Source organism: Sus scrofa, chromosome 14 (genome assembly GCF_054392235.1).
Source record: "Sus scrofa isolate SSC_HxYL_T2T_F1_AM1 chromosome 14, Sscrofa_HxYL_maternal_Yorkshire_Landrace_v2.0, whole genome shotgun sequence".
Classification (NCBI taxonomy): domain Eukaryota; kingdom Metazoa; phylum Chordata; class Mammalia; order Artiodactyla; family Suidae; genus Sus; species Sus scrofa.
This window is the reverse complement of record NC_139396.1, coordinates 125,551,568-125,695,746: the sequence shown is the minus strand read 5'-3', so window position 1 is coordinate 125,695,746 and position 144,179 is coordinate 125,551,568. Positions and strand designations below refer to the sequence as shown.

The 144,179-nt window shown below is 39.0% G+C and overlaps 1 protein-coding gene and 1 pseudogene across 4 annotated transcripts; one reads left to right on the top strand and one right to left on the bottom strand.

Moving 5' to 3' along the window:
* Window positions 1-28,826: 28,826 nt before the first annotated feature.
* TNKS2 (tankyrase 2) lies at window positions 28,827-94,398 on the bottom strand. Its single transcript, XM_001926556.8, has 27 exons — window positions 93,957-94,398; window positions 76,773-76,997; window positions 73,581-73,676; window positions 71,840-71,876; window positions 71,326-71,401; window positions 70,858-70,952; window positions 68,701-68,767; window positions 66,127-66,313; window positions 64,956-65,077; window positions 62,402-62,493; window positions 62,239-62,317; window positions 59,319-59,490; window positions 56,756-56,835; window positions 53,285-53,430; window positions 51,656-51,821; window positions 50,670-50,889; window positions 47,852-47,961; window positions 46,393-46,581; window positions 44,027-44,279; window positions 42,520-42,602; window positions 41,344-41,464; window positions 39,517-39,614; window positions 38,641-38,715; window positions 35,808-35,913; window positions 34,041-34,227; window positions 32,459-32,615; window positions 28,827-31,162 (listed from the first exon to the last, which is right to left on the bottom strand). The coding sequence occupies exons 1-27, from the start codon at window positions 94,153-94,155 to the stop codon at window positions 31,100-31,102; spliced, it is 3,501 nt and encodes a 1,166-aa protein (XP_001926591.3). The 5' UTR covers window positions 94,156-94,398; the 3' UTR covers window positions 28,827-31,099.
* On the top strand, window positions 78,867-86,894 carry LOC102161122 (large ribosomal subunit protein eL15 pseudogene; annotated as a pseudogene). 3 transcript variants are annotated; one of them, XR_014826614.1, is made up of 2 exons: window positions 78,867-81,067; window positions 84,967-86,894. The product of XR_014826614.1 is annotated as a large ribosomal subunit protein eL15 pseudogene, transcript variant X1 (transcript). The 3 variants fall into 3 exon arrangements; XR_014826615.1 differs by having other exon boundaries at window positions 78,867-81,130; window positions 85,027-86,887; XR_014826616.1 differs by lacking the exon at window positions 84,967-86,894 and adding an exon at window positions 81,636-81,812 and having other exon boundaries at window positions 78,867-81,105.
* Window positions 94,399-144,179: the final 49,781 nt, after the last annotated feature.

The window sequence follows — 144,179 nt, the reverse complement described above, 5'->3', positions numbered from 1 at the left end:
CTTGAGTGAAGTTGTCAGTATTATGAAAGAGTAAGTACCAGGTATTACAGGAGCTCATGGATCAGGGTTAGGGGTGTGGGTGAAGGTGATGGGAGAGGGGGAATCAGGGGAGGCTTCCTGAAAGAAGAGATCCTGAGCTGAAACCTGAAGAAAGAAGTTAAGCCAGTGGTTCCCTAACCTGGGAAGCTTTTACAACTCCCTGTGGCCCAGGTCACAGCCCAGTTAAATCACAATGTCTGGGGGTGAAAGCCTGGCAACAGTGTTTTTAAAAACTATTTTAAAACCCAGGTAAACCCAATGAAGAGCAAAGTTTGGGGAATTACTAAAGCAAAGGGAGGGAAGCTGATGTTTTTTAGTTTTTTCAAGGAAGATGCTTGCCCAGCAGGCATGTTATAGTTACTGGTCATCGCTCTTGTTTCCAACTTCTTTGCACTGCCTTGCCTCTAGCACACATTCAGGAAATGTTATCGAAGTTGGAGCAAAACAAATCCATATCTGGATGTATAAGAAAACCAGGCTGTCCTAAAGAATGCTGGTTAGCACTCACTGTTGACTAATTAGGGTTTAAAACTTACAGTGGAGGGTCCTCCCCTAAAGAGAAGGTGAAAAAGCAACATTTTGACACCTGGTGAAAAAAATCCTGTAATTGTCACATCATAGGCAATAGTTAAAGAGCTGTTGTTTCTAAAGCCATTGAAGTAGCTTCCCCCTCTTTATTAAAACAGCACAAAGCCTGTCAAATTTATGACTACATTAATCGAGAAAGCTTAAGTGCAACCCAAGGAGGAGGCCACTCTGAAGAATATTCCTTCTGGAGCTGCTGCCGTGGTGCACATGGAATTGGTGGCGACTCTGTGGCGCCAGGACATAGGCTTGATCTCAGGCCCAGCACTGTGGGTTAAAGGATCTGGTGTTGCTGCAGTTGCGGCATAGGTCACAGCTGTGGCTCAGATCTGACCTCTGGCCTGGGAATTCCATATGCCATGGGGTGGCCAAAAAAGAAAGAAAAAAGAAAAAAAAAAAAAAAGTATATTCCTTCAAGTTAGACGAGGCAAGCTGTAGGAGGCTAGAACCTAGGGCTCTCTCCACCCAGGAGCCACCTTCTCCACCTGCTGCTCTCAGGTGGTGAAGTCTTTGTCCAACATGCTCTCCCAGCTAAGCATTTTTTGAGATGCTTCTCCACCTTGGCATGAAATGGGCTCTTGCAGTTTACCTCTTGTTTTAAATGGTAGTTCCAAGCCTACAGGTACTTTAAAGGGGAGAGGGGAAATAAAAGCTTTTTTTTTTTTTTTTTTTTTGTCTTTTTAGGGCCACACCTGAGGCATATGGAGGTTCCCAGGCTAGGGGTCTAATTGGAGATGTAGCTGCTGGCCTACACCACAGCCACAGCAACTCAGGGTTCTAACCACGTCTGCCTGCAACTTACACCACAGCTCAGCAGATCTTTAACCCAGTGAGTGAGGCCAGGGATCACACCTGCAACCTTATGACTAGTTGGGTTTGTTAACCACTGAGCCACAATGGGAACTCCTTTTTTTTTTGGACGGCATGCAGAGATTCCTGAGCCAGGGATTGAACCCTTGCCCCACAGCAGCAACCCTCGTCACAGCAGTGACAACTCAGTATTCTTAATCCCTTAGCCACCAGGGAATTTCCAAAAACCTCTTTTAATCCAGGTTGAGGCAGGCTGCCCTGTCAGTAGAGACCACAGACTATGAATTCCTTTTTTGTGAGGGGTGGTGCTAGTCTCTGACTTTCTAGGTGACGCACTAAAGCCCTGAGGAAACAGCACAATGGCACAACACTCACGGAGAGTTCCAGGGAGCAACCCCACAGAGCTGTAACATATTAACTCCAGGGAGCCTTTGCATCTCTCTGGAGGAAATCAGAAAGGCAAATGCAAGACATTTATTGTTTCATTGGTCCTTCCCTGAAGGACAGGGTGCAACTGTGATGCCATCTGGTTAACAAAGACAATCATGTAACAGAGGTTCAAGTCACAAAAGTGCCCCCCAATACAGGGGACTCTGAGGGGACAGGGCCAAGAATGGTCTGAAGGAAGAGTACCCGATGTAACAAGGAGTCTGAATTCCTGGAACTGATCGGCACAAAACCCTGAAAAGCAGAAGCCGATTGAAGTAAAGGGAGTCCCAGGCAAAGTCCATTGACAAGGAAGAAGAGGGTGTTTAGCAAGAAAACAACTGTGCATTTTTTTTGAGATTTTAATTTTTTCCATTATAGTTGATTTACAGTGTTCTGTCCATTTCTACTGTACAGCAAAGTAACCCAGTCATACATACCTATATTCTTTTTCTCACATTATCCTCCATCATGTTTCATCGCAATGACTAGATATAGTTCCTTGGGCTATACAGCAGGATCTCATTGCTTATCCATTCCAAATGCAATAGTTTGCATCTATTAACCCCATTTCACAGTCACAGCTGTGCATTTGGCAGCAGGCTCCCTAAGGGTAGCTGGGAACTGTTGATGAGTCCTGAAAATGAATCAGGCTCTTCCAAATATCTTTTCCTCTTGGGCACAGCAAGGTAACAACTCCTCACATTTACATGCAGCTTGTAATCTGCCAAGTGTTTTCACAGACATGACCTCACATGAGCCTCACAGCCACCCTGCGAGGTTGGCATGGCATGCATGCTCTTTCCCTCAATTTTTTTTTTCTATTTACAGCTGCATCTGTAGCACATGGAAGTGCCCGGGCTAGGGGTCTAATTGGAGCTGCAGCTGAGGCCTACACCACAGCAACTCAGGACCCAAGCCTTATCTGTGACATATGTTGCAGCTTAAGGCAACACCCTGAGTGAGGCCAGGGATCAAACCTATGTCCTCATGGATACTATGTCGGGTTTTTAACCTGCTGAGCCACAATGGGAACCTCTTTCCCTCCATTTAACACTGTGAGAAACTGAGTCTGAGAGTGAGTGTCTTATACAAAAAGAGCTGCCCCTGGAATCCATGACTCTTATCTTTTTTTTTTTTTTTTTTTTTTTAATGCCTTTTAGGGCCGCACTCTCAGCCTATGGAGGTTCCTAGTCTAGGAGTCACAGCTTACAGCAACGCCAGGTCCGAGCCACGTCCGTGACCTACACCACAGCTCACAGCAATGTCGGATCCTTACTTAACTCACTGAGCAGGGCTAGAGATTGAACCTGCGTCCTTATGGATGCTAGTCAGATTCATTTCTGCTGAGCCATGACAGGAAATCCAATGATTGCATGACTCTGAAGTGCTCTTTCTACTCACTAGCATTTCTTCAAATCTGGGCTGAGCATTATTAGCTCTTTTTGAGTCATCCATGGAGCTCATGAAAACACAGATTTTTGGACTCCACTCTGATGATCAGTGACCATCTGGGGCAGCAGTAGGGAGATTATTTTTAACCTGCAGATAGCTCAGATGATTCTGATAAGGATCACATTTGGTAAGTGGTCACCCAGACAAGACCCTGGAGTGTTTCATTTTGATGTGAGGTTCTTGTGAACTCTCGGGTCCAGTGTTCCCTTGGCCTTGCACCAATTAGCCCTGGGTGCTGCTGGAGAGCTCAGATGGCTAACATCCTCCCAGTGGTTCTTCTGCAAAGACATATGAAGTTTGTTGGGTTTGGGTGATATGCTGGTAACATAAACAGTATCACCTTTCTTCCCTGACCCCATGGTTCACAGAGATGGAGATGCGAATACCACCAAACCCAAGTTAAACACATCCTCAAAACAGAGGTAACCTCCACTGTATGAGAATCTCAGATGTCAGCAAAACTGCTTTCTAGCTGGATGAGAAAAGAAATTTTAAAAAAGAATAATTACAACTGTACCATACTGGCATATGATTAGAAAATTCCCCTTGAGACTGTGACAATATGATACTGACATGCAAGTATCTTGGAGATATACTGTAGAGAGAATAGAAAGCAAGGTGTCTTGTGTACCACTATGTACTTGTGTTAAACAATAAGAGAAAAAAGAAATCCATATAAATATATTTGATTACGCACAGACTCTGGGGAACCACACAGGAGAGTGATTAATGCTGGTTACTCCCATGAAGGAAACTGGGTGGCAGGGGAAGTTGTGGGAGGGAGGCTTACTTTTCACTCTCTTATACATTTTGATCTTTGCTGTGTGCCTTTTATTTATTTCATTTTATTTTTTGGCTGTGCCTGATACATATAAAATTTCCTGGGCCAGGAATTGAACCGGAGCCACAGTAGTGGCAACGCTGCGTCCCCAGCTGCTAGGCCACCAGGGAACTCCCACCTTTTACCTTTTTAAGTTGCACTTTGGTATCCCCTATCACTCCCTTTGATCCTTTGACCAGCAGTTCCCCTTCTGGGAACTGATCCAACAGATAGACTCATGCATTCAAAACATGATATGACCATATTGTTGTTTGCTGAAGCAATTTTTTTTAAAATGGCAAATGTTTGAAAACTTGTCCATATCCATTGGTAGGAGACTGGCAAAACAGACTGCGGCTCATCCACAAAATGTAATGTCATGAATTGTGAAGAAGCTGAGGATGCTCTCCAGGTACTATTTATGCAGAGAGCCACAAGATGCGTTGTTGAGTAAAAATAGGAAGAAACAGAACAGTGTATATAATATGAATTTTGAGAGGGTTAAAATATGCACACATTCATATTTTCTTGTCCACATATGAAAATCTCTGGTAGGGTACACACACTAGACACACATAATAGCATTTATCTAATGTGGGAGAACTGGGTGACTGAGAAATAGGGATAGAAGAGAGAATTTATTGATATATATATATTTTCTCTCTATATGTATTTGCTTTGTAGGGCTGCATGGCATACGGAAATTGCCAGGCTAGGGGTCAAATCAGAGCTGCAGCTGCTTGCCTATGCCACAGCCATGTCAATGCTGGATCCTTAACCCACTGAGCAAGGCCAGGGATCAATCCACATCCTCATGGATACTAGTCGGGTTCACTTCCACTGAGCCACAAAAGGAACTCTTGAATACCTTTTGGTACTTTAATTCTTTTTTTTTTCTTTTGGCCACACCCATAGCATATGGAACTTCCCGGGCCAGGGATTCAATCTGAACTGTGGCTGTGAGCTATGCCACAGCTGCAGCAACATCGGATCTTTAAATCCATTGTGCCAGGCCAGGGATCGAACCTGTACCACCAGAGAAAACACTGGATTCCTACTTAACCTACTGTGCCACAGTAGGAATTCCCTGTACTTTAATATTTTTGAACCATGTAAATATAATACCTACTCAAAAATTAAATAATGTTTTAAAACAAACAAAGATATAAAGATTGTACTTTGACTTCTCCCTTCTTTATACTAGGCATGGCCATTATGGTTTTGCTTCAGGGCCAGGAAAAAAAAATAAAACACTCTTTTAAAGAAGCCAGCCCTTGGGCTTTCCTTCATCCTTTCAAATAGTGATTTGCAGAAAATCCAAAGCAGCATCTCTTCCCTATAGCTTCTGAGTCTTCGCAACTGATCGGTGCTATTTATCCCCTCTTTCTTCTAAGTTCCCCCTTATCCTCATCAATCTTTCCTGGCCCTCTCCTCTGAACGTTGTTGTAGCCACAGAGCTCTGATTTATAGCACAACTTCGTGCTTGGAATTATAGGAAAATAGAAGCACAGCTGTGAACATGGGTGTCTCAACAGCTCCCTAGGTTTGGCCACCTCCCATCTCCATTGCAAGCTCTTAAATGGCCCCATACAATTGACATCCCTGGGTCTTTCAAGGGATAAATAATTGCCTTTTACACTGAATCAGTCTTCTTACACCAAGTCCAGCTGAGCCTACCCCCGACCCTTGCTAAAACCCCCACAAACCTAGTCACTCATCATGTGCTTATCTTCACTGTTTCTTCCAGTTACCTCCAAACATGGCTCAAACTGGTTCTCAAGAACCACATCCCTCCAAAAGCCAATGGTGGGTCTAACAGGCTGCAACTCAGGTCTTGAATCAACCAACTCCCATTGATATCATTGCATTCATTTAAAACGTATGTCCACAGCCCTGGGCTGGAGGCCTGGAAGACAATCATGAACAAGACTAAAGTGATCCTTGTCTACATGAACCTAGTAGCCTAGGTGGAAGCTCAGTTGAACAAGGGATCAATTATTGTGGCTCTTAACTCTGGCTGCACAGAATTTCTTGGGATCCTTTTAAAAATGCCATTACTCTTTAAGTCTCCTCTTGACCAACTGAATCAAAATCTCTAAAGGTGAGGCCCACGCAGCAATATTTTTCAAACTCCCCAGGTGATTGGGATGGAAATGTTCTAAAATTAGGTTTTGATGATGGTTGTACAACTATAAATGTAATAAAATTCACTGAATTAAAAAAAATCCCCAGGTGATTCTAATGGCAACCAACATTGAGAACCTCTCTCTAACACAACTGATTCCCAGAACTAAATAATACAATCTAAATGATTCCTGGATGACAGTCCTTAATTGAATCATAAAAACTGAATTTATTTTCTATAGATACAAGGCTAGAAACTAGGGCACTGTTCTGAAAACTCATTTCACACTACAAACAATAATTTAATCCTGAAAATAAATGACAAGAAGCCAAATACCTGCTTTAAAAAAAATAGCTGGTAGTTCCTGTCGTGGCTCAGTGGAAACGAACCTGATGAATATCCATGATATGCTTGAATCATGCATTGCTGTGGCTGTGGCTGTGGCTGGCAGCTTTAGCTCCAATTCGTCTCCTAGCCTGGAAACTTCCATACGCTGCAGGTGCGTCCTAAAAAGAAAAAAAAAAAAAAATGCAAGGGCAGGCATACAATGTCATAACATGCTATAGAGTGATCAGAGCTTATATAGGAGAGACAGGATAAATACCTTGGGGGTAAGAATCCCCAAGGAGACTCTTGGGGAATCAAGAAGGTATTTTCCAACCTTCTTAACTCACAAGGTTTTCTCGCAGTATATCTTGGCTCCTCTCCATTCCTTAGTGGGCTCCAGGGGAATTTCAACTGCCCAGTCATTGCTGCCTCTATGGCTGGGGGCCCGAATATGTGGTGCTGTGATGATGTGACTCTTCAGTCAGTGGACCTCATAGGCCAGAGGATCGCTCCTCCCACAGCCTCTCTGGTGGGCAGCTCTGAAGATTTCAGAAGGCAGCTGAAGAACTGTAAATGAGGACTCTCAACTTTATTTGGGGCTGCGGGCATTAATGCTTTTATTATCCCTACCGGGGTCTAATCAAACCAAAAGAGAAAAATAGCAGCACATGGGAAATAGGGTCAGAAGAATTAAACACACAGAGCTTTACAAATGATTTAACCTCCAGTTTTCTATAAAATGGGCATCATTATAGATAAAACAACATAGGTTTGCTTTGAAAATGAGTGGTTATCATTAGAAAAAGGGTCTGGTATGTAATACCACACAATTGAGGATATTTGTTATTATTTCTTTTAATCTCTGAAAAGGAGGGCTAGGGAATGCTGTTTTAGGATTTACAGATTTCTAAGTTAACCTCCAGAGGGGTTGCACCAATGTAGCCCTCACTGGCCGTCTATGAGAAGACTCATTTTTAACACTTGCACCACAGCGTATCCTTCTTTAAAAAAAAATTGCCAATTTCATAGATAAAATTGGTGTTGGAGTTCTCTTGTGGCACTGCTGGTTAAGGAGTAGGCACTGTCACTGCAACAGCTTGGGTCCCTGCTGTGGTAAGGGTTTGATCCCTGGCTCAGGAACTTCCACATGCCATGGGCATGGCCAAAAAACAGTATTGTTTTAACTTTCACTCATTTTATTAATTGTAATGTTGAATGTTTTCCCCTGTCATATTTTCTGATTTATTTTATATTTCTTTCTTTCTTTCTTCCTGTACCCATTGCATGCAGAAATTCCTGGGCCAAAGATCAAACCCAAGTCACAGCATCGACCTGAGCCACAGCAGTGACAGCTCTGGATCCTTAACCAGCTGAGCTACCAGGGAACTCCCGTATTTCTTTTTTTTAATATTTATGCATTTTTTGCATATCAAATTAATATTTAAAAATGTAATCACCTCTTAGTCTTTTGATTTACAACTTTTTCTTTTGCTTTTATCCTTCCTCATCTTGAGATCAAATATTCACCTTTAATTCGCCTTTATCATCTTCTAGTTCTATTTTAACAAAATATTTGATGTTTAAATCTACATGGAATTTTATTTATTTGTTTGCTTGTTTGTTTGTTTTTTTGACTTTTCTAGGGCCACTTCCAGTGGCATATGGAGGTTCCCAGGCTAGGGGTCCAATCGGAGCTATAGCTGCCGTCCTACGCCAGAGCCACAGCAACACCTGGTCCGAGCCACGCCTATAGCCCACACCACAGCCCACAGCAACGCCGGATCCCTAACCCACTGAGCAAGGCCAGGGATCAAATCCGCAATCTCATGGTTCCTAGTTGGATTCATTAACCGCTGCGCCATGATGGGAACTCCAGAATTTTATTTATTTATTTAATTTTTTTGTCCTTGCCTGCAAATGTCCCTGGGCCAAGGATCAAACACATGTCATGGCTGTGACAAGAGCCACGGTGGTGACAATGCTAGATCCTTAACCTACTGAGGAGCTCCCACATGGAATTTATTTTAGAATATGATGTAAAACAAGGATTTAACTCAATTTAAATTTTTCCTTAAACAGTTAATCACTTTGATTAGGATCCCTTATATAATTCATTCTTTCCCTAATGATTGGAAATACCAGTTTTATTCTCTTTCAAAAATTTTCAGTCTCTTCTTTTTTTTTTTTTTTTTTTTTTGTCTTTTTGTCTTTTGTCTTTTGTTGTTGTTGTTTGTTGTTGTTGTTGTTGCTATCTCTTGGGCCGCTTCCGCGGCATATGGAGGTTCCCAGGCTAGGGGTTGAATCGGAGCTGCAGCCACCGACCTACGCCAGAGCCACAGCAACGCGGGATCCGAGCCGTGTCTGCAACCTACACCACAGCTCACGGCAACGCCGGATCGTTAACCCACTGAGCAAGGGCAGGGACCGAACCCGCGACCTCATGGTTCCTAGTCGGATTCGTTAACCACTGCGCCACGACAGGAACTCCTCAGTCTCTTCTTATAATAATAGCACATACTTTAATTAATACTGTGGCCTTGCAATATGTTTTAGTATCAAGTAGTGCAAATTCAGAGTGAGAATCTTGATATTGCATCTTGTTTACATGTCACATACTTGTTCATGTACATTGTTTCTTAAAATAAAACATATTACTTTGGGTGATGCAACCCAAGTTGAGATGCTCTATATGATGGTATGCTACACAGTCATTAAAAAGAAGCTTTTCTGGAGTTCCCTTTATGGCTCACCAGGAATGAATCTGACTAGCATCCATGAGGATATGGGTTCAATCCCTGGCCTTGCTCAGCTGGTTAATGGTCCAGCGTAGCGTATGTTGTGGCTCAGATACATGTTGCTGTGGCTGTAACGTAGGCCAGCAGCTACAACTCCAATTCAATCCCTAGCCTGGGAACCTCCATATGCCACGTATGCAAGCCTAAAAAGACAGAAAAAAAATAGGAGCTTTTCCAAAAGGAGATATTTATTAACATGGAAAAATATTAAGGATATAATATTAAAAGATTCAGATAGAACAATATGATTCAGGTTATAACAAATCTAACAAATTACCTGTCTAATATGCATAGAAAACAGGCTGTAAATACTCTAAAATGTTAATGGTAAGCTGTTGCTAAGTAATGGGTAATTTTTACTTAGCTGTATTTTTCAGTCTTTCCTAAATTTTCTGCATTGAATGTGCTTTACTGTTACAATCAGAACAATGAGTAATTAGTATTACTAAATGGATGCTTTAGGGCCCACCCCCAGTGTTTGTCAGGGTGGCTGGAGGAGCCAATCCCACCCCAGAGAAGAATCTGGCTCTTTCTCTGCAGAGGGAGTCAGGGATGGGCATCCAGCCCTGAAAGGGTGTGCATTTACCACTTTGGTTCAGGCTTTTTGATTGAGAGATGCTGCCATTAGAACATGTTAAATGTAAAATAACATCATTTGGAATCTGCTGGTGACCCTTTGTGTTGCCAGCTGGGAGAAGGCTGTGGGTGTCACCTCCTCCTCCTCGCCCTCTCCGAACCCCACCCAGGAGGGCTGGGAAGTCGCAAAGATGCTGTGCTACCTCTGGGTGGTATGCAAATGCGGCATGTCTCCCTACCCTCTAATCCTATCAGGAATGCTTGGGGTGTTAATTTGACCATCTTTCACAGCTCATAAATCTACTTAGGGGCAAAGCCGAACTGCCAGACTCCATCAAGCAAAACTCCTTCTGAGGTTGGCAGTTTGAGTAAAGCAGCTGGGATCATGCCTCAGTAAAGTCCAATAAAGAGCTTTGTATGTGGGGGACTGGAAAGCAGCTTCTCACATTTGGATACAATAGAACAAAACAGTGGGAAATGTGAATGTCTGATTATCTGGACTGGTGGTCTCCCCTCTGCCCCGCCTGCCCACTGAGCCATGGGTTCTCATTCATTCACAATCCTTGCACGCAGATGGATCTATCTTGTTCCCAAACAACTGCCCGTACTGACTCACGTCAGATTCGTTTAATTCCTGACTATAAATCCAAGTTGACTGTATTCGCTTCCACTGGAATCTGCTAGGCTGTTTATATTAAAATCTACTAAACTTCAGCCTAGATGTTTCTGCCTAGATTTATTCTCCCTTTATTTAGTGGTCAGAGCAGAAACGTTCTCCTCTTTCTGGGACAGAACACCGCCCCCCCCCCCCACCCAGAATAGAATTCCTACTATTCTCTCCTGACAAAAATGCAGGGTTGAAACTATCAAAGAAATCAGTTTCAGCCTCTAGATTATAGCTTTATCCGGAATCCATCTGTTTCTCCAATAGGTCACTTTACGATTGAACTGATTAGAAACTCTAAGTAAAAACATCCTTTCCAGCATTTGCTTCAAAGGGGTTGGTGGCGGGGGGGGGGGGGGGGGGTTGGGGTTGAGGTGTGTGTGTGTGTGTGCGTGCGCACACACGCGCAGGCACAGTCAGATTGCTATCAACTTCCTTCACGGTCCAGGCCTATTTGAAGGCATGTTGGTGCTTTTTCTTTTTAGGGTCATAAGTCTCCTCTGACTGATTCTACACACTGACTTGGCTCCAGGAGAGACACATGGCAGTTCCATGACCTAAGACTGGAAGTGTCAGGAAAGTCAGAGACCTGCTCATCCTACATCTCTGTATGGTAACAGGCCCAGTGACATTCCCACAGGGCCTTTACTCCCCAGGGCTGACTTACTGCTTGCCAAGAGCACAGCACACTTAGGAGGGTCGAGGAACACAGGAGAAAGGGCATCTGAAAGATTTATCAGCCATGGCTTTAGACAAGTTTCTTTAACTCTGGAGCTCCAGTTCCCTCCATATGGGATTATTTGGTTCATGATGCAGGGCTTTAATACACAGTTAAACGCGGTTACTGATACAACTGAGAGTGAATTGATAACTACTTGTGATTATTGATGTTACTATTCTGGTGGTGAATATTAAAATAATACTTGATTATTGGTATTGTTATTGCAGTAGCGGATTTGATAAATAACAGTCGTTGTTATTACTGTTGCTGTTATAACGTCACTACTGGCTATTTCTCCATCTAATGGTGAGTAGACTTTAAAAGAACTTAGTGAAGATCCTATGAGCCCATTCCCTCCCTGAGTAATTGTTTATTGAGCACCATCTAAGTGCCAGGCACTGTTTCAGGCAGTGGGGCTACATCAGTGGAATGCACCCTTGTGAAATTTACCTTTTAGTGTGAGGAGACTGAGACTAGACATATTAAGTAGATTTTATAAATTTAGAACATGTTTGGTGTGATAGGAAAAAAGAGAGCAGGGTCAGGAAGATTGGGAGTGAGCTGGGGAAGAAGCGGGAGGATGGAATGGAATTTAAAATAAAGTGGGGGATTGAGTTCCCATCGTGGCGCAGTGGTTAATGAATCTGACTAGGAACCATGAGAGTTCAATCCCTGGCCTCACTCAGTGGGTTAAGGATCCGGCGTTGCCGTGAGCTGTGGTGTAGATTGCAGACACGGCTCGGATCCTGTGTTGCTGTGGCTGTGGCTGCTGTGGCTGTGGCATAGGCTGGCAGCTACAGCTTTGATTAGACCCCTAGCCTGGGAACCTTCGTATGCCTCAGGTGTGGCCCCAGAAAGACAAAAGACAAAAATAAAAAAATAAAAAATAAAATAAATAAAAAATAAAATAAGGTGGGGAGTTCCCGTTGTTGTTCCGCAGTAACAACACAACTGGTAACCATGAGGAGGCGGGTTCAATCCCTGGCCTCGCTCAGTGGGCTAAGGATCCCCGCGATGCTGTGGCTGTGGTGTAGGCTAGCAGCTACAGCTCTGGTTCGACCCCTAGCCTGGGAACTTCCAAAAAGATGAGATTTGAGTTAGGTAATATCTAAGAGTTCTTTTAAGCTATAAGTCTGCAAGAACATGACCATAACTGAATTAAGTCCCCCAAGCCTTTCCATTTTCCTCTCCAAGAAGGATTTGTTTCCAATGTGCCACAAAGGGAATTCCCAACAAATCACATTCTTAAATGAGTGCACAAAGTACAAAATATAAGTGTGATAAACACAGAAGGGAACATTATTCATTCCACCTCTTTTGTCAGAGCTCTTCCTCAGACCACTGCTACCACTTACGTTCCATTCCCAGCTCCCAGCCTATGTACAAATAAGCCTCTATATTGATATTTTCTATTTTTTTTTTTACAGTGGTAACTTACTATACACATGATTTTTTTTTTTTTTTTTTTGGTCTGTTTAGGGCCACACCTTCGGCATATGGAGGTTCCCAGGCTAGGGGTTGAATTGGAGCTGTGGCTGCTGGCCTACACCACAGCCAGAGCAACATGGGATCTGAGCCACATCTGTGACCTACCCCACAGCTCACAGCAATCCCAGATCCCTAACCTACTGAGCGAGGCCAGGGATTGAACCTGCGTCCTCATGGATGCTAGTCAGATTTGTTTCTGCTGAGCCACAACAGGAACTCCATATACACAGTTCTGAACACAGCTTTTTTTCTTTTTTTTTCTTTTTTCTACTCTATCTTGATCAGTATACGTGGGACTGGCTCATTCTCTTCATGGCTCCAGACTTCCTGGTGTATGAATGCACTATAATTTATTTAACCAGTCTCCTATTGATGGAGAGATGTGTTCTTTATAACTTTGTCTTTCCAAATAATGCTGTAATATGTTTCCTTATCACATATCCTTTTACTCAAAGGATATACCCATTGAAAATTTGGACAAATAATGCTCAGTTTTCTTTCTAGAAGCGAGAGAGGTTATTTTCCACCAGGGCTGATAGGTAAGCTCTGTTGCACCAGTAGGACTGTTCTGGTTGTTAAATATCCGCATACTATTTTACCCGCTGTTAACTAGCTGTTGCTCCGAGTCCCCTGAGGGCTCTTCTCTGATATCTCAGGGGCTGTAGTTCCCCCATAATTTCTGACAATCCAGCAGCTAAAGGATTAATACCAGGCAGAAGAGGGAGTCTTCAGAGTCTGTTCTGACTGGCCAGTGTCTGGGTGTTAAATATTTTGAATATCATTCCTTCATCTTTACTAACAGGAGAGGTAGAAAATGGTATCACAATATATAGGTAAGCTGAAATTCTCTCCTTTAAGTGCCATTTTAATTTCCTTTTCTGTATATTGTTCATTTTCTATTGGGTTGTTGCTGTTTCAAGTCTCGATTTTGTGGAGGTTTTAAAGTCAAGAAATAAACTCTTTGTTTATGTATTGCAAATATTTCTTACAAAATTGCAAGTTTGCCATTTACCTTTTAATTTTGTTTGCAGACATAATGTTTTTGTGAAGTTGGATTTAGCAAACTCTCTGCTCATTAAGCTTCTGGCTTTTGTCACTGTATCAAGGCTATTAACATTGATCTGTTACATTTTTCTTCTTGTAATTTGTGGTTTCATTTCCTATCATTACATATTTGACTTGACTGAAATATTCTGATGTAAGTGAAACAAAGGTCTAACTTTATTTTGTCCAGATGGCTCCTCAGCTGTTGCAAGAATATTATCTTTCCCACAATTTCATATCTTACCTTCACCATATACTGCGGATTTTAGAACATTTCTGGACTCTCTATTCCATTCCAGTGATTAGCTTATATGCCAGTATTGCTGTTTTAATAATAGTTTTAAAATATTTTTATTTTTATTTACTTATTTATTTATTGTCTTTTCTGGGGCCGCACCTGCAGCATATGGAGTTTCCAAAGCTAGGGGTCTAATAGGAGCTGTAGCTGCTGGCCTACACCACAGCCACAGCAACGCGGGATCTGAGCTGAGTCTGCGACCTACACCACAGCTCACGGCAATGCCAGATCCTTAACCCACTGAGCATGGCCAGGGATTGAACGTGCAACCTCATGGTTCCTAGTTGGATTTGTTAACCACTGAGCCATGACAGGAACTCCTAAAATATTTTTAATATGTGATATGGCTAGTAGCCCTTTAGTACTCTTCTTTCCCAGATACTTTTATTTTCTTTCTTTTTTTTTTTGGTCTTTTTACCTTTTCTAGGGCTGCACCCGAGGCATATGGAGGTTCCTAGGCTAGGGGTCTAATCAGAGCTGTAGCTGCTGGCCTACGCCAGAGCCACAGCAACGTGGGATCTGAGCCGCATCTGCAACCTACACCACAGCTCACGGCAACGCCAGATCCTTAACCCACTGAGCAAGGCCAGGGATTGAACCTGCAACCTCATGGTTCTTAGTCGGATTTGTTAACCACAGCGCCATGATGGGAACTCCCCCAGATACTTTTCATAAGAATCCTTGTACATTTATTTTTCCACAGTAGCTTTAGATTCAGTTTTCCTACCCCTTCCCTCAAAAGGGCTGGTATGTTATTAGGTCATAGAAAATATATATATTTAGAGAGAATCAAAATCATTACAATATTAAACTTTTCTGTCCGAGAATAGCTTATGGTATTCTATTTGTGCCAGTCTTTTTGTTTATTCTTAGGTATTACATATTTATTATAAATAGGATCTTTTCCTCCATTACATGTTACAATTACTTTTTACATGTAAATAGTAAGTCTATTAGTTTTTTTATTAATTTTATACCTACTCATTCAATTTTTTAATTTTTAAATTAAATTTTTTTTTTTTTTTTTTTTGCTGTTTAGGGCCACAATTGTAGCATATGGAGGTTCCCAGGCGCTAGGGGTCTAACTGCAGCTACAGTTGCTGACCTTTGCCACAGACACAGCAGCACAGGATCCAAACCGAGTCTGAGACTGACACCACAGCTCAAGGCAATGCTGGATCCTTAACCCACTTATTGAGGTCAGGGTTCGAACCTGCAACCTTATGGTTCCTAATTGGACTCGGTTCCGCTGCACCATGACAGGAACTCCTTAACTTTTTTTTTTAGTGACTACACTTGTGGCATACGGAAATTTCCAGGCTAGGGATCAAATCCAAGCCACAGCTGCAACTTGTGCCACAGCTGTGGTAACGCTATATTCTTAACCTACTGTGCCAGGCTAGGGATGGAACCTGTGCCGCCATAGAGACAACACCAGATCTAAACCTACTGCGCCACAGCGGGAACTCCTTTTTATAATTGTTTGGAATGGTTTTTCAGTTGAGTTTTTTGTTTTTTCAGAGAGTATCAATTTTAAGTACAAACACTTTTTACTTTCTCCTTTATAACATTTTAATTCAGTCCCCCTCCCCCGACTAACAGCATAAGCTAATACTTCTGGAACAATGTTAAACAATGATAATGGACAGTCTTATTTGACTCTTGACTTAAATGCTTCTAGGGTTTCTCCATGAGCCTGTTTTTTGATTTACATATAAAATTGATTTATATATACATAGTAGGGAGTATATACTTCTATTATTATTTGTCAAATGATTTTTTTTTACCATCCAGGACAATTATTATCTAATTTTTGCCCTGTGAGTTACTGATAGAGTGAATTATAAACACTTATGGTCAAATGCATAGAAAATTTTTGTGATTTTTTTTCCACAAGCACTTGGGGAATACAGCTATATATATATTACCAATTAGATCTATGTTATTATGTTATTTAGGTCTCCTGTATCTTTACTTTTTTTTGTCTCCTTGACCTGTCATGTAAATGTCTTAAGTAAATGCCTAAATCTGTTTGACAGACTCAACATCCTAGGTATCCTTCTGATTAATTAACCACTCTTTAGCACTTACCATGTGCTAGGCACCATGACAGGGGTTTTCCATACGCCAGGTCTTTTATGAGCCGGCTTCCACAGTCTTCAAAAATTGTTTTGCTTCAGAGCTGACTTTTAACTACTAAATTCACTTTAACATGAAGTCACAGATTTTTAGTGAGTCACAAGTTTAGAGGCTGGTTTTATGAATCTTTGCAGTCTAAAGCGTCAGATGACTAGGGGGCATGCCTACTTGTGCACCTCTCCCCCAAAAGGCAGTCTGTGCCACATCCTTTCTAGGCCTTCTGTCTAGTGCCTGCCTAGAGCCTGGCAAAGAAGAAACAATCAGGAAGAGGTATGGAGTAACAATTCTTTATTGCTTTAGTAACTATTCTTTATTACTGTTGCAGTAGAAAAGAGATGCCATACTCCGGAGTTCCCTTCATGGATTAGCAGTTAATGAACCTGACTAGGATCCATGAGGATTCGGGTTCCATCCCTGGCCTCGCTCAGTGGGTTAAGGACCCAGAATTGCTGTGACCTGTGGTGCATGTCGCAGACATGGCTTGGATTCCGCATTGCTGTGCTTTGGTGTAAGCTGGCAGTTGCAGCTCCGATTTGACCCCTAGCCTGGGAATGTCCACATGCTGAGGGTGCAGCCCTGAAAAGCAAAGAAAAAAAAAAAAAAGAGAGAGAGAGAGAGATGCCACAGTCAAAGTGCAATAATTCAAGGAAGATTTAATAAAAAAAACTATTTACAAAGATACAGTCAGGGTACAGGGAAATGTTAAGAGGTAGTGCAGTAGAATGACAATGTTTCTACCCCTTGGCCCAAAGACGTAAGTGGGGGCAGTGGTTTTGAAATCTAGGAGTCGTGTGAGAGGGGAGGCCATTATGTGAGACGTGGAGACCTTTTTTTTTTAATTCAAGGGGACAGCTAACCTAGTGGTTTTCACTGAGGGCAAAATTTTGCCCCCAAAAGAACATTTGGGAATTTCTGGGACATTTTTGGTTGTCATAATTGGGGAAGTAAGACGCTATTTGCATCTAGTGGTTAGAGGTCTGAGATGCTATTAAACATCCTACAAGGCACAGGACACTGCCCACGACAAAGAATTATCTGGTCATTTCCAAAAAGCTGTGGGAACGTTTACTGCCTAAAAAGTGAGATATCAATGTAAAAAATTTACATATGAACATAAATACTTGTTTATTCATAAATACATATATATTAATCTTTCCATGAACTCTACTGTCACCAGAATATGTTATGCCTCCTGGAGGCAGAAAAGAGAACAAGCAAGTGGACTGGCTGTGTTATGATTATACTTGTTCAATGAAACTATGGGGTATACACAATATTCTAAAAGCAAAGACTCAGAAGAAGAATTTCAAAGCACAATTTGAGGAAGGAAAAATAAAAAAGCCAAGAAGAAATAAATAGGAAAACGCTTTTTTTTTTTGTCTTTTTAGGGACACACCTGTGGCATATGGAGGTTCCCAGCTGAACTGGAGCTGTAGCTGCTGGCCTATACCACAGCCACAGCAATGCCAGATCCAAGCCACATCTGCGAGCTACACCACAGCCTACGGCAATGCCAGATCCTTAACCCACTGTGCGAGGCCAGGGATCAAACCTGCGTCCTTATGGACGTTAGTCAGATTTGTTTCCGCTAAGCCATGACAGCAACTCCGGAAGGAGAATTTTGACGAAATACAGAATTATCACTTGATCCAGCTATTCCACTTCTGGGCACATACCTGGAGAAAACCGTAATTTGAAAAGATAACGCACCTCAATGTTCACTGTAGTACTACTCACAACAGCCAAGACAACCCAAATGACCATCGGCAGATGAATGGATAAAGATAATACACACATACACACAATGGAACATTACTCATCAATAAAAAAGAATGACATAATGCCATTTGCAGCAACATGGATAGACCTAGAGATTATCATACTAAGTGAATGTCTACTAAGTTAGACAAAGACAGATGTCACTTATGATATAAATGAACTTACTTACAAAACAGAAACAGACTCATAGAAAACAAACTTGTGGTTACCAAAGGGGACAGGTGAAGGGTGGTGGGGAGAGGATGGATTTGGGGGTTCAGGACTGGCATATGCACACTATTTTAACTATTTTATGTGAATGGATGGTTAGCAGGGATCTGCTGTATAGCACAGGGAACACTACCCAAGATTCTGTGATAGCCTCTGTGGGAAAAGAATCTGAAAAAGAATGGATATATGTATATATATATATATAACTGAATCACTTTGTTGTACAGCAGAAATTACATTGTAAATCAACCACAATAAAACTTAAAAAAATGAAAACCAAAAAGCCACTCTGTTGTGCATTAATGTCTTCATTTTTATTTTTATTTTTGTCTTTTTAGGGCTGCACCCGTGGCATTTGGAGGTTCCCAGGCTAGGGGTCTAATTGGAGCTGCAGCTACCGGCCTACGCCACAGCCACAGCAATGTGGGATCCGAGCTGCATCTTCGATGTACACCACAGCTCATGGTAATGCTGGATCGTTAACCCACTGAGCAAGGGCAGGGACCGAACCCGCAATCTCATGGTTCCTAGTCAGATTCGTTTCTGCTGTGCCACAATAGGAACTCCCAACATCTCCATTTTTAAAATAAGAATGTGATACCAACATATTAAAATAACAATTAATATTTCACACCTAACATACCAACAAAGAAAAAAACCTGATGATGCGAGGTGGTATTGAGAAAATGAGATAAGAACATTCAAGCACTGCTCAGGGGAAAGTAATTTGCTTTAACCTTTGAAAACAGTTTGGGGGGTGTGTGGCCCTAAAAAGATGAAAAAAAAAAAGAACAGAATAATGTCCTTTGCAGCAACATGGATGAAACTAGAGACTCTAATATTAAATGAAGTAAGTCATAAACAGAAAGACAAATACCATATGATATCACTTATATCTGGAATCTAATATACAGTACAAATGAACCTATCCACAGAAAAGAAACAAACTCATGGACTTGGAGAACAGACTTGTGGTTGCCAAGGGGGAGGGGAGGGAGTGGGAAGGACTGGGAATTTGGGGTTAATAGATGCAAACTATTGCATTTGGAGTGGATAAGCAATGAGCTCCTGCTGTATAGCACAGGGAACTAGATCTCGTCACTTGTGATGGAACATGATGGAAGGTAATGTGAGAAAAAGAATATATACATATATATGTATGTATGTATGTATGTATGAATGACTGGGTCACTTTGCTATACAGCAGAAATTGACAAAACATTGTAAATCAACTATAATAGAAAAAAAAAAGTTTGGTAAAGTATACTAGAGTTGACAACACAGCATCTTATAAGCCAGAGACACTACTTCTAGTTATATGTAACTAAATATCTTACAGGAGACGTACATGAGTATATCTCATTGCAGCATTATTTCTTAAAGTGAAGAACTGGAAACAGATGTCCATCAACAGAGGACTAGGAATGGTCGGTTTCCAGCTGCCTATTTAAGGAACTTGGAATGTCACCAGTCTATTCAAACTAGTAAAAAGCTAACGGACTGAAAAAAAATCAAGTCTTCTTGCACTTGTAATAAAGGGGAGGACAAAGAGCAAACCCCAGCTCCCAAGACTGGGGAGCCGAGCAGGTGAATACAGGGAGTTGGGACTTACCAGAGCAGAGACTCTCAAGGAGGGCAAACTGCAGGGGAACCAGCTCTGGGAAGGAAATCCTGAACTGTAATTGATGAATAGCTGGAGGTTCAGTGCAGACAAGTCATACGGGAACCTGTCAAAGGAAAGCTCCCACGATATTGTGAGATTTATCTCTAGGAGCTCAAACAGACCCAGTAAATACTGGAGAAAAATCCTCACAGGCCCCCAGCAGGGTAAGAGAAGGGCAATCCTTTTGAAGTTCATCAACGCCCTCTGTTCTTAATAAGGCTTGCCTTCAGGAGAAACTAGTTAACAGAGCTTAACCTGCTGGGATAATATCAGAACCTAACTGATCTAGGGGAAGGGGCATACTCAACTCCAGCTGGCCCTAGTCATCCATTCCCACCTAAGGAGGTAGAAAAAAAGAGAAACACTTGTGAAACTCACAGTCCAGAGGTATAGGCTTACCATAAGACTGAGACCTGATCCTAAAACTACAGAATGCCTCCTCCCCCAACACCTCACCACCACATCACTAACGGCCTATCTACTCAGTACATCATGTCAGGCTATCAGGAAGAAATTACAGGGCATACAAAAGGCAAAAAACATAAAGAGATACAGAGCAAGCATCAAAATGAGGCATGGCAGGGATGCTGGAACTATCAGAGCAGGAATTTAAAACAACTACCACTAATATGATAAGGGCTTTAAAGGATCAAATGAACAGCATGCAAGAACAGATGGACAATGTAAGCAAAGTGAGGGAAATCCTAAGAAAGGACCAAAAAGAAATGCTAGAGATAAAAAAATACTAACAAAACAAAAATGTCTCTGATGTATTTATTAGTAGACTGGACACAGCTAAGAAAAGAATCTCTGAGTTGGAGGATATATCAATAGAATCTTTGAAAACTGGAAAGAAGGAGTTCCCGCGTCGCTCAGTGGTTAACAAAACCGACTAGGAACCATGAGGTTGTGGGTTCGATCCCTGGCCTTGCTCAGTGGGTTAAGAATCCAGCATTGCTGTGGCTGTGGCATAGGCTGGTGGCCACAGCTCCGTTTAGACTCCTAGCCTGGGAAACTCCACATACTGCAGGTTCTGCCCTAGAAAACACCAAAAACAAAAAACAAAAAACAAACCAAAAAAAACTGGAAAGAAAAGCAACCAAGAATATAAAAAATTGAATAGAATATCCGAGGACTGTTGGATATTTAGAAAAGGTGTAACATACTCATAATGGGAATACCAGAAGGAGAAGACATAAAGGAACAGTAGAAATATTTGAAACAGTAACTGGTAATTACTCCCCAAATTAAGGTCAAACTCAAAACCACAGATCCAAGAAACTCAGAGAATAAGTAGAATAAATGCAACCCCGCCAAACCGAAAAAAAAAAAAGCAAAAAACCCAAACCCCAACTACACCTGGGCGCATCATTTTCAAACTACAGAAGCTCAAAAATAAAAATCTTGCAAGATGGAGGTCCCGTCGTGGTGCAGTGGAAACGAATCTGACTAGGAACCATGAGGTTGTCGGTTCCATCCCTGGCCTTGCTCAGTGGGGTAAGGATCCGGCGTTGCCGTGAGCTGTGGTGTAGGTTGCAGACATGGCTTGGATCCCATGTTGCTGTGGCTGTGGTGTAGGCCAGCAGCTACAGCTCTAATTTGACTCTTAGCCTGGGAACCTCCATGTGCTGTGGGTGCGGCCCTAGAAAAGACCATAAAAAAAAGTAGTATTTTTTTTTTTTTCTTTTCTCTTTTTTTTTTTTTTTTTTAACTTTTTAGGGTCACATTTGCAGCATATAGAGATTCTCAGGCTAGGGGTCAAATCAGAGCTGTAGCTGCTGGCCTATGCCACAACCACAGCAATGCCAGATCCAAGCTGTGTCTGCAAGCGACACCACAGCTCTCGGCAATGCCAGATCCTTACCCCACTGAGCAAGGCCAAGGATCGAACCCACAACCTCATGGATGCTAGTCATATATGTTGACCACTAAGCCAGGATGGGAACTCCAAATGAAATATTTCAAGTGCTAAGAGAACTGCTCCTTCTAATCTAGAATTCTGTACCCTGTGAAATTATCCTTCAGAGGTGAAAGAGAGGAGTTCCCTCACAGCTCAGCTGGTTAAGGATCTGGTTGTAACTGCTGTGGTTCTGATTACAGCTATGGTGAAGGCTCAGTCTCTGGCCTGGGAACTTCTTCATGACTCAAGCGTGGACAAAAAAAAAAAAAAAAAAAAAGAAGGAGAAATAAAAACTTTTTCAAAAAAAAATTAAAGGAATTAGTACCAGTAGATATGCTTTGCAAACATTTTTTTTTAATTAAAAAAATTTGGGGAGTTGCTGTCATAGCGTAGTGGAAACAAATCCAAGTATCTGGGGGGGGGGGGAAGCAAACAGGGCCAAGGCTGTCTTGAGACACCTGGGCAGGATGGAAGCTGGGAAAATAAATGTCAAAGCTCACCCCTTCCTCCCTCCAGAATCCTGGTGGGATTCCCCTTTGGCCAAACCCAACAGGAAGCCAGGGGGCAGGTGAATCTGTCCATGGGATCTGTGAAGTGCAGCATTCCAAGGCAGAGAGGAGGGTGGAGAACAGTAAAAAGTGGATCAAGAGAGCAAAGAGGAGTTCCCGTCGTGGCGCAGTGTTTAACGAATCCGACTAGGAACCATGAGGTTGCGGGTTCGATCCCTGGCCTTGCTCAGTGGGTTAAGGATCCGGCGTTGCCGTGAGCTGTGGTGTAGGTTGCAGACGAGGCTCGGATCCCGCGTTGCTGTGGCTCCGGCGTAGGCCAGTGGCTACAGCTCCAATTGGATCCCTAGCCTGGGAACCTCCATATGCCGTGGGAGCGGCCCAAAGAAATAGCAAAAAAAAAAAAAAAAAAAAAGGAGAGAGAGCAAAGAGAAGATAGTCATCACATAAACATTATCGCTAACGAGGCTATGCATTCTTTTATGTGCATCCTGGAGCCCCTGAGCAAAGCTTCTTTTTATACCAGGAGTAGGATTTTTCACTTTACCCGTGATGCCAAATTGTTTTCCAAAGCACTTGGACCCACAGCAATGAGTAAGAAATCCACATCTTTCTTTTTTTTTTTTGTCCTTTTGCCATTTTCTTGGGCCGCTCTCGCGGCATATGGAGGTTCCCAGGCTAGGGGTCAAATCTGAGCTGTAACCACCAGCCTATGCCAGAGCCACAGCACCGTGGGATCCGAGCCACGTCTGCGACCTACACCACAGCTCATGGCAACGCCGGATCCTTAACCCACTGAGCAAGGCCAGGGATCGAACCCGAAACCTCATGGTTCCCAGTTGGGTTCGTTAACCTCTGCGCCACGACGGGAACTCCCCACATCTTCTAATACTTGCATTGCCAAATTTTTTTACCTTTGTTAATTCCAGCATGTATAAAATGGTATAAGCAGGTTACCTAATTTGAATTTCCCTGATCACCATTGTAGCTGAGCATTTTTTGGAATGCTTAGTAGTTAGCAGAGTTTCCCATTTTGAGAAATGCTTATTTTTTTCTACAGTTTTTTTTTTTTGGCCACCCTGTGGCATATGGAGTTCCCAGGTCAGGGATCAGATCCAAGCAGCAGTTGTGACCTATGCCACAGCTGTGGCAACACCAGATCCTTAACCCACTGTGCTGGGCTGGGGATCAAACCTGTGTCCCAGGGCTCCAGGGACGCTGCTGATCCTGTTGCACCTCAGCGGGAACTCCACCATTTGTCTTTTATTATTTTTTTTTTAGGGCCGCACCTGGGGCATATGGAAGTTCCAGGCTAGGGGTCGAATCAGAGCTGTAGCTGCTGGCCTACACCACACCCACAGCAACACAGGATCCGAGCCGTGTCTGCGACCTACACCACAGCTCACAGCAACTCTGGATCCTTAACCCACTGAGCAAGGCCAGGGATCGAACCTGCGTCCTCATATATGCTAATCAGATTCGTTAACCACTAAGCCACGATGGGAACTCCCCACTATTTATCTTTTACTCATTTTTTTTTTAAGTTTTAAATACATCCTAGATGTGAATTGTTTGCCCTTTAAATGTGTTGCAAATATTTTCTCACATTTTGTGATCTACCTCTTTATTTTCTTTACAGAGGTCATTTGATGAACAGGCAATCTTTTTTTTTTTTTTTTCTCACTTTTATATGGCTGCACCTGTGGCACATGGAAGTTCCAAGGATAGCGGGTCGAATCAGAGCTGCAACTGTTGGCCTACGCAACAGGCACAGCAACCCCGGATCTGAGCTCCATCTACAACCTACATCAGACCTTTAACCCACTGAGTCAGGCCAGGGATCAAACCTGAATCTTCAGAGACAATGTTGGATCCTTAACCTGTTGAGCTGAAATAGGAACTCCATGAACAGGTGTTCTTAATTTTAATACAAATTTATCAATTTTTTCCTTTTAGGATTAGCATTCTTTCGAGGTTCAGTTAAAAGCTCTTATTTCCAAGTCAGAAAGTCCTCTATATTTTGATTTTCATCTTAAGTCGCATATAAAATCCACCTGGAATTTATTTTTCTGTATGCATCCAGATACATTTTTTCCATATGCAATTTATTGTTGTTCCATAACAATTTACTGAACTGTCCCTTCTTTCCATGTGATCTATAGTGCTGCCTCCAGTGCATACAAAAACCCCATTTATACTCTGTTCAGTTGGTCAGATGAATTTATCCCTGCATGAATAGTATACTTAGTTACTAGAGCATTAATGTTATTCCTGATGTCTGGTCCTCATGTTTTTTTTTCCCTTCAGGAATGTCTAGCCTATTCTTAGCTCTTTACAGATATTTTCTATTCACCCTAGATTCTTTCAGACCTTTGGGGAAAGAAAAAGTACATGAGTCATCTATTAATTCCATTTCTGTTGGAGTGTTCATTTGTTTACCTTTTTCTATTTCTATTCAACAGTGATTATTCTAAAAATTTTAATATGCAGTTAACAAACTCTGAAGTTCATCAACATCTTAAAATTTCTCCCATCTTTTATACTATTGTCAAATAATACTTTAAATTCCATTTTTTTTAAGAAATCCCAAATCTACTTATTACTTCTACGGTATTTTTAAAGACAATGCTTATTTTTAAAAATTTTTTTGCTTTTTAGGGCCACACTTGTAGCACATGGAGGTTCCCAGGCTAGGGGTTGAATGCGAGCTGCAGCTCCCCACCTATACCATAGCCACAGCAATGCAGGATCAAAGCCACGTCTGGGACCTATACCACAGCTCATCGCAACCCACTGACTTAACCCACTGAGTGAGGTCAGGGATCGAACCTACATGTCATGGATATTAGTCAGGTTCTTTACTGCTGAGCCACGATGGGAACTCCAACAATGCTTACTTTAATTATAGTTTTAAATAGATAAAGCTAGTCCTGCTACAAAATTCAAGAGGAATAAAGGAACATACAGTAAAAAGTCTCCTTAACACCTCTGTCCCTCTGACACCTAGGTGTCCTCCCAATAGTGTATTCTGGAGGTACTAAATGTGTAAAAAAGGACACTTATATTGTACTTTTCCCTACTTAATACAAAGAGTAGCAAATCATACACACTGGTCAACTTCTTATTTAATCTTGAGGTTTATTCCTTATCAGTTAATAAAGTACATATTTTCTTTTTACATATGAGTATGATTTCAGTCTGTTTACCAACATGTTTACCAAAAAAATTTTTTTTGGGTCTTTTTGTCCTTTTAGGGCCCCACCCATGGCATGCATGTGGAGGTTCCCAGGCTAGGGGTCGAATTGGAGCTGTAGCCACTGGCCTATGCCACAGACATAGTAACACCAGATCCGAGCTGTGTCTGTGACTTACACCACAGCTCATGGCAACGCTGGATTCTTAACCCACTGAGCAAGGCCAGGGATCAAATCTGCAACCTCATGGTTCCCAGTCGGATTCGTTAACCACTGAGCCACGATGGGAACTCCACCAATTTCCTTGTTTAATGTGCTTCTTGCAGTCCACTCTTTCCTTCTGGATTCAACTGCCTTTGTTCCTGAAGAACAATCCTATTTAAATTCTTTCAGGAAAACCTGAAATGAGTTTTTCATCCTCTTTTGAATGCTAAAATAACTCTATAAAATTCAAAGCTAATATCAATTTTTTTTCAGCACTTACAAGTTATTTTATTGTTTTCTGGCCTATATTGCTGTCACTGAAAAGCTTGCTACCAGTGTAATTATTCCTTTGTAGATAATGTCTTTTAGATTCTTTCCATCTTTTGCAACTGTACATTTTGTCTAGAAGCAGACTTGCTTTTACTCACTCTAAGTATTTGCTATGCTTTTTTAATTTAGTTTTTTTTAATGGCTACACCTGCAGCATATTTAAGCTCCTGGGGTAGGGGTCAAACTGGAGCTGCCCAGCCTACACCACAGCCACACCAAATCTGAGCCTTATCTGTGACTTACATTGAAGCTTGTTCAACACCAGATCCTTAACCCACTGAGGACAGGGATTGAACCCCAAGGACACTATGTTGGGTTCTTAACCTGCTGAGCCACAACAGTAACTCCTATGCTTCTTTGATTCATATCTCCTTTATAAATTCTGGAAAAATCTTCAAATCTCTTCCCGTAGACATTCTTTATATTGGAATAACTCATTCTATTCTCCATGTCTCTAAGCCTTTTCCTATTTCCTACCCCTTCCTTTGTTCTAATCTGGGTATGTTCCTTCTACTTCACCAATTCTCTCTTCATATATGTCCAATTTTTGGTTTAATCTCTCCTCTGAGCTCTTAATTTCTTTAATGATGGACTTTTTTGTTTTAAAATACTTAGCTTTGCAAATCTACTTGGTCTTTTTCATAATGCCATCTTTTCTAACAACTTTTATGCTTTCCTCTCCCCACCAATCGTTTAAAAAAGATTTTTATTTTTTCCATTATAGTTACAGTGTTACTTTCTACTGTACAGCAAAGTGACCCAGTCATATATATTCTTTTTTCCACATTACCCTCCATTTTTTAAAAGATTCCCATCAATCATTTTAAACATTCTTATTCCATAGTTATCCTGCATTACATGTGTGGAATAACAAAGTGTGCAGACCAACTGCACCTGCAGGCTACTTACACGTAGCACTGCTCTACAATGTGTCAGAAGAACATCTGGGGGGCTCTCTGTGCAGATTTTTGTGACATTGATGACAACTGTGGGTGGACAGCAAAGTGGAGAAGACACTTCTGACAATGGTGGCTTGTATGTGGAGAGCAAGAATCTCTTAAGAAGGTATAATTAACTATTTCAGGTCACAGTCTTCCTTAGCTGGCAACATGAAAAGGAGGAGGCAGGTGGGAATTCAGCAGGTATTGAAAAGGCCACATTACAGTGTAACTTTATAAAAAATCTGACAGGTCTCCTGGTGAAGAATGTTTACTATCACTTGCTTCCTCCATTACTCTAGTCCTCTAATAGGATAGGACAGTAGGCAAAGGGCCAGTGAAGGATACTAATAACAGGCGTTCTCTCGTGGCGCAGAGGGTTAAGGATCCAGCATTGTCACTGTAGTAGCTTGGGGTTCAATCCCTGGCCTGGGAACTTTCACATGCCCGCAGGCCCAGCCAACAACAACGAAAAAGGATACTAATAATAAAAGCTTACAGAAATTTATTTGCAAGTTCTCTTTCCTCATCCCCTGGCAAACAAGAGGATCACATCATACAATGGCATTCATGCTTAGGAACTAGCAAGCGAACACTTAATATTATCCCAACTGAAGCAGGAAGACCAAACTGATGAAAAATATTTCAAAGCCAAATGACTTATGGGTTATCTGCACCATTATTCTCATTATGGAATGCAGGGAACGGATCACACATATACTTAGCATAATGAAATCTAAAATGCACACCTTATTATATTTTGAGTCGTAAACACCACCAACTTAAGACGACAGAATTCCCAGGAATAAGCTTTTTTATTTTTCGTCTTTTTGCCATTTCTTGGGCCGCTCCCGCGGCATGTGGAGGTTCCCAGGCTAGGGGTTGAATTGGAGCTGTAGCCGCCGGCCTACGCCAGAGCCACAGCAATGCGGGATCCGAGCCACGTCTGTGACCTACACCATAGCTCACGGCAACACCGGATCGTTAACCCACTGAGCAAGGGCAGGGATCGAACCCGCAACCTCATGGTTCTTAGTCGGATTCGTTAACCACTGCGCCACGACAGGAACTCCCCAGGAATAAGCTTTAAGGTTTGCCAAAATATGTGTTAGGTGGACTAAATGTCTAAAATGATCTTATGTTACTTTCACCTTAAAGCATCTGAGGCAGGTATGGTCACGACATTGAATATTTCAAACTTTTATTTTTTTTAGTTTTGGTCATACCCACGGCGTGCAAAGTTCCTGGGCAAGGGATTGAACACAGGTCACGGCAGTGACAACGACTGGATCCTTAACTGCTAGACCTCCAGGGAACTCCAATATTTCAAACTTTCATTTTTTCATTTTTATTTTTAGGAGCACACCAGCTGTACATGGAGGTTCTGAGCCTAGGGGTCGAATCAGAGCTGTAGGTGCCAGCCCACGCCACAGCCACAACAATGCCAGATCCAAGCCATGTCTGTGACCTATACCACAGCTCATGGCAACGATGATCCTTAAACCAGCGAGGCCAAGGATTGAACCCGCAACCTCATGGATCCTAGTTGGGTTCGTTATGGCTGAGCCATGAAGGGAACTCCTATTTCAAACTTTTAAACTGCAGTCTTTTTCACTATTAGACTGAGAACTACATTGTTTTCCTACAAGTGTGGTTTATTGTAATCTAAATCCATTCCCCCAAAGACCATTCAACATTTTTACACTATGCTACCCACAGCACGACTATGCTACCCAGAAAAACAAGTGAATAGTTTATTAAGAATTAATAAAGACCACGCTACCCAGAAAAACAAGTGAATAGTTTATTAAGAATTAAATGAGGGTATGGAATGTGATACAGTACAAGTAAGACACTCAAGATGGGTATTATAGTACTACTCACACAAAAAGTTAAATCCCTTCCAAAAAAAAAAAATCACAAGACAAAAGAAAAAACAATTTCATCATTATAAAGTAAGATATTTCATGCAAAATCTTCAAAGAAATCCCCAGCCCCCCCAAATCCCTCAAGCTCCTAACAAACAAAACGCTATCTGAAATATTGCCATGCTAACATATTACCCACAGTATAATCATTCATAGAAAAACAACACACTAATTAAGCAGTGGATCAGATGAAACAACATAGGCTGCAATATCATAAACTCAAAGACCACATGATTTTACATGATAATTCCAGATTCACTCATATAGTGAATAATATGGGCTAAATGTTGAGAGATAAAATACGTAAATATTAACTCCATTAATGCATCTCATTATCTTCTAGTTATAAAACCTGGAAGCTTCCAGAATCTGAAAAATTATATAAAATTTGGCATACTCCACTTGTACTCCAAGAAATGACTTTAGGATCGTATTTGCAATTAATAGAGAGTCATATAAAAGCACTTCATGATCAGGAATTGACCTCTTAAATAATGATCACAATTTACATCATAGGAACAACTCCAGATATGCATTTACTGTGATTAACTCTTACTCAAGACAAGAAACATGATTTTCTAGCACTTTATGTACAAGTTACTGCGGAGGCCCAGTTAATTTAGTTTGAACAAAATGTAAAAAACAAATGTGCACTGGCACAGAGAGTGAAGGAGAACATCTTCATTAACAAAGATTTAAGTAGTTAACAATCTTGCCTTGACTTCTGAGGGAAAAAGAGTCAATAGACTGCCAAGCTGTAACTCATGTCTCAGAACCAAGATGCTTTAGCATATTTCATGGAAAAGATAGCTTTACGTTAAAAAACAGGAATGGCATTTAATGGGACAGTATTCCCCTCTACAGCTGCCAAACAAGCCTGGTCACCAGGTGGTACACAAGCAAAGCATATTTCCAATCGGGCATAACGTCCTAAGGAGGCAACCCAGGAGCAGAAGCACCCATCTCACTGCTCCTGCCCATTCAGGAGGCCAAGAGAGAACTGGGACACCTATATTTCATGGTTTTGGGCTGAGCTTACCTATGGTGTGTAAGAGTAAGGACGAAGAAAAAGAACAGGAAAAAAATACTTAGGAGAAAAAACTACCCACTCCCATTTGCTATTTTTTTTCTCTTTAGATTTAAGGAACAGTTTAGAAAAATTTCAGGATTACCCTTCTCACCTCTGAAATTCAATGTCTTATTTACATTCCATGAAGAGAATACTATAATTGCTGAGTGGCAGGATTTAGCCTCTCTAAAAAATAGAAGAACTTGCTCTAATTTTCCCAAAATGATGTGAGAAAAATTTTCCAATGTGCGACCCAGAGTTTGAGGCCAGTAAAAAAGTGTCTTTAATAATCAGGACCATGATAGTTAGAGCTCTTTGGAATGTGTGTTTTACATAAAAAATTATCACAAATTAAACTCCCAGAGTATTCATGAAACAAGCTGTTAAATAGGAAAGACTTCTAATAAGAGATATATGCTTCCATTAGCAAATTAAATCTGATAAATCAGTCTTTCCCAACAGACAATGTCTCTGCTAACAACTCAACATAGCCTCTGGAATCAAATGTAAAAAGATCACTCAATCATGATGATGCAAGATGAAGTACAGATGAGCAGGACATATGAAAAAAATCTGTAAACCGCTGTAGTTCTAAACAGTAGATTTATATTACAAAGCAATGTAAATAAATATTGGGCTAGTACAAAAGCTCTTATTTACAGTTTTACAAATGAAACTGTATTCAGTGTAAAGGCTGTGCTTTAAAGAACACAGTACTCTATTAGTAAAATGAGTTCTGTTGAGGGGAATTACAGTTTCTGTTAGAATCAATGTATAATGTATAAAAGATTCAAGTTAACTCTGTTTATAATTTAGTACAGACAAACCCAGTTTAACCTGGAATGGCATCTGTTAAAGTGCTGAAAAAACAGGAAATATTTAGAAAACACTGTACATTATTAAAGCTTTATCAAGTCAGAATGCTAAAACTCTTTCACATTTTTTATACTTTTGCCATAGGCTTGTGGACAAGATGATTTTTCTCAGCAAAGGAGTAAAACTTACGAGGCCACCAGCCGCTTAGATGATTTTAGGTTCAGTGGTGTTAGTTTTTTAAAACGACTATTTATCCATCAACCATACCTTCAGGCCTTACAATCTGGTAAGTAATTAAATACTCTGGATAAGCCTGAAAGAGAAAGATTAATTCAAATATTCGTAAACAATTTTTTTGAAATAATTATAAGAATTCTTAATTTTTAGGGAAGAGGTTCTAAATTAGTGGTGTGGATCAGAATCATCAAAGGGCATTTTCTCAAAACAGCCTTTCCTTGATTCCGATCCCTTAGATTTTGAATCAGCAACTCTAGGATGAGTACTAGACATGTGTTTGTCTGTTTTTAATAATTGAGGTGATTCTTTTCTTCTTTTCCCTTATTCTTTTTAGGGCCGCATGTGGGGCATATGGAAATTTCTGGACTAGGGGGTCAAAATGCAGCTGCAGCTGCTGGCCTGTGCCACAGTCACGTTGGATTCGAGCTGCATTTGTGACCTATGGTGCAGCTTGGGGCAACACTGGATCCTTAATCCACTGAGCAAGCCCAGGGATCAAACTCACATCCTCATGGGCACTAGTCGAGTTCTTAACTCTATGAACCACAACAGGAACTCCCAATAACTGAGGTGATTATGATATATATTCCCACTTCAGAACACTGTTCTAGAGATGCTTTTGACTGGGTCTGTGTAACTAAGAGCAAGATGGAATTATACATTTCTTTGCAACATAACTATTAAATATAGGAGTTTGATTAACTATATTTTTACAAAAGCTAAAAAACTCCCTCCAGTATAGCTGACAAAATATGAATAAGGTCTATAGGTTAGATATAATATTATACCAACATGGAGTTCCTGTCGTGGCTCAGTGGAAACCAGCTTGACTAGCATCTATGAGGCTGCAGGTTTGATCCCTGGCCTCGCTCAGTGGGTTAAAGATCCAGCATTGCCATGAGCGGTAGGCCAGTGGCTATAGCTCAGATTTGACCCCTAGCATGGGAACGTCCATATATGCTACACGTATGGCCCTAAAAAGACCAAAAAAAAAAAAAAAAAATGTATCAATGGTATTTTCCTGACTTTTAACAACTTTAAGAGGATGCTCTTGTCTTTAGGAAATACACATTGATGTATTTAAGGTAAAGGAACATGGCTATAACTTACTTGAAAGCATTTCAGGAAAAAAACCTGCATACACACATACTCAGGAGGGAAAGAATGAAGAAGGAGAATGAGAGAATGCTAAAATGTTAACATGTGGAAGATCTGGGTAAAGGGTATAAAGGAATTCTCTTCACTATTTTTGCAACTTTTCTGTAAGTCTAAAATTCAGTTCTTAAGGTAATATATTTTGTCAATTTAAAAGATTAGTAAGAGGTTAAATATCTAAAGCCTTTTTGAAGATGAACAAATAGAATGGAATTACCTGTTCTCCTCTGTAAATAACATATTCAGCTAATGCTAGGCCATTTACACTGGGTCGACCAGTGACTGAATGATGTCCTGGAGGAGAATGTGCCATTTTCATTGCACTGAACTGCAGGAAAGACTTTCCTAAGGTTACCCGGCAAAAGAGCAGCTGTCTGTAACACATAAAAAGGAAAATCACTTTCTCAAGAAAAAGCAGTATATGACAATCTTACATACACTGCATAAGCCTTTTAATGCATTTATATACAAACACTTTTTTTCCCCACCAGTCTGTGGCATCTACACAGGCCTTAGTAGGTTTTTTTGTTCTTTTGTTTTTAAAATTAGAGCCACACTTGTGGCATATGAAAGTTTCCAGGCTAGGGGTCCAATCAGAGCTGCAGCTGCCAGCCTGCATCACAGCCATAGCAATGCAGGATCGGAGCAGCGTCTGTGACCTACACCACAGCTCACAGCAATGCCAGATCCTTAACCCACTGAACAAGGCCAGGGATCAAACCTGCATCCTAACGGACACTTACGTCAGGTTCTTTAACCCACCAAGCCACAAGACACTCTGGCATTAATAGTTTTTAAAGCTCCCTGGGTTATTCCAATGTGCTGTCAAAGCTGAGAACTACGGCTCTAGGGTATCCAGGTCAGAAGCATCACCTAGGAACTTGATAGAAATTCAAGTTCTAGGGCTCTACCCCAGACCACTCAGGAGGCATGGTCTTGGAATTTGTGTTTTAACAAGCCCTCTAGGTTGATTATGAGCTTGCAATGTTTGATGGCTACTGTTTAGAATCTTTACAAGCAGTACCCTAACTACAGAATAATTCTCAATAATTAATCTTACTTGATGGTTTTATCAATTAGGGCCACGTTATTTGAATGATTTTAAAAACTGAGTTAGACTAGGGTAACTAGAAGTAGGAAAAAAATACAAAGTAGTTCCTTGGTAATAATGTGCTTTCTAAAGGGACTGTTGTCTTTTATTATAACTTTTTAAAGTAATAGTATCACAAATTGAGGATTCCACTCTTCCACAGTGGAAGAGAGACTCCCTCATGCATTTCCGGGAAATGATTAGGTCTAGCAAGTAATGACATTTTAGCATTTGAATACTAGATTTTTTTTTTTGGCTATGCCTGCGGTATGCAGAAGTTCCAAGGCCAGGGACTGAACCTGAGCCACAGCAGTGACAAGGCCAGATTATTAACCACTAGGCCACCAGGGTAACTACTAACTCCTGAATACTAGATTTTTTAGAGTCCACAGTCTCATATTTTCAAGGGCCACAATAAAATCTCTTTCATGCCCAGTGATATTTTCCATTCCATATTCTTTAAAGCACCATGTGTTCTAATGGTTAAATAAGCTGAAGAGACCAAGTGCTTTGAACTGTGCTTGGCCTATACAGATCATTTAATTATTAGCTATTATTACTGATGAGAGGGCCAAAAGCAACCTGAAGCATGCCTACCTTGGATATCTAAAGTTGTCAGAAACAATGCCTTGCCCTGAAAATGCCTCCAATGTAAAACCAGTTCTTATTTGATTCTTATCAAAATAAATGAAAACAAGTGATCTCTTACCTGTGACAAATGTAACAAGATCTGTCTTTGTGAACTGGACACCCAGTACCTCCTCCAATTCCATAAACATACTGATTGCTTTTGGAAGAGTTCTCAGCAAAGTAGATCCCAGCTCCAAACATGCCTCCTATGTAGGCATGCCTTTCATCGAAGCCTTTATGGATAATTGCATTCACAAAGGGAGACCCTAAAATGGATAACAATTTATTTTTTTCTTTTTATGGCTGCACCCATAGCATATGGAAGTTCCCATGCCAGGGGGCAAATTGGAGCTGCAGCTTAGAAGTGGCCAAAGTAATCTTTCCACGCTCATTCTCTTCTTTATACCTCTTCTCTCCTATCCATCCACTTCTCTGCCTTTTATCACTTGCTAATACCGGATTCCATCTGCAAATGTGGCGTGTTCCTTCATTCCCTACATATTGACTTTCTTCTTCTTCCTTGCATGTGTGTCAAGAAGGTGCCTAACCTGGGAGGGGGAGGGATGGATTGGGAGTTTGGGACTGGCATATGCACACTGAGGTATATGGAATGACTGGTCAACAGGGACCTGCTGTGGCACAGAGAACTCTACCAAATATTCTGTGTTCTACTTAGGAAAAGAATCTGAAATTGAATGAATGTTTGTATATGTATAACTGAATCACTTGGTTGTAGAGCAGAAGTTATCACAACCTTGTAAGTCAACTATACCTTTCAATAAAACTTCTAAAATGGAAGGCAAAAAAAAAGAAAAAAAAAAAAAAGAAGCTTAACCAAAGGGGTGGAGATACTGAGCAAGGGAACCGGGCCAGGGAGTGGAGTGAGGAAGTGAGTAGAAAAGGCAATATAACAACAGATTCATTAAGATCAGTGCAGAGACTGGAAAATACACTGAATTCCATTTTACAGAAATGCTGAATAGAATAACTTACTTGATCTAACTTGGAAAAACCAAAACCATTTCTTTTTATAAAATAGAATAAAATCATTCATTACAACCATCAAGCCAATACATAAATAAATATTATGCTCTGTGCCAAGAGATTACCATGATCATTTTTAGGGTTTTGGAATGAGAAGTAACATTTAGATATTATATACCAATTCAGTCTGCTATGGCGATTTTACCAGGGGATTGTGAAATTTAAATGCTATGTTTTATAAAACTTTACTCTGCAATCAAAGGCAAATGAAGGCACAGATTGGAGCTATTATAAGCAACGTGTTTGAAGACCTGATAAATACTACATTAACATTCATCTTTGCCATAAACTTGAAAGACCAATCAACACCTGCCAACTTGCAACATAAACAGGAAATTTCAAGAATGACAAGTAATGGTGCTTTCAATTCAACAAAAGTTCTCAGAAAACTCCTCAGATTCAATGATAACGGCTCTTTTAACTGAAGTTAAATGCAGTCTTGACACTTAGAGAATAATTTAAAGTCAGAATAGGATGTATACATTCTTCTAAAGCAATTTTCAGAGCTTATTTTGATTTTAATTTTAATTCAATCAAGCAGTTAAAAGTAAAACGCACCATTTTTTCAGAGTAACTATATAATAAAACCTATTATACAAAGAAAAAATGAATAAGTCAACATTCTTACTCTATATTTTTCCCATTAAGATAGCCTATTTATAAACCATTCATTGTAAAATACAGAAATTCAAAACAGGTTGAAAATATAAATATAAATGTTAAAATCAACCAAAATAATTTTTATTAAAAAAAAATGAGATGTAGAGGAGGATGATGGTACAGTAGAGGAGAGGAATCTTACCATGAAATAGCATTCTTTCATTTGCATGGTTGTGGTTTTCCTCAGAAACTTCTTTTCTCCTGTGAGTATATCTTTCCCACAGTTTCTTGTTACAAACTTTCTGAATCTATAAACGGAAACGAGAAAAATAAAATCTTCAGGTCACAATAATTGTTTAACCACTTGTTAATTTTAACCAAAAATGAGCCCCATATGGCTAGAAAAGAAGCTAAACTTTTTTTTCTGAAAGACAAATTATGTGTTATTTTTAGTCAGCTAAAAAATTTGGCCCAACTATAAAGACGAAAATAGTTACATTTTCAAAATCAAAAACTACAAACGGCAAAAAAGCTATATAGAGTCTTATATAAAGGTCAAGAGAACTGTAAGCTGATTAAAATACTTCTGTTCTCATTACTTTAGTATCATCACTAAAAAATTCCAAATAAGACAGGCTGAGTTCTGTATAGAAGTATAAGAAAGAGAAGAGCATCTTTGCCCCACTGCTTTATCTGGCTCAAAGGACCATCTCTGTTTTTAATTAAAAGCATTTGAAATAGCCACACCAAACACATACACACCAATGTCCCTATCTGCTCCTTCTGCCTTTCCCTATCTCTCCGAGTCCTATAATTTTTATCTGGAGGAGAGTTAAAGATGGATGCTAGTTTCATTAGTATTTCCAGGGTCGAAATTTACAATCTTAGTACTGGTTCCTAGCTATATTTAAGGGTGCTACAGCCCCCTGCTGGTCCGACAACAGCAGCTGGTGGTTTTAGTCTTGGTTGAAATTAACTCAGAGTACCATACAGCCATAAAATCAAGGAACAAAACTGACATAAACAGATCTAGTTAATGTTGAAAAAAAAAAAGGAATAAAAATAAGTTTTATAATCGCAACTGATAAAAAAATTCATTAAATATTGTATTAACGTACTTTTAAAGAGGAAGGAAAGAACTTTTTTTTTCAAATTCAGTAATTCTGGAAATCAAACACATATTCTCTCTTGCCCTTACCTTTAACAAACATCTACACATTTTGTTCCTGCTTGCAGACAATATGGACTTGAATGAAATTTCCCTGTAGTAGGCATAATTATTTGTCTTGCTAAAAATTGACACATATGTTGATGAATAGAAATTCCAAGATGTCATTCTTATGTCATACTATGATATGAACTAATGAAAACAGTTCTCAAAATAATGACCCTCTCACTTGAATAATGTACACTCATTTTAAATCAACTGATTTTTAATAGTATGAACACAGCAATCCTGATGAATATTTTAAAGTATTTGCTGATTCAAAAAAAATAACATCTACTACTATACTCATAATAGTATATTATTATGAAATGGTAGTACAACGCAGCTGAGAGATTTGATACTATTAACTTTTGAGTTTAAACTTCAGGTATTAGCAAGATATTGGCTACTTTTTAATTCTAAGTCATATTTATGATTATTAAGACTATATCAATGTGGTTAATATAAAATCATTATACATCTTGGAATTCCCGTCACAGCGCAGCAGTTAACAAACCCGACTAGTATCCATGAGGACGTGGGTTTGATCCCTGGCCTTGCTCAGTGGATTACGGATCTGGCATTGCCGTGAGCTGTGGTATAGGTTGCAGAAACAGTTTGGACCCAGAGTTTAGCCTGGAAATCTCCATATGCTGTGGCTGTGGCCACACACACACACACACACACACACACATCATTATACATCTCAAGTAGAGTATGCACTTTTGCTTGCTACATAGCAACCCCCCTCCCAAAAAACCCCCAGCAAAGTTGGAAAAGGTCCTGAGAAGAGTAATTGATTCTTTTTTTTTTTTTTTTTGTCTTTTTGTCTTTTCTAGGGCTGCACCTGCAGCATATGGAGGTTTCCCAGGCTAGGGGTCTAATTGGAGCTGTAGACGCTGGCCTACACCACAGCCAGAGCAACGGAGGATCCAAGCCACCTCTGTGACCTACATCACAGCTCACTGGCAACGCCAGAACCTTAACCCACTAAGCAAGGCCAGGGATCTAACCAGTAATCTCATGGTTCCTAGTTGGATTTGTTAACCACTGAATCATGATGGGAACTGCACTGATTCTTTAATTACTTGTAAAAGACTGTTTTGGGAAAGATGGAAGGTATAGAGGGCATATTACTGAAATTACAAAAAAGTGGTATGTATGGGGACTCTCAGAAATCTGGAGTAGTTACACATAGGATAAGTTCAAAACAAACAAAAAAAATACCTATAAAGATAGGAGTCCTCCCATGAGCCACAAAAATTTCAACTTTGTGGGAGTTCCTGTTGTGACTAATCAGAAAATGAACCCAATTAGTATCCATGAGGATGTGGGTTTGATCCCTGGCCCTGCTCAGTGGGTTATGGATCTGGCGTTTCTGTGAACTGTGGTCTAGGTTACAAACTCGGTTCTGATCCCACATTGCTGTGGCTGTGGCATAGGCCAGCAGCTGCAGCTCCGACTGGACTCCTAGCCTGGGACCTTCCATATGCTGCTGATGTGGCCCTAAAAAGCAAAAAAAATTCAACCTTGTTACAATGGAGTGCCCTAATAGTAGCTTATATATTTAAAGTCCTAAACCTATAGGATTTATTTTTACCCTGTGATAAATTTTACCCTTAAACTTAAATATTCAGCAGGGGCTGAATTACTGTTTATGAAAATAGTACAGGGACTTGAGGATCTTAAATTTCCAAGGACATATTCTTTCTCCAAAATATCCTTCGATACCATGTGAAAGACTTACTGTGCTGCACAGATCCTTCTATTCTCTGCTTCAGGGTTTGAAAACTATGGTCCCAGCAAACTATTTTCACAAACTTATTACCTTGAGAATATTGTATCTGTTGAAGATTCCACCTGCATGGCCTCCATCCCTGTGCTCTCGGACTGTACTTTGCATCTGATGGAAAAAAATATTTCAAATATATGTGCATTAGCTTTTATGTTTTTCCTGATTTAGAGAACATGATTTTTGACTCATGATTCTATTTTTGAGAATACAAAACCAGTTTTTAATATTTTTGTTGTTTAAGGAATGAGTTCTGTAAGTTCTGTAAAACAAATACTGTTTTCTAGAGATAGCTGTTAGATGGTACAATTCAAAGAGCCTGTCTTTCAACTAAACAATAAACTAGAAAGAACCACACACACAAACTAAAGGAAGAAAAAGAAACAAGCAAGTGCATAGGTGCACTAAACCTATAAAGCACAATTTGCATTCTGTTGAGAGTTGGGAATTTCTTGAGCTTTAGAGCTCTATAAAGTTTTAGTCAACTGTTTATCTTAGTGCTCAACTCACACATACAGGGTGTGGTGTTCTTCGAAGTGCATGACACTATTCAAAGATTTTGACAGATTCAAGAATTTTTGGGAAAGCCAAAAAAAAAAAAATTTCCTGGATAAGTAGCATCCACATGTTCTGGGTCTTGTCAAGATCCTGGACTTTGCAACTGCCTTCATGAAGGGAGGGAATATTAGCAATTTCTTCAATAGAATCCTATGTTAGTATTAACTGTAATGCTGAACCACATTATTAGGATTAAGGTTTACTGAAATGGTGTAGCTTAAATACTGATTTCAGAAGCTTTCCAGGTGGTATAGAATATAGTGACAGTTTAAAAAACCCTGCAAAATGTTCAAGTAGATCTGGAAGCTTCTGGGAAATTTAGCTACTAAACCAGCATTTATTTAAGGTATTTACCTCTTCCTCCACAGACTGAAACTCTTTATCATCAGGAGACAGATCTATGAGAATTGTTCCACTTCCAGAGGTGTTCAGAGTTAAGTATGGATTAAGACCTAGCAAATGAAATCAGAAATTAAAAAAAAAAAAAGGTAAACAAAACCAATTAGCATCAGCCCAAAATAACCACGTCAGCAAGGTGAGTGACTGTCAGAAGCTTGCCACCGGTTCCACTTAGCATATTGGGTATAATATAGAATCCTGCCTTCAAATGAAGATGAGGAAGGTGGTAACTTTATGTAGGAAAGTGACCCTGATGTGGTAGATCAGACACAGTCATTCTGTGCCATAACGTTGCTACTCCATGTAGGAACGAATGTTCCTATCCAATTGTAGCTGGTAGCTCTGCCTCTTAGGGGCAGCATATTTGTCTCTGTCATGGTTTCCTGAGCCTTTCAAGACAGTTTTAATTGCATTTCTACCAGATCCATGTGTTTTCTAGTAGAGTAACAATGTCAGTACAAAACTGAAGGTCTAGTTCCTCTTCATACTAACATTCTAAGGAGCCATGAGTTTTCCCTCCTCTTTATCATATAAAGATTATCTCATAAAATTTTATTTTCTATACTAGAAATGTCAAAGGTTATCTCAAATTTTAAACATTTTGCCCTAGTATATCCCAGGCAAGTAAAGTATATCTACCTTTAATCAATCCTCTCCTAGAATTCCAGTTTAAAGCATTCCTTAGCTTGTACCACCTGATTTTCTCTTTTTTTTTCTTTTTAGGGCCGCACCCATGGCGTATGGAAGTTCCCAGGCTAGAGGTTGAACTGGAGCTGCAGCTGCCAGCCTATACCACAGCATAGCAACTTGGGATCAGAGCCATGTCTGCGACCTATACCACAGCTGATGGTAACACGAGATCCTTAACCCACTGAGCAAAGCTGGGGATTGAACGCACATCCTCATGGATAGTGGTCAGGTTTGCTACTGCTGAGCCACAATAGGAACTCCCCACCTAATTTTCAAAGCTCTCTTTTTTCTTCTTCCAGAGATGGGCCCTATCCTGGATAGCATACATTCTTCCCTAAAAATTCCCTCATTTTTGCTAATGGAGGTGTATCTTTAACTTCAGCTGTACAGCCAGGTCTTCAATTATAGGATACTTCTAACCTTGGGGTCTATCACTCTCTCACAGCTTAACAATGAACCTAAAATGTGGTTACGACACCTAAAACAATTCACCTTTTATACCCTGAACCTTACATACAGGAAATGTTAACAACTGGTAAACAAATACAATTTTCATTTTCCTTAACTATCAACATTCAAGAGAAATAAAAATATTATTCAATGTTGTTTCACTAAGTTTCCTCATTGCTGTTTTCCAACAATTTTACTGCAACAGTTTAGAATTTAACTATTTACAACAAAAGAGATTTACGACATTACTTCATAGGCAGGCTTGAACACCTAGTCATCACCTATTACATTACCTTAAGTTAAGAGAGATCCAAGTTCCAGATCTTTTAAAACCGTACAGTTTTAGAGCTATAATAACTTCAAAAGTGAATGGAAATAACAGAAACAACTTCAGAGCTGAAGCAATGCCCACATTTCTGAATGGCCAAGAAAGTTTACTTAGGTTCATAGAGTTAAAGGCAGCAGCTCAGGAAGCCTAACAGTAGTACACTTAGGATTTGTTCCCAGGTTTCAGGAATTCTAATCAGTACTCTTCTTATTAAATACACTCTTATGAATTTTTAAAATAATCATTCAGTAAGCTGAGGGCTGCCTTTTTGCAAACTGTTAAACTGATAATAGCAATGATTTAAAATGAGATACCTTGTTGTCCAGAGATGAGTCTCTCAACTCCTTTAATTAGCTTGTGTCTATGTCCATAAGCATTGATTCCAATCTCCTTTAGTTCTTTGTGCCCCATCTCAACTAATACATCCAAAGTGATCTTACAAAAGAGGATGAAACTGTTTAGAAGACTTGTTTAGACGACATTCATGTATTAGTGGTCTCACAATGTATTAAGACATACATGTGTTTCAGATTATTTTGAACAATTTATAAACAAAATCACACTAGTTATTAAACTGAAATTGAAAAGCTGCAGCTAATTAAACAGAACGCTGAGTCAAAAACTACCAAAAATACCAGTATTTTCATTCAGCATAAGAACCTGAACAGAAATGAACTACAAAACAAAAATACATTTTTTCAAATTAATCACATTTAGGCACACTATTTTATCTTTCACCATCACTCTGCATCCAAACTATACAATGTCTTAATGTAATGTTTCTACAAACTGAACTACATTGATATTTCAGCAGCACTGTTCAAACTATTCCTTTTACCTCAAATATATTATTCCCACTTAGTGAGACTAAAGACATTTAAAAAATCCTCGACAATTAAGATTTCCTTTCTTTGAATTTCTAATTTCTAAGCCAAACACTTAAATCTTCATATGTTCTTGCTATAGCTCTATAACTAGATCAAAAGTTCCTTTGGGGTTTGAGTCTATAGTAATTATATTTTCTAAAATTAAAAAAAAAAAATCAGTAAATGTATTCTGTCAGAATACTTTAAAACTTTAAATTGGGGCTGTTCTAGAAAAGCCCAGATATACAGTTGGTCTATCTATATGCCTCCTCACAGTGGCTAGCAAAGTCTTAGGCTTAGAGTGGCTAGTGACTGACACAAGTGAACTGAACAAATTGAGCTCAAGGAGAACTCACTTTTAAGAACTGAATAAGCTAAATATTTTCAAATTCAAGAAAGCTATTTTACTGTTACAACATGAGAATCAATTTTTAGGTGCTAATAAACTAAACAAATATTGTAAGATAAAGCCAAATTAGAAGAGTGACTGATTTCCAGGCTAAAAAAAAAACAAACACCCTCCTCACCAATAGGCTGAATGGTTCAGAGCATTTTAAGTATGCCTGTTTTCCCTTTGAGGTTCCAAAAAACACCAAACCAAGCAAAACAATTCATGCTATTTACCTGTTCTCTCTCAAATATATCCATTAGGTGTTCAAGCCCAAGATTCCTTACAAACTGAGTTATGCTAAAATCTACTCCTGGCACTAGAAAATAAAAGAATCAGAACACAGAATTTCATATCAGAATAATGTATATTAACATTATAAAGCAAAGTTTTGTACTATTATTATATGCATGAAAAGTATAAAAATAAACAAAATATTAATAGCATTCAGGATATAATATTAAACATAACATCAAAAATTTCAGAGAAAGCTATAAAGTTTCCACATCATTAGAAGAGTTAACCAATGGGGGCACTTGCATGTTACAAAGAAATCTAGTCTTTTAAAAAATTTGTATATATATATATTTTTTTGGTCTTTTTGCCTTTTCTAGGGCCGTTCCTGCGGCATATGGAGGTTCCCAGGCTAGGGGTCTAACTGGAGCTGTAGCCTTTGGCCTACACCACACCACAGCCATAGCAACGCGGGATCTGAGTCGAAACTGCAACCTACACCACAGCTCAGGGCAATGCCGGATCCTTTAACCCACCGAGCAAGGCCAGGGACCGAACCCGCAACTTCATGGTTCCTAGTTGGATTCGTTAACCACTGCGCCACGACAGGAACTCCAAAATTTGTATTTTTAACTGTATCTTTAAAATAAGTTTTTACATAGATTAACAATGTTATGTCAATCATATCTTAATTAAAAAAACAAAGTTTCCTTATCTTTGAGGATGTAAAGCTACTTTACAAAAAAGGTTTATGAAAACATGTTCCACAAGAGAAAGATGAATTTTAACAGGCAAAAGGTAAAGGGAACAGCTTTACAGAGACTGGCCTAAGACCTTCCACGTGCTGTGGGCCTGCCAGGAAAAAAAAAAAGCAATATCCAAAATTAGATATTTTGATGTGGGGTTAAAAATATTTCATAATTCTATAATAACACACTGGAAGAGGTAAATAAAGGCATAACTACTCAACCAAAAAAGACTTCTATATCTTCCAAAATGCCTATTTATTACATCTATAGAGCAGGTTAGCAACAGAACACTCATCAAGTCTGAACTTAAAGGGAGAAATTTCATTAGGAATTCTAGGGAGTTCCCGTGTGTGTGGTGCAGTGGAAATGAATCCGACTAGGAACCATGTTGCGGGTTTGATCCCTGGCCTTGCTCAGTGGGTTAAAAGATCCAGAGTTGCTGTGAGCTGTGGTATAGGTTGCAGACGCGGCTAGGATCTGGCGTGGCTGTGGCTGTGGCTGTGGAGGAGGCCAGCAGCAACAGCTCCAATTAGACCCCAAGTTCCCACCTCCACATGCCACAGGTATGGCCCAAAAAAAAGCAAAAAAAAAAAAAAAAAAGCAAAAAAAAAGAAAAAAGAATTCTAATAACAATGTGACGAAAACAATAAAAGACTAAAACTTTTTGGCTATGGTAATTAATCCGATACTGACAGCTGTATTTAAGGATAAAAAATGACTTTTTTGCTATAATACTAATTATTTTGGCTGAATGACTCACCTTCCTTTTTCTCCAAACTGGAAGCTCCCTCTGTTCCACTTGAACTAACTACTGAAGACAGTTCAGAAAAACTCCCAGATAAGTTGTCAAGACTGCTGGCTGCAGAAAGGCTTGATGGGCTGGATGGACCTGAAGATAGAGCATCTGCAGTGGCCCCTGGACTTCTCACTCCATTGAGCACTTGAGGTTTATAACATGAAGGCAGAGCAGAAGGAGGCATGGCTGCTGTCAGGAGAGCGCTGACATCATCTGCCTAGGGTACATGTCAGAGAGAGATGAAATCTGCAATAAGCGAGTTTAAAAATTCTACTATACCCCATATAACATTAAAAAATATGACAAAAATCCAGCAGATTTACACTAGTATTGCTTGTTACATAAAGTTATTTAAAAATGTGAACCAAATTAAGTGCTATTCAGCTAAACTGTTATTAAACATAAAACATAATACAGAAATCTATTCCACGACATACAAAACAGAACAGTTAAAAGTAACAAAGCAAGAAAAAAAAAACCCTAAGATACCATGATTGAAAAGCACTGAAATGAATTATATAAATTTTAAAAGGCAAGAAGGATTAGCAATGAGATCCTGCTGTGTAGCACCGGGAACTATGTCTAGACACTTATGATGGAGCATGATAATGTGAGAAAATAGAATGTGTACATGTATGTGTAACTGGGGCACCATGCTGCAGAGTAGATAAAAAAACTGTATTGGGGAAATAACAATTAAAAAAACAAAAAAAATTTAAAAATTTAAAAAACCCAAACTTTTAAAGGCAATCATTCTGAAGAAGTAATTCAATTTACACAAAACTTTAGCAAACAAAATAACTTTATATTTTTTTGGAAAATATCCAGCAATATATTTGTCCCTCAAAATTGAACATTTGGAAGGGCAGGAAACAAAGATAATCATTTTAATCAAATCTGCAAGAATGGAAAAAAAAAACCCCAAATTTATTGGTATATTAGTTTGTTTAATTAGTGACAAATAGTACTCTTTTACAATGCTCAATTAAGACACTAAGTAGTTAACATCTAGCAAGATGTAAATCAGTACTTGTTTTTATGGCTAATCATTTATACTTTTTTAATCCTCATCTTTTTCTTCCCCTGAATCTGAGGACTCCCATGACACTGAGTTGGCATATAGCACTCAAAAATAATATTAAGAAATAGCAACAACAACAACAACAAAAAGACGAAAGACAAAAAAAAAAAAAAAAAAAAAAAATATTAGCACAATTTATTGGATGCTTTTTATGTACCTGATACCATGCCAGGAACTTTAAGTATACCACCTCGTTTTATTACCAGATTAACCAGATACATTTTATCCCCATTTATAGATTAGATAATTTGAGGTTTAGAGGTTAGGCAATTTGCAAGCTAAGTGGTAGAGCTGGAATTCTAAGGCAAGTCTGTTTGACTTTAAAGCCCATGCATGTTCTCTAGAATACTCTGTTTCAATGTCACTTAATTATATATGGTGGACTAACATATTCACAGAATGAATTAGAAAAGTTCACTTCTAAAGCAGTTTGGAACTGGAAGGACATTTCCCTGAAGAAATAATGTTGCAAATATGGTTGGGTGTCAACCTGCTGAGAAAATTCTATTCAACCCCAACTAGGTCAGGCGCTCAATGTAATCCCTCAATGTAATTGCAACAGTGGAATTGCACTCTCAGTAGAAAGTAGTCTGCAGGAGAGACTCCCCTTCCTTTCCACCTCAAGAAGAATTTCTTCTCTCTTTCCCTCCACTGTTCTGGGTCAATGTCCTCACTGGCAGAGGCAAGACAGGCACCCGAATCACAGAGGCCAAAGGATGGGTGGAGGCCACAATGGAGATACCTCCAGGAGCTTCCTTGGGAGAGGAAGGAAAAAAAGGACTTCCCATGGAAAAGTGGAGGAACAAATTTGTTTCATGAACAGTTTTCCAACAAAATCTTTGGGATGAGACATTGTTTGGAGGGAAGAAAGCTCTGTTGAGGCAGGCTTTGCGACTGCACCCTGAGGGCAATGTTTCTAGCTGGGGAAGTTCCTAAGGACCCACAGGGATGTACTCTGTGCCCTATGCACTGTAATGGCATTCACTGAGGGCCTTGCCTGTTTTGTTTCCCAACTGATGTAAACATCTATATCTTATTCTTCTCTTCCCACTTCTAAAAATACTCAGCATACAATAACTAAGGGATACTTCTACTATTACTTACTTATTTACTTACCAAAGAGGTCCTAAATTTAAATTAGGCTAAAGACCAGATTTTGCCACATTCACTGTAAAGACATTTTGTACATACCAAGTGAATTTTAAAAAGTCAGGAAAGCACTGAGATTTTTTCAGAGTCCATCACTTACTGAAACTAAATCTAAAGGTGTTTGTCCTTCTTGATTTTTAAGAGTAGGATCAGCTCCATGGGCCAACAATAAAGCACAAAGCTGTGTTCGTCCCTTTTGGGCTGCTTCGTGCAAAGGTGTGAAAGCCCACTTGTCCGTAGCATTGACACATGCGTTATACTTTATTAGTAAAGCTGCGACATCTACATGCTGTAAGAGAAAACACTCCTGTCACAGTCTGATATATTTTATCACACTTTAGTTCTTAAAAAGAAACTAGTTCAATATATATATATATTTTTTTTTCCCCCCCAAGGTTTCAAACTTACTTAAGAAATGAAAAACTCATCACCCTAACTTATGGGCAGTTAATTAAAAATTACAGTAGACATTTTAATAACTTGAGAAACTAGAAAATAGTTAAGAATTCTACAGAGGAGGGAACTAAACTAATAGGATCTTTTTTTTTTTTTTTTTTTTTGGTCTTTTTGCCTTTTCTAGAGCCACTCCCTTGGCATATGGAGGTTCCCAGGCTAGGGGTCTAATCAGAGCTGTAGCTGCCGGCCTACGCCACAGCCAGAGCAACGTGGGATCCGAGCTGCGTCTGCGACCTACACCACAGCTCACGGCAATGCCAGATCCTTAACCCACTGAGAGAGGCTAGGGATCAAACCCATAACCTCATGGTTCCTAGTTGGATTCGTTAACCAGAGCCATGGGAACTCCTAGGATCTTAATAATTTCTCATTTATTTGTTATAAATAGCAACCTTCCTCAATTATTCATTTGAAAATGGTCAATACTGATGACTAACATTGAAAGTTATTAAAAAGCAAAACAACAAATCTGATCTCTAAAGATTTGTATGAATTCTAGTGGGTTTTCTGGGCCCTAACAAATAAACAAGATCAGCAACATCTCACTGAAAATATGAGGTACGTGCTAAAGACCGTAGTGACAAAAGACAAAACATGCTGCATTCTATGTAAAGGAGCAGGAACCCATGAGGCTTTCCTGGGGCAGCCCCTTCCCCCATATCCTCTGCTTCTTGGAGGTTTACAGGACCCTCTGCAGACAGCTACAAGAACAAAGGACTTCTGCACCAAGACATCTGCAGCAACCAACAATGCCCCTCCCTCGCCTTGCCTTTAAAAATGCTTTGCAATTTTGGTTTGGGAAGTTTGGGATATTCTGGGGGCTTGAGCCACCAGTCTTCCTGCATGGCCCTGGAATACACCTTTCTCTGCTCCAAACTCCAACATTTCTATTTCGGTTTGGTTGGACTCACTGTGTGCACTCAGACCTGTGCTAAGAGCTACAATAGATTCAGAATTGAAACTTGAAAGTTAACTTAACTTCTTTAGCTCTCTTATTTACTTCTCTGTAAAATGAGAAAGTCAACCTTAATTCCCTTTGAACGGCAATTATGACTTTCATTTTGAAAATTTCAGATTTTTAAAAGTAACACAAAAGAACTTACCCCATAAGATGCTGCATTGTGTAAAGGAATAAGTCCTCCTTTGTCTTGAGCATTCACATCAGCTCCATGTTGTAGCAGATATTCTGCAACTTCTAAATTATTATAACCAGCTAATTTAGAAAAGAAGTAAAATTACTTTCACCTGTTAGTATAAAAAGTAGTTACATATATGTATATACTTATATATTAAGAGCAGACTTTTTTTTTTTGGGCCATGTGCCTGTGGCATATACAAATTCCTGGGCCAGGGATCCAACCTGAGCCACAACAGTGATAATGCCTGATCCTTAACTGCCAGAAAACTCCCAAGAACTGGGAGCTTTGAGTGATGATACCCATTTGTTTTAGAGACTCAAAAGTTATATTAAGTGATTTACTTAAATCTTTCCTTTTAAAACCTTCTTACCAAAGTCCCTGCCTTCATGGTTGCTGTATACACAACTTCCTGAACTCAGGTACATGGTCTCAAGGCTGCAAGCAAAAGGCATCCAATCATATAAAAGTCAACTTAGGAACACAAGTGGCTGGCAGAGCAGAAGACAACACACCAGTGTGGGTCTCAGGGTCCCATTTTCCCAGGAGGCTACGATGTAGGACATGCTTTTTGCTGGAGAGAACATAGGGGTACACATTTCTACAAGTCTGGCAGCAGAACCTATTGCTGCTAAAACCATGAAGTAAAACTTAGTAAAATGTACCACTTTGTATAGCACAGGGAACTATAACTAGTCACCTGTGATGGAACATGATGGAGGATAATGTGAGAAAAAGAATGTGTATGTGTGTGGCGGGGGGGGAGAGAGAGACTGGGTCACTCTGCTGTGCAGTAGAAAACTGACAGACCACTGTAAACCAATTATAATGGAAATAATAAAAATCATTGAAAATAAAATACAATGTACCATAACTCTCCAGTTGTCATCTTAGCAATGGTCAGCTATCTTAGTATATGTTCATGGGTCAAGTACTTAGATTTTATCTGACATATAATCATAGTGTGAAAAGCAAATCTGGAACTTAACTTTGCCAACATAAAACCAGAAATCACTTGAAACTTTAAATGTTCTAGATAAGCTACCATAAAGATACGTGAAGTCAATATAAATAAATATGGACAGTACAATTCAAATCAGAGGTCAGGCCACATCTTGTTTTACACAGACTAGAAATTCCTGATTGCCAGTGAAGGAGAAAAGCTTTTTCTCACCTTGTTAGTATTTGTGGCTCATCACTTCCAAAATGCTCAAAAAGACACATAGATGGAGTAATTCTTTCCCCTGAACAGAGGGGTCCCAACTTACACGGGGTCATACTTTAAAGATATAAACCACATATACTAAAACAATTTCTTAAACACTAGGTGCAGTGGGAGACTAAAAAGGAACTGTAAGAAGCGTATACTTCAGTCTCCCACACTTCACAAAAGGGTAGAACCTGCAGCACATTTAGGTTCCTGAGCCAAGGATGAAATCTGAGCCTCAGCTGTGACCTACACCACAGCTGCAGCAATGCCAGGTCTGTAACTTACCATGCCACAGTGGGAACTCCCCCTTTCTCTTTTTAAACCATGTGTATTTAGATAAACTTGTATGAGTCAAATATGCCTATACTGCAACTCCACTTAAGTATTAGCTGCAGCTCAGTGATTTTAATGGCTCATTCCCTAGTATCGTCAATGCAGCTGAAAAAGTTGTACTGAAATCACAATACGCCTACCTGCAAGGAAGACATACACTATGACAATTTTGTGAGTGAAAACTTAGAACAAATGTCATGTACTCAACTGTATTCAGCAAATTTCCTATGTTGAAGCCCTAAGCACTAGTACCTGAGAATGTGACTGTGTTTGGAGGTAAGGCCTTCAAAGGGGTAATTAAGCTAAAAGCAAGGCTATTAGGGTCAGCTCTATTCTAAACCCACTGTTGTCTTTATAAAAGGAAGATTTTTAGGACAGAGAGACATCAGTATGCGCATATGTAGAGAAAAGGCCACGTGAGGACACAGGGAGCAGGTGGTCACCTGCAAGCCAGGAAGAGAGACCTCAGGAGAAACCAATCCTTGCCAACATCTCTAGAACTGTGAGAAAATTCATTTCTGTTGTCTAAGCCATCTAGTCTGTGGTAATTTAAGGCAGGCCTAACAAACTAATACAACAAATAACTTTGGCAAGAGGTTTATGTAACTTCTGAAAAGTCTTGGCTTGTGCCTAACAGCTATCATCAGAAGAATGGAAAGCTTCCCAAGAGGAAGGCCAGCTCAAGCAAGCATATTTTTAGTTTCTGTAGGCAAAACACACTCATCAGGAGTTCCCATCATGGCGCAGTGGCTAACAAATCCGACTAGGAACCATGAGGTTGCGGGTTCGGTCCCTGGCCTTGCTCGGTGGGTTAAGGATCTGGTGTTGCCGTGAGCTGTGGTGTGGGTCACAGATGTGGCTTGGATCCCACACTGCTGTGGCTCTGGCATAGGCTGGTGGCTACAGCTCCTTTTCGACCCCTAGCCTGGGAACCTCCATATGCCGTGGGAGCAGTTCAAGAAATAGCAAAAAAAAAAAAAAAAAGAGAGAGAAACAAAACACACTCATCAAAGATGATTCAAATATTATGATTACCTAGAATAAATGTTCCAAAACACAGTGACTGGCAGAGCCTCTTTCAACTGCTCTTACTAAATACAACATGCTAGTACTAGAGTATAATGGTGGTATTAGAGGATATTTGATTTGAATCATTCAAGTTTACTTAGAGGAAGCATTTTACTCAGGTAAAACGAAGCATAGAGGTCACCAGCCTCAGTCTGTGACACTGCACTGACTTACCCGCTAAATGTAAAGGTGTCGAATGTCGGCCTTGGGTATCACGGCAATTTACATTATCTGGTGAAGACAACTTCTTTACTCTGGCTAAACAACCCTTCTTGGCAGCATCCAACAAAGCTGCATCTCCCCTAAGTAGATCCTGGATATCTGTATCTCCGTCTTTAACAAGATCCAAAGGAGTATTTCCATCCCTGTTTTTCTTTGTGGGGTCTGCCCCATGCTGGGCATGTGAAAAACATAAAGGGGGGAACTGGCTTAATTTTGCCCTTGGTCAATGAGAAAACAGTCAATGTAACCATACCATATTTTAAACAGAGATTCCACCTTAAAGATTAATGTGACTGTTATTCATGTTTAGTTTAATAAGCAAAAAATTATAATAATATAGTCAAGACTTTAAACTACATTCAAAACAAGGTAGTATTTCATTAGAAATGACCTTTTGCACATGCTATTTTTAGATTTTACAACCATATTTCAATGTTTGTACAAAGTATAAATTTAACTACACTTCTTTTTATTGTAAAATATCTACATGGTGCCAGTATAGATCTATCAGTGTACTACTGATTTCATTAGTGCTTAAAAAAAAAAAAAATCTGGCTTACAGGAGTTCCTAATGTGGTGCAAAAGGATTGGCAGCATCTCTGCCGTGCCAAGATGCAGTTCAATCCCCAGCCTGACACAGTGGGCTAAAGGATCTGGCATTGCTGCAGCTGTAGCATAGGTCGCAACTGTGGCTCAGATCTGATCTCTGGCCCGGGAACTCCATATGCTGTGGGGGCCAAAAAAAAAAAAAAAAAAAAAAAAACACCTTCCCCAAAACAAAAGACCTGGCTTAGAGTATTCATATTTATTCTGAAATCTAGGTACAGAATTGGCTAACTTTGATTCTTATCCCCTTACTGGTTTAAGTTTACATCAGAGGTATTGAAATACCATATTCTACAAAATGCGTCCTGTCCACAGTAAGTTCTTAAATATACCTGGAGCAGAAGTTTGCAAATTTCATATTTTCCTTTCGCTGCAGCTTCATGTAAGGGTGTAAATTTCCATAAGTCAGCGACATTAACTACTGCTCCATGCTTAACAAGAAGTTCTGCAACTTCATAATGTCCGTAAGAACACGCATTGTGTAAAGGTACAAGGCCTCTGAAATGAAAAGTTAAATAAGTAACACAACACAAAAATATATTTTAACTTAATTGCATTTAGTTGATAAATTTCTTGAATTGCATAAGGCATTTTCCTGATTGTATTTTAATTAATTAATTAATTAATTTTTGTCTTTTTGCCTTTTCTAGGCCTGCTCCCTCGGCATGTGGAGGTTCCCGGGCTAGGGGTTGAATAGGAGGGGTAGCCACCGGCCTACTCCAGAGTCACAGCAACTCAGGATCTGAGCCGCATCTGCAACCTACACCACAGCTCACGGTAATGCTGGATCCTTAACCCACTGAGTGAGGCCAGGGACCGAACCTGCAACCTCATGGTTCCTAGTCAGATTCGTTAACCACTGTGCCATGATGGGAACTCCTGATTGTATTTTATAGAACCCAAAACATTTATCTAAAGCAGAAATGGAATTAACTTTGCAGGAAAAGGCAGGAAAGAAATTTTAAAAATATTTAAAACTGCAGAGGAGTTTCCATTGTGGCTCAGGGGGTTAAGAACCCTACATAGCGTCTATGAGGATGCATGTTCGATCCCTGGTCTTACTCATCAGCTTAAGGATCCAGAGTTGCTGTGGCTGTGGCATAGGCCAGGAGCAGCAGCTCTAATTCAACCCCTAGCCTGGGAACTTCCACATGCCACGGGTGTGGCTGTATTTTTTTTTTTTTTTTTTTGTCTTTTCAGGGCCTCACCAGTGGCATGTGGTGGTTCCCAGGCTAGGGGTCAAATTGGAGCTATAGCTGCCAGCCTACAGCTCAGCCACAGCAACACAGGATCTGAGCCTCGTCTACAACCTATGCCACAGCTCAGAGCAATGCCAGATCCTTAACCCATTGAGCAAGGCCAGGGATCGAACCTGCATCCTCATGGATACTAGTTAGGTTCATTAACTGCTGAGCTCCAAGTGTGGCTGTAAAAAGAAAAAAAAAATTTCAGAGGGAGTTCCTTGGCCTAGAGGTTAAGGATCCAGCATTGTCACTGATGTGGCTCAGGTTCAATCCTTGGCTCAGGAACTTCTGCATGCCACAGGCACAGCCAAAAACAAACAAACAAACAAAAAACAAAACACTGCAGAGAATATAACATCTATATATTCAATATCTAGAATTGAGAATCACATATTTAAAAAAAATTTTAAGATAAACTGGAAAATCTCAAGTATCCACTACAAACTGATTAAACTACTACATTAAAAATCAGTATACACTAATGCTGAATCTCCTTAGCCATTATAAAATTAAAAGGTATTATGCAACCAAGAAGTCTTCGTAAAAATGCTAATTATCATAAAATCATAACTGAAATGAAGAAGTTATATTTAAGCCACTTTAGGAAACAAACTTCTCTGAAAATAAAAGAGCTACCAACTGTCATTAACATTTTCAGATTTTCCTTAAATGGTCTGATAAAGGGTCAGCAAGGCCATGACGATTGTTAGTACTTGCCCTTTATCTTTAGCGTGCACATCAGCTCCATGTTGCAGAAGATACTCCACCACAGACACCCGATTGTAGCCCGCTGCAAAATGGAGTGGTGTGGACTGACGCCCTTCAATGTCTCTGCAGTTGACACTCTGAACAGTACACAATTTCTACAGGATGAAACACAGTATACACATGATGCTGCACACTCTGATTTCTTATTTTCCTTTACCTAGTAGAAATTTCAAATGCCTGATTTATTTTTTTGTCTCATCATATTGCTATTCTCAGAAACTCTTTGCTATTTATTCTTAATTCATCTTGTCATTTCTTGTTCCTCTAGTTCTCTTATCTATAACTCTCTTCTTTACTAAAGCTAGTAAGTAAATTTTATTATTACCACTACCACTATTTACCTAAAGTACCAATTAGCAGCAACTGCAACTTCCATTTTGTGGCAAATATATGTAGATATACAGTGGATCACAGGAGTATGGGCACCGTCTGAGAACTTGTTGAAAACTTAGACTTGCACCTACTGAATCAGAATCAGTATTCGGACAAGACCTCTAGGTGATCAGTAAGCACATTAAAGTTTGAGAGGTACTGTTCTAGAACAATAGTTGTCAAATTTTCATGTACACTGGGTCCTACCTCCAGATTTCCTAATCCAGTATGGCTAGGATGAGGCCTGATATGTCACACTTCTAACAAGCTACCAGGTGAAGTTGATGCTGGCAGTCAAGGAATTACATTTAGAGAATTAATACTGTATAAAATGGAATGAACTAACTAATAGAATGACATTGGCTACATACCATCCTTGGGAGAATTAAGAAAAGTCACTCAAATAATTTGTGGTTTTTTTTTTTGTTCAGAAGAGGGAGTCTAGCTGAGAAAGGTTATAAGAGTATCACTCAAAATACTCAAGAGTATTTTGCATGAAAAGTGCGAAAATCTGGGGAAGGAAAGCAATATAGAAAATAAATCATGGTGTTTAAAAAAAGGTCAAAAGAGTATTTTAGTAAAGAATATTAGTAAAAACCCTTTCCCTTAAGATTGAGGATAACTTAAGCCTTATAAACCAAAGGAACCAGCTATCAGTGGGCTTACCTTAACACGTTTAATAACATGTCTGATAAAGCTTTTCAGAGCTTCCCAAACAAGAGCTTGTTAGATATACATCGTCAGGGTCCCATCACTGAGAGTTGGTGTTTCATGGGTCTGAAGTCAGGCTTGAGGAATGAGTTTTTTTTGGTTGTTGTTGGTCTTTTTAGGGCTGCACCTGAAGTATATGGAAGTTCCCAGGCTAGGGGTCGAGCTGGAAACTGCCATGCCAGAGCCATGCCAGATTGGAGCCGCACCTTCGACCTACACCTCAACTCATGGCAATGGTGGATCCTTAACCCACTGAGCAAGGCCAGTGATTGAACCTGCATCTTCATGGATGCTACTCAGATTCATTTCCTTTAAGCCACAGCGGGAACTCCGAGGAATGAGTATTTTTAATGTGTCAAGTTCTGGTAGGTTTGGTAGTTATCACTGGCTACCCTAACTGCCTAGCTCTCAAGTTTGTCCAGTTCCTGCCCCGAGTCTCTTCTTTTCATCTACTTCTTCCTCTGGGCTCCTTCTACCCTGATAAAAACAAAAACCCCTGGATCCCCTATTCACTGAGCAAGGCCAGGGACCAAACCCGCAACCTCATGCTTCCTAGTCGGATTCGTTAGCCACTGAGCCACGAGGGGAACTCCGAAAAAATTAAATTATTAAAAAAATAAACCTGAAGTTATTTGAAGATGACTATACTATCTACACAGACAAAGCAGTAGGAAATGATCACACAGACTTTTAAATCAAATTCTAGAAATCTATTTGAAAAGAGTGAATAAACTTCCTCAGAGCTCAAGTTTAGATGAGACCAATGTTCACATTTTGTTCTCAGAAAATCTAAAATTGACTTTATGGGGTAGGACTGTTTAGGATTAAGAACATCGTATAGAAATACAGTGAAATTGCTTCTAAGAGTGACTTTTGCCATGACTCAAATGAATAAATTTAGCTTATTATAAAACTTCTTACCATCAGTGCCCCCTCAAATAGGACCAATTACCGTTTTCAAAAAAATCTGTGTATGGTGGGGAGGGAGGACACAACAAGGCTTTTTCCCCCTAATAGCTCTGGAAATTAATATTATTGCATTACTAAAGATTTAATTCATGAAATATGCTGAAGTGGCTGACTTGAAAAGTAGTCTTGTTCTTTGTTATGTGAGTCTTCTGAGTTATTTACTCAGTATACAGTTTCTGTAGGCAACAGAAATACGTGGTATAGGCATTAAGACATTACATACGACTCTACAGTAAAAGCAAAAATTATTCCAGTGAAGGCCATTATAGGAGATGGGCCATAGAAGGGCTCAAGTTGGCTCTTCTGAGAAAGAAAAAAAAAATTCAGACCAGAAAAATTGAAGATTAGGAGACAGGGGCTTTGAAAGTGGTGACACTGTGTTGTTACTAGATTTAAACACCAGGTCCTCACAGAAGGGCAAAGAAATGAAAAAACCAGAACTATGTATGCAGAGTGACACTGTTTTTCTTCCCTTCCCGCTTATGTGTTATATGTAAATAATAACGGACAATAATTTGATATATCTTAATCCTTAAAGGGACAAACAGGTTTTTTTTCCTTTTGTCTTTTTGCCATTTCTTGGGCCACTCCCACGGCATATGGAGGTTCCCAGGCTAGGGGTCGAATCGGAGCTGTAGCCGCCAGCCTACGCCAGAGCCACAGCAATGTGGAATCCGAGCTGTGTCTGCAACCTACACCACAGCTAACGGCAACGCTGGATCCTTAACCCACTGAGCAAGGCCAGGGACTGAACCCGAAACCTCATGGTTCCTAGTCGGATTCGTTCACCACTGTGCCACGACGGGAACTCCAATAGGTTCTTTTTTTTTTTTTTTTTTTTTGTTGTTGTTGTTGTTGTTGTTGTTATTGTTGCTATTTCTTGGGCCGCTCCCACAGCATATGGAGGTTCCCAGGCTAGGGGTTGAATCGGAGCTGTAGCTACCAGCCTACGCCAGAGCCACAGCAACGTGGGATCCGAGCCGCGTCTGCAACCTACACCACAGCTCACGGCAACGCCGGATCGTTAACCCACTGAGCAAGGGCAGGGATCGAACCCGCAACCTCATGGTTCCTAGTCGGATTCGTTAACCACTGCGCCACGACGGGAACTCCCCAATAGGTTCTTAAAACAAAATCCACTTTCATAAACATGCAGTTTATTTAAGTTTGTTACTGTGATGTATTTATTGACATGCATGTGAAACTAGAGTTTCCTTCATTTTTTCATAATGATTCTTATTTGCAGAGCAGAACTAGATTAGCATTACTGACCTTTTAAAACACTCATATAAATAACTAGATTTTTTACTTTAACAGTATAGACTCATTAAAAACTGTCAAAATAAAAAACATAAGATCATTTCTTACTTTTACAGTTTCTACATCTCCAGCCTTTGCAGCTTCCAGCAACTGTCTGTCTGCCTCTGAATTACCTAATGGGATACCCTCTAAAAAGAAAGAGAAGCAAAGTGATTAAAGTGGGATCAAGCTTTAAGGGAAGCATCTTATTTGAGACTAAAGTTCTTTTACAGTTTGATGGTAATTATGCAGGAAATTTCCACGGCAGTAGAGAAAAAGCAGTAAAAACTGTAAAATAGGTAATGAAAGAGGCCTGCTCTATAACCAAGTCTGTTGACTGGTGTAAAGAGGATAGCAAAAGCTAGAGATCTAACCATGGTTCTACCATTAACTAACTATGCGAATTGCAGCAAGTTACTTGAACATTTTGGGCCTCAGATTTTTTTTCAGTTCTGAAGAGGTGTACTAGAAGATAGATATGTGAAGTCATTTTCGGATCTGAAATTCTATGTTTTATAGCTCTTTTTAAAATTCTATTTGTTTTTTTAGGGCTATACCTGTGGCATATGGAAGTTCCCAGGCTAGGGGTCAAACTGGAGCTGTGGCTGCCGGCCTACACCACAGCCACAACAACACATGATCCCAGGCACATCTTCAATCTACACGACAGCTCATGGCAACACCGGATCCTTAACCCACTGAGCAGGGCCAGAGACTGAAACTGCTTCCTCGTGGATTAGCCGGATTCGTTATCATTGAGCCACAGTGGGGAACTCCCAATCATAGCTCATTTTAAATCTCATAGAAAAGGAAGAAAATATGTGCCTTGTATCTTAGAACAAATAAACTTCAGATGGATTAAAAACATAAAAAAATTAAACCTTAAAAATACTGTAAGAAAATATAGGTGAATATTTTTTATCTGCGAGTAGAAAAATATCTTAAAGTATTACATCAAAAGCAGAACCAAAACTGAAATGGAAAAATATCTGTCAGGCAATAACATTGCATTACACAACATGAAAGACAAAGATCAAAATGGAAAAAATACTGCAACATACATATTAGAAATGCAAATTAAAATAATGAGATATTGGGCTTTTTTTCATCCATTATTGGGAAAAGAGCAAATGGGCTACTACAGTGACAACATTTCCAAAATCTGCATTTAAAAGGACATCTACTACTTCTGTAATTCACACACACATATTCACCCAAGGAAATGATTAAGAATCATTACATTTCCTTGACTTGAAAATTCAATCTTTGATAATTTACTCTAAGAAATCGGCTAGAAAGGCAAGTAGCATCACTAAGCATAAACCTACCAAGATTGTAAATGTCCATGACCAGGTAACTTTATAAAACTAGTGTTATTATCCCCCAAACTGACACTGAAATGAATACTGTGGTATACGGGGAAGTAAAGGGAATCATGACAGCAGTCTTGTAGTTAGTTCAGTTTTAGCAGTTCCCAGGAGATCTATCCTATTAATTTGCCTTCATCTAGTCAAGCAGTGTTTTTCTTTAAAATGTGGTTTCCAGATCACAGGCATAATAATAATCAACAGCGACTGTTAAAGGTACAAAAGGTTTGATCTGTTGCATTTCTTCTCATTTGAGCTTAGAGCTTAAATTCTAGTTAAATAAAGATGTAGGCAAAGACATTTTAAAATTTATGGAACCAGACATCTAGGCTGAAATGTTTAACCTATGCCGTATGCGTAGACATTTAATCTAAATTGATTTGATTTTTAAAGTGTAATGAGTATCAGTGAATTCAATAGCTAAATATGTTCAATAAGTCAAGTAGTTGGTTAACCTGTACAAATTCTACATGCTTTATGTGAAGGATCTAAAACAGAGTGAAGAGGCAAGGCCAGTTTTTAGAGTTTTATCACTATGGCTACTCTACTAAGAGACATCTACCTTTCTCAGTTTTCTTTTCTTTAAAAAGAAATAGCTGAAGAGATTCACAGACATGGAAAACAAACTTATGGTGACCAAAGGGGAAAGGAGGTTCAGGGGAGGGATTAATTAGGAGGTTGGGATTAACATATACACACTACAATATATAAAATAGATAACCAACAAGGACCTACTGCATAGGACAGGGAACTATACTCAGTATTTTGTAATTAACTGTAAGGGAAAAAACTCTGAAAAAGAATATGTATATGAGTATGTATATATATATGTGTGTGTTTGTGTGTATATATTGATACTGATGTATGTACACACACACACACAGAGGTATATCGGCATAACTGATTGCTGTGCTATATGCCTGAAACTAACATGATACTGTAAATCAACTGTACTTCAACACAAATTTTTCTTCAAGTGGATTCTAAAAAGAAAAAGAAATAGCAACTATTGTATCCCACTCTTAAAACCTTTCTAGATAAAAACTTAAGAGCCAGGTATTAACTCGGAGAAATTGGTAAGTGCTACTGGAACAAAATCATAAAAGACTTAACATTTGGGCACTGAGTACAATGAGTCGATTAAGAAGAAATAACAGCCAACAATTCTGAAAATTCTTTTACTACTAACTCCTACAGGATATGTGAGAAAAATTTAAAGGTTAATTAAAAAAAAAAAAAACTAATTGCATGGAAGCATTTGATACCTTGAAGAAGCTGCTGCACATTTTCATTTCCCATCTGTAAGGCAGTAAAGCCCTGAAGGGATATAATATTAGGATCACACCCATAGCTCAGGAGTAGGCGGCACGTCTGCAGATGACCACAATGTGCAGCTCTGTGCAGAGAAGTCTGACCAAGATTATCCAGGGCATTAACCTTAACAATCAGAAAAAGCCAAAATTAGCCTGTGGTGCAAAATTTAAACAATCCACTCATGTATTTAGCACTTGTTACTAATTTACAAATCTCTATTATTCTCTTATGAAGCCAATTATCTAGTAACAAAGCAAGTATTTTTATTCAAATCTAGAGTAGAAAGTTACCAACTCATGAAGGCTGACATCAGAAGACCCAATTTTGGATTAAAAGGATGAAATGTTGAGTAACAGCTGTGTTTAGCAATAACGTATTCACAGATTCACCCCACTTGGAGCTAGACATGCCCATGAAACTCCAATGCATGTATTTTTAATGCATCTCTGAGTTGCAGAAATGTGGAGACCAACCCCAAGATAACAGTAACAAAACCAGAGACTAAATTAGCATTAAACACTCATTTCTATTGGCTTAATCTTCGATCTTATTTACCATGTAAAATATAATCTGTATAGATAAAGACACTATGATATATTCACACAATGGAATAGTTCTCAGCAATAAAATGGAACAAACTACTAATATGCGTCTGAATTTCCTAAATATTATCCTAAACAGAAAGTCTTATGAAAGAGTGTATACTGTATGATTCCATGGACATGAAGGCCCAAAACAGGCAAATCTATGTTGGAAAAAAAAATCGAAATGGTCGTTACTTCTTTGCAAGGACACTGCCTTTGCCATGAGGTAATGTTATCTAGCTTCATGAGTTTTGCTTATACAAGCGTATGCATTACGCAAAATTCAGTGAATGTACATTTTGTACACTTCTTCGCATGTAAATTTCATATCCAAAGAAAAACTATAGTCAAAATATTGACCTCAGGTTGATGTCTAGTCAAATAATTTAGGGAGACATGTACAGTAATTTTCAAATTACTTTGAAGTGTGTCAAAAAATAAGATATTGATGGATAGAGAGTGAAATTGATAAATATATAAGAAAACAATATGTTAAAATGCTAGTGACAGAATTTAGGTGGTGAGTGTGTGTGTGTGTATACACATTCTCTATAAAATTCTTTCAACTTGGTTGTATTTCTGAAATTTTCCATAATTAAAAAAAAAATCACCTAGAAGACTCCTATCTCATCCCCACCCTTCAACCTGAAAAATAATTCTTCAAAACATAATTGAGAACTCAAATTCCTCAGTAATCAATCCTGTGACCACTAGTGTGTTTTGAGACACTGTGCAATTCATATTCAAGGAATCAGAGAATATCTGAAGAGGAGTATACTATAGCACTTTCTCATTTAATCTAAAAGTAGCCTATAAAGAATTAGTCTCCATGCTTACGGAATCTGAAAATCAACTTAAAATGCTCAGGGCAATTAATCTATTTATTCATGTACCAAAACCCACTGAAATATGAATTACATCTGCCTGAAAATTTTATTTGGGTACCACTCTGTGTCAAGATTAGGGTGACCTACTTGTCCTGATTTGTCTGGGACCTGTTCAGTTTTAGCACTGAAAGTCCTGTGTTCCCAGAAATCCCTGAGTCTAGGACAAACCTGGATGGTTGGTCACCCTAGTCAAGATTATTTCACCAAGTTTCACACCTCAAATTTAATATGCATCCAGATCTTTAAGTAATGCACCACATGTAAGAAAAGAGCAATCAATGAAAAGTTATAGAAGAGAGAGACAAATGAGATATGCCAAGTAGTCAAGCAGAAATAAACTTTATTTTTTCAATACTTTACAATAAGAAGGATTGAGATTACACATTATCAAGAATTTCCCCCAATTCAAAGAGAGGTAACACAAAAAGAAACTATAAAATTCTACAGTGATCCTTGAGTGGAAACCCAAGGAAGGACAGATTAGAAAGCCATTCTGCAAAGTTCATTTAGAAAAGAGCCTCAGAGGCCCCCAGGGGAAAGGGAGCTCTATTTCTTTCTTCTCCCTTCATTAGAGCAGCTCAATTCTGCTATGTAATGAATTTCTACCAAAGATTTTGTCTGAAGCAAGCAAGGATCTATGGCTAAAAACTGATAATTATTGAATTAGGTGACTGTTATTGCTTCCAATCTGAGATGCTATGGATACCACTTAGTGAGGAGCTTTTTTTCAAAGTTCCTCAGTAAGCAGTGACTTTTAGCTTTGATGAAAACCTAATCATTCCATGAATAAAATGTACTGTGTACAAATGCCAACTAACAGTAACTTCACAATATGAGGAGTTATATTTTTCGTCAAGTTATTTAAATAATTTATTTCCTACTGTTCCATGTTCTTTGGCCTAGTCATGAAATAACAGAGGGTAAGAGGCTGTGGCTGGGGTAAACAAAAGGAGTTATCATAGTTACCAAGGAACAGAAGATGCCAGAAGAAAATCCTGGAAAAGATGATAGGTCAGGATAAACATGTCTAGCTGGGAATACTCTGAAGAGTATACTGTTAGAAAAAGACCTGAAGGATAATGTGACCAGAGCTGAGTGTGGTTAAAAGGAAGGGAGAGGACAGCAGAAAATGGCACAATATTGTAAATCAACCATACTTTAATAATTTAAAAAAAAAAAAAAAAAAAGGAAGGGAGAGGGTAGGATACATAGGAATAACACATCTTTAAGTAAATCCACAGACTTTCTATCAAAAAGATATAAAAAAGTATCTGCAGGACTATTTTAAGGAAAAAAGTTATACTTATGAGAGAGTAAATAGTTTAGGAAGTCAGGCGTTTCATCCCCTAAATAGAAAATAACTCACTGGATTACCAAAGACTACCAAAAATTAAGTATACCTTTGCTTCATGTTTCACCACTACTTCAACAACATCATTATGTGCTTTCTCAGATGCCACATGAAGAGGAGTCAAGAATCTTAAAGAGAAAAAGCCAGACAATGAATGTAGTTTCCAAAAAATAAAAGCATCAATAATTTTTAATCATTAAAAGCATACTTACTCTTTAGTCTTCTCATTGATGTTTGCTCCTTTTCTTAGCAACAGTTCACATATTTGTTTTCTTTTGGGATATGGAGACGCGGCAGCACAATGCTAGATTAAATTTAAATTGCAGCATTAATCAAGGACTATACATAACTTATTTTTATTAAGAATATTTGTGTTTCCAATTAAGAACAATCAAGAAGTTATTTAATGCCTTTGTTTCACTTTTGACCTAATTTTGCTCTAAGACTTTCCATTGGACAGAATGTGTAATGATTACCAAATTCTGACAGGGCCTAAAAAGCCCATCAAGTGGTATATTATTAAATATTTTGATCAAGCTTTATATAGTTGTCCTACATCTGTGAAAAAGTTACTACTGCTCTGATGAAAACTTTAAACTGTGACCAACAGTCCTTCAAAACTGTTCCCAAAGAGTGTGGTGTTTATGGTAATTTTTAAAGGTTAATAAAACACCCCAATGGTTGGGATTTCTTTATATAAAGAAATAACAGAGTATGCATCAGCTCTGGATTATACTTCGTAAAAACACTGATGGAAGAGCTGACAAACTGGGTGGTATTTATTTCTCTCTCCATGAATTGCTCCTGCAGAATAAGGATCTGACCTGTTTGGTAAAATCAGTGATAGAAAATGAGACACTCTGAGCTGGAGGCTGCAGGATCTATGCCTATGATGCATCAAGGAAGAAAGGAGACAGGAGGCAGTGATTTGACAGTTTTAAACCCATTAAGCATCTCATGATCATGCACCAGATCTTTGTCTCCCCAACATCCAGGATTATACTCACAAAAGATGTTCAATAAACGTCAGAATAAGTGAATGACTAAATCAAAGTATGAATGTTAAGTTAAAACTGAAACCTGAGAATTCATGGAATTGTCAAGCTAAACTGTGCACACATCTAAACACAGTACATATGAAATTTGTTCTCTGATTTTAACCTGTTGTTAATGCTTATCTGATCTTTAAGACTTTGTTTCAGATTCATTTTTTTTGATGGTGTTGCTATCACAAAAATCATTCTTTTGCCCTCAATAAAACCATTTGTAATTGGTGAACATAGCTCTTTGGGTATGTTTTGAATTATCATCCCAGGATATCTATCAGGATGGCACAGATAATGGAAATAGCTTATATGCAAGAATTCTTGAGCTCATCCATTTTAAATTGCACCTTTGCTCCTTTGCCCCATCCTGTTACAGGCAGAGCCTGTAAGCTTTAGAAACCTAGAAGACACTGCTTCTGCAACACAACTACCTACCAACAGTTTCAACTCTTTGAATGTTTTAAGGTTAATAACAAAAATGAGTGGTTTAATAGCAAAGTACGTAGAGGAAAACAACACATGGAATTAACTTTTCAGACCAGAAAATTTCCCATGTCAGTTTTTCCAAGTTTCTCTGTATTGCCTTGATGCTGTTATGATTTTGATTTTGCACTGGCCTTTCTTATGAGTCTGAAACTTTGCTATTTTTTTAACATGAATTTTCTTTTACACATAGGTAACAAAAAGGTCTAAAATGCTTTATAGATAGGTTTCCACATAAACTTCACAGAGTTTACATCACGGCATAAGGAAGAAAATTAGCTATAAAAGATACGAGGTAAGTAAGGCTACTGTGAGTTAAATCTGTCCCTAGACACATTAATTTACCTAGAGTCATCTTTCCTCACCCAAAGTACATTCTGCAACTCAAACAGCTTTGTTCCTTTTAAATTTCTACTTCAAAGGTAGTCTCTGATCACAACATTCCCTTTTCTGTCTTCTACCACTTACCCCTACTAGCTCCCATTCTTTTCTGACTGCTTCTCCATTGACTGCCCGATTCTCACACTTTGTTACAGCATCAGGGTTGATATTACCTCTATCAGGGAATAGCCTCCTTTCATAGATACTTTATTCACACAGTATACAGGGAAGATACAGAGACTTTAATTTTGAAAAAACTTACAATACCAAAAGGAAAACTAAGTGGTTCCCCTCGTCCCCACCCCTACCCCTACCCCTAGGCTGAACCCATGGCACTTAGGAAGTGTCTGGGTCAGAGACTGAACCTGTGCCACAGCAGTAACCTGAGCCGCTGCAGTGACAACTCCAGGTCCAAAACCTGATGAACCACAGAGGAACTCCAAAGTGGCCTTTATCTTGATGGCAGAATTTTTTTTTCAGTGGGTTCCAAATTTTCAGGCATAAATATTTATGCTCTTTTAATAAAAAAGAAAGTGATATATATAATTTATGGTAATAAAAGTATACATATACCAGTATGTGAATAAAATTTTTGTCTGGAAGGATGCTCAAATTAACAAAAGTACTGCCTTTTGAGGGAATATAATGCTGACTTTTTCTGTAATATTTGAAATTTTTTTCTTTAATATCTGCAGGTGTTAATTCTTAAAAACCACATATTTTAAAAACAATGCTACTATTATTAAGGGTAGGATATTATGTTGGTTATCCTGTATCATTAAAAGAAGTAGGACATTACAATTAGTTGAGCATGTTTTAGTTATTTCATTTTAAAAACTTAAACCTGAAACATTACCAATGCTGTTTCATGTGTTTGAGGATGTTTAAAATTCACCATTTCCAGAGAGAGATGTTTTTTAATTCGTGTGACATCAGCTTCCCGTGCAGCCTGAAGCAATGAGTGGCCTTTAAATTCATCTAGACGAAGAAAAAGCATTTAAATCTGCATGAGAATTATCAAATTTATGGTACTTATCTGTAAAAAACATTTTTCTTAAAGTTATTTTCAAAGTTATCTATGAAAGTAGCCAGATTAGGCTCTAAAGAGATTCTCCAAATATAACCACTGAAAAGGGAGACAGTGATACTCCAGTTCGCCTGGGTTATGACCCAATTCACCACCATGTGTATACAAGAGATTTAGCCCATGGCCAACTCGAAGTCTGTTTTGGTCTGATATCTGGATTACTGCAATGCATTCCCAGACCAGAGAGTTCTGAGAATTTTACAAAGCATAGAGCTTTTCTCAGTAAATAAATAAAATAAAAGGTGATCTCAGTCCCTCTGTTAACATTATAGCAGTAGCAGATGGTTCTGCTCACTCATCAGCAAACTTGGGACTAGACAAGGTGGATATTACTGATGAACAAATGAAAGAGGGTATTTTCTCAAAATTTCTCTTTATTCATGGAACTTGAAAAACCACCCACTATCCTTTACTATTTCAGAATAATGCAAGCTTAACACAAGCTTCTATTTATGTATAGTAATACTATGTCTGAACTAGGTAGCTATTTCTCAGTACTACATCTATTTCAGTTAGAAAAGCAAAGGACTGTCCAGATACCAAAGAATATTAGATGGTAAGATCTGGGGACTATGTTTACAAGATAGCAGTCCTACAAATAACACTTTTCCTTCACAGCAGATAAACACAAAGTCACATCAAAGACAGAAACAAAACTCAAATTTCTTCTTTCCAAAAGCATGCCATCTATAAGACAAACACATATAAAAAGCATTTAACTTGACTTGAAAAAATAAATACAAATACACTTTCTTTTCATAGCTTCTTAGGAACAAAATGAGTAGAAACTTTTAAATGATTAAATGCTACTCTGAACAAGATATCCATAACTAATGAAAATACTTTGTTATTTTAAAATTTCCAAAAAAACAAACAAGAGAGAAAAAATTTTAGTTTACCGATCTAAAAGCTTAGCTAACATTCATCACTTTATACTTACATGCTAGTCTTTCTTTTAACTGTGGTGTGGGAGCCAAGTCTATGGCACTTTTATTGTGACAATTCAGCAGTGTTGGATCTGCACCATAACTTAGGAGAAGTGAACACACTTCAACCCTGTTCTTGGACGCTGCCTCATGAAGAGGAGTGAACTGCCACAAGTCCATTGCATTTACGCAGGCACCATGCTAGGAGTAGGGCAGATAAAGCATACATTTAGAGCTTGAATTTTAAGAGGATTTAGAATTATTAATGCTGTGTAATTTAACATCATGCAAGCTTAAAAAGATTACTGTCCCCCAAAGTCACTTTCCGAAGCAATTATTTCAGAAACAAAAAACATTTTTCACCCACACAAAAACAATCACTGGTTGCTTGGCCTACCCACAGTGCCTATTTAACTCTTTTATTGTTAAAAATGGTTAAAAATGAAGCTTTAAATTTAACCTGCATCTTTTCCAGGAATTATTTTTTCTCTTTTCTAAGCTCTAATTTACATATAGTAAAACACAGTTCCTTAAGTATACAGTATGATGAGTCTTGACATATACATATATTTATGAGACCATCACCCAATTCAAGATACAGGATGCTTTCATTATCTTAGGATGTTCCCTTAAGCTCCTTTTATAGACAATTCTTGCTCCCATTCTGATAACAATATAAGCACTATATATTAGAATCACCTGTTCTTGAATTTCACAAAAATGGAGTAACACAGTACAGACTTGTGTTGCAGGCGACCTACGCCACAGCTGTGGCAACACCAGATGCTTTAACCCACTGTGCTGCACCAGGGATGGAAGCTGTGTCGTTCCAGAGACAATGCTAGATCCATAACCCACTGTACCACAGTGGGAACCTCCATGTCTCGTTTTTTTCGCACAATGTTTCTGAGATTCATTTATATTGTTCTATCAAGTTTGTTCCTGTTTTTGACTACTACATCCTTAAGGGTAGAACTGTTGGGTCATATGGAAGATGTATGTTTACTTTTTTTTCTTTTTTGGCCACCCCACGGCATATGGAGTTCCTAGGCCAGGAATCAGATCCGAGCTGTAGCTGTGACCTAACCTGCAGTTGTGGCAATGTGGATCCCGAACACACCTGTGCCAGGCCAGGGATTGAACCAGCATCCCATGCTCCCAAGATGTTACTGATCCTGTCGCGCGAGTGGGAACGCCTACATGTTTACTTTGATTACAAACTGCCGCACGGTTTCCAAAATGGCTGTATCATTTTTGCATTGTCATAAGCAATGTTTGAGTTCCAGTGCTCCACGCTCTTGCTAATACTTGATATTGTTAGTTTTTAATTTTAGACATTTTCAAGCACTGGAGTTAGATGGACCCCAGATGTTACTTTAGTTCAACTTATCAAACACAAAATCCTTTCCATGGCATTGCTTCAGAAAGCAAACCAGTTGCTTCCTCTTTTAGTACTTTCAATGGTGGCAAACTATTTTTCAACTAACATGGCTTTTTAAAATTACCAGGTAACTCCCGACTCTTCGAATTTGACTCTCTGGAAACTGCACCCTTACCTCAGTTAATGCCCTTTATATATATATATGTAACTCTAGACAGCCTCCCACTATTCTCTGGCGAATACTACATCTTAGGAAAACACCATTCAGTTTTCTGCAAATCCCAATACAATCTGTCTGATGTTTCACTCTCATCCATAATTACATTCCAAATGTTCTATTGAATCCAAAGATTCAGTTTTACAATAAGCAAAAGAATTAGTTAAAAATGTGTAACATGGAGTTCCCTTGTGGCGCAGCGGATTAGGGATCCAGCATTGTCACTGCAATGACTCAGGTTCAATCCCTGGTCTGAGGGCTTCCACATGCTGCAGGTGTGACCAAAAAAAAAAAAAAAAAAAGAAAAGAAAAAAGTGTAATAATTAAAAGGCTTATGAACTACTCAGAGTATCTAATTATTATAATAAAGTTGTTACTGTGGAAAAATGTATTCTGTGGTAGCTCATGCCCAAAAAGAAGCACAGACGCATTAACGAACAAATTTCCTCTTTCCCGTTCCAAGACAGCTGCTGAAGAATGAGCAAAGTTTTAGGGGCAGAATGGGCACAGAGTGGGAGAAGTTCAAAGAATGTGGTCAAATACATATGTGAGGCTGGGGGACAAAAAAGAAATGGGCGTGGGTAACATCCTTGGATCTACTCTCAAGGAGAATATTACCCAACAGGGAACAAAACAAGAAGTTTCTTGCCAGTCCCTGGAACCTGCTTGTTAAACAACAGCTATCCAGCATATTGGAAGAAGTAAAGCTTACCAAGTGAACCTGTTCCAACCCCAAGTACAACCGGGCAGGATCTGGAAAGGTAGCTAGCGCTTTTAATAATATACGGTTCACTAAAAACTGCTTTCTGATATTTTCAAGAGTGTTGAAACTTCACCTTTGGCCACAAATTAAGCAGTCAGATGCTGACCAAACAATCACCCACATTTTATAATGATTATCCACCAAGCAGTAAAAACACAAAGAAAACATATATACTATGTATTTCAAGGCATTTTATAGAACTAGAGGAAAAGGGCACAAGAACTAACCTTGACCAGAAGTTCAGTTACTTCATAATGACCATAGGAACAGGCGTTGTGTAAGGGCACCAGATCACTACAATATGAGAGGGGAAGGAAAACCCTGTATTATTACAGATTCCCTAGGTATTTAATTTTAATTAAATGTATACTTAAAAATTTAAATAGTAAATGGCTTACGTGACCGCCTAATCAAAAATGTATAAAATCTAATATGTATTTGAACCCTAAGTCCTAACAATTCTACCTCCCAAGTCTTCTTCAAATCTATCACCTACCTCCCTACCTACCCCACTGCTACCGCAAAAGCCTTAGTCTGGGCCTTTACTATTTCTCCCTGTACTATTGAAAGAGCCCCCACTTCAATTTATCTTCCAAGCTACAGCCAGATTTTTCTAAAAGGTAAATCTGATTCGTTTTACTGTCCTTCACTGGTTCTTCCTTGCTTTCAAAAGATGGTTCCAAATGTTCAGCCTGGCATACAATGATCTGACCCTCCCTAGCCTTTCCCTTCGATAAAGGTATACTAAATCACTTGGCGTTCCTTCAATGCCAGACTGTCCCCTGGGTATGAGAGGATAGATTTCCCTCCCTTCTTACTTCCTTCTCTACGTCTTTCCCAAACTCAGAGCTCAAACACTGGCTCTTCTTTGAAGCATTTTTATTTGAGATTCTCTAAGGTATATTACTATATTCCTTAATATAAAACACAATTCCTTCATGGCAATGGAGGAAGAATTTTCCACACAGGAAGGTACAATGGAACCTTACAATCCTGACATATCTTTAAGCAGCTCTACTTTGGGAATCACTAATTACCACAGACATTATCACAATGGCCTCTACTGAGTGATGGTCACCATGGCTTAGTCTTTGGTTCTAAAAGTCATCTCCTTAAAGGCTCAAGGCTTTCCTCATTATTTTGATTATATGATTTCTTATTTACCTGAGTACTAATTTCATTTCCAAATATCTACTAGCTACTTCCACCTGAGTTTCCATCAACATCTCATAAAACCAAGATTTCTTTTTTTTTTTTTTTGTCTTTTTGCCATTTCTTGGGCCGCTCCCGCGGCATATGGAGGTTCCCAGGCTAGGGGTCCAATCAGAGCTGTAGCCCCCGGGCTACACCAGAGCCACAGCAACGTGGGATCTGAGCCGTGTCTGCAACCTACACCACAGCTCACAGCGACGCTGGATCGTTAACCCACTGAGCAAGGGCAGGGACCAAACCCGCAACCTCATGGTTCCTAGTCAGATTCGTTAACCACTGCGCCACGATGGGAACTCCAAAACCAAGATTTCTAAAAGTGAACTCAGTGTTTTCCCCTCAAAATAATTTCGCCTCCTGGATTTCAGTATGCATTACCATTGGGTCTCCCTCATTCAGCTTTAGAATCTGAAATGTAGTAATCTCTCTTATTCTTTTGTTTGATCGTGTCCAGATATTCAACAAATCTTATGCATTCTTACAGTTAACAGCTCCTAGCTGCTCTTTTGGCCTCCAGTCTCCTTCCATCTACCCTAGCTATATACTGCTGCCTAAATATGCTCCCTAAAACTCCTCTTTTAGAAGAATCATTCCCCCTGGTTAAGATCCTTCAGTGGCTATTGTGGATCACAGAATCAAGTCTGAATTCCTTAGGCTAGAATATGAAGTCCTTTAAAAGCTAGTTTTTACCCATTTTTTCCAAACTTAACTTTTATTTCTCCCCTATGTGAATCATCTGCTTCAGCCAAGCTGGTCTAGTCACTTTCTTAGATATGCTGTAATATCTGCTTTAGCATTTTCTCTCAAACCAATTCTCTTGCATAGAGTGATGTTTCCTAAACACTATTTTCCTGAACTGAGTCCATGTCAAGTATCACCTCTTCCTGAGGGATTTCCCAAATGCTACAGCCAGCACTGAGCATGTCCTCTAAGAACTCCTGCAGTACTATCTCCTTCTACTTATCACTCCAAACTTAGTAGAGAATTTATATTGTTAGGTATCTCTTCATGGCTGCTAAAGTTAAGCACTATAAGTCATGCCCTTAAGGTTTTAGAACTCAATAAATGTTTATGCTGTTTAGTAAAGAAATATGACTTTTACGAGATTACAGAGATTATCCTAAGGACAATAACACTTCAGAAATCCTCATTTTTGTTCAAATGCTTATTATTACCCTTTATCTTTAGCATGGACATCAGCTCCATGCTGCAACAACAGCTGCACAATCTTTACTCTGTTGTATCCTGCTGCCAAATGTAATGGAGTTGACTGAAATATTAAACAGACGAATTAATGAAATTCAAATAATAGCTAAAAAATAGACATTAAGAGGTAAAATTTCAAAATTTAAAACCAGAAATCCAGAAAAAACTTTATAATAACTTCATTAAATAACAGCGATAATTTGGTTTTACAAAATCCAGTATGTATACCAAAGGCATAGTACAAAAGTCTATACGTTCACTACTACTAATAGGAAGAAAACTAAATGTTTACTAATAAAGTTTTACTAAGGTTAAGACTTAATCCAAGTTATTGCTTAAAAAATATCAGCACTTTCGTCAAATGTTTTAAGTTAAAAGATAAACATAATTTCATGTTACCAAGAGATGCATACAAACTTAGCTGCAAAAGGAAGTACCTTTCTGCCATCACTTGCATGGCAGTTGACATTTAATGGTGTGAGCAGAGCCATCATTTTTTCCTCATTGCCACTCCTAGCACATATAAAAAATGTATTAGAATTTTGTATTCTTTTATCAGATCCTATCTAGAAACATGTGACCATTAAAAAAAAATTCTCTTTTAAAAAAGAGTTTGCTTATTGTAAAAATAAATAAATAAATAATGGAGTATTTATGGAACATATTTATTTATTTATTTTTGCTTTCCAGGGCTGTGCCCGCAGCATACGTAAGTTCCCAGGTTAGTGGTAAAATGAGAGCTGCAGCTGCCAGCCTACACCGCAGCCACAACAACGAGGGATCCAAGCCAGGTCTGTGACCTACACCATAGATCACAGCAATGCCAGATCCTTAACCCACTGAACAAGGCCAGGGTTTGAACCCACATCCTCATGGATACTAGTCAGGTTTGTAACCTACTGAGCCACAATAGGAACTCTGATGGTACATATTTATAACACTAGTACATACCTGGCACTTTCCAAGAGTTCATCTTTCTTATATTCACCTGTGAATTAGAAAAACAAAAGAGCAGAAATTAAAAAAATAAATTATTAAAAAGTAATGCCAGTTTTACACATAAAGATGCTCACTGAACTATATTCAAAATAGAAAAATTTATAAGTAAATTTCCAAGAAATGGAGAATGGTTAATCAACAGAATACTATGCAGCTTAAAAATATTTATATGGAGAACATGGAATATCTGTGCTATTAAAGTGGAAAAAAATGATTCAATGTTATAAAACAAAATACGACCACAACTGTATGAAAATAATATGCACGGAAAAAGGAAAGCCAAGAAGGAAATAAACCAAAATTTTAACAAAAGTCTGTCTTAAGTGGTGATCTTTTCCTCTTTTTTTTCCTTCTCAAATTTCCTAAAACCAATGTTATTTAACGGGCAAAATGCATCCACAACTTCATTCAAAATAAAAATAAAACAAAATTCAAAATACCAATATTACAGAAATTATAAAAGATACTCTACAGCATTACCAAATGAACATAACCATTGAATTTTTATGAATTCAGAAGATTTTTCTATACTAAAATAAAACTTTAAATTAATACAATTTAAAGTACAATAATAATGTTTACTGATTTGCTTAAACAAAATCCTAACTGGTGTCCAATACAAATTGTGTATGGATTGTTGCGTAAGGCTCTTTTGAGCCCCAAGATTTTTTAAAAAGATAAAACTAAGGAATAGCATGGAATAATGAAGGAGGAAACGATCACTGAGTTGTTAGTTACAATAACAGCTCATTTTTTTAGAACCCTTTTGGGGGACTAGTCTAAATCTTCTCAGTAACAGAGAAGAAATATCACAAAGTCCAAGCACAAGAGCTCACAACAGAGCCCCTCAGACTCTTGACTATTATTATTATTATTTTTTTTTTTGTCTTTGTCTTTTCTAGGGCCACTTCCGCGGCATATGGAGGTTCCCAGACTAGGGGTTGAATCGAAGCTGTAGCCGCCAGCCTGTCAGAGCCATAGCAACGCTGGATCTGAGCCGCGTCTGCAACCTACACCACAGCTCACAGCAACGCCGGATCCTTAACCCACTGAGCAAGGCCAGGGATCGAACCCGCAACCTCATGGTTCCTAGTCAGATTCGTTAACCACTGCGCCACGAGGGGAACTCCCATGACTCTTGACTATTACACAGGGTTCTACATGGTTAGTTATGCAGTATACAAAAATTCAGAAAATAATATAGTAGAGAGTTGCTTATGAAGAAACACTCTGATAAGGGAGAAAACATGTGAGGTAGATACCACCATACAAAAAAGCTTGACAGTCTAAAATAAACCTAAACTTGGCCTTATGTATCTTAATAGGCTCCAAGGACATGAATATGCTCTAGTAGAGCACAGTAACTGGCACTCTTCATGGTACTGAAATGGGTGTGCCCAGAATTTTGTTTAGAAAAGCAAAGGAATGGTTAGTAACACACAATTATCTATTGCTTCTGCCACCAAAAAGGCAGGAATCACAACTTTAAACACACACACAAAAGAAAAAAAGCTTTACCTTTCTTAGACAAGAATCAAATGTCAACTGTCCAGACACAGAAAAGACTAGCAACTGAACTGACACTATTTAAAAAATCTAGTTGAGGTCATTAACTGCAGGAAACTGTCTATCTTCCTAGCAAGCTCATTCTTCATATTCTTCCCAGAATACTCACAAGAGTACAGAGACTTACCAGTAAGCACTGCTTTGGCAGATGGGTCTGCTAAATCCAATGCTGTCCTTCCATCTGTATTTCGGATGGTTGGCTCGGCTCCATGCTGTAGGAGCACTGCAAAATAACATTACCTTTCAAAACAGTAATTGTGACAATTTGATTTTAGCAAATCATTTTCTCAAAAAATTCTGGTCTTGACTCTCAAAGTTATTTAAATATTTTTTTCACATATCCTGATAATATGGTAAATGTATTCTGAAGAATATATAAAATATTCCATTATTTAATGTATTAGATACATTTAATAAAGGTCCCCTATGCTCAATGTCAGATTTTTGTTAGACAAGTGACTAAGGACAGATAGAGTGCATAAGGAACTAAAAAAAGACAAGTTTACTTGAAAGCTTGTTTTCTGTTTTCTCATTCCAAATGAACACTGCCTATCTTAGAAAGATAATATTATCATAACAGGAAATGAAATTTCTAAAGCTATGAATAGCCCAGGAACAGGGATCTGTAGGATTAAAAACAAAAAAACAGGCAAACAAAAAACCCCACCTCAAATAAATTCTTAAAAAAAGTTAAAACTAGAGATAGAAGAAAAAAACAAAAAATTCCCCACATCTCTATAGAGTTAACGAAGCCCCAATCAAAAATGCTACATTGCAGGGGGTTCCCTTAGTAGCCCAGAGAAAACAAATCCAACTAGTATCCATGAGGATACAGATTCGATCCCTGGCCTTGCTCAGTAGGTTCGGGATCCAGTGTTGCTGTGAGCTCTGGTGCAGGCTGCAGACGCAGCTCAGATCCCACAGCTGCTAGAGCTGTGGCCGGCACCTGTAGCTCCAATTTGACCCCTAGCCTGGGACGTTCCATTTGACATGCGTGCGGCTCTAAAAAGCAAAAAAAAAAAAAAAAAAGCTACATTACAACCCAAAGCACATAAAAAGAGAAGACTTGTGCCATCCTCTGTACATAATGTTATTGGTTATATAAAGACATTCCAGCACATTCTATAAATAAGGAGCTAAGGAAATACAGGCAAATACATGCCAAATGGGAAGCTCAGCTCCTGTTCTTTGACAGGGTTAATGTTCACTCCACTCTACTCCTATCTACAACAGTGATGTTCAACAGAAACAAAATGTGAGCCATAAAAGTAATTTTAAAGTTTCCACATTATAAAAATAAAAAGAAACAGGTTATATTAATTTTAACATTATTTAACCCAATATACCTATATACTGTCATTTCAATATTTACACTATAAGCAAAATAAAATGGAGATATTTTGCATTCCCTTTTTTTGTTCTAAGTCTTTGAAATCTGGTATGCATCTTTTCCTTACAATACATCTCAATTTGGAGCAGAGGGCAGCAGCAACTTAATACATAGGAAGCAACTAGACAGAGGTTACTAGGTAATCCTTCAGTTATTTTTATAGATTACCTAATTTACACTAAGATGGTGACTTTAACATAAAGTGATTTGGGGTTTGGCAGGGAGAGGTGGGGGGAGAAAGAACAACCTAAGTCTAACACAGAGCCCCAGGACTTTTCCTAGTGCACAGAAATGGCTTTCTATCTGTCTCAAGGATTTCAACCATTCCTATTTTGCATCAGAAAATACAGGTAGGTAGCAGAGTCCAAAACCTGTGACTCTGTTAGACTCAGAAAAGTCAATACCAGGTTAATGAAAATTCTCATATAAGCAGCCTTCTCACATTAATTATCTGTCACTGATCAACCTGTCAGGCAAATCCTATTTCATTCATTAAAGTGTTCTCAATGACTGATAATTTTTCCTTCAAATGCTCCTTTACTTATTCTACAATTTCTATTCTCCTCCAACCACCCTACTTCATGCCTTCATCATTTATAATCTGCATTATTCTACGCTTCTGAGCTAATCTCTGTAATGCCATCTATTCTACTCAGCCCTCTCCCAGATCACTCTTTCTAAAATATACTACTCTCATCACACTGTCCTCTCCTTAAAAGTCATCATTGAGGCCTAGAGTTAAAGGATCCAGCATTGTCACTACTCTGATGCACTTCCATAGGCCACAGCTGGGGGAAAAAAAAAAAAAGCCAATGATTCCACACTACCTACCTAACATCAAGCTCCTTAACAAAGTCACTACTTACCTTTCAACATTTCTCCCCAATACTTCCTGGAAAGGCTCAGGAAGGAAGGACTCAACTCCAGTGCAGTCTCTGCACTCATGATCCTCTAACACTGTTCACTTCTACATGGCCTCCGTCTGGTTCTTTGTGTGTGTTATTCTCAAGAGAATTCACACTTCTAGAGAGGAGAAATGTTCTAGTAGTCTGCTAAATTTTTTTTTTTCTTTTTACCGCCACACCTGCAGTATATGTAAACTGGAGCTGCAGGTGCCGGCCTAGGCCCCAGCCCCAGCAATGCAGGATCCTAGCAGCATCTGTGAACTATGCCGTGGCTTGCGGTAACACCAGACCCTCAACTCACTGAGCAGGCCAGGGATTGAACCCACATCCTCATGGACACTATATGGGGCCATTGAGCCACAACGAGAACTTCTGTTCTCTAAAAAATTTAAGCTCAGTACCACACACAAAAAAGACACTCAGTAAACTGTGATCCAATTAATCACAAAGTGTTCTTAAATATTTAAATTCAGCCTGGCAGAATTTGATCACATTAACAAACGAATTCAATTTAGATTGAGAATAATAACAAACTATTTCAGAAAAACTCTGAAATGTAAAAAGTCTTACCGCAGACTCGGCTCGGATGCCGTGTTGCTGTGGCTCTGGCATAGCTGGTGGCTACAGCTCTGATTAGACCCCTAGCCTGGGAACCTCCATATGCCGCGGCAGTGGCCCAAGAAATGGCAAAAAAGACAAAAAAAAAAAAAAAAAAAAAAAAAAAAAGGTTTGGAGTTCCCATGGTGGCGCAGTGGTTAACGAATCCGACTAGGAACCATGAGGTTGCGGGTTCGGTCCCTGCCCTTGCTCAGTGGGTTAACGATCCGGTGTTGCCGTGAGCTGTGGTGTAGGTTGCAGACGCGGCTCGGATCCCGCGTTGCTGTGGCTCTGGCGTAGGCCGGTGGCTATGGCTCCGATTCAACCCCTAGCCTGGGAACCTCCATATGCCGCGGGAGCGGCCCAAGAAATAGCAACAACAACAACAAAAGACAAAAGACAAAAAAAAAAAAAAAAAAAGTCTTACCAATGCAAACATCAATCTTTCCTTTAATTGCAGCTTCATGGAGAGGAGTATAATTCCAATTATCCCGAGCATTTGGGTCTGCACCATGTCGCAAAAGGAGATTGACTACTTCAGCATGACCGAAAGAACATGCGTTATGAAGAGGAATAAGCCCCCCATCATCACGTGCTTGGACATTTGCACCATTCTGAAGCAAATATTCAACTACATCTTTCCGTCCAAAACCTAGAAGAAAATGAATTATCCATATTTAAGTTCTCCAGAGAAAATACATCAAATTCGAATCACTAAGTACAAGTTATGCAAAAATAGTAGCAGATTCACTAACTCAAGAATTCACTGGTGAAAAGGTGAAATATATCACTAGCTAATCTTAATGGGAAAACCAAAGGGTCTCTCCAGAATCCCTTTTCCATATCTCATAACATGTTTCTATTAAACTGGGAGACTGTAAGATAGCAGCAGAAAAGTTTATATTTGTCTATGTAGTGAAGATAGAGGCAAAGTATGAAATCAGGTGTCTTCAAAGAAGCCCTTACTTTGCCACTTTGCACAACACAAGCAACTTCTTCCTAGGTAGGAAGCCTCTTTTAGAAACCCATGTCCCATAGTTCTGCTGCAACTGGCTCCATTAAAAAAAAAAAAAAAAAAAAAAAGTCTGATAACTCATTTATACTGCTTCACAAATTCAGTATGAGAGTTTTAATCTCATACCATTCCCACACAATAGCACCTAAAATCTTTTTACAGTTAACTGTGAAAAGAAAAGGACTTCAGGCATATGTTAAAGCAGATGGGGAGGTAAGTATATGTGTGTATTGGGACAGAGAGAGAGAAGACCTCACTCATGTGAAATTTGACCAAAATATTCTTAAAATCACCAGGCCTGAATGTAGTCCTAAGAAAGACCAGAGTGGAGCTGAATCAGAAAGCAGTGAGTGACATACAGTCTTTCCAAGGTGTATGTCTGGCGCTGGTCTGGTTGCAGCTGAGGGAACAGTTAGATGATTCAAGAGATTAACTGGATTCTTTATTTCATCTAAATATTTCTAGGCTCTATAACATAGAGATGAGTATCTTTGATTCTCTCTATCCTCCAAGAGCTTACAATTTAAGATGTAGAGAAACATTAAGAACCAATAATTTCAATATACATAACTGTCATAAAAGAGGTATACATAAAATGCCACTAGAGTTCAAAGACATGAATACCTAAACTCGCAGAAAGCAGAGACTAGGAAGGAACATCCCAGAAAAGATTCCAGTGATAACATCTGAGCTGAAGGCTTACAGAAAAATTAAGGGGTCGTTAGAATGAACAGAGAGGAGAGGAGAGGTGGAGAATGGGAAAAAGCTAAGCAAGGGAAGATCATAAGTAGAAGAAACAAAATGTAAACAGGCATGGATGCATGAAAGAGCAAAATCATTCACAACAGTCAGCACACAGATTTAAGCAGAAGCCAGATGAAGAAACTTACATGTCACACTAAGGTGGCGTCTTGACTTTATCCTACAGACTAGAGTTTTTTAAGCTGCTTCCAGGCAACAGATTTTAATGAAATCTTTATTGGGGGGGGGGTGCTTTCAAAAAATTGAGATCTAACTGAAATATAAGGTTATATTTAGTTTCAGGTTTTGCTATGTGTGCAACAGGGACACAATAAATTTGGTTAGCATCTATCACCACACAGTTACAATTTTTTAAACTTGTGATGAGAACTTTTTAGATAGACTCTCTTAGCAACTTTCAAATATATAATTCAGTATTATTAACTATAGCCACCATGCTGTACATTATATCCCCAGGACTTATTTTATAAGAAGGCATTCTATTTAATTAATTAATTAATTAATTAATTTTTTGCCTTTTCTAGGGCCACTCCTGTGGCATATGGAGGTTCCCAGGCTAGGGGTCTAATTGGAGCTGTAGCCACCGGCCCACACCACATCCACAGCAATGCCAGATCCAAGCAGTGTCTGCAACCCACACCACAGCTCACGGCAATGCCAGATCATTAACCCACTGAGCAAGGCCGGGGATTGAACCTGCAACCTCATGGTTCCTAGTTGGATTTGTTAACCACTGCGCCATGACAGGAACTCCATAAGGAATTCTATTTAAAGGAAATTTGTATCTTATGACCATCTTCACTCATTGTGCCCATCCCCCCCACCTCTGGCAATCACCAGTCTGTTCTCTGTATCTGTGTGTTTGGATTTTTTGTTTTATTTTGTTAAGATTTCACACCTAAGTGAGATCTTGGAGTTTGTTGATCTCTGGCTAACTTATTTCACATAGCATAATGCCCTCAAAGTCCACTCACGTTTCCACAAATGGCAAGATTTCATTCTTTTTTATGGCTGAATTATATTCCATTATGTATATACACTACGTTTTCTTTATCCATACACCCCTCGATAAACACTTCGGTTTTTTCCATGTCTTGGCTATTGTAAATAATGCTGCAATGGTACTACCTCCAACAGCCATATGAAAGCAACCTAAATATCCATCAACAGGTAGACAAAGAAGATGTGGTGTGCCTTTCCATCTGGCGGCAGCCATCAAGTAAGCTGAAATGGGCGCATACAAGTACATCCAAGAGCTATGGAGGAAGAAGCAGTCTGACATAATGTGCTTTCTCCTCCAGGTACGCTGCTGGCAGTACCACCAGCTCTCCGCCTTCCACAGGGCACCCTGCCCCACCCGGCCCGACAGAGCAAGTAGGCTGGGGTACAAGGCCAAGGAAGGTTATGTCATATATCGGATTTGTGTGCACCGCGGTGGCCGCAAATGCCCAGTTCCTAAGGGTGCCACCAATGGCAAGCCTGTCCACCATGGTGTCAACCAGCTAAAGTTTGCTCAAAGCCTTCAGTCTGTTGCCGAGGAGCGAGCTGGACACCACTGTGGGGTTCTGAAGGTCCTGAATTCTTACTGGGTTGGTGAAGATTCTATGTACAAATTCATTGATTCCTTCCATAAAGCTGTCAGAAGAAATCCTGACACCCAGTGGATCACCAAACCAGTTCACAAGCATAGGGAGATGTGAGGGCTGAATTCTGCAGGCAGAAAGAGCCGAGGCCTCGAGAAGGGCCACAAGTTCCACCAGACTATTGGTGGTTCTGGCCATGCAGCTTGGAGAAGGCGCCAATACTCTCCAGCTCCACCATTACTGCTAATCCAAGTAATGTTTGTAAAATTCTTACCTAATAAACAATTCAGGACATTCATGTCTGCTTAGAAGTGTTTTTTAATTTGTCTGTTAAAACTAGTTGTCTGCATATTGTTTCACTGAATGCATGGTCAAATTTTCAAAGTTAAAGTACAATAATGTTTGAAGATTTTAAGTGACGGTGTATCTTGTTTCTAATAAAGGAAATGCCTTGCTTTTATTAGGGAGCTGATGTCTGTTTAAAATGCTGTTTGCAATAACAGGTGTAAAATTCTGTAAAAGAGGCAAAAACTAGCCATGCAGATTTGCTGGTGCATGTGATGAAACCTACAGCTTCACTGGGGGTGATGCAATGGTCTGCTAATTTACTTTAAAAGTGGCTGTTTTTATGGATTTGGGCAGGGACAAACTATAAATTGAATTCTTTAAAATGTAAAGGATGTCCTAATCCGTTATCATGATCATATGCAGAAAAATAATGAAAGTTGACTGAGGCCCATGTTTTTAGACTTAATCTAATCTGTTTATATAACTGCTGATTCAAAAGTGAGAAAAGTAAAAGAATGCCACCATTTTTAAGAGAAGTGAATAAACCTGTTCCAAGAGGATTCTCTTAAAATGAAATGAATCCTGGTAAACCTAAATTAAATTGCCTTGGCCTCCATGGTACCACTGAAGGTCACATAAAAGGTGGAATTTGTGGTTCAATCCCATGATTCAGATCTGTTGAATACTGCAAAGTAGTCATGGTATTTATACTGGTATATACTGAAACTGATGGAAACTGAACATTAAATGAGATGAGGGTTACTAGCCTTAAGGTTTGTAAGCTAGTAATGATAGGTAGGATTGGGAAATTGGTGTCCATGAGATACCTTTCAAGTGTGGGAGGATAGGAAAAAACTTAGATCAAAATTTTAAATGTTTTATGTATTAGTTTGTGACTATAATGAACTCTCTCTAAGCCACCTTGGGGGGGGGGGGAAATACTGCTAAGTCTAATCAGTGGTACTGTTTTCTTTGGTAACGCCACTTTATGCAATACCATACGGCTACTGAGAAAAGTCATGTAGCTGATGTCAATAAAATTTCATGGTTTCCAGGAGTTCCTGTCGTGGTTCAGTGGTTAACAAATCTGACTAGAAACCACGAGGTTGCGGGTTCGATCCTCCCTGGCCTTGCTCAGTGGGTTAAGGATCCAGAGTTGCCGTGAGCTGTGGTGTAGGTTACAGACATGGCTCAGATCCCGTGTTGCTGTGGCTCTGGCGTAGGCTGGGGCTACAGCTCTGATTCGACCCCTAGCCTGGGAACCTCCATATGCCATGGAAGTGGCCCGAGAAATGGCAAAAAGACAAAAAGACAAAAACAAAAGAGTTCATGGTTTCCAATCTAGAAAAAAAAAAGATGGGTTGTGTGTGTGCGTGTGTGTGTATATGTATATGCCATGGAAGTGGCCCGAGAAATGGCAAAAAGACAAAAAGACAAAAGCAAAAAAGTTCATGGTTTCCAATCTAGAAAAAAAAAAAAGATGGGTTGTGTGTGTGCGTGTGTACACACGCATACACATACACACAGTGGAATACTATGCAGCCATAAAAAAGAATGAAATAGGAGTTCCTGTCATGGCTCAGCAGAAACAAATCTGATTAGCATTCATGAGGACACAGGTTCCATCCCTGGCCTCACTTAGCGGGTTAAAGGATCTAGCATTACCATGAGCTGTGGTATATGTCATAGATGAGGCTTGGATCCTGTGTTGTTATGGTGTAGGCTAGAGGCTACAGCTCAGATTTGACCACTCGCCTGGGAACCTCCATATGCCACAGGTGCAGCACTCAAAAGACCAAAAAAAAAAAAAAAAAAAAAAAAAAAAAGAATGACATAACGCCATTTGCAACAATACGGACGGACCTAGAGATTATCATACTAAGTGAAATCAGTCAAAGACAATTATCATATGATATCACTAACATGTGGAAACTAAAATATGTTATAGATGAACTTATTACAAAACAGAAACAGACTCACAGACATGAAAACAAACTTACGGTTACCGAAGGGGAAAAGTGGGGATAAGTTAGGAGTTTGGGACTAGCAAATACAAACTACTATATATAAAACTGATAAACAAGAAAGTCCTACTGTATAGCACAGGGAACTACATTAGATATTTTGTAATAAACTATAATGAAAAAGAATACATGCACACATAAAACTGAATTACTTTGCTATACACCAGAAACACTGTAAATGAACTATACTTCAATTAAAAAAAGAAAGAAAGAATGCTGTGATGAACATAGCGGTGCATAAGATCTTTTTGAGTGAGCATTTCCTAACGAAATCTTATATAAAATTCCAACATATGTCCTGTTCACTGCAAAAATACCCAATGCCTGGTACACAGCTGGCACTCATAGAGCTGTAAATTAACTGAATTCAATTTAAAACAGTACTATTTAGGCTGAATTCTCCTTCTCCTTCACAAAGACCCAAAGGGAATTATCCCTCTATTCCAGATGTAACCTTTAGAATGGGTATGAAAAATACTGAAGGACAAGCAAATACTTAGACACACACACACACACACACATATTCTGTTCTGCATCTTCCTTAAACAAAACAAAACCCTAGTAACATCCTAGAAATCAACTATCAGCACATATTTTATTGATTTCAAGTATCACAATTTCACTAGTTCTTTTAGTTCCTTCCCCATGAGTAGTCAGGTTGTTTCTAATCTTTTGCTACTACACACAATGTTGCCAGGAATAACTAAGGAGAAAAGAGAAAACTGACACTATCTGGTGACTTCTTTAATTTAGGGAAACTAGATAAGGTATGGAGGAGGACTATCAGATACAAAGTAAAACAGGATGTTTTGGGAGATAAGATTGTTTTTGGAAATGACCAGCCTGAGGAACAAATGCCCAGTAAGTAGAAGGTTCTGTGGATTTTGAACAAAGGAAATTAGTCTAAACTAGAGGCTGACATTCTGAAGTCACCACCACAAGAATGGTGTCTGAAGCCATGTGTGAAAAATGAATGAAATTGACTAGAGAGCACTAGTTTTCTGTTTTGTTGAAATAAGTGTACTGTTATCAAAGATCAATCCTAGCTTGCACGGCAGTACCCTGTCTTATTCTCAAGGTCTTCGCTCTTTCCCCATCAATCTCCACCAGATCATTCCTAATAGTATGTAAACATATTCTATATCTTCCATTTTATTAAAAATATTCTTCCTGAATTCACCCATTCCTCTGCTCCCTGAATATTCAAACCTCTAAGGATTGTCATCAATTCTCTATTTCCGAAATTCAGTGTTGTTTCTTCCGTACAACTGCTTTCATCAAGGTCACCTACAATCTCCACGTTGCCAAACCTAAAGGACATATGTCTGTCCCCATCTGACTAGGCCTCTTAGCAACACTGGATGGCTACTACCTCCTCTGCAAAATATCTTCTCCAGAGTTTCCACACTACTGGTTTTTCTTGTCTCCTCCATTCACTTCCTAAGCGATAAAGGAACATCAACTATGTAATGGACACTTTTCTGGGTGCCTGGGACATACTACTGTACAAAGCAGACCAAATCTCTGCCTTTGAGGAACTTCTATGGAGGTAGGGGAGATGAACAATAAATGCACAAAATAAGTATATCAAGAGGTAATTAGAAAAAGAATAGACTAAGAAGTCATAAGGGTGAGTAAAGTGGGGGGGTCATAAAGTGGACTAGGGAGATCACCATAGGCCTTTTAGAGATGGTGACATTTGATTAAAGACGTGAAAGCAAGTAAGCCTTATTGACCAGAAATAAGAAGGCCCAGAGTGACTGGAACTGAGAGAGAAAGGGTAGCATGGTGGGAGATGAGGTTAGAAGAAATGAGAAACAGCTAGAAAGACTTGAGGATGGCTCTAAGAACTCTGGCTTTTTTACTGTCAGGAAAATGGAGAGTCACTGTAGAGTTTTGAGCTGGTCAATTACATAATATGACTTACATTTGAAAAGTACCCTTTGGCTGTTGCTTTGAGACTAGTTTTAAGGGGGTTCAGGTAGTAGATGAGAGATTATGGTGGTTTAGACCATTATATGGTAGCACTTGTCAGAATATTAAGTGGCTCTCTGAAGGTAAAGCCAGCACAGTTTGCTCACAGACTGGATGTGGGGTGAGGAGGTAAGAGAGGGGAGGGGCAAGAGAGGAGTCATGGATGACTCCAAGTCTTCCGAACTAACAAATGGAGTGGTGAAGTTGGTATCAACTCAGATGGGGAAGGCTGTAGACAAAATAGGTTCATGGCAGAAGACGAATTCAAGTTTTGGACATGTCCTATCTCTGTGGGGATTTCTTGCTTATTTCATGTAATTTTTAAATGCAAGAATTCCTCAAGATTCAGTTCTCGGAGTTCCCGTCATGGCTCAGTGGTTAACAAATCTGACTAGGAACCATGAGGTTGCAGGTTCGATCCCTGGCCTTGCTCAGTGGGTTAAGGATCCGGCATTGCCGTGAGCTGTGGTTGTAGACACGGCTCGCATCCCACATTGCTGTGGCTCTGGCATAGGCCGGTGGCTACAGCTCTGATTCAACCCCTAGCCTGGGAACCTCCATATGCGATGGGAGCGGCCCAAGAAATGGCAAAAAGACAAAAAAAAAAAAAAAAAAAAAAGATTTAGTTCTCTACCCTCTTCTCCCCTCTTAAGATTATCTCATCTTTTCCTATGACTTTAAGTACTACCTAGATACCATCTAGATACACAACCTGCAAATTTAAATCTCCAGTCTAGACTTTTCACCTGAATTCCAAACTGTTTACTGGACATTATCTCCACCTTATATTTCAAAGGCATCTCAGATTCAACATGTTCCTACCTTCTCTTCATTTCCACTGACGCTGTCCCAACCTAACCACCCTTGTCTCTAGCCTGAACTATTGCAAAAGTTTTCTAACTGGCTTCTCATTTCTACTCTGTCCCAAGTAATCTTTTAAAAACAACCACATCAGGAGTTCCTGTTGTGGCTCAGTGGTTAACAAATCTGACTAGGAACCATGAGGTTGTGGGTTCGATCCCTGGCCTTGCTCAGTAGGTTAAGGATCTGGTGGTGCCGTGAGCTGTGGTGTGGGTCACAGATGTGGCTCGGATCCCACATTGCTGTGGCTGTGGTGTAGGCGGGTGGCTACAGCTCCAATTGGACCCCTAGCCTGGGAACCTCCATATGCCATGGGAAGCGGCCCTAGAAAAGGCAAAAAGACAAAAATAAATAAGCAAATAAAAACAATCACATCATAGTCCTGTTTAAAATAATTCATGGGCTTTTTCCACTGATGTTCTTTGAATAAAATTTAATCACACTAGTATGGCCTACAAGGCCTGCTACATGAACTGGCCATTATCTACTTTACAAAATTTGTTTCATATCACTCTTTCCTTTCTGAGCTACCATCCAGCTTTCTTTCAGTTAAGGATGCCAACATGACTTCAGTGGTACATGTCACCTGTCTGCTTGGACTGCTTCTCCCTTGCCCTTTGCTTCCTTATTTCTACTCATTATCAAATTTGTTTAAATGTCTCCACCTTAAGGAGGCCATCCCTGATGATCCTATTTAAAGCAGTCCATTCTGCACACCCACACATTCAATTCAGCTGGTTTCCCCCTCTCCTCCACTAGAATGTAAGTTCCAGGAAAAAAAACAAAAACAAAAAAACCCCACAGGGATTGTCTTTGTTATCCATAGCAGCATCCCTCGGCACTTATTAAAATCTGTAATTACTGTTCAGTAGCTATCTCCTGAACTTTTTTAAGTTCCATAAAGAGTTGGACCAATGTCTATCTTAGTTCATCATTACTTCCCCAATGTCCTTCACACTGTGGGCTACACGGCAATTTGCTGAATACATTATGGTATGAGAAAAGGAGACTGAGAAGTAAAACTAAGAATGGTACTGCAGAAGCCAAGAGGGAAAATTTCAAGGAGGGAAAGGCCAAATCTGCTGCCACTACGCTCTGACTCGAACCTTCCTTATCACAGCCTGGGAACTGTTGATCACACTGCCCTCCCCAAGTGAGCCACCCACAGCTGCCCCGATCAGTGGTTCTGACATCTCAGTCATTCAGCACCCATCTTGAAGAAATGCTTTCAGAAAAGACTTAAGTTGGAGATCAAGAGAAAAGGAATCAGAATAAAGAAAAATTAGTAAAGGTACCTCTTCCTTTGGAAAGTTACTTCATGTACCCAAGCACTTTGAGAAGGATCATTATTTCTTCAGTAGAAATCAACACATTTGAAGTAATCAAAGTGGTGACTTACAGAGTAACTTCCCAAAAAAGGAGTGTGAAGTTGGCACAGAAATAGCTGGAGTAGGAGTTCCTATTGTGGCACAGTGGTGATGAACCTGACTAGTATCCATGAGGATTTGGGTTCGACCCCTAGCTTTCCTTGAGGGGTTAGGGATCTGGCATTGCCATAAGCTGTGGTGCAGGTTGCAGATGTGGCTCGTTTCTGGTGTGGCTGTGGTTGTGGCTTAGGCTGGCAGCTGCAGCTCCGATTTGACCCCTAGCCGGGGAACTTCCATATGCCGCTGGTGCAGTTCTAAAAAGACAAGACAAGACAAGAAATAGCTGGAGTTTAACATCCATCTAGTTGTTATAAGAGATAGTGTCAAATTAGGAAGATATCTGTCCCAAAGATCAGTGATCACCCTGAAAAAAGGTCCACAGTAGTGTTTTGTTAAAATATCACTGGGAAGTTGTGGTTCAGTGGGTTAAGAGCCTTGCATAGTATCCATGAGGATGTGGGTTTGATCCCTGGCCTTGCTTTGGGTTAAGGATCTGGTGTTGCCGCAAGCTACAGCATAGGTAGCAGATACAGCTTGGAACCCGCATTACTATGGCCAAGGCATAGGCCAGCAGCTGTAGCTCCAATTCAACCCCTGGCCCAGGAACCTCCATATGCTGCAAGTGTGGCCCAAGAAAGAAAGAAAGAGAAAGAAAGGAAGAAAGAAAGAAAGAAAGAAAGAGAGAGAGAGAGAGAAAAGAATCATTGGGAAGAGACAGTTGCTTCAAGCCAGAGTTAGAATCAATACTGATGTGTATGATGAAACACTGAAATTGAAGTTTTAGCTTAGGAAATGATATGGTTAGAAAAGGTTAAGATGATTTCATCTATATAGTTACTAACAGTCCAAGACACAGATGACTTCTACCTCAGAAACTATCAACATGATTCTCTAGCCATTACGATGTCTAAAACCCATCAGGAAACTGGCATGTTTTCCAAGTCACAGTGTAAGGACTACAATATGTGTCAGAGGTCATGCTGCTATCCTAAGAGTAGATAAAGAGTCTGAGATTTTTAATGTTTGAAGCCACTTCTTGACATGAAAGAGCATTATTTAGAGAGGTCAGTAGGCATTTATTCCAGCCTTTAAAATCTACTTTGGAAGTTTGGTGACACCTTTAGATTTAAGTGGCTTCCCAAACTGAGGCCAATCCCTAATGAAACCCCCATTCTTTTTTTTTTTTTGCTTTTTAGGGCCACCCCTGAGGCATATGGAGGTTTCCAGGCTTTCAATAGAAGATAAAGCTACTGGCCTACACCACAGCCACAGCAATGCCAGATGTGAGCCACATTTGCAACCTACACCACAGCTCATGGCAACGCCAGATCCTTAACCCACTGAGCGGGGCCAGGGATGGAACCGAAACCTCATGGTTCCTAGTCGTATTTGTTTCCACTTCACCATGATGGGAACCCCTGAAATCCCCATTCTTATGATCTCAAGAATAGTTCAAAGCACTTCTGTTAGGTACTTATTTCTTGGAAGAAAAAAATAGCTTTGCAAGATATATTCTGATCATGTTCTCGCTGGTCAAGTAAAACATGAATAGGCATATTCTTAGAGTAAGTGCCAATCTCCATATCCTAAGGATCTCTTTATAAAGGAATCAGAAGCCTTCAGTTAGTAGTTATGGCTGGTTTATTTTATAATTATGGAACAGCACTCATCTTTAAACAAACAAAATACTTGATGAAATGAGACAATGAATGAATCTAAAGCACTGACAGTGAAACAAAACAGGCTTATCTAGAAAATAAATTTGCTGATCAATAAACTGTGTTACTTGGAAGTTCCTGCGTGGTGCAGCAGCTTAAGGATCAGGCATTGCTGCAACTGTGATGCAGGTTCAATCCCTGGCCCACAGACCTTCCACGAGCTGAGGGTGCAGCCAAATAAATAAATAAGCTGTGTTACTTAATGTCAGGTATTGTATCTTGTTCATTTCTGCTCACTGGCCAAGGCCAGTATCTGGCACATAGGAGGACTTGATAAACACGTGTTTAGTGCATGTCTGATATTTTGTTGGAAGAGTAAGCAAATGACCCCCAAGGAAAATATGAAGTTAATAATTTGTGACAACTGGCAAAAGCAATCTATTCAATTTCTCTTTTGTCAAGTTTCATTACTATCTAGATGCCATAGTTTCTGGAACTGTCTTGCCAACCATGACTACTGTAACAGTATCATATTTTGCTGCTATACTGGAAACATACTTTTATCTGAATGGCTTCCAAAAAGTTGTAAAGCACTGGAAGTCAATACAGAGAAACCAACTTAGACTCTTAGGAAGTTTCACTGAGTGCCACCATCTCCCCTTTTTTATAGTTCAAAGGTGGAATGGGCCATTGGTGAGGCAGCTGTCCAAAATGAAATGACAGTGATGTCTTGCCAATGTAAAGGTAGCCTAGCATCAAGTAGGGCTTTGTCAGAAGGAAACGTTCAGAAACAGTAAATGTCAACAAATGCCACAAAATGAAGAAGACTCCTGAGGTCTATGAGATGGAAATAGATAATCAAGCAGCAGCCTTCAGCTTGATTTACACAGCCAGGACTCTTGTCAGATTTTTCTAAAAGATGTCATTTTAAACTTCTCATTTACTATTAACTTTAGTTTACTAAGATCCAGAAAAAAGTATCTCCGGCATATATATATTTTTTAGAATGAGGAATACATGGAGAAGTTTTGCCTAGGTCAACTTGGGAAAGAGAGTCTGGCGAGACTTAGAAAAGGATACCAGGGCCTCTGGAGTGATGGCATTCTGACAATATGGATGTGGCAGTATTGAAACAAGTACTCCAAACTGGTTGTTACTGAAATCACTGCCTACCGCTAAATCCAGCAAGGGCTGAGGAAAAAGGTGTAGCTTAAGTCTTGATAATATACTAAGAGATCTGACAAGTCAAAAAGAAAAAATTGTGAATTCCTAAATAGACTGGTCTTTATTTGATACTGGGGTTTTCTACTGATATAGGATTTAATTATCCCCAAAACAAAAACCAATCCTGGAAACAGGAGTCTCTAATTTTTGTCCTAGGTAAAAAATATTGGTACATTTTGTACATCTCCCATAATTATGACGTTGGCCTACAGACAAAAGAAGGAAATGCTTTTGAAACATTATTGGGTACCTCAGTAGCACCACTCTGGAAAAGGATATCAATGATAATCACAAAAGTTATAACACCTTTGGTAGCTCAGTTGTTAAAATCTTCAACTGGAGGAATCATGCCACTTTCTTACACCAGTTAGATTCTGACGCATTGGTCCAATGGCCTACATTTTAGAGAAATCATTTCTACAACATCTCTCTCTCTCTTTTTTTTGGTGTGTGTGTGGGTATGTCTTTTTAGGGCCACACCCACAGCATATGGAAGTTCCCAGACTAGGGGTCAAATCGGAGCTGCAGCTGCCAGCCTACACCATAGCCACAGCCACCGCGGGATCTGAGCCATGTCTGCAGCCTACCCCATGGCTCACAGCCAACGCCAGATCCTTAACCCAATGAGCGAGGCCAGGGATCAAACCTGCATCCTCATGCATATTAACTGGATTCTCAACCCACTGAGCCACAACAGGAACTCCCTACAACATCTCTGAAAGATGCCAATCCAGCCACTGTTGGAGATTTCCAGGTAATTCCATGGTTGAGCAGATTAAAGGCAGTCTGACTTCTCGTAACCTTTCACCTATTAGCCCTAGTTTTGACTGCCAAGCCCACACAAGTGGTATCCACTCACTTTTCTACCTATCTTACATACATGTGAAGACAGCAACACTGTTTAACTTTAGTCTTCTTTCATCTCGAGAATAAGCAGCTCTAGTTTTCAAATCAGCTGCTTGTATAATAAATTCCAGATGCTTAGTAATCAAAATTAAGTTTGACTAGTCCAAAGTTCATGGCAGAGTAGCATACTACAAATACAGAACAGTAACAAAACATACTACATATACAAAAGAAGTATTACCTTGTTTCACTAAACTCTTAACAATGCAAATCCTTTTTCAACCTGTCATTCTCCAATTTTACACACACACACACACACACACACACACACACACCATCTTTCCACCATCTCTGGACCTGAATTTCTTGAACCTAATAAATTATTTTGCCTATTTTTCTATAGAATGACACCTTTCTGCACACCCCAAAGAATATTTAAGATTCTTAAGCCAGGGCATTCTATATCCCTCACTCCTGTCCCCTTAAGTTCTAAGATTCTAAAGAATGCTCTGCATTTCTTTCTTTGGCCATGATGGACAATAAGATGACTTTCTCCTGAAGTTTCCGTCCCTTTTCTTCATTTTTCAGAAATAAGTTCAGAGAAGCCATCTCCTTTACTGAACTCTGCTGTTTTCTAAGGGATTATACTGTCAAGAATTTCAGATGCTACTGCTTTTGGCAAATTGGAGCTGCAGTCTCCCCACCACCAACTTGCCTCTACAAGTTTTGTGATGTGTCGCAAAAAAATCACTCATACCCTCAGTGTGTGTGGGGGTGGGTAGGCAGGGGGCTGGTGGCAGGAGGACTGAAGAGGAAACAATTTTTCTCATAAGAAGTGACTTCTGAAAGCATGCTTATCTAAGAAATGTAATCTAATACAATAATACAAAGCACCTAATAGGAGAAAAGTTCCTGTTTATATTGATTACTTTTTTAATTATCAGAAGACCTTAACTCCTTTAGGGCTGGCAACTGATTACTCCTTTTACTGAACTCAGTATTTGTTTGTTTGTTTTTTTAGCCACCCTCATGGCATATGTAAGTTGGCAGGCAAGGTACTGAATCTGAGCCACAGCTGCTGCAACTTGGAATCCTTTAACCCATTGCTCTAGGCCAGGGATTGAACCTGCACCTCTGCAGCCACCCAAGCTGCTGCAGTCGGATTCTTAACCCACTGCACCACAGCAGAAACTTGCTGAACTAAATATTTTAGATGAAAGGACAAACCAAGTTTTTTTCTAAACTGTTATATCACAATTCATTTTCCTTGGTCTGCACAGATCTCTCATTTCTATTCCTTAGAAATCAACGCAAAAACCCCATATAAGTGATTTAAACCCCCAAAGCCCAAGGCTATCCCTCCCTGCCTCTCTTTGAGCCCACCTGTGCTTTCTCTGCACATACATTCTCTCCTAATAAATGCTTTACTTGCTTCACTAAAACCAAACTTAAAACAAAATCATGTCTAGCCTACCCCCATAAAACCTACAAATTTAATTAGCAGAAAAAAAAAAAAAAAAAAGAAAAAGAGTTTCCCACTCCCACACTTACCCTATAATGTACAAACATAAAAAACTGCTTGGTCAGGCAGCTACGCAGTCCCACCTACACTGAGCTTCCAAAGACATGCTGCACATTAGCATGACTGATAACTCACCACCTACAAAGAGTTTATAAAATGTATTCTCCATATATTAAGAGAAAATGCAGCTGGATGTATGTACGTATTTATTTGCTGTGCCCATGGCATGTGGGAGTTCCTGGGGACAGGGATGGAACCTGCACCACAGCAATGACCCAAGCTGCAGCAGTGACAACGCTGAATCTTTAACGGCTAGGCCTCTAGGGAACTCCTTTAATTTTACTTAAAAATTAAAACAGGTTCTTTCTCATTAATCGAACTACTAACTTAAATTTATAAGACTAATTTTTTAAAAAAGTATCTATCTAGATTTAAATGCAAGGCTTTAAAGCTCAGGTTTAATGCAGGCCATCAGTAATTTTTTTATTTTGTTACTTTCATACCTTAAATTCTTTTAATTTTTTTTTTTTTTTTTTTTTTTTTGTCTTTTTGTCTTTTTGTCTTTTCTGGGGCTGCACCTGTGGCATATGGAGGTTCCCAGGCTAGGGATCGACTCAGAGCTGTAGCCTCCGGCCTACACCACAACCACAGCAATGGCAGATCTGAGCTGCGTCTGTAACCTACACCACAGCTCAAGGCAATGACGGATCCCCAACCCACTGAGCAAGGCCAGGGATTGAACCTGCAACCTCATGGTTCCTGGTCGTATTCGTTAACCACTGAGCCACAACGGGAACTCCTATACCATAAATTCTTAATCTTTTAACTTGTATGTGGTAAATTATGATGGGTGAGTTGGTTCCTAAAATAAAATTCTCCTTTTCAGTCTGACCAAACTACATGAAATCTACATTAAAAAGTACTTTGAAATGCTGGGACAGAACTGAGGGTGGGAAGGTTGGGAGGAACAAGGTCAATCAGAAGCTAATCCATAACCTTAAACCTCCAAATATTACTATTTTCAGAGATGAACTCACTAATACAACAAATTCTTGAAAGGTAGCAACTAAGATCTTCCTTGGTTATTTTTATCCCACAGATCAAGTGAACAGAATCTAAGTAACACTACCCTTTGGATTACGTATCAGTTGGGTATGAAAGTTTGCCAAATCAGTTGTTTAAATGTTGACTACATGGACAAAAACGACAATCCAAATTAGCTGAGGAAAGGCAGCACTGATCACCAAAATTTTAGGCAAAATGGTGAAAAAGGAGATTTGATTTTAGAATTCTTCCCCATTCCCTTTCTGCTGCCTACAGTCTTGTTTCTATTTCTCCCACCAATGGCCTCCTAAATCTTCTCCCTTAAAAGGCTTCTCAGTGGGAGCCCAACAATGTCTGTGAATACGGAAATCTTTCCTTCTCTGCACATCATTCCTATTCCAAAAAACAGTGCTTTAAAACATATAGTTCTGCTTTTTCAAAAAATTATTTTAAACAAGCATGTAATACCCAAAATGAAAAACCAGGACTAACGGAAGTATGACACTCTATTCCCACTTTTAATCGTGCATGGCTCCCTTGAGGATAATCACGATCTTTCCTCAAAAAGAAAAGCATAAATGCCTTGTAGAAATGAGCTGTTTCATCTTTAATTTTTTAATTTTTCAATTAAATTTAAAAAGCTTATATTACAAAGTGAACCTAGCAAAAATTAAAATAAAGTACTTCAAACAATCTAAATCTCAGAATGAGGCGAGGCTAGTACCAATTTAAATTCTAAATCCAAGCTAGAGAACCTGCACCGTCTTTCCTCTCATTCTACTTTCCACCCTAAGTTGAGTCTGGCAGGGACTACCCAATCGCACCCAGCCTAAGTCAGATCTCAGTTCTCCCAAACTTGACTATTTCCAGTTCTAGTCTCTCTAGAAACTTGCTACCCTGATAAACCCATTAAGGGTAATGTGTCAATGGTCAATTAAGCTACTCTTCTTGAATTACACTCCTGCGTTTTATAAAAGCCTTTAAGATTGTATATCAAAGGATTGTTAAGTGTTACAGTGGAACGTGCAAGAACGATAGATTTTACAGTTAACTGGCCTTTAAAATCACAAGGTCTATTACATCTCTTACTCTGTGTGTACAAGGCCTTTCAGGTTAGTAAGACCGGAAGTTGGTACAGGTATTGTCGATACAAAACAAAACAAAGCAAAAACAAAAACAAAACTTCCAGTGAGTTCAGCACGCTCGCCCCTACTCCCCTACCCCCATTTCCTCAGTTCCCATTCGACAACATCGAGATGAATGGGACCGGGGTCCTATGGGAAAGGCCGGGGTCAGAGGAGCATTATGTCTGCTTTGGGGCCTGCGAGCCTGGGTGCGCAGGTGGGGTCTGGGGCGAGTCGAGGCGGCAATGGCCTGGGTTACCTGCGGCGAAGTGGAGCGGCGTGGACTTCCTGCCCGCCGTGTCGCGGCTGTTCACCTTCTCGGGCGTAACTAGTCTCTTGACTCGCTCCACGTCCCCGTTGCGGCACGCTTCGAACAGCTCGCGGGCGGCCGGCTCCACCGCCTCGGTCGCCGCGCCCGCGCAGGCCGCGCCCCCGCCGGCGCAGCGGCGGCCCGACATGATCCTGGCCGCCGCCGCCACCAGCAGCAGCGCCAGCAGCGGCAGCAGGAGCCCCGGCCCCGCGAGCAGGAGGGCGAGGGCCCCGGGAGGAGAGGAGCTCAGGGCCCGGGCCGCTTGACTCCCTGCTGTCACCGGGCTCGACTCAGTCCCATGGCCGCGCTGCCGCGCACCCCTCGCCCAGCCCCACGACCCCTGGCTGCCCTGAGACGGCGGAGGCACAGCGAACCCGCCGTTTGAGACACTAAGCGACGCGACGGCGGAAGCTGGCAAGGCCCCTCCTGCCAGCTCTGCTGAGCCCGGGAGCGCACGTGACGTCGTGCCGCGCGTGCGCAGTGGCGGCAGAGCGGCCGGCTGGGTTTCGGAGAGCCAGGCCGCGCGGAGGGGCTTGTGGGAAATGTGAGGCGAGAGCCTCCGGCCGCGGGAGAAGAAGGGGCTTCGTCCCACCGCCATCTTTGTGGTGGCTTTTGATGGAGTCGAACAATTCTGCTTATTGTCTCTGTTTAAAGAATGGATTTCCTGGTCTGAATTTCCTTACTGCTACAACACTGGAAAGAACTCTCGAAAGTTTTCTCTCCGATCTTACATATTATTTTGGACTTGTTATGAGGAAATGTTCCATTTTTTTCAGCTTCCACAATCACTTTCTCCTTGAGGGTTTCTTTTCTGGTTTGGTTTGTTTTTGTGCTCCCCCAACCCCCACCTCCCCAACCTTCTCCCTGCCCCGGCAACTGCTATTTTGTTGTTTTTTGTGAGCCACTTCTCGGAAATGAATGACTTGCTTGATGGGAAGTTTGGATGAACCGCCCCCAGATCGTTTAGGAAATTAGGAAAGCGATGAAAGTTTGTTCCAAGTATAAATTAATAACGGAGAGGCATTGCTCAGATTAATTACTTTTCCCTTAGTTATTAGCTCGGGACTAATTGAAGGGCCCATCATAAATCAATATTATGTTGATTTGGCTGAGGTGTACTTATCCTGGGTATACACATTGCTGACAGTTTAATGAATTGTGATTTTTTTTTTTTTTTTTTTTTTTTTACTATGGAAGCAAGAAAAGCACATTATTAATTCTCACGCCTAAGGTACTGATGCAGCTGTTCATGATCATCCCGTACTCTATACCTTAGTCTTAGGAAACTTTTAAAAGAAAGATAGGAGTTCCCGTCGTGGCGCAGTGGTTAACAAATCCGACTAGGAACCATGAGGTTGCGGTTCGGTCCCTGCCCTTGCTCAGTGGGTTAACGATCCGGCGTTGCCGTGAGCTGTGGTGTGGGTTGCAGACGCGGCTCGGATCCTGTGTTGCTGTGGCTCTGGCGTAGGCCAGTGGCTGCAGCTCCAATTCGACCCCTAGCCTGGGAACCTCCATATGCCGCGGGAGTGGCCCAAAGAAATAGCAAAAAGACAAAAAAAAAAAAAAAAAAGAAAAAAGAAAGATAATGCAAACGTAAAGGGATACATATTGACCTTTGCAATGCAGGCAAGCATATTCCCCCTCCCCTGAATTTCTTAACCTCTTTTTCGGCAAATTCAGTTTTTGCTTGGGAATGTGCTCAAATTTACAATGCTGCCATTTGGTTTCTTTCCAATTTTTTGTTATGAACAAGAGTGCTATGAATATTCCTATGCATTCTTCTGGTGCACATGTACAAGTATTTAAAATGAGAGGCAGACATTTTGACCACTGCCTATAGTATAAGAAATGCATTTTGTGGAGTTCCCGTCGTGGCGCAGTGGTTAATGAATCCCACTAGGAACCATGAGGTTGCGGGTTCGGTCCCTGCCCTTGCTCAGTGGGTTAACGATCCGGCGTTGCCGTGAGCTGTGGTGTAGGTTGCAGACGCGGCTCGGATCCCGCGTTGCTGTGGCTCTGGCGTAGGCCGGTGGCTACAGCTCCGATTCAACCCCTAGCATGGGAACCTCCATATGCCAAGGGAGCGGCCCAAGAAATAGCAACAACAACAAAAGAAAGACAAAAAAAAAAAAAAAAAAAAAAAAAAGAAATGCATTTTGTGTCTTCAGCCAGTAAACATACTTATACATAAAACAAAAGTGTCATCAAATAATAAAACAATATTCATTTTTTCAATGTTTAGAAAAATGCTAGTTATGACTTTCAGTTAATGGATTACAGAACTCACAAATGAGTGGTAACACAAGTTTTGAAAAACACTGAGGAAATGGACTATCCAGGGGTGGGATCACTGAGTCACAAGGAATGAATGTTCACTTTACAAGGTAAAGCCAAATTGTTTTTCAAAGAGATTGTTTAAAATAGACACACTAGCTGAGTTTAGGAGTCTTAAAAAAAACTCTGTCATCAATGCTGGATACTGTCTGATTAATTTTTTCCAACATATGGAGTGTAAATGGTATCTCAAGGAGGTCTTAGTCCTCATTTTAAAAAGTATCAAATTTCTAAATTTCTCAGTGGAAAAATGCAAATTAAAACCACAGTGGGATAATACCACACACTCATAAGGATGACGACTATCAAAAGGACAGAAAATAAGAAGTGTTGGTGAAATTTATGGAGAAATTGGAAACGAGCATTCCTGGTGGGATTGTAAAATGGTGCAACTGCTGAGAAAAGCAATGTGACATTTCCTCAAAAAATTTAAAATAGAACTACCACATGATCCAGTCATTCTTCTTTTGGGCCTATGCACAAAAGAATTGAAAGCAGGGCCTTGAAGAGATATTTGCACACCCACATTCATAGCAGCATTATTCACAATAGCCAAGCGGTAGAAGCAACCCAAATGTCCATGATCAGATGAACTGATCAACAAAATGTGGTATATACATACAATAGACTATTATTCAGTTTTAAAAAAGGATACCTGTCATATGCTACAACATGGATGAACCTAGAGGACATTAAGTGAAATAAGGCAGTCACAAAAAGACAAATACTGTATGATTCCACTTAGATGAGGTGTATTAATTTCTCAGGGCTGCCGTAATAAAATACAACAGAGTGGGTGGCTTAAACCACAGAAATTTATTTTCCACAGTTTTTGAGGCTGGAAGTCCAAAGTCAAGGTGTTGGCAGGTTTGATTTCTCTTTCAGTCTCTCTCCTTGACTTGCAGATAGCCATTATCCCACTGGCCTCTCCTCTGTTCATGGGTATCCCCAGTGTCCAAGTGGCCAAGCTTCCTCATTTTATACAAAGACACCTGTCAGATTAAATTAGACGCCACCCACATGGCCTCATTTAACCTTAATTTCCTCTTTAAAGGTCTTATCTCCAACTGTAGTCACATTTAGAACTGATACAAATTTTGGTGACCGTGACAATTTAACCCATAACATGAGGTATCCAGTGCAGATAGACACAGAAAGTAGAGTTGTGGTTACCAGGGACTGGGGTAAGGAAGAAATGAGGAGTTGTTGAGTGGGAAAAGAAGTTCGGTTTTGCAAGATAAAAAGTTCTGGAGATTTGTTGCACAACAGTTCGAATATACTCAACAGTACTGAACTGTGCCAAACTATTTCTAATAGTGTGTTTGGGGAGTTTCCTAGACAGCCTTGTCATTTGTGAATGTGAATGTATGAAAAAGTTTCTCCTGTTTCCATTGTAAGCGTTAGGCCTCACTGTGTTGACTATGACCTCTAATGCAATGTGATGTTGAATACAAGTATTGATATTGTCTTGTTTGAGTTTTTAAAAAGCATCTAACCCTTTACTGTACAGAATGATGTTTCTATAAAAGTTTTCAGTGTGTTGAAATGGTTTATAAATGTTTTCAGTGTGTTTCAGTGTTTAGAAGTGTTTCAGTAGTGTTTTGGTAGTTATACATTTTTCAGGTAAAAGAGGTTTCCTTCTATGTGCACTGTGCTCAGAATTGTTATCATGAATAACATTGAATTTTTATGAAATGCTTCCTTATTTGTTAAGTTTTTATCATAATAAGATGTTGAATTTTATCAAATGCTTTTTTTCCCTAAACCTATTGAGTTGCATTTTTTTTTTTTTTTTGTCTTTTTAGGGCTGCACCCATGGCATATGGAGGTTCCCAGGCTAGGGGTCGAAACAGAGCTAGGGCTGCTGACATACGCCACGGCCACAGCAATGCCAGTTCTTGGCTGTGTCTGCAACCTACACCACAGCTCATGGCAATGCTGGATCCTTAACCCACTGAGTGAAGCTAGGGATTGAACCTGCAACCTCATGGATACTAGTCAGATTTGTTACTGCTGACCCATGATGGGAACTCTGAGTTGCATTTTTTTTCTTCTTTAATCTGTTCAGTAATCAGTTATATTAATGGATTTCCTGATATCAAACCAATCAATAGTTTAAAAATTTCCCACAAAGTAAACATCAAGTCCAGAGAGTTGTTTAGTCAAATTCTAAAGTCAATTTTTTATGGAATAGACAATTTCAATTTTGTTCAAATTCTTTCCAGAGACTAGATAAAGAGAAAATACTCCCTAATTCATTCTATGAAGTTGTTATAACCTTGACACCAAAGCAAGTAAGGAAAAGAAAGTGAAATTACAGGCCACTTTCAATGATGCACAAATGTAAAACTCCTAAATAGAAAATAAGCTAACGGAATCCAAAAAGGTGATGTATTATCAGCTGGTGCTTGAAGAACAAGCAAACAAACTCAAAACAAATGTGCACACAAAAAATAACTCCAGAGGTATTTATACGTATAACTAAATTAGGCGTGGGACAAAATTTGACATGTTTCTTAATTTTAAGCAAGATGCTTTTCCTTGTCAACCTTTATTTGTCTCTTCATTAAAAGGGAAGCAATCACATTAGATTTGGAGATAGTGAGTTAAAACAGAAGTAAGAAAGTGCAGAAAAAGCTTATGCCAGGGTTGAGTAGTGTCCCCCAAATTCATATCCATCCAGAACCTCAGAATGTGACCATATGGGGATGGAGGCAGAGACTAGAGTGGTGCATATACAAGCCAAGGAAAGCTAGGGATTTTAGGCAACAACCAGAAGCTAGAAAAGGGAAGGAAGGATCTTCCCCAGAGCCTTCAGAGCACAGCCCTGCTAATACCTTAATTTCAGACTCCTAGCCTCCAAAATTCTGAGAATAAATTTCAGTTGTTATAAGACATCCAGTTTGTGGTACTGTTATGGCAGTCATAGGAAACTCAACAGGTTATGGTACCAGAAAGTGGGGTGCTGTTGTAGCAAATACCTAAAAGTATGGGAGTTCCTGTTGTGGCTCAATGGTAATGAACCCAACTAGTATCTATAAGGATGTGGGTTCAATCCCTGGCCTCTCTCAGCGGGTTACAAGGCTCTGGTGTTGCTGTGAGCTGTGGTATAGGTCACCGATGTGGCTCAGATCTGGTGTTGCTATGGCTGTGGCGTTATGAGGGAGTAAAAAGGGTTACTAATTGACTTTTGCTCAAGTGTTATGTTGCAGGAGCTTGGGAAGGAGATAGCAACTGCAAAATGATTTCACTCACTACCCAATGGAAACTGGTATATGCCTATTTACTTTTCATCTTTTGTATTCCTTTGAATTTCTCTAGATAAATAGGGATGGTGTTTTTGATATTCAATATCTATGGTATTTTCAGCTATTTTATATTCAACACAGAAAATCTGGCATGTTTTGTTATTGCTAAAGCTGACAGAAATACATTCTCATCTTATTTTACTAAAAAAAACCTTTTTTTTTCATAAAACATTTGTTGTTGAAAGTTTGAAAAATGGTTTGAAGAAGGAAACATTTGTTAACAAAGGTTAAAACACACACATATTAATGTTCATGTCACAGCTTGTGTTCTTTGGGAAGCTGACTCTGACTGAGATGGAGAATAGCATGTAGGACACTTACTAAGGTATGGTCTTGGGATCAGTTATTGTGAAAGGGAAGAGAAGGAAGCAGGATTGGGTAATGGGAGAAACTGATCTGAGATGCAGTCCCAATCAACCAACCTGATGACAAACTCTGGCTCTCAGATGGCCCTTCAAAAGTGGCCTAAATGTGGGCAAGGGGAACAGACCCTTATACCTCCTGCTTGATCGGTCATTGAATACAGGCTACTGTTGGAAGGAGGTATGATCTTGGGCCAGTTTTATGCAGGCAAAGCAATTCCCAAAGAGGGCTGAGAGTTGCAGCTGTCTTCCTGAAGCACTTCCAGTGCTTAGGGGAATAAGTCCTCCGTTGCAAAAGAAGCATCCAGGTGGCACATTGCAGTATCTACCACGTATAGGTGCAGAAAATTTAGTTATTCATGTTCTGCCATTCATGGCTGCTATAGACTGAATGTTTGTGTCCCTCATGCCAAATTCATAGGTTGAATCCCTAATGTGATGCTTTCTGGATGTGGGGCCTTTGGGAGGTAATTAGGTCATGAGGGTGGAGTCCTCATAATGGGATTAGTGCCTTTAGAAGAGACAAGAGAGGATCTCTCTCTTTCTACTACCTGAGGATACAGCAACAAGGTAGCCTCTGCAAACCAGGAAGAGGGATATCACCAGGCATGGAATCTTCTAGTCCTTGATCTTGGACTCTCCAGCCTCCATAACTGTGAGAAATAAAAGTTTGTTGTTAAAACCACCTATCTCTGGTATTTTTGTGGTAGTCCAAGCTGACTAAGGTGGTGCCATTTATCACCATCCATTTTGGCAATATTTGCTTTTATTTTATTTTTTCCCTTTAATTAATCCTTAGACCTATTCTTCCCCCCCTGATATGTTTGGTGTATATCCTTAATTGTGTACGTATCTTTGAAAAATACATAATACTATTTTGTGTAGGCTATGCTGTAGGATAGACGTGATGAGGAGATAGAAAGAATTGTAGTAAAACTGCAACATAACCTTTAATAGGCTCAATATGTGATTGGATTAAGGTGATCAACCCTATATCTACCTGCCTAGAAGAAGAAATGTTGAAACTTCTCTGGAGATTCCCTCATTATCCAGAGTTTCTACAACTTTTCAACACAATATCTTACTGTTAACCAAAGAGTATTAGGCATACCAAGAAATGGGACAAAATGACCAAAAACATAAGGGAAAAATCAGACAGGTGATTCAGAATTATAGATAGCAACCCCAAATTTTAATATAATGAAATAAATTTAAATTAAATTATCTTTTTTTTTTTGATGGCAGTTGGCAGATATACAAGAAAAGTCAAGCCACGAAACACATGTAAAGTCTCTCTTCATGTCACATTCACTAATACTGCATTGATCGAAGTAAGTCCTAAGGCCAAACTCCAAATCAGTGGGGGTAAGGATATCTGTCCATAGCGAAACTATGGTGGTGGCCGAAAGAAAGGAAGAATTGTGACAGTGTCATTTTCCACATTATTATTGTTTTTGTATTATTTTCAAAATTCCCATATATCCATCATCTGTTTTTGAATTTTTACTTTTCTGTGGTCTATACACCTATTCCTGTGATACACACGTTTTTATTATTATAACTCTGTAATACACTTTCATATCTTGTAGGATGGGTTTCCTCCTCTTCGCTCTTCAATGAGATTGACTTTCCTATATGTGGACTTTATTTTTCTATATAAATATTAGAGGAGTTCCCGTCGTGGCGCAGTGGTTAATGAACCCGACTAAGAACCATGAGGTTGCGGGTTCGGTCCCTGCCCTTGCTCAGTGGGTTAAGGATCCGGCGTTGCCGTGAGCTGTGGTGTAGGTTGCAGACACGGCTCGGATCCCGCGTTGCTGTGGCTCTGGCGTAGGCCGGGGGCTACAGCTCCGATTCGACCCCTGGCCTGGGAACCTCCATATGCCGCGGGAGCGGCCCAAGAAATAGCAACAATAACAACAACAACAACAACAACAACAACAAAAGACAAAAGACAAAAAAAAAAAAATATTAGAAAAAATCTTATGTCCACAAAAATCCTGGAATTCCAATTAGAATTGCTTAAAAAAACCCAGAAATTTAATAACATATATATCCCTTGTATATGTGGTAGATATCCAGGAACACTAATTCCCCCCAAATGGTCCAAGCTACCCCATTAAATACCATCTACAGCTCAAGGTAAAAGAAGTTGTTGTTGGGGAGGGTGGGGTGGGTAGGGGAGCCAGAAAAAGGGTAGTGAACAAGGTTATGTTTGTTAATACAAATTCAGGTCCATGCCTTTTTCTTTTTCTTTTTTTCAATGCTGTTTTAGACAGTGTCTTTATTATTATTATTATTAAAATATAGTTATTTACAATGTGCCAATTTCTGCTGTGCAGCAAAGTGACTCAGTCATACATATATAGAATTCTTTTTTAATTTTTATTTTTTGAAATGATTTTTATTTTTTCCATCATAGCTAGTTTACAGTGTTCCTTTTATTGATTAACTGAGGGAAAGACTGACATATTTACAGTGTGAATTAGAATGAGAGACCCCTGGAGTTCCCGTCGTGGCGCAGTGGTTAACGAATCCGAATAGGAACCATGAGGTTGCGGGTTCGGTCCCTGCCCTTGCTCAGTGGGTTAAGGATCTGGCGTTGCCGTGAGCTGTGGTGTAGGTTGCAGACGCGGCTCGGATCCTGCGTTGCTGTGGCTCTGGCATAGGCTGGCGGCCACAGCTCCGATTCGACCCCTAGCCTGGGAACCTCCATATGCTGCGGGAATGGCCCAAGAAATGGCAAAAGACAAAAAAAAAAAAAAAAAAAAAAAGAATGAGAGACCCCTTTACACCCATAAGATTATTAGATTATATTAGGTGAAGGTGGGGATATTGGGAAATTATTTATGCTTGAATGATATGGTGTTGCCATTCTGGAGAGCAGTCTGCTAACGTTTAATAAAATGTATGTATATATGCTATGATGTAGTAAACCCTCTGAGGAGTTTTTACCCAGAGAAACTCTTGCACAAGGAGAACCACGTAGGATGTTTATTGCATCCTGGTAGTTGCTTATGGTAGCCAAGCATTGAAGACAACTTACATGCCCTTCATAAAGGAATGGATAAGGAAAATATATAAGCATATTATTGAATATGATGCAGTGATAAGAAGAAATGAACTGGATTTTCATAGAGCAACATGGATAGATCTCATAAACAAGATTGCACAAAACTGAGAAAGAATGCAACTGATAGCATCATTGCATGTATGTAAATTAAGAAATATACAAAAAAAGGCCACATATTTTCAAGGACAAGTACATGAATGAAAGGTAGCCTGGAAGAACATACATTAAATACATAAGAGACAGAGCTTACGATGGGATGTAGAAAGAAAATGGAGTATACATGTAAGAGTAACTTGATCCCCATGCTGTACAGTGGGAAAAATAAAATAAAATAAAATAAAAATTAAAAAAATAAAATAAAAAAAGAAAATGGAATTGGGGACTAGGGATAGAGATAAGAGAAAAAGACAATAAATATATTTTTAAAATTTTAAGGGGGCTTAACTTGGACTGTTGCTGGAAGGCAGAGAAACCATCAGAGCATTGGGCAATCTGTGGGTCTGAAAGAACACAAATTAGAGCCTGAAGCCATTAAATTAATATTATCAATTTAGTTTTATACATCTGAGGTTAAAAAAAAGCCTCTGCTAATAGTTCACTAAGATATAACCCTTTTTGAAAGGAGTCTATTTTTATTTTGTAAATATTCTAGTTAGGTCATTTATACCCATATGAAATAAATGAAGTAAAATTAACATCTTGCTTCCATCTTTTTTAAAAATTGCAAATTACTTTATTGGGTTACTATAGCATATGTTTACATAATAAGAATATTTCTATGAAAACTTTATCAAGTTTGTTTTTGCTTCAATCTTGAATAAAATTTGTTTTCAATGTGCTTTATTAATTGCATGTTTGTTTTTTGTACACTTATTTTCCTCATTTGTTTCTTGAAAAAATATTCCAATGACAAGTTTTCATAATTAATTTAAATTTATATTTTTGCCAAAGGGCACACTAATTACTGTGCAGCTGGTAGAGATCATATATACCTGATTTTAAAAAAGAGAGAAAAACTCTTATTCAGCCATCTAATTTCCTGATGCATAATCAATAGCTTCACTGAGGGGGAAGCTGTTAAATTCTTGTTGAGACTTCTAATTTTAGTATGATAGAGTAACTTAGGGCAGAAAAATGCATCCTTTAAGAATAGCTAGAGAAGCTGGATAAAACCACAACAAAAAGTAAAATCTCTTTAAGGGTACTGGAAAGCTAAGGCAACTTAGAACTTGAGAGGTCAAGATTCTAGAGGGGGAATACCATGGAGAGCTGAACTAACATTCTGCAAACATGTTTTTCCAAGGGCTATTTCACAATTCTGGGCTCAAGGAATTTGGCTGAAAATGCAATAAAAGTCTTGAGCAAAGGACTGTTGCTGGAAGGCAGAGAAACTATCAGAGCATTTGGTAATCTGTGGGTCTAAAGGAACACACATTAGAGCCTGGAGGGGCAGAAAACTGAACCCAACTGGTTAGGTTTTTAAAGAGCATTTTGCTGAATCCTGAAGCTGTAAAATACAGGAGGCTAAGAAATGAGGCAGAAAGTTTCTGAAAAGCAGAGTAGAGTTTCTGGCTAACCCAGGCTAGTGAGCAGTCAAGGATTGGAGTTCAAGGCAAGTCATGCAGGAGGGGCCCTGGGGAATTAACTACCTGGGCTTTTGGTTGGTACTCTGCAGGCTATGCTGTAGGATGCGAGTGATGAGAGGTAGAAAGAACTGTAGTAAAACTGCATCATAATCTCTAGTCAGTTCAGTCTGTGACTGGATTAAGGTGATTAGCCCTATATCTGCCTGCCTAGCAGAGGAAATGGTGAACTTTCTCTGGAGAGTCCCTCACCATTGAGAGTTTCTACAGCTTTTCCACACAATATCTGGTTGCCAACCATAGTATTAGGCATACCAAGAAACAGGACAAAATGGCCTAAAACAAAAGGGAAACATCAGACAGGCGATTCAGAATTATTGATCTCAACCAAAAATTTTAATAAATTATGATAAGTATATCCAAGAAAGAAAGGAGAGAAAAAGGTGGAAGAACTAGACTGAGAAAAAGAGAATTTCATCTGAGACAAATAGGACATAGCAAACAGATCTAAGGCATATGTTATTGGAGTTCAAGCAGATGAGAAGAAAAAAGGAAAGCAAATGCTCCAAGATGGAAAAAAGAAATGTGGATGAAGTGAAAGACAATGAAAAAGCTAAATATGAATGGATTTTGAGTGTAAAAAAAACAAAGGTAATGTTCCTTGCAATTTAAAATATGTGGAATGAAGTCCATAATGACAATAACACAACGGATAGGAAATGGTAAATGGATTAAAGTGTTCCAAAATCTTCATACTGTCAAGGAAGTAGTAAAAGCAATAATTTTGGGCTGTGTTGTGGGTTAACTTGTGTTCCTCCAAAAAGTATATTGAAATGCTAACCCTCAGTACTCAGAATGTGATCTTATTTGGAAATATGGTCGTTTCCAAATGATAGTTAGGAAGCAGAGAGAAGGTCATACTGGAGCAGAGTGGGACCATAATCCAATAGGATGTCTTTATCAGAAAACAGTAATGTAAAGACACAGAGACATAGGCAGAATGCCACATGAAAATGTAGGCAGAGATTAGAATCATGTATCTACAAATAGCTGCTGGCTATCACCAGAGGCTAGAAGAAAGGCACGGGATAATTTTCCTCAGAGCCTTCAAAAAGAATCAGCCCTGGGAGTTCCCGTCGTGGTGCAGTGGTTAACGAATCCGACTAGGAACCATGAGGTTGCGGGTTCGGTCCCTGCCCTTGCTCAGTGGGTTATGGATCCAGCGTTGCCATGAGCTGTGGTGTAGGTTGCAGACTTGGCTCGGATCCCGCGTTGCTGTTGGCCCTGGTGTAGGCCAGCAGCTACAGCTCCGATTCGACCCCTAGCCTGGGAACCTCCATATGCCGCGGGAGCGGCCCAAGAAATGGCAAAAGACAAAAAAAAAAAAAAAGAATCAGCCCTTCTGACACCTTGATTTTTGGATTTCTAGTCTCTACTATGACAGAATACATTTCTGTTGTTTTAAGCCATCCAGGCTATAGCATTTTGTTATGGCAGCCCTAGAAAACTAGTAACACTGTAATAAATTATAATATTTAGACTAACCACTAAAAGAATCTCTTAAAAAGTATAAATAATAGATAAAAAATACAGAATAATATAGCATTATTTAACCAATCCAAAAGAAGATAAGAAAAGTAAAAACCATCTGAGTATATGTAAAACAAGAAATAAGACAGTAGACATATTACCATTATATTACATGCTAATCATTACATTAACTGTACATTTAATTATATTAAATATAAATTAACTAAATATGACAATGAGAAGATTATCATTTCGGACATAAAACAAAATCCTCCAATAGCTTCTTATAAAAACATACCTTGGTGTTCCTGTCATGGCTCAGTGATAACAAACCTGACTAGGATCAATGAGGATGAGGGTTCGCACCCTGGCCTTGCTCAGTGAGTGGGGGATCTGTGAGCTGTGATGTAGGTCACAGACATGGCTCGGATCTGGGTTGCTGTGACTGTGGTGTAGGCTGGCAGCTGTAGCTCCAATTTGATCCCTAGTCTGGGAATTTCCATATGCCATGAGAGCAGCTCTAAAAAAGCAAAAAACCAAAAGAAACAAGCAAAAAAACCCAAAACCAAACAACCAAACAAAAACCACCTTAATATAAGAACACAGAAAATTTGAGACAAAAGAATTAATGAAAGAAAACTGATGTACCTATATTAATATTAGAAAAGAACGCTTTGGGCAAGAAACATTACTAGGAATAAAGAGAGAATAATTTTAAAGATATGACTCCTTCAGGAAGATATAACAATTTTAGATCCATATATATTCAATAAGATAGCTTCAAAGCGCAGAAAGCAAACATTTGACAGAACTAAAAGGCAAAATAGGGAAATCCACAGTCATAGGGAAACACTTTAACAGGGATCTCTCAATATCTGTTAGAACAAGTAAACAAAATATCAATAATATAAAGAAGGTTTGAACATGATTAACAAAACAACTTAATTGCCATACATAGAACATTACACATGACAACATAATACACATTTGTTTCAAGTACATGTGGCACACTTATCAAAATTGACCAAATGCTAGGTCATAAAGCATGCCTTGGAGTTGTCATGGTGGCTCAGCAGTTATTGAACCCAATTAGGATCCATGAAGATGCAGGTTTGGTCCCTGGCCTCACTCAGTGGGTTAAGGATCTGGCATTGCCATGAGCTATGGTAGTAGGTCGAAGACTCGGCTTGGATCTGGCATTGCCGTGGCTGTGGTGTAGGCCAGCAGCTGTAGCTCTGATTCGACCCTTAGCCTGGGAACCTCCATATGCCATGGGTGTGGCCCTAAAAAGACAATAAATAAACAAAAATTTAAAAAAGTTAAAAAAAGAAGGAAGATGAAAATGAAGAATCTAAATATTCATCTTCTCTGTTTGGGAAAAGCATCTTAGGAACTCATTTGGGAACCAGCGATTTCAGAATTCATGAACCATTCTATCTACAACAGCCCCCAGCTAACCTAGCTCATTTCATACTGCCCTCCCACAGTCTTGAATTAGTTCTTTCCAATCCTGTTACTGTTGGTCCTGAAGTCAGTGGTTTTCATAAAATGACAGACTCTTTGGTGTGTCTTGTGTCTGAAGTCAAGGGGAGATTCTGTCAGCAGCCAAGGACCTCTGTTGAGTCCGGAGTTTTTCTTCCCCTTGCAGAACGTGTCCCCATCTTGTGTACAGAGGTATAGTTATACCATCGCTTAAATTTTGTTAGTATATATGCTGTGTTTAACATTGCACCATTAAAGCTCTGTTCCTATGTCTATTTCAAGAATCCAGCATTGTCTGTGAAATTTTAAGTGTTAATAAAATAGTATTATACCCAATAAATAAATAAATAAATATTTATCTTGAAAAATTAGGGAAAAATCAGCAAAATAAATCTATAAAAGTAGAAGGAAATAAACGAGAGCAGAAATTAATTAAAAATATAACAAATGCTCAATAGAAAAACAGAACAAAAAGTTGGATCTTTGAAAAGACTAAATTTACAGGCCTCCAGCAAGATAAGTCAAGGGAAATAAGAAAGAAAGCACAAAATTCCAGTATTAGAAATAAAAAGAAGGAGTTCCAGTTGTGGCTCAGTGGTTAACAATCCCGACGAGCATCTATGAGGACGTGGGTTCGATCCCTGGCCTCTCTCAGTTGGATAAGGATCTGGCATTGCCACGAGCTGTTGCAGATGTGGCTTGGATTTGGTGTTGCTGTGGCTCTGGCGTAGGAGGGAGGCCACAGCTCCAGTTGGACCCCTAACCTGGGAACCTCCATGTGCTGTAGGTGTGGCCCTAAAAGACAAAAAATAAATAAATAAATAAAAAGAAGACATTCCCACAGATCTGATATTAAAAATACAATAAGATGATATATACAGAACATGTTGCATAGTCTCATACCAGCTAAATAAGTTGATTGTGTAATTAAAAACTTTCCCATAAAGAAGTATTCCAGTCACATGGCCTTATGGGTGAATTCTTCCAAATATTTACAGAAGAAATATTAATTTTATACAACTCCAATAGAAAAAGATGGAACACTTACAACTTATTTTGAGAAGCTAACATAAGTTTTGGTATCAGAGCTTGAAAAAGACATTTAAGAAATGAAAATTATAAGCCAATTTCTTTGAAGAACAGATGTATAAATAGTCTGGGCAAAATATTAGCAAATTGAACCCATCAATATATAAAAAGGATGATAAATCATGACCAAATTGGCTTTAAATAAAATTTAATCACTGTAAGTCAACATATTAACAAAAAACTCATATGATCATGTTAATAAACATAAAAAAAGCATTTGAACATGCAGCAATCATTCATGATGAAAAACTCTTAGCAAAAGAAGAAATTTATCTTATCTGATAAAGAATATTTACCAAAACACCTGAAGAAAATATAATAAACATAATATATAAGAGTGAGTATTTAAAAACACCCTCTTCAGATGGGCAATGAGACAAGGGTACCTTCTATCACTGTTTGTTTGTCTTCTTCTACTTCTTCTTCTTCTTCTTCTTTTTCTTTTTTTTTTTTTTTTGTTTTTTAGGGCTGCATCTGTGGCATAAAGAGGCTTCCAGGCTAGGGGTTGAATTTGAGCTGTAGCAACCGGCCTACACCACAGCCATAGCAATGCCAAATCTGGGCTGCATATGTCACCTATACAACAGCTCATGGCAACGCTGGATCCTTAACCTGCTGAGTGAGGCCAGGGATGGAACCTGTGTCCTCATGGATGCTAGTCAGATTTATTTCTGTTGAACCATAATGGGAACTCCTCTATCACTGTTTCTACCCAGCACTGTAATGAAGGTCCTAGCCAGTCCAAAAGAGGCAAGAAAAGGAAGAAGGAAACATATTAATCTCAGACGACATGGTTTTGTATGTAGAAAATCCAAAAGGGTCCATGTACAATTAAAACGAATAACTGGGAGTTCCCATCGTGGCGCAGTGGTTAACGAATCCGACTAGGAACCATGAAGTTGCGGGTTCGATCCCTGCCCTTGCTCAGTGGGTTAACGATCCGGCGTTGCCATGAGCTGTGGTGTAGGTTGCAGACGTGGCTCGGATCCTGCGTTGCTGTGGCTCTGGCGTAGGGCAGTGGCTACAGCTCCGATTGGACCCCTAGCCTGGGAACCTCCATATGCTGCGGGAGCGGCCCAAGAAATAGCAAAAAGACAAAAAAAAAAAAAAAACAAAAAAAACAAACGAATAACTGAATTTAACCATGGTTGCAGGATACATGATCAAAATATAAAAGTCAATTTGTATTTCTGTACGCCATTTAGAAACAATAGCAAATATAATTTAAAAAACAAAATCTATAAATGCATCAAAAATATTAAATTTCTAGCAATAAATATAAAGAAAGATGGGCAAGACCATCACATCAAAAAACTAAATCATGGAGTTCCTGCTGTGGTGCAATGGGATTGGTGGCATCTTGGGAGTGCTGGAACGTGGGTTTGATCCCCAGCCTGGCACAATGGATTGAGGATCTGGCATTGCCACAGTTGTGGCTTAGGTTGCAGCTGTGGCTCAGATCTGATTCCTGGCCCAGGAACTCCACGTGCCACAGGACAGCCAAAAAAAAAAAAGGGGGGGGGGATGAAAACTCTATAAATCATTATTGAGAGAAATGATCAGAGTAATATAAAACTACATCATGTTCTTGAGTTGGAAGACCCAATTTGTGAAGATGTTGTGTCAATCAGGGATGAATCAGAAAAGCAGAACCACTAAGACAAGATAAATAGTTAAATATATTTTTTTGAATTATGGTTTTTCTCCAAATATATGCCTAGGAGTGGGACTGCTGGACATCTATCCAGAGAAAACCCCAATTTGAAAAGATATATGCACCCCAATGTTCATTGAAACATTACTGACAACAGCCAAGACATGAAATCAACCTAAATGTCCATCAACTGAAGAAAAGATTTGAGTTCCCTGTGGCTCAGTGCGTTAAAAACCTGACTAGTATCCATGAGGACGCTGATCCAATCCCTGGCCTTGCTCAGTAGGTTAAGGATCTGGCATTGTAGTGAGTTGCAGTGTAGGTCACAGACATAGCTGGAATTTGGCATTGCTCTTGCTGTGGCGTAGGCTGGCAGCTGCAGTCCGTGTTGGATCCTGTAGCCTGGGAACTTCCATATGCTGTGGGTGTGGCCCTAAAAACAAACAAACAAACGAAAAACACAGAAGAATAAAGAAGAGATGGGGTGTGTGTGTATGTGTGTATGGAATATTACTTAGCCATAAGAAGAATGAAATAATGCCATTTCCAGCAACATGGATAGCCCTAGAGCTTATGATACTAAGTCAGACAGAGAAAGACAAATATTATATCACATTACTTAATATGTGGACCCTAATAAAAATCATGCAAAAGAACTTATTTATAAACAGAAACGGAGTTCCTGTTATGGCACAGCGGAAAAAATTCTGACTAATAACCATGAGCTTGCAGGTTCTATTCCTGGCCTCGCTCAGTGGGTTAAGGATCCGGCACTGCTGTGAGCTGTGGTGTAGGTTGTAGGCTCGGATTTGGTTTGTTGTTGCTGTGGCGTCGGCTGGAGGGTACAGCTCTGATTCGAACCCTAGCCTGGGAACATCCATGTACTGAGGGTGTGGCCCTGAAAAGCCAAAAAAGCAGCAGCAGCAGCAGTAACAACAACAACAAAAACAACAACAAAACCAAACAGAGACACTCAAAGATTTCAAAACCAGTCTCATGGTTACCATAGGGGAAATCACTGGGGGGAGGGAGGAATTAGGAGGATGAAAATAACATATACACACTACTGTATAAAATAGATAATTAACAGAGCTCCCACTGTGGCACAACAGGATTGGCAGCATCTTTGGAGCATTGGGATGCAGGTTTGATACCTGGCGTGGGCACAGTGGGTTAAGGATCTGGAGTTGCTGCAGCTGTGGCTTAGGTGGCAACAGCAGCTCATATCTGACCCCTGGCCTAGGAACTCCATATGCCGTGGGGCAGCCAAGAAAAAAAGAAAAAAAAAAAGGGAAAGAAACTGAAAACAGATAATTAACAAGAACCTCCTGTATAGCACAGGGAAATCTATTCAATAGTTTGTAATAACTTATATGGGAAAAAAGAATCTATCTATCCTATCTATCTATCTATCTGATTCACTTTGCTGTATACCTGAAACTAATACAACATTGTAAGTCAACGATACTCCAATAAAATTAAAAAAAGAAATAACACAATGTTATATATGTATAATATATATACATACATGTGCATGTATGTATAATATATGTGTGTATATACATGAGATTTTTTAATAGGAATTTGATATTACACAATGCAGGAGCTGGTTAAACAGTCTCTGTAAAGCTGTTGTCTTAGTATCTCATGATGGAGCTTGGAATCCTTTTGGCAGGCAGTGGAGAAGGGAGGATGGATATCAAATGGGTAGAACAAGGCCAAGCTGCAACACACAAGGACACTTGAGTGAGCTCAGCTCTCACTGCCTCCAACCCTGATGTTGTGGGCATCCTGTAGAAGATACTGGTGCCCAGGAATGAGAGAAGCTGAAAGAGGATTCAGAGGAAGTTGGGGCAATTATAGGCCTGACTGCTGTTCCCACACCAGCAAGGGGAGCCAAGAGATAAGTGGCATTGTGGGGGAGGTCTAGCAATACCTGCTCTGGAATTCTGAACATGAAAATTACAACCATTGCTTCACTTCTGCCCTTTAAATCTCATGAGAAAAAAGTCTCCCATGGCTCACTCTAACTAAAAAGCAAACAGGGAAGGGAATACTGTGAGATAAAGTTTTGCTTGCCTAAGTTGACATATTATAAAACCACCATAGATAGCAATTTTCCCCCAATTCAGTTCTTGATTTAATCCACTTCCAATAACAATCCCAGCAGTTGCTTTTATTCTCCCTGTAGAAACTGACAAGTTGATTCTAAAGTTCATCTGGAAATGCTAAAGACCAAGTGCGGTCCATAGAACCTTGAAAAAGAGCAAGGCTTAAGGACCAACACTATGGGATATGAAGACTTGTTAGTTGTTACAATAATGAAAATAATGGGTACAAGTATAGAAAGACGGAAAAATTAAAAAGAATAGAAAGTCCAGAAAGAATCAAATGAATGTATTTGTGACAAAGGTGAAACTGTATATAGTAGCAATGGCCTATTTAATAAATGGTATTGGGACATGATATCCATATGAAAAAATGAGTTTTTTCCCATGTCACACCATACACAAAAAGCAATTGCAGATGTATTATATCTAAATATAAATGGCTAAATAATAAATCTCCAAGAAGAAATCATACAGTAAATATATCCATGAATTTGGAATAGGGAAAGATTCCTTTTTTCTTTTTACAACCCCATCTGCAGCATACGGATGTTCTCAGGCTAGGGATTGAATCAGAGCTGCAGCTGCCAGCCTATGCCACAGCCATAACACCACCAGATACAAGATGCATCTGTGAACTATGCTGCAGTTTGTGGCAATGCCAGATTCTTAATCCAATGAGTGAGGCCAGGGATCAAATCTGCATCCTCAAGAACACTATGTTGGGTTCTTAACCTGCTGAGGCACAGCAGTAATTCCATAAGCAAAGAGTTTTAAAAATAGAACCAAAGAAGATGTTAGCTATAAAGAACAAAGGATAAACTGAACTTTGTTCATCAAAGATACCATTAAGAGAGCAAAAAGTCAAGTCCCAGAGTGGAAGGCATTAATGAGAATATATTTATGTCTGATTACTTATCTGACAAGTCTCAGACATACATAAAAATAACTCCTATAGATTAACTTTAAAATGATACAAAAGACAATAGAAAAATGAACAAAACATTGAAACATTTTTACTGAACAAAAATGCAAACAAATTTCATTAAGAAGTGCAATGTAAAACCACAATGAGATATCACTACTTATCCATCAGAATGGCTGCAATATAAAATGACTGACAAGGGATTATCATTGCAGCTCAACGGTAAAGAACCTGAATAGTATCCATTGATCCCTGGCCCCTGCTCAGTGGGTTAAGGATCTGGCATTGCTGTGAGCTGTGGTGTAGGTCTCAGACTTAGCTTGGATCCTCCATTGCTGTGGCTGTGGCACAGGCTGGTAGCTGTGGCTCTGATTTGACACCTAGCCTGGGAACTTCCATATGCCATGGGTGTGGCCTTAAAAATACAAAAAAAAAAAAAAAAAAAAAAAAAGAAAAAGAAAAAGAAAAAGGAATGACAATACCAAATGCTGGGAGGATCTAGAACAATGGCACACTTACATCCTGCTGGTGGGAGTGTAGATTGGTACAACCATTTCAGAAAACTGGCAATGTCTACCCAAGTGGAATATGTACAAATTCCATGACCCAACAATCTCACTTCTAGATATATACCCACCCCAAGAAATGCATACACATTTTGAGTCAAGAACTTCATAGAAGCACTATTCATATAGTTCCAAACTGGAAACCTCACATGCCCACTAATAATAGAATAGAATAAAAAGTTGTGATATATAGCAGTGAAAACAACTTGGATGAGATCCACAAACACAGTGGGAAGCAAAAGAATCAAGAAGATTGTAAATCAACTATACTTCAATTAAAAAAATTAAAATAAAAGTATCAAGAAGATTCATATAAGCTTCAAAAACAGGCAAAAGTCACCTATAGTATTGGAAGTCAGGGTAACAATCACAACTATTGGGAGGTGACCAGGAGGGAGATTGAACGGGCTTCTGGGTAGCTGTAGTGTTCTAATTCTTGATCTAGGTGCTCATCACTTGGGTGTCATCAAACAAATAGCAAATACAATTTAAAATATAAAATCTATAATTGTACAAAACATTTACATTCATTTCATTCTGTGAAAATTTATCAAGTTATACGCTTTCAATTTATACTTTTCTTTAGTTATGTTATACTTCAATAAGAAGTTATAAGGTGTGCAGTTTTTCTACTAATCAAATAACAACTCACCAAATACTAATAAATAACAAAACATGTAAGAGGAAGAAACAATCTCATTTATGATTGGAGTAGAAGTTGTGGCATGTGATAAATGCTACTCAGTAGATTATATTTTAACTTAAAAATAGTTTTATCACCTGGGGGAAAATGCAAAACAAACATTGACTGTGAAGGGTAATAGCAAATCTCTTCTTCCAGATATAATATGCTTAATTATATAACCAACAAGTACTTTTTGATCTGAGAATATGAACAATAATTACAAAGAGAGGCTTTTTCTATATATCTTTCAGTCTTTCTTCTGGGTGAAATTCTTTTTTTTTTTTTAACTTTTTTTTTTTTGCATTTTAGGGTTGAACATGGAGCATATGGAATTTCCCAGGCTAGGGGTGAAATAGGAGCTTCAGCTGCCAGCCTATACCACAGCCGCAGCAACTTGGGATCCCAGCCGCGTCTGCAACCTACACTGCAGCTCACAGCAATGTTGAATCCTTAACCCACTGAGTGAGGCCAGGGATCCAATTCTCATTCTCAAGGATACCAGTTGGATTTGTTACTGCTGAGCCGCAATGGGAACACCAAACTCACTCTCTTTCTTTCTTTCTTTGCCCTTTTAGGGATATACCATGATGAGAACTCCCCAAACTCTTTATTTCTTTAAGAAAATTTTCAGATGTTGTGTAAGACTACAAACTTGCAATGAATGGGAAATAAGTCCTAGAAATCTGTGTATTAGCACTGCACATTAGCACAGTGTAGTGAGTATTGACAATATTGTTCATTAATATCAAACTTGCTAAGAGACTAGAATTGGATTGATCTAATCACTAAAAAGAAATGATAATTATGTAATTATGTAAGGTGATAGCGGTGCTAATTATTGCTATGATGGTAATCATATTACAATATATAAATATAACAAATTAACTTTTTTTGGGGGGGCAACACAGAGGCATATGAAAGTTCCCGGGCTAGAGGTTGAACCAGAGCTGCAACCGCCAATCTACACCACAGCCGCAGCAACCTGGGGTGTGAGCTGTGTCTGTGACCTACACCACAGCTCACAGCAAAGCCGGAAGCCTGACCTACTGAGCGAGGCCAGGGATCGAACCTGCATCCTCACAGATACTAGTCGGATTTGCTTCCACTGTGCCACAACAGGAAATCCACATGTTGTATACTTTAAATTTACACAACATTATAGGTACAATTTTTAAAAAAGAAAACAGTTTCAACCAGAAATAAAATTTATCTTGTTTTTTTAAAAAGTACATTACATTTTTGGAGTTCCCGTTGTGGTGCAATGGAATCAGAGGCACCTCTGCAGCACCAGGATACGGCTTTGATCCCCAGCCCGGCACAGTGAGTTAAATAAGGATCTGGTGTTGCTGCAGCTGCAGCGTAGCTAGCAACTGTGGTTCAGATCTGATTCCTGACCTGGGAATTCCATATGCTGTGGGGCAGCCAAAAAAGAAAAAAAAAAAAAAAAAAAAAAAGTACGTTACTTTTTTTTTTTTTTGTCTTTTTGCCATTTCTTGGGCCGCTCTCTCGGCATATGGAGGTTCCCAGGCTAGGGGTCGAATTGGAGCTGTAGCTGCTGGCCTACACCAGGGCCAACAGCAACGCGGGATCCGAGCCGCGTCTGCAACCTACACCACAGCTCACGGCAACGCTGGATCATTAACCCACTGAGCAAGGGCAGGGATCGAACTCGCATCCTCATGATTCCTAGTCGGATTCGTTAACCACTGCACCACGACGGGAACTCTATGTTACATTTTAAACATGTATTCATTTTTTCCTCCAAAGTGAAGGCTAAGGAGCTCCTGTAGTGGCTCAGCGGTGATAAAACCGACTAGTATCCATAAAGATGTAGTTTTCATCCCTGGCCTCACTCAGTGAAGGTTAAGTATCCTGCGTTGCCATAAGCTATGGTGTAGGTTGCATTTTCAGCTTGGATCCTGTGTTGCTTAAGCTGTGGTGTAGGCTGGCAGCTGTAGCTCTGATTCGGACACTAGCCTGGGAAATTCCATGTGCTGCAGGTGTGGCAATAAAAAGCCCCCCCCACCCCCGCCCCCGTCACAACCCCACCAAAAAAAATGAAGGCTAAAAAATGGAATCATAGATAGAAGCTTTGTATTAGTAAGTCTACTAAATGACTGCATATCTACTTAGCTCTATAAATGGGAAGTTTTAAAATGTGCAAATTGCTGCAAGCTGTCATGGCTCTTACAGTTCTTGGTAAAGACAGCCATCTAGTGGAAGAAGCTATACTCAAAGACTGGCAAATAGAATGAATATGAACCTTTAGCCCAATTGCAAAATGCAATGTTGGTTTAAGGCTTAAAAAGAAATATTAAAAAAGTATTCAGATGATTCCTAATCTTATGCTCAGGTCTAAAAGTGAAGGGGGGGAAGTTGTGGGGTAGAGAGAGAAATTGGCACTTTGTACATGGTCCAGGGTCCAGGGAATAGAGTACCCTTAGAATAGAGAGAGCTCCGGACTCAAATATATGCTTCCTTCAGCTGTGTTGAACTCTCTTTCAAGGTAGCAGGAAGAGAAACATTTTGCAGAATAGCAGGAAATTTTGCAATGAAAGCTGAACAAGTAGCACCTAGTTGTGATGTAGGAAGTTCAGTTAGTTAGTAGTCATAAACCCAGTTAGAGTTCCTGGATGAATATTAAGTTCCCTTAAATTGATGGTTTAAATAACTAAAGCATTATGCACCCCAAAGCCCCAGTTCTGAGAAGGAATGGTGTAAAAGCAGAATCTGAGTTAGGAGAAGACCCGAGTTGGGTCTGTTTCTGGTATATACAATCTATATGACTCTGCTCATTTTCCTTATCCAAATTCCAGTTTTCTGTTTATAAAAATAGAATAGTATAATAATAACACGCATTCCCAGGACCCATACCTAGAAAAAGAAGGAGTCTCTTCTATGGATTCTGACCTGAAACCCTGAATACTGCTTGTGAATCAGTGGTACCTAGAGGCACACAGTAAAACACTACCTTATCAAAGCTTAGCATCAATCTGTGTTTCTCTAATTTTTGATGTCCACGGACAACTTAATGGATTTTTAGGGCATATGCAAATAATCAAATTTGGCCTTAAAAATCTATTAGCATTAAAAATAAAGCATATTAAAATTATTAATAACAACCTCTGATTTGTTTGATCATGGGTGGTAGGTCGGGTTTTATGCAAATATTCTCTTTTCTTACTTTTTATTTTCCTCTGAGTTAGAAAATGCTACTTCACAATTTTAAGTCATCATCAGCAGGAACAAATGTTTGCTGACTTTGTCAGATAGTTTTGGATTTTTGGATTGAACACAGATGCAAAAATCTAGGAGAGACTTTCCTCTGAATAGCACATTTGGTTCTCTTCTCGGTCAGATGCTAATGTTTCAAACATTTCAAACATTTGGATGTCTAATAACACACTCCTGGGTTGTATGTGGCTCTGAGAAATATTTCTTGATATTCTGTTGCAGCATCTGGTCGTAGTTAAAATACGCTTACTAATAGGCCATAGATTTCTTTTCTTGAAAAGTAAAGAGAATCAAGTATTGGCAGAGTGAAAATCTTGACTTTGAGTCATTGCCATTATAATTCAGTTTTCTTATGAAATCTTGGTACTTTAACTTCAGTGTTATAAACATTATGACAGTTTTACTTTAAAAATGAAAAGTTCTGGCTAGTCAAGATGCTAGGTATATTTCTGAGATGTGCAGCTTAAGGAAAGAGTTTGAAATCTTTAAAGTGGTCTTTGCTAGCATTATTAGAATCTAGACCAATTTTTTTTTTTTTTCTCAGCCTTCATTTTAAGTGCTTGTGTGATCAGCTGGCATACTTCATCATGAAAAAGTTTTATGCTTTGAAAAATGTCTTCTCGAAGTTCCCATTGTGGCTCAGTGATAATGAACCTGACTGGTATCCATGAGAACAAGTGTTCCATCCTCGACCTTGCTCAGTGGGTTAAGGATCTGGCGTTGTGAGCTGTGGTGTAGGTCGCTGATGCGCTGGTATCTTGTGTTGCTTGGCTGTGGCATATGATGCAGCTCTGATTCAACCCCTAGCCTGGAAACTTGCATCTGCTGCAGGTGTGGCCCTAAACACACACACACACACACACACACACACACACACACACACACACACACACACGTCTTCTCATTGCAAACAAAGTATTCGTTAGTTGCTCTTTATCATAGTCACAATTGTCACTATTTTCTGTAACAATGAGTGAAGACTGGGAATTATATGTAGTTTACCTGCGTTTAAACACTGCCTCTTTTATTTACGTAGCAGCACATCCCTTGCTTTGATAGATAGCTGGTATACCATCACTGCTAAATCCACCATACATTTTCCATTTCACATCACAGATTCATAGACTTATGGCTAACTCTAGCCTCTCCCCCTCGTAGCGGGTATTTCCAGTGATAAACACATAAAGCCATCAATTGCCTGTATAATGTATATAGAATTTTGAAGTAACTCATAATTTCAGTGGTTTTGAGCAACTGTAGAGTGAAGTATCTTCTAACCTGGTTATGAGACAGTAATTGCCTTCCACAGCTATATTCCAGATACTCGGATTTCAATACTGTTTTCTGATGAATAAATTTTGCTTAATGCTTTCTTTCTAAAAATATCAATTTTATTGATATGCTCTGAGTACAAACTTTTTACTAATACTATAACCTATACCTGTTTTTACAACAAGGGATGAAATTTTGAATGACATTTCTTTGATTTTGTCCTCTTTTTTGCCTTTAGCAACCCAAATGCTCCAATTTAAAGCTGGGGGTGTTCCCGTCATGGCTCAGCAGTTAATGAAACTGGCTAGGATCCATAAGGGTGCGGATTCGATCTGTGGCCTTGCTCAGTGAGTTAAGGATCTGGCGTTGCTGAGGGGCTGTGGTGTAGGTTGCAGATGCAGCTCGGATCTTGTGTGACTGCGGCTGTGGCTGTGGCAGAGGCTAGCAGCTGGAGCTCCGATTCAACTCCTGGCCTGGGAACTTCCATATGCTGCAGGGGCGGCCCTAAAAAGAAAAAAGATGGGAAGCATTATTTTGTGCATATTTGGCTTACTAGAGAGATCATGTGCGTATTTGGCTTACTTTAATTGAAAATGACCCTTAGGTTCCCATGGCATGAACAATTTGACAAGTTTCTACAACAGATAATGCTCTGAAAACTAAGACAACAATTCTTCCTTTCTTTTTTAATGGTTGTACCTGTGGCATATGGAAGTTCCCAGGCCAGGGATTAAATACAAGCTGCAGCTGTAGCAGTGCTGCATCCTTTAACCCACTGTGCCGGGCTGGGGATAGAACCCTTGCCCCGCAGCAAACCAAGCTGCTAGAGTCAGGTTCTTAATCCACTGTGCCACAGCAGGAACTCTTAAGACAACAATTCTAATTAGAAAATGTGCAAAGGATGTGAACATGAATTGTCTAACTTACAATATAGGAAACTCCAATAAGCAAATGAAGAAATGCTGAACTGTATCAATAATTAGAGAAATGCAAATTAAAACAATGAGATATGTTTCCACTTATTAGAAGGCTATATCATGCCAAGTTTGGCGTTACAGGAACTCTCAGGTGCTACTGGTATCAGTAGACAGGTATAATCCAGCAGTACTTGATAAAATTAAGTTTCTATACCTTCACATATAGCAACTCTGCTCTTGGCTATGTATGCTAAGGAAATGCCACATAGGTAAAAGGGGGAACTCAGAGTTTTAATTTCAATATTACTTATAGTGGTAGTTGGGTAGATGCTCTCTTGAGTGTCCATTACTAGGAAAGTGGCTGGGTGTGGTGGTTGCCCATCATAGAACAAGGCAAAAATTAGAAATAGTCAAGCAGATTTACACATGGCAGGATAGAGGAACTTAATTAAAAGCATAGTGTCAGTGTTTCCATTGTGGCGCAGTGGAAAAGAATCCAACTAGTATCCATGAGGATACTGGCCTCCACCAGTGGGTTAAAAGGATCCAGTGTTGCTGTGGCTGTGGTGCAGGCTGGCAGCTGCAGCTCTGATTTGACTCCTAGCCTGGGAACTTCTATATGCCACAGGCATGGCCCTAAAAAAAAAAAAAAAAAAAAAAGGCAAAACAAAACAAAAAAGCAGAGTGTCAAGTGAAAAAAAAAATAGGAGAGTAAAACATTATTTAACTAAATTAAAATTATGTTTATACAAAATAATATATTTTTTAAGTATACTTAATGAGCAAAAGATAACCCAATTCAACTTATTGGCATGGCTGCCTGTGGGAGGATAAAGGAGAATGGTTTGAGAATTGGTGTTTAAAGGAAATAAATAAATAAAATATAAAGGCGAGGTTTTGCAAAACCAATGATGATAATGGGCCATGAAGTGAAGAATATGATTAACTCAACCCTGTGTACCTGGGGCATCCACCCCACCCTCCCACCGCTGCAAAAAAAGAAAAAAAACAAAGACCTACATTAAAAAAAAAAACCCAAACAAACCCTGCAGACTTTCATCATGTATTTGCTTTGCATGTATATCTAATCTCTTCAGATAAAGTTGTTCCAAGCAAGTTTGGGCATACCTAACTTAGAAAATCTGGCTCTTGAATTTGCCCTTGAAAAGGAGCTGTGAAGGACTAATATTTAACAGATTTTATGCTTTTCCCAATCCATAGTAATGAGAAGTAAAGAACTCCTTCAAGCTGGAACCAAAAAAAAAGAATAAAAAAATAAAATGAGATATTTCACAGAAGACTATAGAAATTAAAATTACATTCACACAAATTACTGTTTTTGCCAGAACATTTATGAACAAAAAGATGCTCATTCAACTCATTGCTGTGGAGGAAGAGAAAAGATGCTCATGTCCATTCCTACTGGTTCACAATAGTAAGAATGCTTAGAGATGGGGAGAGGTTTTGGGGAAATTGACTACATTCGAGACACAACTAAATCCATCATATATATTCTCTCATTAATTCCTACAACAGCCCTGTGAAGTACCTCTGTTTTACAAATAAGAAAACTGAGACCCAGAAAAGCTAATCACAATCTAAGTGTCACATGGCTCTTGAGGGGTAGAAGTTGATGAATTCTGAGGAACATCTTAATAAAAATCACGGGTATGCTTGAATCTGTCTGGCTCAGTCCTTACACAAGACAAACATGGCTTAAATAATGTAGACGTTGGTGGAAGACAGTTATTGTTTCTGTGGCCCAATATATCAAATCTTCCTGAGATATTAAGGAAAAATCAAGCCCAGGTTATGGAGGTAATTTAACCTGTAATTAAAAGCCTTTAGTTTTTCAATTCTCCCAGCTATGTGGTATTTTTCCAAGGCCTTTAAAAACATATTTGTTACTCTTTAACTGTGTTAAAAATAGAAAATCCAGTGATATGGTTTGTACATAGCATGCTGCAATCAAGCTGAGATCTTACTCTCTAGCTAGTTACTCATTAAATAGATCATATGATAATCAGACATTTGACATTGGAATTGATTAACGATGAAGTCGGGACTCTGGATTGCCTGATAAACTTATGTCACTGAATCCAGCAGAGTTTATAGTACCTCATGCTTCTTTTTGTTCATCATTACATGCTATTGGCAGGCACAACGCAAAGATGCAACCTTCCAAAATCAAGGTTTCCTGAGGAAAAAATTTTACATTTCTCCTTAAAAGCACTTTATAATAATACTAAATAATCTGCATTCAGATTCATAAAGAAATAAATTATCTCGAGTCAAATCCTATTCATACCCAGTTTTAATGTGGTGACCTTAAAATCTCAATTATAGATTGCCTACAATTCAGCTGAGTTTTAAAAATTTCTGTTCATGAGGACGACAGGAAAAATGAAGCCAGAGAAGAGAAAAGGGAAAATGGGTAATGTAATAGTGACTGGTGACAAAACAAGTTTTTCTTTTTGTTTTAATTGAGAAGGGAAAGGAAATAGTCCAGAAAGAAAAGAAAAATCTGAATGATTTGCCATTTGTAAAGGGCAAAAGGGAGTATGCCATGTGGAAGTTCCTGGGCCAGGGATGGAACTACACTTTGGCGGAGACCAGAGCCACAGTAGTGACAACGCTGGATCCTTATCCCTTAGGCTACCAGGGAACTCCATTGGTTTGCTTTGCTCAAAAATATTTTAACGTATGTATAACTGGATCACTTTGCTGTACACCTGAAACAAAACAACATTGTAAATCAACTATACTTCAAAGAAACCTTAACAAATTTTAAAAAAATGAGGTGAGTTGGTGAATGTGTGAGAAACAATTAGAAGTTTGACTTTTTGTTTTGGAAGATGTATTTCCAAGATACAAGCCCGTCCTGGAAAAGCTTACTTGATTTGTTCTCTGCCAAAGACAACTCATGACTGCAACAAAGGAAATAGGCAGCGCCCACACTTGGAGGAGAATGTAGTCTTCTTTTCACATCATGGACTGGCACCCTTTTAAAATTAGGGTGCCAAAGTTCCTACACCCTTCCCTTTGGCATGTTAGAGGCATCTGGCCATGATTTCCAAATAGGGAAGGAGCAGGATGGCTCATTAACACTGAAGTGGAGGGAGAAGCATGCTGGCTGCTAATTTTTGTCACTAAGGCAGGTAGCATTCTGTCATAGGCAGCTGGAAGGTGGGCATGTGATGGCAAAACTAACTTTATACATGTATGTGTGTAAAAAAACATATATATACACACACAAACACACTTTTTCAGATTCTTTTCCCTTATAGGTTATTAAAAAATATTGAGCATAGTTCTCTGTGCTATATAGTAGGTCCTTGTTGGTTATCTATTTTATATATAGAAGTGTGTATGTATTAATCCCAAACTCCTAATTTATCCCTACCCCCCTTCTCCTTTGGTAACCATAAGTCTGTTTTCTATGTCCTTGGGTAGAGAGACCTAATTTATATCGAGGGTGGTGGTGGTAGGGAAAAACCTTTTTGAGGGAATAGCATTTAAGTTGAGGCCAGAAAGATAAGTAAGAGACCAGAAAAGAGCCATGGAAAGTGGTTCAGTAGATGGAAAAACACAGGTGAACTCCCTGAAGTGGGAAGAGTTTGATACATTTGAGAACTTGAAAGAAGAGCAGTGTGCCTGGAGGAGAATAAGTTAGAAAGGCTATGAGATGGAGCCAAAAAGGTACAAGGAGCCAGATTACATAGAGTCATGGTGAGGATTCTGGATTTTTATACTGATTTTAGCAGGAAGCCACGAAAGAGTTTTGGTCAGATTTTTTTTTTCAGAATATTTTTTTCTTGGCCAGTGTGTGATGAATAGATTGGGAAGGGTAAGAGCAGAAGCGAGATCTGTCAAAAGGCTATGAAAATAGTCTAGAAGGGAAATGGGGGTGGCTGGGATGGGACCAAGTCCTCAGGAGAAGAGGATGGGTTTGGGATCTATTTTGGAGGCAGAATTAGCAGGAATTGGTGGTGAATTAGATTTGGGAAGTAAGGAAGAGGGAACTATCAATGATGACTTCCAGGTTTCTGGTTGGAGCAGCCAATTTAATGGAGGTGCCATTTAATGAGAGATGTGGAGCAACAGGTTTGGATCAGTCAGGGAGGGTCTAGAAAGAATAAGAGTCTGTGTTGGACATATTAGATGTGAGAAGCTTATGGGATATCCAAATGGGGATATAAGTCTTGAGGTCAGAGAGAATATGGAGATGAAAATCTGGGAGTTTGTAGCATAGAACTGATGGTAGAATAAATGAGAATGGGTGAGATCATCCAGGATAGAGTGAGAAGACCCCTGAATAAAGGCCTAGAATAACCACACATACTCTTTAGAGACTGGGAAGAGATGGGCAGACTGGAAAAGGAGACCTAGATAGTGCAAGCAGGAAGGTTAGGAAGAAATTAAGGAGGTGATGTTTCATGGACTGGGAAGACAAGGGTGTTTCATGTGGAGAATGTGGTCAGTTGAGAGGGAGGTTTAGTAAAATGAGGATTGAAAAGTGTCTCTGGAGTTTGGCAAGCTGAGTAAGGAAAATTTTATTCCAGTGCATTAGCAAAGGGGGAAAACGGGAGGAGGTTGAAAAGTGAATGAAAGACACAGAAGTGGATTCCATTTGTAAACAAGGCTCTCAAATCAAATTATTGTCTTTAAAAGTAGGGAAGCAAGATCATCAGGGAAGTTATTGGGTTTTATGGGCAGTGTGAAATTGCTGGTCACTAATTTAAAGGGAGGTCAGTCTGCACAGTTGTGTGCTATTCCTAGCAACCTCAGTTACTTGGGTGCAGGCCCAGAGGTGGGGGGGGGGGTCCTGGCTGCGGTTTTGCCAGGTGAAATGCTTGCCTGTGCAGTTGAGAATTTGTGGGGATGTGGGGCTTTGGGATAATGTTGGGGTGGAATGTGATGAGAATTCTAAGCCAAAGGATCAGGCATAGGTTCAAAGAGGTGTTGTGAGAAATGAGGTTTGAAAGTTTGGAATGGAGGTATAAAAACTGTCATCTTTTTTGTGGGTTTTATTTCTTAAAAATGCACTGTTTGAAATAGACTCACAGACATAGAAAACAAACAAACGTATGGTTACCAGAGGGGGCTGCGGGGGAGGGATAACTGAGGAGTTTGGGGTTAATATACATTCATTACTACACATAAAATAGATAAACAACAGGGACCTACTGTATAGCACAGAGAACTATATTCAATATCTTTCAGTAATGAAAAAGAATCTGAAAAATAATATATATGTATAACTGAATCATTTTGCTGTACACCTTAAACTAACACAATATTGTAAATCAACTATTATCAATTAAAAATGCATTTTATGATTTAGTGTTTTTCTGAGGCACATTATTTTGTTAGAGATCCTTTTGTATTTGAGTAACTAATCCCTTTTCTGTCATGTTTTGTATTTTTCTCTCAACAGTTTGCCATTTCTTTGTGGTATTTTCTGCTAGAAAGAATTTCAATATTTTTTTTGCCAGTTTTTAAATTATTTTGACTTCTTTTGATTTATGCTTAGAATATCATTTGATTTGAGATGCTACTGTCATCATATCTGGGTCATTTTTTGGACTTTAAATTCTGTTCCACTGATCTGTCTATGATTGCCCGAATTTCAGCCTAATGCTTACATTTTTATGGCTTCTTAGTACATTTTGTGTGCTTGTTGGACAGGTTTCTCAGCATTGATAGTTCTTCTACATTGCCCTGTTTTTTTTTTTTTCCTCTTGTATGTTTATTCTTGCATATGAAATTCTGAGTCATGTCAAATTGAAGAGAAATCCTGTTGGCATTTTAATTTTCATTGTGTTGCTTTGGATTACTTTCTATAGGATTGACATCTTACCACTAAGTCTTTCTAGTCCAGGAACGTGGAATATCTTTCCAGTTTTCCAACTACCCTTTATGCCTCTTAGTAAAGACTTGCTGTTTTCTTTATATTAGATCTGAGTATTTATTTCACTTTTTTTTTCTTTTTTTCTTATTTGGGCTGTATGGAATTTCCCAGGCTAGAGGTCAAATTGGAGCTACAACTGCTGGCCTACACCACAGCCACAGCAACATGGGATCTGAGCCAGGTCTGCGACCTACATCACAGCTAAGGGCAATGCAGGATCCTTAACCCACTTAGCGAGGCCAGAGTTATAACTTGCATTCTCAAGGATACTAGTCGAGTCCGTTTCCGCTGAGCCACCATGAGAACTCCCTAGATCTGCATGTTTATTTTAAATGTGTTCTGAAATACTTTGTATTTTGTTATTATTACAATATATGGAAATAATTATTTTGATATGTTTTGCAACAAACCACCAACTAGTCTTTCATTTATTTTTGTAAGTTCTGGTAAAAAACCAGTTCATCTATAAATAATGACAATTCTATCACCTTTTTTCCAAAATTTTTTATCTCATTCATTTTACTTATTTAATTCGAATAGCTAGAAATGTCAGATTAATTAAAAGAAACACTAAAGGTAGTATAGTGGGCATTCTTGGCTTTATGGAAAACTTTTATACCATTTTGGATATCAGCTTGAGAGACTTAAAAAAATCATTTTATGAAATATTTATGAAATTTTCTTAGAATTAAAAATATCAGACTTCAAAAATGTTAATGGAAAATTTAAAATTCAACTGAATATAACTTAACATATTAATACTTTTCCAATACTATGTACACTCGCTGCATTCATTGCATAAAGCTTATATGATTAAGATATTCTAAAGTATACTGGATTAAAATTTTCAATATTTTCTTTAGAATTTTAAAAACAGCTTTTTAAAGGTACAATTAATATACACTAAGCTGCACCTATTTGAATTTTCAAATCTGATATGTTTAGACACATGAACACAACTGTGAAAACATCATCGCAGTCAAGCCCCAATGTTTCCTCATTCCCATTTATAATCCTTCCTTCTCTCCCCGTCCCTGCCCTTCTCCATACTCCTCCCACACCCTATCTCTAGGCAACTACTGTTTTGCTTTCTGTCATTATAGATTAGTTTCCATTTTCTAGAATTTTAAATAAATGAAAACAGACAGTATGAAATTTTTGGGGGGGTTAACTTATTTCACACGGAAAAATTATTTTGAGTTGCATATATTGATATGATAGTTTATTCCTTCGTCTTCATGTTATTTTATTAATTAATTAATTAATTAATTTATTTATTTATTTTTGGGCCACACCTGGGACATAGTGAATTCCCAAGCTAGGGGTCAAAGCTGAGCTGCAGCTGCCAGCCTACTCCACAGCCACAGCAACGTGGGATCCAAGCTGCGTCTGCGACCTACACCACAGCTCATGGCAACGCTAGGTCCTTAAGCCACTGAGCGAGGCACCAGGAATGGAATCCACATCCTCATGGATACTGGTTGGGTTCTTAACCTGCTGAGCCACAATAGAAACTCTTGATAGTTTATTCATTTAAATTGCTGAATCGCAGACTATTGTGTGGATATACCACCTTCTGTTTCATCCATTCACCTCTTAGGGGACATTTGGGTTGTTTCCCGTTTTTTTGTCATTAAAAATATAAAATGGCTTTGGGATTTCCTGTTGTGACTCAGTGGTAATGAACCCAACTATGGTCTATGAGGAGGTGGGTTCACCCTCTGGCCCCACTCTAGTGGATTAAGGATCTGGTGTTCCCAAGAGCTGTGATGTAGGTCACAGATGCAGCTCAGATCTGGCGTTGCTGTGGCTGTGGTGCAGGCCAGTAGCTACAGCTCCGATTTGACCCCTAGCCTGGGAACTTCCATATGCCATGGGTAAGGCCCTAAAACAAAACAAAACAAAACAAAAAAACCGACAAAAAACAAATATAAAATTGCTTTGAATTCTGTGTACAAGTCTTTGGGTGGACATATAGTCTCATTTCTTTTGGGTCAATACCTAGGAGTGGAGTGGGGTAGCTGGCTTCTATGGTACATTTATGTTTGACATTTTGCTCAGTTTTAGCATTTTGTTTTAAAAATATTTTAAACATATAGTGAAGCTGAAAAGACTTTGACAGTGACCACGTTTATACATACTATAAAATTGTATCATTAACGTTTTATGTTCTTATTTTATCAGAAATATATCAATGCAACCATCCCCTTGTCCACCCATCACCCATCAATCTACCTTTTTTTTCTGATGTGTTATAAAGTAAATTATAGACATCAGGACAATTCACTCTATATATTTCATTAAGCATATCATTAGCTAGTATTCAATACTTTTTTTACAGCTTTTTTTTTACAGTTTCTTTTAAAAAAACTTTTATAAATAATTAAAGTTAATTTAAAATATTGTGTTTTTTTCAGGTGTATAGCAAAGTGATTCAGTTATTCATATAATACTGCTATATTGAATACAGTTCCCTGTGCTATACAGTAAGTCCTTGTTGTTTATTTTATATATAGCAGTATGTATGTATTAATCCCATATGATATATACATATACATAATATATGCATCTTACATAATATACATAATATACGCACATATACATAACATACATAATACATATATAGCAGTATGTATGTATTAATGTCTGTGTGTCTATTTCTATTTTGTAAATAAGTTCATTTATATCATTTAAAAAAGATTCTACATATAAGTGATATATTTGTCTTCATCTAACTTTATTTCACTTAGTATAATCTGTAGGTCCAACCATATTGCCACAAATGACATTATTTGATTATTTTTTATGGCTAAGTAATATTCCATTGTGTATATATACCACATTTTCTTCATCCATTTATCTGTTGATGGACACTTAGGTTGCTTCCATGTCTTAGCTATTATAAATAGTGCTGCAATGAACATTGGGTGCATGTATCTTTTCAAATTAGAATTTTCTCTGGATATATGCTCAGGAGTGGATATATGCCAGGAACATACCATAACTATTTTTACTTTTTTTTTTTTTTTTGGCTGCACCTGCAGCATGTGGAGATTCTGGGGCCTGGGATTAAACCCGATCCACAGCTGTAACCAGAGTCACAGCAGTGACAACACTGGATCCTTAGCCCGCTGAGCCATGAGGGAACTCCCAAAACTAAACCTTTTATATAGTGCTGGTGAGAATCTAAAATACTACAACCACTTTGAAAAAAGTTCTGGCAACACCTTATGACGGGAAACATACACTTATGTTATGATCTGGATATTTAACTCCTAGGCATTTATTTGCCCAAGAGAAGGGAAAATGTGGTTCACAGAAAGATCTGTACAAGAACATTCATGGCTTTGCTCATACTAGCCCCAAGCTGGAAACAGCCCAGGTGTTCATCCGTAAGATGCTATATAAACAAACTAGGTTTTTTTTTTCATAGAATTGAATACTGCTCAGCTATAAAAAGGAACTACTGATATTTACAATAGTATAGATAAATTTCAAAGGCTTTGTGCTGAGTGAAAGAAGCTGTGCACAAAATGCTACATACTATTTCCATTTAGATGAAGTTCTAGAACAGACAAAACACTCTCTGGTGGAAAAATTGAGAAGAATGTTTTATTTTTCTTTTCTTTTCTCTTTTTTTTTCAAACAGCTGATTTTCTAAGATGGTGGTACTGCTTAACATTTCACATCCTTGCCAAACACTTCCTTCACATTCTTGCCAGCTCTTGGTATGGTCTCACTTAAATTTTAGCTATTCTAATAGGTACATAGTGGTTTTAATTTGTGTTTCCATAATGACCAGTGATATTGAGTATCTTTTTGTATGCTTATTTGCCATCCATGTATCTCTTTTGGTGAAGTGTCTGTTTAAATATTTTTGGCTCTTAAAAAAAAAGGATTCTTTGTTTTTTTACTGTTGAGTTTTGAGAGTTCTTTATATAATCTGGATATAAGTTTTTTATCTGGTGTGTGCTTTACAAATATTTCCTCCCTGTCTGTGGCTTGTCTTTTTCACTTATTAATAGTGTCTTTTTCAGAATAAAAGCTTTTAATTTTGGTGAAGTCCAATTTATTATTTTTTTGTTTTATGCTTTTATATCATATTTAAGAAATTTTTGCCCAATCTAAGTGACAAAGATATTCTCTTATGTTTTCTTCTAAAAGTGTTATATTCCTAGGTTTTACATTTAGGTCTATGATCCATTTTGAGTTAATCTTTGTATATGGTGCAAGGTATGAAACAGTTGTTGTTGCTATTTTATTGCATAGAGACCTTCAAGTTTTCTAGCACCATTTGTTGAAAAGACTACTCTTTGATGATTTTTTTTAAAACTTCTTTACCTCTGTCCAAAATATATTGTCCATGTATTTCCCCCTTCCTAATTCTCTATATTGTTGCATAGATCAATTTATCTGTCTTTAAGCCAATATCACACTGTCCTGATTATTGCAGTACTTTAATAAATCGAAAATTAGTTAGTATTAGTCCTCCAACTTTTTTGGAGTTGTTTTGGTTATTTCAGGTCTTTTGCATTTCCATGTGAGTTTTAAAACTAGCCTGTACATTTCTAAAAAAAACCAAAAAAAGAAAAAACTGCTGAGATTTTGACTGGGATTTTATTGGATCTATAGACCAATTTGGGAAATCTTAACAATACTGAGTTTTCCAACCCAGGAACATGGTATATCTTTTCATGTATTTAGTTCTTCTTTAATTTTTTCTCATCATTTTGAAATTTTAATTGTTCATTGCTAGGATATATAAAATACACTTGATTTTTGTGTATTAATCTTGTGTTCTGCAGTTTTGCTAGGCTTATTTATTATTTCTAGTAGCTTTTTTTGTTGTTGCAGATTTCATCGTATTTTTACATAGACACAGATGTCATCTGTGGATAATACAGTTTTACTTCTTCCTTTCCAATTGGGATGCTTATTTCTTTTTCTTGCCTTTTGCACTGAAACACCAGAACAGTGGTAACTAGAAGGGGTAAGAGTAGACATTCTTGTCTTGTTCCTGATCTTAGGTGGCAAACATTTAGATTTTACCACTGAGTGTGATACTAGTTGCTGGTTTTTCATAGATCTTTTTAATCGTATTGAGAAAGATTCCTTCTATCCGTAGTTTGTTGAGATTTATGTTAGGTTTTGTGTGTGTGTGTTGAGATGATCACATGATTTTTATGTTTTTAGTTTAGTAATGCTAATGTGAATGGCATTAATTATAAATGAATATATTCTAAAAATATACTTCTGGATTTCAATTTTCAATAATTTATTTAGAATTTTAAGTCTATGTGTTGGATAATGGTATTTTTGGCATATTTTTTAGGTTTAAATATCAAGGTTATATCATTGCAAAATGAACTAGGTAACATTCCTTCCCCCTGCCCCATGTTCCTTAGCATATAAATTATGCATTCCACTCTGAGATTTGTTAAAAACAAATCTGTGAAACCAAATGGGGCCATAACCTGGTATCTTTGGAGAAGATATTTTTTGACACATTGAAAAATTTTCCCCTTTGGAAATCCTACTAAGTTTATCACCTTTTCATCAAAGACTTTGTACCATTTATATAAATACAATATGTGTCCAGAAAATAGAGATAAAGAAATCTGTGTTTGTGTCTCCTCTCTCTTATGGTGAACACTGGTGTTTTTTTCTTTTTACCTTGATTACACTTGTCAGAGTTAAGTTTTCTTGGTCCTTAAAAATAAACCAATTCTTAAAATAATTGATACTTTGAAACAATTATGCTGTGAGTTGCTGCATTCTGTCTTTCTTCATATTTTCCTTAAATTTATTTATTTTTGGTGGTTTTATGCTCCTTGACTGAACCATATTTAAGTTATTATTATTATTTTTTAGTATAAATACTTGAGGCTTCACGTTTCCCTCTAAGTAGTTTTTCCTACAAGTTTAGGTATACAGTGATCTAATTATTTCCTAAAAAGTTTGTAAATGCAATGAATATTCTTTTGTGGCCCAAAGTATTTAATAATTCTAAATGGTTGAACCTTTTGTTTTCCCTTTTATTAATTGAATTGTGGTTAGGAAATATAGCCTGTATAGTTTTTTAGTTTTCAGACAATATGAATATTTTCTTATTGACTAGGATATGATACAATTTAAAATTTATGGGCAACAATGTGTGATATATATGTTATTAACTCCAGCTTTCAATTATACTTATATACATTAACCATATTTGCTTTTGTTAATTAGATCTATCTAAGAAGAGAGAGTATGTTCAAGCCTCTTATTATGGTTCCAATTTTGGACTTTTCTCTATGTTTCCAGAAGCTTTGATTTTATCTATTTTGATGCTATGTTATTTGGTGCATAATCATTCATGACTGTATTCTTGGTTGAATTTTCCCTTTGCCTTAAAAAAGAAATTCTTTTCCATTGAAGTCTATTTTGCCTAAATTTAATGTGTGTGTGTGTTGAGCCTCAAATTTGTTTTTGACATTTTAATTTTATTTTTATTTTTTGTCTTTTTAGGGCTGTACCCACGGCATATGAATGTTCCCAGGCTAGGGGTTGAATTAAAGCTGTAGCCACCAGCCTATGCCATAGCCACAGCCATACCAGATCTGAGCCGTGTCTGCCACCTATACCATAGCTCACGGCAATGCCAGATCCTTAACCCACTGAACAAGGCTAGGGATCAAACCTGCGTACTCATGGATGCTAGTCAGGTTTGTTTACCACTGAGCCACAACGGGAACTCCTGTTTCAGACATTTTTAGACGAGTCTGACCAACTGGTGAGATCAGGCATCTCTTCTGCCACAATGCCTTCTGACATGTGGATGGCAACCTTCCCTGATCTCCAACAGTAATATAAAGTATTTTCTTTTATACTTGCTAGATTATTCCAGATGGAATGTAAGTGAGTTGTGCTCTAATTCCCACCATGAAATAGCAGACCCTGCCTCCAGGTGTGACTTCTATTTGTATACTCCAGCCTCCACATGGATCCTCAGGCATCTTTTTATTTTTTTGTCTTTTGTCTTTTTAGGGCCACACATGCGGAATATGGAGGTACCCAGGCTAGGGGGTGAATCGGAGCTACAGCTGCCAGCCTATGCCACAGCCACAGCAATGCAGGATCCGAGTTGTGTCTGTGAACTATACCACAGCTCACAGCAATGCCAGATCCTTAACCCACTGAACAAGGCCAGGGATTGGACCCGAAACCTCATGGTTCCTAGTTGGATTTATTTCCACTGCACCATGGCGGGAACTCCTCAGGCATCTTTTAAAAATGCAAATCTGATCCTGGCTCTCCCCAAAGCCTTTAATCATTCGATGTCCTTATTTGTGCACAGTATACGACTCGTGACCACCAAACTTCATTGGTTCTGCAACCACCCTGAAAAATTAGCCTTTTCTTGATGCTTCATTTTTGTACAGGCTCTTCTCTTTTTCTGGAGTGCCTTTTTACCTTTTTTCCATCTTAAAAGATAAAGTCCTCCTAATTCCCATTCATTTTGGATCCAGCTTAAAAGTACTTCTGGGATGAAGCCTCCTCACTCCTTCAGGTATAGTAAGTTTCTTCTTTTCTATGTTCTCTTAGTATGCAGTTTATGTCTCTGTGTAGTGGTTGAGACGGAGGTCTCAGGACTCAGACTCTTCTTAAACTAACTATGTGACCTTTGGGGAGTTAACCTTGCCAAAACCTCACTTCATAGAGTTAAATCAATTAAGTGAGAATTAAGTGAGATAACTCATGTAAAGAGTTATACAGTGTCTAGCACATAGTAGACACCTGGTAAGTTTCACAATTACTTCACTCTTACTCTGAATTTTAATCCATCTGCTTATAGTTCTATATCCTTCACTCTCCTGTGAGTCCCTCCAAGGTAGAGGCTCTGTCTTATTCACATTTGTATTCTCCAGTGCCTAGCACAGTGCCTTAATAATCATTAGTCAAGTGAATGATTATTTCCCTACACACTACACTTCTGTGTTTGGGGAAGCAATCTTTCATAATGTAAAACTCCCACTTTCCCCTAATTACATCGCAGTGAATGTTAAAGTTTTGAATAAGCAACAGTTGACATTGGTTTTACCAAAAAATTATAGCATACTTAAAAGATCTGTAGTTCTTCCAGAATTCAGCAGTTTGAATTTAGATTTGCTGTCCTCAAACAGCTGGAAGTATTTATTTTCCTTTCTAAACATGTAATTTATGTTAAAATACTCAATTAAATACTTGGAAAAAGGCAACATGGCTTATTTAATTATTGGCATGAATAGATCTGGCAGTTCATAATAATATAGCAACAGGAGAGAAGACAGCTTTTTGATGAAAGGCAGTATTTTGATAAAAACTATAAATAAATATGCAGTTCTTCCCATATAAGGATGATACACTGAGTATTTGGTTTGACTAATTTTTAAAGCAGCAGCAATGGTTTTAGGATAAGCTGCCTATATTCTTTTACTCATATTAAAAAATAATGAAGATAATTATAATAGAAAAAGTAGCTATTGCGTACCATATGCCTACTCTGTGCCAGAGATCGAAGTAGTATTTTGCTCTTGTTAATTTTTGTTATCCAAATAGCCTAGCAAGGCATATATTATTTCTGTTCAAAAGATGAAGAAACTGAGGCCTATGAGGTGTATAGTTTTTCATGGCTGGTATAACAAGTTACCACAAAATTTGCTGCTTAAGACAACAGAGAATTATTCTATCACAGTTCTGGAGGCGACAGGCCTGCAATCAAGAGGTCAGCAGGGCTGGTTCCTTTCGGAAGCTCCAGGGGAGCCTCTGTTCCTTGCCTCTTCTGGCTTCTAACTGCTGCTGCAACCTTTGGCTTGTGGCCACAGCACTCCAATCTCTACCTGCATCTTTGCATTGCTTTCTTGTCTGTATGTGGCATCTACTCTCCCTCTGTCTCTCTAAGGACACTTGTGATGGCATTTGGGGCCCACTTGCATAATCAGGGTAATCTCCTCATCTCAAAGTCCTTCATTAATCACACCTGCAAAAATTTTACCTTATAATGTAACACTCACAGGTTCCAGGTCTTTCTGTGGACATTTCTTAGGCATCATTACTAGCCCATCACAGCAGGGTTAAGTAACTTGACCAAAACCCATAACTAGTAAGTGGCAGTTGTGAGAACTGAACCCTGATCTACTTGACTTCAGAGTTTATACTCTGCACCATTTCAAAAAAGTAGGCATTTGCAAGATAGCTATCTGGGCAGGAAATGGTGGTGATGGAGCAGCAACAGAAGACTTCAGAACTGGGGATTCATCCCAGCAGGATGGAAGGCCCTAGAGGAATTGAACTTCTCTCAGTGTCAGTTTCTTCATTTAAAATGGTAACTCTGGAGTTCCCGTCGTGGTGCAGCAAAAACGAATCCAACTAGGAACCATGAGGTTGCAGGTTTGATCCCTGGCCTCACTCAGTGGGTTAAGGATCTGGTGTTGCCATGAGCTGTGGTGGAGGTTGCAGACGTGGCTCGGATCCTGCATTGCTGTGGCTGTGGTGTAGGCAGGCAGCTATAGCTTTGATTAGACTCCTAGCTTGGGAACCATCATGTGCCATGGGTGTGGCTGTAAAAAGCAATAAAATAAAATAAATAAAATAAAATAAAATAAAATAATAAAATGATGACTCTGCAGAGCAAGGTGGGTGAGTGTAGGTGCGAGTGCCTACAGCACAGGAGAGGGCCTGGTCCCCCTGGGAGATCCACCGGGTGTTAGTTAACACCAGGGGTCTCCATGAAAGAGCCAAGTGACAGGAAGGCTAGGCGGGATCCTCAGTTTGGGCAGGCAGGCAGTGTCCCCGTCTAGGAGGGCTGGGGGTCACAGAAAAGCACTTGTGGTGGCTGAAATGATCCTACAACCTAGACTATTTTCCTCCCTGCTCCTACTTTTTGTCTTCTGTGGAGAACTGTTGTCCTTGAGGCTGGAAGAATTTCATAGGCCTGAAGAAAAATTGTGTTACAGAGAAAGGCGCAATGATTGTCTCCTGAGGTTGGGTTTGGGTTATGAATGAAGGCAGAGACTATAAATCAGAATCGTTTTCTGCTTCAATTCAAGAAGGCTACATGGCATCCTAAAGGATGTCTTCAGGCCTGACTGTCATGCTGCTCTGCCTAACAGAGCCCATATTACAAATACCTTAAATTTAGAATCCTTTTAATGTTTTATTTTATTTTATTGTCTTTTTGCCTTTTCTAGGGCTGCACCCATGGCATATGGAGGTTCCCAGGCTGGTGGTCTAATTGGAGATGTAGCCGCCGGCCTACGCCAGAGCCACAGCAACACGGGATCCGAGCTGCGCCTGCAGCCTACACCACAACTCACAGCAACACCGGATCGTTAACCCACTGAGCAAGGGCAGGGATTGAACCCGCAACCTCATGGTTCCTAGTCAGATTCATTAACCACTGCGCCACAATGGGAACTCCTAGAATCCTTTTAATGTTTTAAAGTAACCAGTGTCACACTGCCAGGAAAAGTAGTTAAAAAAAATCCACATTGTGAAGAAAATGAAAATATGTCAAATTCTATTAAGTACCATGTAGACGGAAATAGTCAAGAGGAAATGACATAATGGGAAAAGTCACTGCTGTCAACTTAGATAATGTCAGCTTTAAATAATGGAATGCTTAAAAAAGACTGGAGAAAGGCACATACGCTGCATATAAAATAATAGTGCCGGAAAAAATCCACCTCTCCTTCCCTGAAAGAAAAGGAAGTATCACAATTAAGTGGAGGGGAAAAGCAGGGAGGAAAATTTTCTTCTTACTATTGGAATAATCATTTTGGATCAATCATTCCTGTCAGGATGATTTTAATGCCTGAACTTAAGGCTATTTCAGAAAATTTGATATTAAGTTTTAGGAGTTCCCGTTGTGTCGCAGCACATTAAGAACCTGACATACTGTCCCTGAGGATGTGGATTTGATCCCTGACCTCGCTCAGTGCGTTAAGGATAGGGCATTGCCACAAGCTGTGGCGTAGGTCGCAGATGTGGCTCAGATCTGGTGTTGCTGGGACTGTGTTGTAAGCCGGCAGCTGCAGCTCTGATTCAACCCCTAGCCTGGGAACCTCTCTATGTTGCAGGTGTGGCCCTTACCTGAAGGCTATATCAAAGAGCCTGTATAAAAACAAATACATGGGGCCATATATAAGCTTTTAACATTTAAGCATATGCACAGTTGTTAAAACTTTGGATAATTCATAGATATATTTCCCCCAATATTTTATTATGAAAGCTTTAAAACACATAGAAAAATGGAAAGAATCATATAGTGAATATCCATATAATCTCCATTTTGATCAGGGGTTGGCAAACTGCAGTCCCTGGGTTAAAACCAGTTGCTTGCCTGTTTTCATAAATAAGGTTTTATCAGAACACAGCTATGTGCTTAGTTCATGTATTATTTCTGGCTGCTTTTCCATTACAAGACTAAAGTAGTTGCAATGGGAATTGCAAAGCCTGAAGTACTATCTGACCTTTTACAGAAAAAAGTTTACCACCCCCTGATTTAAATAATACAGTTGTTAATGTGTTGCTCTGTTTGCTTTAACATCTGTCTGCCTGTCTGTCTGTCTATCTATCATCTCATTATAAATTTATTGTTAATGGGAAAATTACGAATGGTCTTTTGGTGGTCAGATTCATTTCCAAATGGTTAGGGATTATTACTAAAATTTCCAAAAGAAAAAAGTAATTCAAAAAAGAAAAAAAAATCGCTTAATTTTGCTATTTGGCATTTAATTGGTCTTATTCTCAGCCACCATATAAATAAACATAGTTACAGCATTAAATGAAAAAATCAGATTAACTGAATTTTTGAATTTTACTTTATTTTTGTTTGAATCATGCTGATTTATTTAGGTTTTGTTGCCTCCAAACATATTACTAAGTAGTTCTTATCAAGACAGCACTTACGGGAGCTTCCATCATGGCGAAGTGGAAATGAATCAGACTAGGCACCATGAGATTTGGGGTTCCATCCCTGGCCTCACTCAGTGGGTTAAGGATCTGGCATTGCTGTGAGCTGTGGTGTAGATTGCAGACGTGGCTTGGATCTGGCATTGCTGTCTGTGGCTGTGGTGTAGGCTGGCAGCTTTAGCTCCGATTCGACCTCTAGCTTGGGAACCTCCATATGCCGAGGGTGAGGCCCTAAAAAAAGGCAAAAAAAAAAAAAAAAGCACTTACATTCTGAGAGGAAAACTTACTCAAAGTAGTTGAGTAAAAACTAATTTTTCACTCTTTAATAGTAGAACTATATATTGTTGGTTGTTAATGAAATTGTATATAGTTAGGATACTATTTGTCCATTAAAGTTCTCGGCTCTATTTATTGGGACTTTTCTTATCTGTGCCTTAGACAGAGTTAGTGTTCTAGGCACTTTGGAGGATGTGAAGAGGAATCAAAGATTCTATCCTCAACAAAAACACTAACTCAAAAAAATAACTGCACACCTGCTGCTCATAGCAGCATTATTATTATTATTTTGCTTTTTAAGGCCACACCCTTGACATATGGAAGTTCTCAGGCTTGGGGTTGAATCGGAGCTGCATCTGCGACCTATACCACAGCTTGCCACAACGCCAGATCCTTAACCTACTGAGTGAGGCCAGGGATCAAACCCATGTCCTCATGGATACTAGTCGAGTTGGTTACCAATGAGCCACAAGGTGAACTCCAGCATTATTTTTTTTTATAATAGTCATTATTTTTTTTTATAATAATTTTAAGTGTCCATTGATTGGGTGAATGGAAAAAGAAGTTGTAAGTGGAATAGTGGAATATTATTTATTCATAGAAAATGAGGAAATCCTACCACTTGTCACAACATGGATGGATCTTGAAGGCATTTTGCTAAGTGAAATAAGTCAGAAAGAGATTAACAAATACTGTACAATCTCACTTATATGTGAAATCTAAAAATGAAACAAAACAAAACCCATTAAACTCATAGAAAAGGAGATCAGATTTGCATATGTATGACTGGGTTCCTTTGCTATAGAGCAGCAATTGACACCACATTGTAAATCGACTATATCTTAATAAAAAATTTTTTTAAAAAGATGAACTTAAAAAAAATTAAAAGGATTTGTGATTTCCAGAGGCAGGGGTGGGGGAATTGGAGGAAGGTGGTTGAAAAGTACAAATTTCCAGTTTTAAGATAAATAAGTAGCAGGGGTGTCACGTACAACGTGATGATTATAGTTAACACTGAGGTATAATATATAGAAAAGTTGTTAAAAGGGTAGATCCCAAGGGGTTTTATCACAAGGAAGAATTTTTTTCTTTTCTTTTTATAGTATCCATATGGGATGATGGATGTTAACTAAACCTTCTGTGGTAATCACTTCACAATACATATAAATCATACTGTCATGCTGTGTACCTTAAATTTATACAGTTACATATGTCAATTGAATAATTTCAGTAAAACTGGAAAAAAGGAGTTCCTGTCATGGCTCAGCAGAAATGAATCTGACCGGTATCCATGAGCATGCAGGTTCAATCCCTAGCCTCACGCAGTGGGTTAAGGATCCGGCGTGGCTGTGAGCTGGGGTGTAGGTTGCAGACGCAGCTCAGATCCTGCATTGCTGTGGCTGTGGTGTAGGCCTGCAGCTACAGCTCCCATTCGATCCCTAGCCTGGGAACCTCCATATGTTGTGGGTGCGGCCCTAAAAAGTCCAAAAAAAAAAAGTCTGGAGCAAAAATTTTGTTCTTAAGGCACAGAGCTGAGTATGGGAAGTGGGAGACGGACACAGCAACCTTACAGAGGGGAAGGTGTTCAATGTTGTAAGAATCTAATAAGTGCTGAGGGAGAACAGAGAGGGTGATGTTTGGCATATTTTTCTCCTGATAAGGTGTGATCTTCAAGGAAACTGCATTTGATTTGGTTCTTTAGAAATTGATGACATTTGGAAATGTGGAGAAGGAAACGAAGGGCAGTCTTTGAAATTCAAGTTGGGAGACTGTCTGAAAGCAGCAGACTGCACTTGGCTTTCTGCTGGGATATGCAAAACTTGTGACATTTAAACACACTTGTGAAACCCAGATAGGGTTTTCATTATCTATTGGTTCCCAACGATTTGCAATCAAGAGACAACTTTTAGGAAAACAAACAATGATCTTATGAAATTGTGGTTTACTGGAGGGTAGTTGCTAATCATTCTCTTCCTGCTATAGCATGTTAGCCAGGGAGGCTCTTGGCAGCAATGCAATTTAAACAACCATTTTCCACATAGTACATTGACTTGAACGAGTTAATGCAACTCCCCAGTAAAGACATTTCTATGACTATATCTAAAGGAAATCATAAAAGATGTGAACAGATATTTAAACATGGTGATAATCATAGTATTATTTATGTAAGATGTTGGAAAATATGCCCATGTTCAATATAGAGTAAAGTTGTTCACAAAATTATGATACTGCAATGAAATAATAAGCGGGTCCTAAAAATCAGGTTTTTTGGGGATGAACTTTTTTTTTTGGCTACACCTGTAGCACATGGAAGTTCCCAGGCTAGGGGTCAAATTGGAGCTGCAGCTGCTGGTCTACACCACAGCCACAGCAATGATGGATCTGAGCTGTGTCTGTGACCTACACCACAGCTCACGACAAGGCCAGATCCTTAACCCACTGAATGGGGCCAGGGATCGAACCTGCATCCTCATGGATACTAGTCAGGTTTGTTACCACTGAGCCACAACGAGAACTCTGGGGATGAACTTTTAATGATTCAGAAAATGGTAATTATCTAATTTTTCAAGTAAAAATGATATGCAAAACAGGCAGTTTATAAAATTTTATATGCAACAAGTGGCCAATTTTGGATCCACTGCTTACTTTCAACAAAAGAATTTCAGCTGGGGAAATGAACCAAAGTGATTTGGGAAATGGAAACCCCCCCATTTTCTGGTAAGAATTTGGCCAAGATCATGTATGTTTTCCACTTAATAGGAAACTTTATAAAAATATCTAGTTTCTGGGTTCTGGGCATATGGTTTGCTAAGATAGCCTATATTGATTTTCTTCCTTACTCCAAACATACATAAATGCAGGACAAAATGTTGCAACTCAAAATTTAAATGCCTGAGCTCAAAGTAAAGAACAGAAATTCCCTGGGAGCCAAAACCAGTGAGGGGATGTGGAGGTAGATGGGTAACTTTGTGATCTGACACCACAATGGCTCAGAAAGATATTGGTCTGGAAATAGACTAAAGGGCCTAGTAACTGGGGATTATATATATATATATATTTTTTTTCTTTTTTCTTTTTTCTTAGGGCCGCACCCACAGCATATGGAGGTTCCCCGGCTAGGGATTGAATTGGAGCTACAGCTCCCAGCCTACACCACAGCCACAGCAACATGGGATCCGAGCCATGTCTGCGACCTACACCACAGCTCACGGCAACGCCAGATCCTTAACCCACTGAGCGAGGCTGGAGATCAAACCTGCGTCCTCATGGATCCTAGTCAGATTTGTTTCTGCTGCTCCATGATGGGAACTCTGGGATTTAATATTTATGTTCATTTGAAGATAGAGTTGTGGTCTTAGGCTTTGGTAGGAGAGGGAACTAGATCTGTGAGCTCTCCTTAGCGACAGAACATTTCAAGAGCGGCACCTTTAGTCAAATGGGACTAGAAACAGTTTGCCCATCTTGGGACGTGATCTAAAACATTTCTCTGCCTTTGAGAAATTAGAGACCCAGGCTTGCGACTTGTGTGGGCGGAGTTCAAATTTATATTTACCTAAGTAGTCCCAGAATTTTCCATCCAAGAGAGAACAGAAAAGAGGTACCTTTTTTCTACAACTATGAAATTTGTAGAAGCAAATACCAAACTTCTTTGCAGCAGCACTTCTGTAACAGGGCACGTAGGATTTCCACAGACATCTCCCCACCCCCCAAAAATCCCTGCTGAAAATGTGCTCATGGTAAAAAACACAAACCCGTAAGGAAGAAATACTCCATGAGGAAGAGTTAATTGAGCGAATAAGAGAATTGGTATTATATTTGAGATCAATAAGCTGAAAGTCCTATAAAAAGTGTGTTTAAAATTATAAAATAGATAATAGAGGTAATATAAGTCAAAACGAAAGCATAGGACAAGATGAAAAAACCTTTTTAGATCTGAAAATGATTCCTTGGAGCAGTTTAAATATTTAAAAACTTTCTGATCTTAAGGGTAACAACACAGATGACTTCACAATAATTGAAGATCATACTCTGGTTGGCTTGCTAGGAATTGGGGTGGACTTATGTTGCACCAGCCATTTATATATATTTTTTCTTGGCTTTATGTAACCAACACCACCATGGTAGATGGGAGGATTGGTCAAGACTGAGGAAGAAAAGGGCTGTTACAAAAACAGAATGGTTACTCCTTTGTCCTTAATCTCTTCATGATTATTTTAAAACTAGTTGGACTAAATAGCCATAAAAGTGGCATTGAAGTTACTTATTTAGTGCAGCAGTAACTTCCATCAAAATAGTTTATAAACTTAGCAACTCTACAGAGATAGAAAATTTGAGTTACAAAGTCCAGAGATGTGAACCACGGGCTGTGTATGTGTGTGTGCACATTCAGCTGGCAAATTTATTTGTTTGTTTGTTTTGTTTTTGTCTCTTTAGGGTCGTGCCTGCGGCATATGGAGGTTCCCAGGCTAGGGGTCAAATCGGAGCTATAGCTGCTGGCCTAAACCACAGTCACAGCAATGCCAGATCTGAGCCATGTCTTCAACCTACACCACAGCTCACTGCAACGCCAGATCCTTAACCCACTGAGCAGGGCCAGGGATTGAACCCACATCCTCACGGATTCTGGTTTGTTAATGCCTGAGCTACAGCAGGAACTCCTGGCAAATGTGTTTTATGAATGTCAATTAATAAAACAATTCCTGAATTAACTATCTATAACTAAAAACTGGGAGATTTCACATAAATGTGTGGATTTCCAGCTTTATTTGAAAAGCTGGCTCTTCTGGCCATACTGAGGATGGGTAATTTTGGTTGGCAACAGTGACCTGGAACTAAGTAGCAGTGGCACCTTCTCCAGTTCTATTCCGACCCTTCCATTTCCTATGAAGTCTCTAGCACTGTAGACAAGTATCAGAGCTGTTTACTATCCCCCTTGAAGTATATGGGTTTTATGATTCAGATCACGTGCTGTTCTTTGCCCTGTCTACAAGGATACTGGGAATCAGGACAAGTTACATGATTAGAAGCTGGGGTCAAGCTGAGCCCAGCAGCACTGGTGTTGCTATATGACAATCTGACCTTCCCTAAGTCTTCAAACATTAAGCCAACCTCACCTCCTTCCCTCCTTCGTCCAGACACATTCATTGAGCAACTATGCTGTACTTGGTACAGGGACCAAAACATGCAAAGCTCACTTTAAGAAACTCAAGATTTAATAAGGCAGATAAAACAGTGATGGATGGAGAGTGAGAAGATTATGGTTATCTCTATGCTTCTGGGTGGGGTTTCCAGATTTAGCAAATAAAAATATAGAAGCCTGTTAAATTTGGTTTCCGATAATGATGTATATTTGGGACATACTTATACTGAAAACTATTTACTGTTAAATTCAGATTTAACTAGGCATTCTTATTTTATCTGGCAACTCTAATTCTAGGGCACTGAGACTTTGTCTAGTCAGCGACAGAACTGACTGTACACATTTCTCCTGGAAAGAGAACACAAGAGATAGTAGCCTTTTCCTTTTAGAGATTTCTGGTTGAGTCAAACTTCTGAGCAATGTTTGGCCTGCCTGATGAAATCCAAACATAGAAGTTGGTCATCTTAAAATCTACCAGAAAAATACCAGGAAAATTGTTACTCGTCCTAAAGTATAAAACTTTAGGGGATGCAGCATAAAAACTACCAGCAGAATATATGGAACCATAACACTTGTTTTTTCCAACAAAGCACAAGTCTACCAATACTGGGGAAAACTGTTCTGAGTCAAAATTAAGGGTATATCTGTGTAGTCTGAACATGAAAAAAGGAGGGGAAACGATATACTATGAAATTGTAACTGTAGGAAACATGAATTTCACACAAAGCAGACTTCCAGACAAAGATTATTGTTACTTATAAACAGGGACATTTTCTAATGATGAGTTAACTC

Excerpts from the sequence above, each read along its gene's own strand:
- TNKS2 (XM_001926556.8), bottom strand. The coding sequence starts at position 94,155 with ATGTCGGGCCGCCGCTGCGCCGGCGGGGGCGCGGCCTGCGCGGGCGCG. Across the intron at positions 71,402-71,839 it reads GAACTCTTGGAAAGTGCCAG|GAGTGGCAATGAGGAAAAAA; the intron begins GTATGTACTAGT and ends TATATGTGCTAG. Across the intron at positions 68,768-70,857 it reads GTCCATGCTAAAGATAAAGG|TGATCTGGTGCCCTTACACA; the intron begins GTAATAATAAGC and ends CTCATATTGTAG.